General features: G+C 49.9%; 10 protein-coding genes and 1 long non-coding RNA gene across 20 annotated transcripts in view; 5 read left to right on the top strand and 6 right to left on the bottom strand.

Moving 5' to 3' along the window:
* Cldn6 (claudin 6) overlaps nucleotides 1-607 on the top strand; it is a 2,767-nt gene extending 2,160 nt beyond the window's left edge. Inside the window, exon 2 of the mRNA XM_021149759.2 lies at nucleotides 1-607. This exon is cut by the window's left edge and continues 744 nt beyond it. The gene's annotated coding sequence lies outside the window, so the exon portion shown is untranslated.
* A 199-nt stretch (nucleotides 608-806) lies between these two features.
* Nucleotides 807-2,473, bottom strand: Cldn9 (claudin 9). Its single transcript, XM_021149894.2, has one exon. The coding sequence runs from the start codon at nucleotides 1,850-1,852 to the stop codon at nucleotides 1,199-1,201; it is 654 nt and encodes a 217-aa protein (XP_021005553.1). The 5' UTR covers nucleotides 1,853-2,473; the 3' UTR covers nucleotides 807-1,198.
* Nucleotides 2,474-16,696: 14,223 nt separating this feature from the next.
* Nucleotides 16,697-30,520, bottom strand: Grep1 (glycine rich extracellular protein 1). Its single transcript, XM_085832673.1, has 38 exons — nucleotides 30,446-30,520; nucleotides 29,927-29,959; nucleotides 29,546-29,575; nucleotides 29,417-29,449; nucleotides 28,726-28,758; nucleotides 28,585-28,641; nucleotides 27,443-27,472; nucleotides 27,317-27,349; nucleotides 27,170-27,229; nucleotides 26,193-26,225; nucleotides 26,043-26,078; nucleotides 25,275-25,304; nucleotides 25,126-25,158; nucleotides 24,979-25,038; nucleotides 24,869-24,901; nucleotides 23,933-23,962; nucleotides 23,798-23,848; nucleotides 23,589-23,618; nucleotides 23,463-23,495; nucleotides 23,325-23,384; nucleotides 22,891-22,920; nucleotides 21,894-21,929; nucleotides 21,386-21,418; nucleotides 21,261-21,296; nucleotides 20,409-20,462; nucleotides 20,157-20,192; nucleotides 19,956-19,991; nucleotides 19,550-19,681; nucleotides 19,356-19,400; nucleotides 19,020-19,061; nucleotides 18,870-18,902; nucleotides 17,772-17,831; nucleotides 17,653-17,682; nucleotides 17,503-17,562; nucleotides 17,304-17,381; nucleotides 17,000-17,041; nucleotides 16,866-16,919; nucleotides 16,697-16,722 (listed from the first exon to the last, which is right to left on the bottom strand). Exons 4-38 carry the CDS (start codon nucleotides 29,433-29,435, stop codon nucleotides 16,697-16,699), a joined length of 1,524 nt encoding a protein of 507 aa, XP_085688799.1. The 5' UTR covers nucleotides 29,436-29,449; nucleotides 29,546-29,575; nucleotides 29,927-29,959; nucleotides 30,446-30,520.
* A 7,210-nt stretch (nucleotides 30,521-37,730) lies between these two features.
* On the top strand, nucleotides 37,731-48,316 carry Pkmyt1 (protein kinase, membrane associated tyrosine/threonine 1). 4 transcript variants are annotated; one of them, XM_085832703.1, is made up of 8 exons: nucleotides 37,731-38,006; nucleotides 43,728-44,215; nucleotides 45,422-45,915; nucleotides 46,554-46,660; nucleotides 46,788-46,960; nucleotides 47,151-47,308; nucleotides 47,912-47,977; nucleotides 48,076-48,316. In XM_085832703.1, the coding sequence occupies exons 2-8, from the start codon at nucleotides 43,865-43,867 to the stop codon at nucleotides 48,185-48,187; spliced, it is 1,461 nt and encodes a 486-aa protein (XP_085688829.1). In that variant the 5' UTR covers nucleotides 37,731-38,006; nucleotides 43,728-43,864; the 3' UTR covers nucleotides 48,188-48,316. The 4 variants fall into 4 exon arrangements, with proteins under 4 accessions (XP_085688829.1, XP_021041859.2, XP_085688830.1 ...); XM_021186200.2 differs by having other exon boundaries at nucleotides 37,733-38,006; nucleotides 47,912-47,989; XM_085832704.1 differs by lacking the exon at nucleotides 37,731-38,006 and having other exon boundaries at nucleotides 43,885-44,215; nucleotides 45,422-45,514; nucleotides 45,622-45,915.
* Paqr4 (progestin and adipoQ receptor family member 4) lies at nucleotides 47,825-51,978 on the bottom strand. The gene is made up of 3 exons (XM_021149777.3): nucleotides 51,451-51,978; nucleotides 49,741-49,962; nucleotides 47,825-49,579 (listed from the first exon to the last, which is right to left on the bottom strand). Exons 1-3 carry the CDS (start codon nucleotides 51,614-51,616, stop codon nucleotides 49,146-49,148), a joined length of 822 nt encoding a protein of 273 aa, XP_021005436.1. The 5' UTR covers nucleotides 51,617-51,978; the 3' UTR covers nucleotides 47,825-49,145.
* Nucleotides 51,979-52,802: 824 nt separating this feature from the next.
* Nucleotides 52,803-56,604, bottom strand: Kremen2 (kringle containing transmembrane protein 2). 2 transcript variants are annotated; one of them, XM_021149472.2, is made up of 9 exons: nucleotides 56,468-56,604; nucleotides 56,076-56,250; nucleotides 55,329-55,420; nucleotides 55,131-55,255; nucleotides 54,796-54,949; nucleotides 54,138-54,470; nucleotides 53,933-54,058; nucleotides 53,773-53,851; nucleotides 52,803-53,547 (listed from the first exon to the last, which is right to left on the bottom strand). In XM_021149472.2, exons 1-9 carry the CDS (start codon nucleotides 56,556-56,558, stop codon nucleotides 53,337-53,339), a joined length of 1,386 nt encoding a protein of 461 aa, XP_021005131.1. In that variant the 5' UTR covers nucleotides 56,559-56,604; the 3' UTR covers nucleotides 52,803-53,336. The 2 variants fall into 2 exon arrangements, with proteins under 2 accessions (XP_021005131.1, XP_021005132.1); XM_021149473.3 differs by having other exon boundaries at nucleotides 54,796-54,832.
* Nucleotides 56,605-60,668: 4,064 nt separating this feature from the next.
* On the top strand, nucleotides 60,669-64,378 carry LOC110283927 (uncharacterized). Of its 2 annotated transcripts, XR_003835289.2 has the most exons (4): nucleotides 60,669-60,994; nucleotides 61,067-61,178; nucleotides 61,266-61,566; nucleotides 63,135-64,378. It is a non-coding gene; the product is annotated as an uncharacterized LOC110283927 (long non-coding RNA). The 2 variants fall into 2 exon arrangements; XR_003835288.2 differs by having other exon boundaries at nucleotides 61,266-64,378.
* On the bottom strand, nucleotides 64,371-83,091 carry Flywch1 (FLYWCH-type zinc finger 1). 2 transcript variants are annotated; one of them, XM_085833198.1, is made up of 9 exons: nucleotides 82,873-82,950; nucleotides 81,524-81,621; nucleotides 74,476-74,818; nucleotides 73,662-74,090; nucleotides 72,001-72,504; nucleotides 71,598-71,861; nucleotides 67,977-68,240; nucleotides 67,090-67,380; nucleotides 64,371-65,446 (listed from the first exon to the last, which is right to left on the bottom strand). In XM_085833198.1, the coding sequence occupies exons 3-9, from the start codon at nucleotides 74,726-74,728 to the stop codon at nucleotides 65,424-65,426; spliced, it is 2,028 nt and encodes a 675-aa protein (XP_085689324.1). In that variant the 5' UTR covers nucleotides 74,729-74,818; nucleotides 81,524-81,621; nucleotides 82,873-82,950; the 3' UTR covers nucleotides 64,371-65,423. The 2 variants fall into 2 exon arrangements, with proteins under 2 accessions (XP_085689324.1, XP_021005022.1); XM_021149363.3 differs by lacking the exon at nucleotides 81,524-81,621 and having other exon boundaries at nucleotides 82,873-83,091.
* Nucleotides 83,092-88,322: 5,231 nt separating this feature from the next.
* Flywch2 (FLYWCH family member 2) lies at nucleotides 88,323-97,564 on the bottom strand. 3 transcript variants are annotated; one of them, XM_021149857.3, is made up of 5 exons: nucleotides 97,482-97,564; nucleotides 96,993-97,173; nucleotides 96,043-96,200; nucleotides 91,040-91,468; nucleotides 88,323-88,498 (listed from the first exon to the last, which is right to left on the bottom strand). In XM_021149857.3, the coding sequence occupies exons 4-5, from the start codon at nucleotides 91,359-91,361 to the stop codon at nucleotides 88,401-88,403; spliced, it is 420 nt and encodes a 139-aa protein (XP_021005516.1). In that variant the 5' UTR covers nucleotides 91,362-91,468; nucleotides 96,043-96,200; nucleotides 96,993-97,173; nucleotides 97,482-97,564; the 3' UTR covers nucleotides 88,323-88,400. The 3 variants fall into 3 exon arrangements, with proteins under 3 accessions (XP_021005516.1, XP_029326896.1, XP_021005517.1); XM_029471036.2 differs by lacking the exons at nucleotides 96,043-96,200; nucleotides 96,993-97,173; nucleotides 97,482-97,564 and adding an exon at nucleotides 95,867-96,022 and having other exon boundaries at nucleotides 88,323-88,492; XM_021149858.3 differs by lacking the exons at nucleotides 96,043-96,200; nucleotides 96,993-97,173; nucleotides 97,482-97,564 and adding an exon at nucleotides 95,867-96,015.
* A 14,779-nt stretch (nucleotides 97,565-112,343) lies between these two features.
* Nucleotides 112,344-122,661, top strand: LOC110283890 (serine/arginine repetitive matrix protein 2). The gene is made up of 10 exons (XM_021149439.3): nucleotides 112,344-112,749; nucleotides 116,478-116,748; nucleotides 117,610-117,717; nucleotides 117,897-118,061; nucleotides 119,709-119,786; nucleotides 120,145-120,207; nucleotides 120,465-120,497; nucleotides 120,752-120,802; nucleotides 121,670-121,762; nucleotides 121,848-122,661. Exons 2-10 carry the CDS (start codon nucleotides 116,507-116,509, stop codon nucleotides 121,888-121,890), a joined length of 876 nt encoding a protein of 291 aa, XP_021005098.1. The 5' UTR covers nucleotides 112,344-112,749; nucleotides 116,478-116,506; the 3' UTR covers nucleotides 121,891-122,661.
* An 8,669-nt stretch (nucleotides 122,662-131,330) lies between these two features.
* LOC147000479 (serine/arginine repetitive matrix protein 2-like) overlaps nucleotides 131,331-134,534 on the top strand; it is a 3,316-nt gene continuing 112 nt past the window's right edge. The window contains exons 1-6 of one of the 2 annotated variants that reach the window (XM_029471035.2): nucleotides 131,331-131,604; nucleotides 131,839-131,933; nucleotides 132,328-132,615; nucleotides 133,706-133,819; nucleotides 133,931-134,035; nucleotides 134,128-134,534. The exon at nucleotides 134,128-134,534 is cut by the window's right edge and continues 112 nt beyond it. In XM_029471035.2, coding sequence (XP_029326895.1) covers nucleotides 131,857-131,933; nucleotides 132,328-132,615; nucleotides 133,706-133,819; nucleotides 133,931-134,035; nucleotides 134,128-134,137 — 594 coding nt within the window. In that variant the 5' untranslated portion in view covers nucleotides 131,331-131,604; nucleotides 131,839-131,856 and the 3' untranslated portion in view covers nucleotides 134,138-134,534. The other variant, XM_085832756.1, reaches the window with a different exon arrangement.

The following is a 134,534-nucleotide window of genomic DNA, read 5'->3' as shown; positions in this document are numbered from 1 at the left end:
TAGTTTGGGGGTTGTCTTATTTCTTGTTTTCTTTTGTAATATTGGGTATTGAACCTGGGGCCCCCACGCATTTGGTAGGCAAGCACCCCACCAGTGAGTCATGTGGTGCCCTGTCCCTAGGGTTTGTTCCACCTGTTTTTGAGACAAGCTCTTCTCATGAAGCTCTGACTGACCTCCAGCTCCAGTTTTCCTGCCTCAATCTGAGTCCAAGCTCCACCTCTCTCTCTGCTGCTGGCATTTCTCACTTTTAGCTACTGAGGCTGGAAGGATGTGACACTTGAGTTCTTGCATCATTATTCATTCTGGGGATCTTCTGTGCAGTGTTTTAAGGCTGCCTGTGAATCTGGCCTTTGTTTTTCTCAAAATATCCTGTCCCAGTCCCAAGAGTTCCTGCTGTGGCCGGAGGTAACTCACAGGGCAGACGCACCCCTTCCTGGTCAGACCTCTCCAGTCCTGGAAGGGCAGGTGATAAGTTACCAAAGAATTTTCTACCCTGAGACTTCCAACCTTTGGCCCCTGAATCCCATCACCAAGGTTACTGTGTACTCTCCCTACAAAAGGTCCCATCTCTGCTGTAGACCCTCCTCCCCCACACCTTGCACACTTCCCTGCCCACACAATGTTTTACGAAATAAAACATGATCTTTTTTTTTCTTATAATGTGTCTGATGTCTCTTGGTGTTCAGTACAAGCCTCACTAAAGTTAGAAGGCGTTAATGGTCTAAGCAAGCTGCTCGCTGGTTGGAGACCTCTCCCCCCACAGTATACACACCCTCCTTTCACAGACCAGAGGAGGCTCAGTTACAATGTGCTTTTATTCCCAGGTAGGGTAGGGGGCTGGGTAACTTGGATTCAGGTGGTGCTTGGGCTAGACTTGACCAGCTAAAGCCTCAGTATTAGGTCACAGTCCACATCTTACTTTGAAGGCAAGGAGGCTGAGGTCCAGGTTCCAGAGTAAGAAAGTCCAGGAGAGCAAACCACAGCAAAATCCTGGGAGGCAGCGATAAGCAGGGTACCCAGTATCTGGGTTGCAACCACTACAGAGGGTTAGCTCAAGCCAGACCAGCTGAGATCCCCAAGAGCCAAGTCCTGGCCAATAAGTGAGCTTCGCAGGCGCATGGATTTGATGAGATATAAGGATGTAGCCCAATGCAGGGCATGAAGCCGCAGGTGGAAGCTTCTGGAAGAAGCCTCAGCCTCACACATAGTCCCTCTTATCCAGTCCCGAAGCACCTGAACGGGAAGGGATGGAGTAGCCCAGCCTGGGGCCGCGGGGACGCTCAAAGTGTGCTGGGGGACATGTACAGCAGAGGAGCCCTCCCCCTAGCATGAGCAGTGCAGCAGCAGCCCAGCCCAGGTAGAGGGAAGCCCCCAGTTCTCTCTTGAGGGCTTCGGCAACCAGTGGGTTATAAAAATCCTGGATGATGGCATGGGCTGTCCAGCAGACAGGGATGAGCACCAGGATGCCCGAGAGGAGGAGGAGGACCCCTGCGGTGAGTACAATACGGGCCTTGGCACCTTCGTCCTCCACACACGTGGTGCACTGGGCGCCCGTGATAGCCACCAGCAGGCCCAGCAAAGCCAGCAGGAGGGCCACGACACAGAGGGCTCTGGCTGCCTGCAGGTCCTGGGGCAGTGCCAGCAGTGAGTCGTATACTTTGCACTGCATCTGGCCAGTGCTCTGGACCACACAGGACATCCACAGCCCCTCCCATACCACTTGAGCCACAACGATGCTGTTGCCGATGAAAGCGGTCACCTTCCACAGTGGCAGGGCACAGGACACCAAAGTTCCTAGCCAGCCTAGCACAGCCAGGGTCATGCCGAGGAGTTCAAGGCCAGTGGTAGCCATCTGCTCCTCGGGTCTTCTCAGCTCTCAGCCTGAATCACTCAACAGGGTTGGGAGCACTGTGTTGGAGTTCGGGTGCGTCTCACTGCTCAGGAGGGGGATCTGTTGATCTCAGGCCAGGCCAGACCTCACAGCTGCGGGCCTCTCACACATCTGGTACTCACTGAATACGAAGAAGTCCTTAGGTCCCGCTCATCTGTATTGCTTGTGTCTTCCTGGAAGCCTTCACCCATTACAGCCCTCCAGATCTGCCATGAACTAGGAACAGCCGCGTTCCTCTCTGCTGGCTGCTCACATACTTTCTTGGTTGAAGTCTTCTCTCAGTTGGTATACAGCTTGTCTCAAAACAGGGAACTGTGAGGTGCCACTTGGGACGTCTGAGGGCGCTGGCTGCAGGCGGAGTTTTAAGGCCTAGGCAGGGGAGGAGCCCAGCAAGAGACCTGGAGGCTGCTATTGGGTAGCATAAACCAGAGCAATGGTGAAAGGGGATGGATGGGGGCCCTCGGGGTTAGTTAGGGTCTGGTGCCAAGACCAAATGGAAACTCAAGAACAAAGAAATTCCAGGAAGATGGGACAAACAGAAAAGAGGAGAGAGGAGTCTGTTAATTGCCTTGGAATGGACAGAGGAGCTCTCAGCCTGAGACTGCTCCCTCTTTGCCACCCCTCTAATTCACTCTGTGTTGGTGGGGTAAATATTGGCCCCCTTATCCATCATCATATCCCCTCCCCTTCCCCCATTCTTTCAGGACTCTGGAATCTGATCTGTCTCTAGTCTCAGCTCAATAACCCTGGCAGTTCCTAGGGAAGGGGCCCCGCCTACAGTTTCCCAGACAACAGGTGCCTGGCGCCCAGCTCAGGTGGCATTACCAGGGCAACAGCCTAGAAAACTATCCCCTCCTCCCCTCACACATACACATGCACACGATTCTACCCCAGCTCAGGTGTTCCTCTCCGCCCCCACTGCCGAAACTAGGGGAATGAGCTGAGCGGCTGAAGGTCTCTAGTGGCCTGGTGATAAAGAGCCTTTTGTGGAGATGGGGAGGGGCAGAAAGAGGCCTGAAGCAAGAAGGGACAAGGGGGACCCTGAGCAAAAGTCACATGAATAGCCAGCCAGGACCAGATGTCACAGAGGTGGGCAAAGAAGCAATGCCCAGAGGGTTAGAAAGTCCCTGAGCCCTTACTTCCAGTCCACAGAAAACACCCCTGAGAGTTTCCACCTCGAGTACTGCCTGCCTGCAGCTCAAATTCTGATTCTATAGTGGTCAGGGAGGGCCAGGCGTCTTAACCTATTTGGATCAGAGACTCGGTTGAGAAAACTTAAAGAGTTTGTATGGGATGTTTGGAACAGGGAACTTAACAAATGAGCTCTCAACCAATATATGCATATTTCAGTAAGTCAATTCCTTCCAGGGGCTTTTTTTTTTTTTTTTGCTTCATAGCACTGTCTAGCCTGGATCTCATTATGTAGACCTGGCTGACCTTGAACTCAGAAATCTGCCTTCCTCTGCCTCCTGAGGGCTAAATTAAAGGTGTCTTGCCACCGTACCCGGCTGCTTTTTTTTTTTTTTTTTTTTTTTTTTTTCTTCCCAAGAAAAGATTTCTCTGTGTAGCCCTGGCTGTCCTGGAACTCACTCTGTAGACCAGGCTGACCTCAAACTCAGAATTCCGCCTGCCTCTGCCTCCCAAGTGCTGGGATTAAAGGCGCGTGCCACCGTCACGCCCAGCTAAAATATATTTATGTGAGCACACTGTCACCATCTTCAGACACAGCAGAAGAGGGAATTGGAACCCATTACAGATGGTTGAGTCACCATACGGTTGCTGGGAATTGAACTCAGGACCTCTGGAAGAGTAGTCAGTGCTCTTAACTGCTGAGCCATCTCTCTAGACCCAAGGGCTATTATTTAAAAGACAAAAACTGCCATGCAGGCATGGTGACACATACATACCACTCAGGAGGCAGAGATGGGTGGGTATCTGTGAGCTCAAGGTTAGACTGATCTATGTAGTGAGCTGCAGGATTCCAAGACAGCCAGGGCAATTACAGGGTCAACTACATAAATAAAAAGAGAAAGAAAAAAGAAAAAAAAAAGTAGCTGGGCTACTTTAACCCCATCTTTAACCCCAGCACTCGAACTTGGGAGGTAGAGGCAGGCAGACTGCTGAGATCAAGGTCAGCCAGGACTACATAGAAAAACCCTGTCTCAAAAAAAAAAATTAATACACTCCCAATGTCACTTATGCAAGCATCCACAGGCAAATGCACGTGTGTGTGTGTGTGTGTGTGCATGTATGTGTGTTGTACAAAAGGGTAGGGCTGCACAGTAAAACTCTTATCTTTTTTTCAAAAAGGAAGAGGGTAGAGCTGGAGAAACAGCTCAGCAGTTAAGAGTGATTGCTGCCCTTGGGGACAGTTCCTGTCACACACATTAAGTAGCTCTCACTACAGCCTGTAGCACCAGTTCTTGGGTATCTGACACCTTCTAGCCTCTGGGCACCTGCACACACATACAGTAACACATGAAATTAAATAAAACAATTTTTGGAGACAGGGTTTCTCTGTGTAGCCCTGGCTGTCCTGGAACTCACTCTGCAGACCAGGCTGGCCTCGAACTCAAAGATCCAAGTTCTGGGAGTAAAGCCATGTGCCACCACAGACCTACTTGAAATGAAATAAATCTAAAAAAGGAAGAAAGATTAAATAAATCTTAGAAAGAAATAAAGGAAGGAGAAAAGCTGGACATGGTCTCCGAATTTAATCCCAGAACTCTGGAGGCAGAGGAAGGGATTAATACACGGTGTCTGTGTGTCTGAGGCCAGCCTGGTCTACAGAGTGAGTTACAGGACAGCCAGGGCTACACAGAGAAACCCTGTCTCAATGAAAAAAGAAAAAAAGAAAGAGAGAAGTAAGGAAAGAAGAAAGGAAGGGTGAAAGATAGAAAGGAGGGAAAGAAGAAAGAAAAGTACACACTTTTAAGAAAGGAAAGGAAAAAGGAATAGGTTTTAGTAATGCATGTGATATGCATTATGAAATTTTATCTTTTTAAAAAATTATTTATTATTATGAGTACACTGTTGCTGTCTTCAGATACACCAGAAGAGGACTTCAGATCTCATTACAGATGGTTGTGAGCCACCATGTGGTTGCTGGGATTTGAACTCAGGATCTTCAGAAGAGCAGTCAGTGCTCTTAACCGCTGAGCCATCTCTCCAGCCCATGAAATATTATCTTGACATGTAGGTTTGAACAATAAATACGATATACAATAAAAAGGGAGATCCTGGAGGTGTGGATCAAGGGCAGAGAACTTGTTCTGCACATCCCAGTTATACCTGGCCCTGTGCAGCATTCCCAGCACTGAAAAAAAGGCAAAAAGGAGTCAGGAGTGATGTGAACATCAGAGAAAGGGCTTCTTGATACAGGGGAGGACAGCTTCTCATTTCAGAGAGACACTGATGGGGCAGGGCTGGGAGGCACACACAGAGGCGGGGCAGGGAGGGAGGAGAGAGAGAGAGAGAGAGAGAGAGAGAGAGAGAGAGAGAGAGAGAGTTAGTTTAGGTGTTGCCCTACTATTTTTCCCTTAATTTACTCTGTATACGTGAGCCATAGCTTGTGTGTGTGTGTGTGTGTGAGAGAGAGAGAGAGAGAGAGAGAGACAGACAGACAGACAGACAGACAGACAGACAGACAGACAGACAGGATAACCAGAGAGGATAACTTGCAGGAGTCAGTTTTCTTTCCATCATCTGTGGCATGGCGATAGAACTTTACCAGCAGGGTCATCTTGATATGATATTATGACATTGGGCGTCTGTCTCATCACTTCGGGGTATGGGTTTTAGCACTTTTAGGAAGAGAAGTTTGCTAGCATCAGATTACAAAAGGATCTCTGACTCTAAACGCCTGAGAAGCTCTCAGACCAAATATCAAGACCAAGGTCAGTGCTACTCATCTGGTCTGAAAACTGGGCTGTGCCCTCCCAGTTGCCTCTTCCTACTGAGTCAACCTTCTTGGACCCCAGAGTATTAGAAGTCTCCAATGGTGCACACTTTTAATCCCAGCACAGAGGCAGAGGAAGGTGGGTCTCTTACTTTGAGGTCTGATCTACAAAGGGATATCTAAGACAACCAAAGCTATAGAGAAACCATGTCTCTAAATAAATAAATAAATAAATAAATAAATAAGGTTCCTTTCTTTCTTTTGTTAATACATTATTTACTTTTCTTCCCCTTAATTTTGGCAGAGGTTCATGAGTGGGTATGTGCACGAGCGAGGAGATGCCTGCAGAGGATCCCGTCCCCTGGAGCTGGGGTCATAGGTGAGTAGATCGACATTTACACTGGGAACACCCCCCACCCCCCGCCCGGTTCCCTGGAGGAACAGTGTACACTCAGAATTGCCGAGCCATCTTTCCAGTCTTCCAGCTGATACAGTCTTCCAGCTCTTTATTTATCTGTGTGTGGGATGTGTTCGTGGCATCCAGGCATCACTCACTGTATATGTGAGGTCAGAGGACAACTTGCAGTAAATAGTTGGTGGTGCTCTTCTTCCTCAGCACAGGGTCTAGGAGTTAAACTCAGCTTGTCAGGGTTCTTGGCAAGTGTGTTTTTACACACTGAGCCATTTTGATGGCCAGTGGGGATCTCTTTTCTGTAGTGTCTGAGTCAGAACTAGGAGGCTCTTCAGATCAGTGGCCTGTTTACAGCCCTCTGGTGATAGGTCAGACTTGTCCAACTCATCTGCCTCCAGGGCATGGATGTTTAAAGGGAGTGGCTGTTAAATAGGGCCAATAGAGTCCAGTCCTGCAAGAGGCTTCTCCTGAAGCCTTCCAGGGGCCTCCTGGAATCTGGTCACACAGGTTTGGTTAGGTGTCTGAGAAGGAGGCTAGCCGGGGTCTGGGGGCCAAGAACTCCACCCTCTCCGACCCCAAGCCCTCTGGAGCGACATCACCAGGCACAGAGAAAGTTTTCTGGCTTTGGGTGTTGGAGGCTAGCTCACCCTGGTTGGCTCTGGACATTTTGAGTTTGAGGACTGATCCAAGATTGGGCTCTTGTATTCTGCATTTGGGAGAGTTGGTTAATCTAATCTACAGAAGGCTTTGCAATGCTCTAGAGCCTGCGGCAGTCTGAATGTGGCAGTACCAGTAAGAGTAGGCAAGCATTGTCAGGAAGCAGGGGCCAAGGGGCCACCAATTCCTCTGGAGCCCCAATGTGTGGGATGCTTCCTGTCCTGTATCTAGAAGCATAGTGGGAAGCACCCACAACGCCAGGCACTGGCCAACCACAGGAAAGTTTGTGTTGTAGACAGGACACATCACCAGTAAGCAGTTTTGGTTGGACTGGCCTTCAAGTGGCTCAGGTAGCATGCCTCCCAATGGCCTTTTTTTTTTTTTTTTTCTTTTTTTTGGTTTTTCAAGACAGGGTTTTCTCTGTGTGGCCCTGGTTGTCCTGGAACTCCCTCTGGAGATCAGGCTAGCCTTAAACTCACAGAGATCCACACCAGCTCTGCCTCCCAAACGATGGGATTAAAAGTGTACCCCAATACCATCAAGGGTTCACTGTTTCTTTCTAACATTCAGGTCTGGGAAGAGCAAACGTAGGAAAAAGCCCGACTTTCCCAAAGCCTGCAGGACTGGGCACTGCTTCTTGGAGAACTCTAGGTCAGGCTGTAAAAGCCTGCTTACTACACTTGCTGGGCCCTTTGCTTTCCTTGGGACTACTTGGGTGGCCCTAGATTTCAATTAGGTTATCTCCCAGTCTCTCTCACCTCTGCTGGGTCCTGGGAAATCAAAGGTTAACCAAATTTGGATTTACTTATGCAGTTCCATTGCTATGAAGAGGCAGGGCCCCCCTGAGCAGTTCACATCTCAATGAGACTTTAACAGGTCCTCCACAATCCCCCCAACACACCCCCATCTCCCTAGGCTAGGACAGATGTGAGAAATTTTCCCCAGTGTCCTAATTGCTTAAGAAAACAGAGGTGGTGAGCCGGGCGTGGTGGCGCACGCCTTTAATCCCAGCACTCGGGAGGCAGAGGCAGGTGGATTTCTGAGTTCGAGGCCAGCCTGGTCTACAAAGTGAGTTCCAGGACAGCCAGGGCTATACAGAGAAACCCTGTCTCGAAAAACCCAAAAAAAAAAAAAAAAAAAAAAGAAAACAGAGGTGTGCCCCTCCTACCCCCTCCCCCAGCCCCCATCTAGAGTAACCAAACAGCATTCTTTGTCCTGGCTGAGTAGGCCTATCAGGGGCCAGTAGGCTCTGGAGGGCAGTTCAAATTAGGGTTCAGTTTACATGAATGGGGCCTAAGTGGGTTTCCTCAAAGTGCAAAGTGGCTTAATGACAGGGGAAGGCAAGACCCCTCAGGCTACATCCTCCATGGCTTCTTTAAGAGCCCACCGGCTTTATTGGTGGAGGAGCCAGTTTGTAGCTCCTGAACCTTCAGTGACTTTAGACCCTCAGCAACTCACTAGCCACCTCCTACAGACAGGAAACAGGCCCTAAAAAAGCTAGGTTGTACATACATACAGGCAACAGGAGGGATATGAAGCCAAGATCCTGATTTCTTTTTCTTTCTTTCTGGAACTCACCCTGTAGAACAGGCTGGCCTGGAACTCAGAAATTCGCTTGCTTCTGCCTCCCAAGTGCTGGGATTAAAAGTGTGCGCCACCACGCCCAGCAAGACCCTGATTTCTAAGTCTGCTGCTCTCTCAACAGGTCAGGAAGACAGGCCTCTGATTACCCATCCATCCGCAGCAGGGTAGGGCATCTTTCCCCTGCTGAGTATCTGTTGGCCACCTGGGGAGGTTCCTAAGATCTATCTCTTCCTGGACAGGACCTCTCTCTCATATGCGTGCACATGTGTATGGACTTGACTTTGTGGGGAAGCCACTTTACATTCTGGCTTCATTCCCAGGGTCTGGATCCCTAGCATGGAAAGTCTTCATGAGCAGCAGCCCAGGCTCCCACCGCTGAGCTTCTCTGGACATGTCACAGATGTCCCATTTACAGTGCAACTCTGAATTGTAAAAGGAAAGGAGCTACCTACCCCACATGGGGCCATGATGAGCAGTTTCCAAAGCAATACGTCTCCCATTCCCACTGAGATCTCAGACAAAGGCATTCTGTCAAGAATGCGAGGGTAGTTTCACCTGGGTAGGGCACAAGCAAGGGCTGGGTAACAATTAACTTTATTATCCATCAGCTGGGTGGTGGTGGTGCATGGGTTTCTGAGTTCAAGGCCAGCCTGGTCTACAGCGTGAGTTCCAGGACAGCCAAGGCTATACAGAGAAACCCTGTCTTGAAACAAACAAACAAAAAACAAAACAAAACAAAAAAAACAAAACAGAAAACTTTATTATAGGTCTCCATCAGTGTTCAACCTGAAGCAGTAGTTATGGCTCCAAAGCTTGGAGAGCTGGGCTCCCCCTGAAGAGTTGTGTTTATACATTCACATCTTTTTATCTTTAAAAGATACATTCACGCCCAGCCCCGCCCAGCGTGGTGGCGCACGCCTTTAATCCCAGCACTCAGGAGGCAGGCGGATTTCTGAGTTCGAGGCCAGCCTGGTCTACAAAGTGAGCTCCAGGACAGCCAGAGCTAGAAAGAGAAACCCTGTCTCGAAAAACCAGATACATGATACATTCACATCTCTCCTGATATTCTCTACTTCTTAGCAAGGAGAGGGGAACTACACAAGAGGAAAGAGAGTGGGAAGGCAGAAAGACAATAGGGTGGGGCCAGGGCGGAAGCAAGACCCTTGGGAGACTGGGGAGCAGAAAGTCAGGTACTAGGAAAGGCAGCTATGTTACTTTTTCTCTGTCCCAGGATTAGTGTGTCAGCCTCTGCCCGCGGGCTCGCAGACCACTCAAGGCCCCAGGTCAGTGAAGGACATGGCCTAGAAAACAGTTAAGTCAGGTAGAAGGGGAGACAGGGGAGACACACCTAAGCCAGGGCTAGTAGCACAATCCTGCAATCCAGCTTCTGGGCAGCAGACGCCTTCAGACTCCAAGGTCAAAGGCGGCCTGGACCACAGAGAAGGCTTAGCCTGTATGCACTGCATGGTGAGGGAGCTTGGGCATGAGACCTCCTGTGATGAGTATCTTTGATTTGCCTTTTGTTCTGGCTGGCTTGGAACTCTATGTAGACCCAGCTGGCCTCGAACTCAGAGATCTACTTGTCTCTGCCTCCCAGCACTCGGGAGGCAGAGGCAGGTGGATCTCTGAGTTCGAGGCCAGCCTGGTCTACAAAGTGAGTTCCAGGACAGCCAGAGCTGTACAGAGAAACCCTGTCTCGAAAAACCGAAAAAAAAAAAAAAAGAAAAAAGAAAAAAGAAAGAAAGAAAGGCAATGTCCTTAGAAGCCAGGCAAGGGAAGCACTTTCCTAGCACATGCCAGGGCCTGCCAAAGAAAGGCAAAGAGAGGCCAGGTCTCAGGCTGCTGTGGACACTGCAGGTCCTGGTTTAGACCCCTGGCCACCAGCACTGTTAAGAGAACACATTCCTATTGTCCCAGGCCGCTCAGTTTGCATAATCTGTTATTGCAGTCACAGGAACCTAATAAACTAATTGATCTTGTTGATGGGACCTGGGCTCTCAGAGGTCCCCCAAGGTTAAGGCTGGTTTCCTGATACCACTCCTGAGTGCAGAAGAGGTCTGCCATCTACTTGGTCACCTGAGCCCAGGCTACCTGTGGAACAAAGAGAACTTTGTATTAAAGTGTCCTGGCTGCACAGAAACCAGCTGTGGGGTAAGGGGCCCTGTAAGGCAGGGAGAGGAGTCTCTTCTCCCTTGGAGATGATTCATAGTCCTTGCATGTGATTCTCCTGCCCGGTATCAACTGTCCATCCGCACCACTTGTGGGTAGGAGGACTCCTGGATCTATTTCAGCTGGAAGTTTGACTCCTAAGACCTCGGAGTTTCCAAAGGTAAGTGAAGAAGGCCTTAGCAGTACACGTACTCCCTAGATAAAGGACAATGTGTCATTCCAGACCCCAGCTGCAGAGTCTGAAGCCTTTGTTCTCAAAGCCCAGCGTGGTATCCCAAATATTTAACCTAGCGCTCAGAAGGCTGACAGGATAATGGAATTGCTGAGTTCAAGGTACAGCTAGTACTACATAGCAAAAAGGTCTGATCTCAGGGAAGCAAAGGCAGGTTGATCTCTGTGATTTTGAGGCCAGCCTGGTCTATGAAGCGAGTCCAGGGCGGGCAGGGCCATTACACAGAGAAATCGTGTTTTGAAAAACAAAAACACAAACAAAAACAACAAAACCCAAACAAGAACAAAAACAAAAAGAGATCTGTCTTACAAACCCAAGACAAACAAAAAAGTCAAACTTCTGTTTTTATCCACAGAACCTGGCTGTTTCACATCAGCAGGTGTTGGGTAGGCTCTGCAGTCCCAAAACAACAGCTCGTTTTATCAGTACTTTAATGAGTTACTTCTTAAATTACCTAGGGAGGACGCCGCAGGACAAGAGGTGTGGGGGAGGGGGCAAACGTCCCTTATCTTTTTTAAATTGCTTTGAGTGAGGGTCTCACTAAGTAACAAAGGCTGACCTTTTAACTTGTGATCCCTCTTCTTAAGTATCCCTCATGTGTTGGGATTACGGGGCGTGTGCCGCCAGCCCCAGCTGACATCCCTCATCTTAATGCCAGGTTTACTTTTTTTTCTCCTCAGCCTTGGCTGCAGTCCTGACATTCTTGTCTTATTCCCAGCCGAGCTCTGCCCGGGCCTTCCGGGCCTGCCGGTGTCCAGGCACGGACTCACCGGCTTGTAGCCCCCGCGGAGCCAGGCGGTCAGCAGGGCGGCGACAGGAAAAAGTAGGGCGGCGGGGGCGGCGGCGGCAGCGGCGGAGGAAAGGCTGGGAGCGGCCAGGGCTCGCGGGGGAGCGGCGGCGCCAGCAGGGTGAAGGGTGAGGGTCGCGCGGGCAGCGGCGGCAGCGGTTGTGGAGGCGGCTCGGCGAGTAGCCGGGGCCGGCCGCGAGCACCCACCGGCCCGGGGGTGGCGGCGACCGCGGCTTCGGGCAGCGGCGGCAGTGGCAAGTGCGCGGGCGGCGGCGCGGGCGCGGGCAGACGCGGCAGATCCTGCAGGGCGAGCACGGCTGCGGGCGGCGCGGGCGCGCAGACGTCGGGCGGCAGCTCTGGCAGTGCCAGGTGGACCCCGGGACCCCAGGGCGCCAGCAACTCCGGGCGTAGCGGGAGTGCGGGCAGCGGCGGCAGCTCAGCTAGGGCCAGCGCCGAGGGCAGCGGCCGTCCGGAGCTCAAGCCGGGCGGTAACCCCGGCAGCGGCGGGTGCGGCAGGGACGCTGCGGGCGGCGGGGTGGGCGGCAGGGACGCGCGAGATCGGCTCAGCCGATAGTGCAAGCGGCCGCGGTCGCGCCGCGGGTGCGAGCGGGAGCGGGGCCACCGCGCCGCCAGCTTGGCCGATGCTGCCACCCCAGGACCCAGTGCCCGCTGCCGGCCGCTGCCTTGGAGCGAGGGCCACGGGCTGCTAAGGTCCTCCCGGCCAATTGGAGTCGCTTGCAACGCGTTCCAGCCAAACACAAGCTGGTGCGCTTGCTGCCTCGGCACCCCAACCAATCATCGTGTCCCGCCATGCTACTGGTGCATACGCGTCCTGGGCGCCCTCTCCTGGTCCCATGGTGCTCTGAGAGGTTGCAATCTCCAGGCCGTGTCCCAACAGTATTAAATGTGTCACAGCTCCGCAATTGTTGCTGTTTATCAATGGTGACGCTGAAGTGATGCATATTTTCACTCCATTTTCTGTTTTGAGACAAGGGGTCCCACGCTGGTATCCATACGCAGCTCAGGATGCTGTCCCACTCGAGGCCCTCCTACTTCCACTTCTTGACTACCAGGTGGGTAAAGTTGCTTACCTCCAAGCTTAGAACTGAGTTCAATCAGGAGACCCACATATTGGAAGGAGAGAACCAATTCCTATTAGTTGTCCTCTGATCCCCAAAGCCGTGGCACGAACACACTCACACATACACAAAATAAATAAACAAAATGTAAATAAAAGTACTCAAATGCAGTGTTTTGGGTTGGGTGTGCAGCTATGTTGATGAAGTGCTAGCTGTATGAGGCTCTGAATCCAGCCCTCAGCCCCACTCAAATCAGGTGTAATATTTGTAATACCAGAACTCGGGGGAGATGGAGGCAGAAAGATCCGAAGAAGCCCAAGGTTATCATCAACCACATAGCCAAATTCAAGGCTAGTTTGAGCTAGATGCGATCCTGGGCAGGAAATGGGGAGATTGGTGTCAATGTGTAGTATATATGTAAACGTGCCCAATAATTCTGAATGACAAGTGGGTGGGCTTCTGGTAAAGAAAGAAAGAAGATAAATAAATAACTGAGACTCAAGCCTGTCACCCTAGCACTTGGCAGGCAGAGACAGGAGGATCAGGACACCAAGACTGGCCTCAGCTACTCAACAAGTTTGAGGCTACCTTGAACTGCCCAAGAATCTGACTCAAAAATGAAATGAAACAACAAAAGGAGAAAAAAGAAAAAGGGGCCAATACCTTCAAATTCGGAATTGGAGGACACTGGATAGATGGCTCCGTGGTTAAGAGCGCTTGTTGCTCCTGCAGAGGATCCAGGTTCAATTCCCAACACCTACTGGGTGTCTCAGTGTCTCATCTGTAACTCCAGTTCTAGGGGGTCGAGAGGCTCCTTGGATACCAGACATTTGCATGGTGTTCATACATACATTCATACATCCAGGCAAAACATTCAGCACATATAAAACAAGGTTTTAAAAATTAAGAAAAATTTGGAATTGGAATATAGGAACTTTTATTAGAATAATTATTAGCATGGGGTAGTAGTGGTGGTACACTCTTTTAATCCCAGCACTCAGGAGGCAGGGTTCAAGGCCAGCCTGGTCTACAGAGAGAGTTACAGGACAGCCAGGGCTATAAGAGAAACCTTGTCTCAAAAAAAAAAAAAAAAACAAACAAACCAATAATTAGTAACAACAGAATGGTTCTAGGGTTAATGATGCAGATGGGCCTGGGAATGTGTCTCTGACCGAGTGCTGCTTAGCATGTCTGAAGCCCTGGACTCCACCTCCATTGACCTTTCTGGGAGTAGGTGGTTTGAGCTCACACTTCTATTCTCCAGTAAGGAGAAAGCCTTGGGAAGTGGAAGCCATAGTGAGAGGACAGGGGGGAGCAGGGAGATAATTATTTGAAGTTCAGGCTTAATTTCAATTGTAAACCCTTCCCTGGAGGCCTTGAGCTCCAAGAGGCCTTGTAGCACAAGAGCTCCAAGAGGAAGAAATGAAGACATCCAGTAGCATGAACTAACATGAGAAGAGGATGAGCAACTGGAGATGTGTGTGTGTGTGTGTGTGTGTGTGTGTGTGTAAAATCCTATATAAGCCTTAACTGCTTATATAGGTATTGTTTGTAGGATCTATGCCCTTTACCATTTAGAAATCAAGTAGAGGGCATTTGTAATTCAGGGGATTTTTTTTTATTTATTTACTTGGATTTTGCTTCTGGAGCCTGAATCCACAGACCTGTGCTCTGTGACTGAACTATATCCTGGTCCCTGGTGTTTATAATTGTTTGAGATAGCTAACTTGCCACCATCAAGTCTGTAGGCCATTCTAAACATCTAATCTGTAATTTAGCTGAACATTAATCAAAGAATGTGAAAGCAAATTCTATATCAAAATTATTAATTCAGTGATATCTGACCATAACTGTAAATCTTAAGGAAAAATATTTTTGAGCCTGGTGTGGTGGCTCATGCCTATAATCCCTCCACTGGGGAACCAGAAGCCGGAGGATCTGTGTTGGGGATTGGTTCTAATGCTTTGAATTAATCCCACCCCCCAAATCAGGAATCTGCTTGTCCAAACGCTGAAGGTCTTTGTTCCCAATTAGGTTTTGATCAATCAATAAGGAACCAAAGGCCAATGGCTGGGCAGGTAGACTGAGGTGGGACCTTTAGATTTGCATGAGCTAGGGACTGGGAGAAGGGAAGGCAGAATCATCATGATTTGATGGAGATGGATCAGATCTAGAGCTGCAGAAGGAGAATCATCTGAAATGTGGGTGAGAAGGAACGTGGTGCCCGGAACGGCTGCCCACGAGCATCATAGGCAGCAAAGATAAAAATATAGAATTAGAGGGTGTTAAGCCAGGAGGAAAATGTATGCCAGCCAAGAGAAGGATTAGAACTGCCCAGCCTTTGAGCTACTAAAGGCATGTTAAAATTAACTGGCGTGTGTGTATGTGTGTGTGTATGTCTTTCATTTGTGAATCCAGAAAGCTCCTGGGCAGGTGAAATAAGAGCGAGCGTCTGCAAGAGCAAGTGACCTGCGGGAGCAAAGTGGTTAGCTAAATACCACAACAGATCAGGAGTTCAAAACAAGCCTCAGCTTATAGCAAGTTAGAGCCACCCTCTAACTTATGTAACTGTAAGATCCTGTCTCAAACAAAACAACAGCAGAGAGAGAGAGAGAAAGGGGGGGGCTGGTGAATGGGCTTGGCACAAGAGCCTAATTGCAACCTGACTTTGAGGCCTGGGACCCACAGTAGAAGGGAGAAATGACCCCCAAAGTTGTCCTCTGACCTCTGCTTGTGAGCAGTGACATTCATGCGCCCACCATCACACACAAGCTATACACATGCAAAATAAGTCAATTAAGCTAGAAAACATATTTTTATTTTAATTATTATTTTATGTGCATGGGTGTTCTTGCATGTCTGTCTGCATACTATGTGCAAGCAGTGTCCTTGGAAGCCAGAGAGGGGGTCAGCTCCCTTGAGGTTCCAGACAGTTGAGAGTCACCATATGGGTGCTGGGAATTGAACTCAGGCTCCTTTAGAAAAGCAGCAAGTGCTCTTAACCACTGAGCCATCCCTCCAGACCTCAACTTTTTCTTCTTTTTTTTCTTTTCTTTTCTTTTCTTTCTCTCTCTCTCTCTCTCTCTCTTTCTTTCTTTCTTTCTTTCTTTCTTTCTTTCTTTCTTTCTCCCTTCCTTTCTCTCTTTCTTTCTTTCTTTCTTTCTTTCTTTCTTTCTTTCTTTCTTCCTTTCTCTTTCTTTCTTTCTTTCTTTCTTTCTTTCTTTCTTTCTCTCTTTCTCTCTTTCTTTCTTTCTTAATTTTTTTTTTTTTTTGAGATAGGGTCACGCTGTCTATCAATGAACTCTGAGTCCTCCTGCCTCAGCTTTCGGGCCCCCTCCCTTACCCACCCCCACCCTTTGGTTAGAATGCAGCCATCACACCCAGCCTCTTTAACAATGTTAGCAAATGGATTACAAATTGAAACAAGCTATAAAGCATTCTTTTGCAAGGTAAAAACAAAAAACAAAAAAGCTCCCTACATCCTAGACTCCTCCAGGAACTCAGAATGTGACACCATTTAAAGGTAGGTCTTCCTTTTCAGAACTGGAGCTCACACCCAGGGTCTCCAGCATTCCAGGCAGTACTGAGGTACATACCAGTCGAAAGACTAGGCATGGGTGTTTTGTTTTGTTTTGTTTTGTTTTGTTTTGTTTCTCCACTAGACTGTGATCAAACAACACCCCTCCCTAGGGACAGGTTTTAAATCTGTTTCGCTGTCTTCCATATGGAGTCCACCCCTGGCACAGAGCCACACTTGATGAGCAGATAAAAATGAAGTGAGGCGCCATGTGCCGCCCTCCCTGAAGTCAGCATCCCTCCCCTGCACACAGTGGCAAACGGGGAATCATATGGCTTTTTATTAATACTTCAGCCCAGAGGAGACCCGGGGCAGGGCAGTGCCCTGGGCAAGTCTCATGATCCTCCTGCTGTGCTCCTCTGACCAGGCTCTAATGCAGAGACCCTGGGGTCGGCGGGGCTAGGCTCCATTCAGCATTTCCCAGAAGGACAGTGTCCTGGGGAGAGGCAGAACAAGGTTAGAGCACCCTGATGTCTCTTGGGATCACTCCTCAGCAGTCTAAGGCCTTGGAGCCTACAATCCCTGCCAAGGTCTGGGGACATCTGAGAGGAGCATATGGGCCACCATGACTCCTCTTACCCCTGTAGCCATTTCCCAGCTGGCTGTTGGTATATGTTTTTACTTCAGGATCCCCTGCAATACAGACCACAAAACAGGGACATGTGGGACACCAGGGGACTTCAGCCTTCCCAGCCCCTTCACCCCAGGCTCACCCAGGTGCTTCAGCTGCTCTGGCTTCAGCTGCCCATAGAGCCCTGGGAGGGAGGGTTAGGGTAGATGAACTACATAGCCCCCCGCCCTCTCCCCAGTCTCATGGTTTCCTTTCTGGTCTCGCCTGTACCCTCATGCCATTCCCTCAGCCATGGGTGTGTGCCCTCTCCTCTCGCCTGTACCCTCATGCCATTCCCTCAGCCATGGGTGTGTGCCCTCTCCTCTCTACCCCACACAGCTGTGTGCTAGGCCTGGACTCAGGGCCCTGATAGTGCCTACCCGCTCTCGTTCACACAGCCCATTTACCTGCCTGGATCCCAAGGCCTGCATATCCATATCCTGGCTTCATTCCAGCCCCCCAGGGCTGGAAGGCTCCAGCCTGACCTGTAAGAGAATTAGAGTAGGTACGGTATCCCCCAGAGCTGGGCACTCAGGAGGCCTCAGTCCTCTGAGCTGCCTTGCTGGGTGCTGGTGGTGGTGGCTATTGTTACAACTACTACTTTACCAGGTCTTTCAAGGGTTGGAACTGTGGCTTTAGGGTAGAGAAGAGTCTCCTCCATGAGTCCTGCAAAGGATCAGTTCGTTATTCCTATCCAGCTGCTGACTGTAGCCCATCCTCTTCTTCATTGTATCTGGTACCCTGGGTCCAACTCACCATTCCTAAAGCCATTGGCTCTAGGGAATCCTGGAGGATGAAAGAGGTTTAGAGGGAATAGTGCTCAGTCTACCTTCCTGCCCCAATCTCAGTCCCAGTCCCATCCCCTCCCCAGGCACCTGGCTGCAGGGTCTCTGGCAAAATTCCAGTGTCCACAGCTCCATTTCCATAATGGAAACCTGCACGAGAGAGACTGAAGCAGGGAGGGCCAGGGCAGGGCAGCCAAATAGCCAGCTTTCAGCAAGGCAATACAGAAAGACCAGCTCAGATTGCAGAGGCAGAGCGCCCCCTGGTGGTCAAGACACAAAATACTTGAGAGGCTGATAACTGATGAGATGGGTAAGCCTGAAGTTGAAGTACTGTGATTTCTAGAAGCTACATAAAGATGGAGAGAGATGACCCCATAAAGTTTTCCTCTGAGCCCCATGTATATTGTTATGGTACATTCACCACTCACTCAGAACAATACATTTTTGAAAATAGTAAAAAGGCCTGGCATGGTGGCACACGCGTTTAATCCCAGCACTTGGGACACAGAGGCAGACAGATCTCTGAGTTCCAGGCCAGCCTGATCTACAGAGGGAGATAAAGAACAACCAGGACTATGTAGAGAGACCCTGTCTTCAAGACCAAAAGCAAAACCTGATGATGGTGATGATGAAGACGACGATGATATCAAAAACAGAAAGTAAAAAGAAGGCTGGGGTAGTGTTGGCTACATTCACCCTGACCACTCCTGTACTTCCTCATCCAACTTAACCCCACTTCAACTTTTCCACAGTCACCTCCAGGAACCACTCTCTGACTTTCCTTCTGAGAACTTCTAAAGCTGCTTTCTTCCCAGCTTCCTTCTGAGTGTCCCTATGCTGTCACCTCAGGCAGGGTCACCCTGGCACTGGCCACCATCGTGGAGGAGTGGGTGTCGGGTGAATAAAGAACGGAACAGTGGTGCTGCCTGCCTGTAACCCCAGTGCAATGGAGGCATGGGGAGGAGGCAGGCAGAGCTCTATGAATTTCAGGCCAGCCTTGTCTACATAGTAAGTTCCAGGCCAGCCAAGGTTACATAGTGAGAGTCTGTCTAAACAAATCAAAAAAAAAAAAAAAAAAAAAAAAAAAAGGATGAGGAGGAAGAGGAGACAGAGACAGGAGAGGCCAGAATAAATAGAGAGGATCTGCCCATAATAGGTTTGCCCAGATGGCCATTTTGGAGGGCTCACCAACTTTCTGCAGCTTGAGGCCACCACGGAAGCCTGAGGGGAGAGAAGACTGAGTCAGACATGACCCTGGCCTTTCCCTCCCCTCTTCTGGAGGTGGAATAAAGAGAAAGAGATGCAGAGAGGAGAGAAGAAAGGAAGCAGCCTTCTCACCCAGTTCTGCTCCAGCTCCATAGCCATTGAAGGGCTGGTAACCTGTGAAAGGCAGAGGCTGGAGGTGGAGGGGGGGGGGGAACTTGTGATCTCATTAGGAGCCACAGATTGACCTAGGGAACCTTGAGGAAGAGGCAGGGACTGGCCCTGGCTACATGGAATAGAAACACAGGAAGACCTTAGCAACAAGAGACTTTGAGGGTAGACTGGGAGGGGCTTCCTGGCCTTAGGGTACCAGTTTGAGAGCAGGGTGGTGGATGCCCTGATACCCAGAGACAGGCAGAGAGAAGTTGAGGGTTTGTTCTTCAGAGATACAGGAGTTGGAGACTTACGTACCAGCTTTCTGAGGCTTCGGTCCCCACTGGATGGCCGGGGTTGGTGCTACAATGAGGGACACAGAAATGAGCCCAGCACAGGGCCTCTCTGAGCTTCAGTTCAGATGATATGAAACCAGAACACGTAGCAAGGCCCAGACCCTCCCAGAGCCACATGCCTCCTGGTGCCACGCTCCCCCCAAGCTCCACACTGACATGGGATTTTACCATTCTGCACTGGGGGTGGGAGCTGGGATTTCAGGCTCCAGCCACCTCCTTTAGCTGAAGGGACTGTGGTGGGAGGCCTGGGGAGGAACTTTGCTGGAGAAAGGCCACCTTGGCAGGGACCTAGATTAGGGAGGGAGACCGTGAGGAGCTGGCTGCAGGTAGCTGCTCACCCTGTGTCTCTCAGGACACCTGTGCCAGATCAAGCCATGGTTTTTAGTGGCTCCCAGGACATTCTCAGCATCCTCAGGACAGCCCAGCTTCTGTGGGCCATACTGCTCAGGGAGATGAGGCAGCTCACACAGGCAGGCAAAAGGCTCTTACTGTCAGCCACCCAACCCCTCTACTTCCCAATCATGCCATCTGACCCCTCTCTCAACTTGGCAGGAGCACTCACCCGGCTGGGCTGCCATGCCATTTCCATTGTTGTATCCTGGAGAAGAAAGGGGGTAAGGGAGAGGCAGGGTCACTTGCCTGTCTTTGGAGGTTTCATACCAGCCTCCAGGCCTGTAGGAGACAAAGAACTGATCACAGATACATCCTTCCCTAGGAGTGAAACTTCCGCCTCCCCCCCCCTCACCCCGCCCACAGCACTCACCTGGTGGGATCCCTAGCCTGTTCCCTGTCTTGTACCCTGAGAGGAAGGAAGGCTATGAGGGCAGGGCTGACATTAGGGGTGGGGATATCAAGGGGGGGTCAGGGAGAGAGACAGAAAGGACTTCACCTGGCTTAAGAAGTTTCCCAACCTTTCCCAGTCCTGAGGTGAGATGAACAGGGCGATATGGGGACCCCACCTTGTTCCTGCCCCTTCCCAGGACCATCTGTGCCTGAGATGGCTTGTTCCCCCTACCTGGCTGTGGTCCCTGGCCTTGGAAGGCTCTAGGTCCCAGCCCGTTTCTGTACCCTATGGAGAAAAGTGGGGTTACCCCCCCTGTAAAGACCTTTCTTCCATCTCTATCCAGCCTTGCCCAGGACCCTTCCTGCTCCCCTTCCTGGTCCATAGCTGATGGGAACTGCAATGTCTATTGGGCAGAGGGAGATTTCTTTTTTTTTTTTTTAAAGTTTTATTTATTTATTTTGTGTATGTGAGTACACTGTAGCTGTACAGATGGTTGTGAGCCTTCATGTGGTTGTTGGAAATTGAATTTTTAGGACATCTGCTCACTCTGGTCTGCCCCGCTGGCTCTGGTCAACTCTGCTCAACTCTGCTCGCTCCGGCCCAAAGATTTATTTATTATTATACTTAAGTACACTGTAGCTGTCTTCAGTCGCACCAGAAGAGGGTGTCAGGTCTCAATACTGGTGGTTGTGAGCCACCATGTGGTTGCTGGGATTTGAACTCAGGACCTTTGGAAGAGCAGTCAGTGCTCGCCAAAGCCATCTCACCAGCCCCCAGAGGGAGATTTCTGGTTTTGCAGAAGCCATGGACTCCCTCAGGGCCTAGAGTGAGCACCCATTTGTTTCCTTTTCTCCACTTTCTCAACCCACCCGCCACCCTCACCCTCCCCTCCCCCCCAGCCCCTAGTTCCTGCTTATTACCATTCTGAACTGGGAGCAAGAAGGTGGAGCTAAAGTTAGGGAGGAAGGGACTTTAGCCTCCCTAAAGTCTCTAAAGACTCAGGCCAGAAGCTAGACTCCTTTGGACCTGCCCCTTCAGATCTACAAGGGGACAGTGATAGGAGCCAGACACAAGCTCCCTTACCCAGCTGGATTCCAAGCCCACGGCCATTCCATAATCCTGGGAATACAGAGGGAGGGGACATTAAAAGGGGGAGAAGAGTGTAGGGCTGGTGGCCAGGCAGAAAGACAGGCTACAGCTGGGCTCACCTAGTTTCTGAGCCTTCAAGTCTGGCCCATAACCTGAAAGAAGCACAGGGTACCAGTGAGAACTGCTGGGCTCTCTGCCCCTCAGCCTGACAAACCTGGCCCTTCTCCTACCTTGTCCGAGCAGCAGGGGCCGTGGGAGGAGAGGGGGATGCTATCAGTGGCCCACGGAGGTGGGGGGGCAGAGGCCAGCAGGAGGGAGTGTCCTGCACCTCCCTCCCCAGTACCAGGATCCCCACTGGCCCTACTGATTTACATACTTCTTTCCATTTAGGGACTAAAGCTGACTTCTTGGGGTCAAGTACAGGAAAACCCCTCCCACCATGAGTTTAAGGACCAAGGATGGTGAGGGCAGGGACAGACAGAAAGGACACAGGCTCTCCTCCCCTGGCCTCTGTCAGGAGACAGTTGTGTCAGGAAACCCCCTTAGCCCTCTGCCCTCCTGATACCTGCCCCTAGCCCTTCTCCCCATCTGCCCGGTATGCCAACACCCACACCCAGAAGACCACACCTGGTAGGGCATCCAGTCCATTTCCATTCCCATATCCTGGGGAGAAAAGGGAGTGGGGTGAGATGGAGCCCTCATGAGGAGTCAGTCTCCAAGATCTGCAGGGGAATGAGAGGACTTTCCCCTCCCCTGGACTCCTAGGTGTCCCGCTAGGAGGCTTCATTCTCTTTCCAGGTCTATGGAAGAAGACACAGACTCCAGGCCTCATGAGAGACCATCCATCTGTCCACCGCTCAATCAGGCCTTTGTGGTTCTAGCTCCAGACTTCTAGGCCTCCGGATAAATCACCACTCAATCAGGACCTTTGTGGTCCCAGTTCCAGACCTCTAAGAGGCCTGTCTTTGCCTTAAGGTCTTCACCTGGCTGGGATCCTGTTCCAGGAAAGACCCCAGTTGTCAGCCCCGTGTGTTAACGAGAGATGGAAGTGAAGGTGTGGTGTGGTGTTTATGGATTCAGGAGAGCATGGTCAGGACACTGCGCTGGTTGGTTTTTGTCAACTTGACACAAGCCTAGAGTTTCTGGGAAGAGGGCCTCTGAACTGAGAAAATGCCTGCATCAAATTGACCTGCAGGGCATTTTTTTGATTGGAAATTGATGTGGAAGGGTCTAGCTCCCTGTGGACAGTGCTGTGGTCCTGTGTAAGAAAGCAGGCTGAAGAAGCCAGGAGGAGCAAGCCAGTAAGCACTCCTCCAAGGGCTCTGCTTCAGTGCCTGCCCCTTCCTTGCCCTGTCTTCCCTTTATGAAAGACAGTGACCAGGACATTTCAGGCTAAGTAAAGCCTTTCCTCCCTAAGTTGCTTTGGTCACAGTGTTTTATCACAGTAATAGAAATGCAAACTAAGGCAGGGACAGACCCAAAGTAGACAAGACTCACCTGGCTTCTGGGGTTTCCTGCCTTCTCCAAAACCTGCAGGAGACATGCACTGGTGAGCCCTGCTTGCTCACCCCACCCCACCCTCATACACATGTAAAAGCCTCCCAGTCCCGTTCCCCCCCCCCACCTGCTCCAATTCCATTCTGAGCTGCCAGGACTGTGGGAAGGGGAAAGTAGGATTTGGGGTTCAGCAGAGGGGACGGGGAAGGTCTCTCTTGTACAAAACTAGAAACTGCTCTCAGAAACCCCTCAGTTTTGTACCAAATCTTGCGGAAAGGGAGCACGGAAGGATACCCCAGATGTGGGTCTCTCAGGTCCCTATCTCATCAGACTGGACTCCCAGTCCAGTTCCATTCCTAAATCCTGGGGAACAACAGGGAGCTAGCACTAAGCTTGGGAGAAGACAGTCATTGGCAGGAGTGACTCTCACCTGCCTTCTGGGGCTTTGCTTGCATTCCAAAGCAAGAGAGACAAGTGGGGAGCAGGTGAGGACTCAGAAATGTCTCCCTCAGAACCTTAGTACCCTGACTCTGACCTCTCCCAGTTCCCTGGTGCCCTCACCTGGCTGGGCTCCAATTCCTGGGAAGGCTCCAGCTCCTATTCCATTCCCATTGCTGAACCCTGGGAGACAGCAGAAAGGAGTAAGGGAGGCCGGTCTGAGTGGGCTGCCCAGGGACACTGGCACAGGGTAGACCTCACCTGGCTTTGGGGGTTTCATGCCCTCTCCAGTACCTGAGAAAGACATAGGGACCAGATGAGAAAGTAAGAGCTCCCCAGAACCCCAACCTAAACATATACCCCAACTCCTTCCATCCCTTCCTTTACCTGGTCCATGACCATTCTGAGCTGGAGGCCCTGTGGAGAAGGATGAACAAGGGACAAAAGGCTCACAGTGTGTCCCTGCTTTATGGCCAGGCAGCAATCTAGGGAACCTGAGGACTTCCCTGACCCTCCCCTCACTGACTGGCCCTGTCCTTCAAAGTCTGGGAGGGGAAAGCAAGTTATAGGCATGTGGACTCCACCCCAGAGCCCACCACCATCACCTGGTTGGGCTCCCAGGCCAAATCCATTCCCGTTTCCGAATCCTGGGGGCACAGAAGGGTGTGACTAAAAGGAGGGAAGCCCTGGGCTCCAGGAGAGATAGAGAAACAGGTCAGATCAGGGTTTACCTGGTTTCTGAGGCTTCACAGCTTCGTAGCCTGGAGGAAAGACAGATCAAGGTGAGGGACCTGGATTTCTATTTGGGGGCCTCCTAAGGAGCCCAGCCCTGGTCCGTAGTCATTCTGAGACGCAGGGCCTAGTAGGGGAAGAGCAAGAGTCTCTGAATGTCAGGCCTCTCTCTGCCCAAGTCCTTGAGCTCCGGGACCAGCCATCCACAGACAGCTGTGCATGGGTCTTGGGGCAGCGGTCATACTGTGTGCTGGCTCCTTATACCTTTCTTGCTTTCCTTGCACCATCCTGAAGCACTGAGTCCTAGTGTCTTTTCACTATGCCCCTAGTGGCCTCTGGGTATTCAGACCTTCATTGCATATGGCAGCCCTGCCTGAACTTCTGGTTTCTCCAGGTCTGGCTTTGACAGTCCCTCACTTTCTGTCCCTCTTCAGTCCTCTGCTGCTTCTCGGTCTCTTCCTGGGTTCCTTTCTTCTGCTCATGTTCTAGAAGGTGATGATTCAATTGTCTGTTGTGATGGGCTTTTAACCTTCTTCTTGGGTCTTGCCTCTCTAAAGCTCTGGAGGCCATATCCAGTTGCCTGGGTCCTTCTTTGGGTATCACAACCAGCCAAGAAGCCTTCCTCCTCCTTCATCAATACTATCTCCAGCCTTGTGGGTCCCTCGGCCACTTCTAGAGCCCACTTCTGTGGACCTCTCTGCAATGTTCTTCAAGCCTTCACCAATTTGTAGTGGACCACAGACTACTCCCCAGCTTCTCCTTCTGTTCTAGAATGCTCAGGGTGGCTCTTGTTGACAGCCTTAGTGCCATGCTGTTGTCCTAACTTCCCAGGATACCTTGGGCTTCCACACCTGGCTAGCCCAGAATGGGTGTGGTTTATTGACGGAGTGTTTGCTGTGTGGGGTTAAACTGGAAATCAAGCAACTGGGTCTCACCTGGCTTCTGGGGTCTTAGTCCTCCTCCAAGGCCTGGGGAAGAAGAGAGACTTTAGAACTCCACTTTAGCACTCCTATTCAGGGGTGCTTGAATAATCACAGTACTTCACCTGGCTGGGCTCCAGTTCCAGGGAAGGCCCCTGCTCCCTGCCCATTTCCAATCCCAAGTCCTAGGGAGACCATGAGAAGGAGTGAGATTAGAGCCCTGGAGAAATGCAGCTGTATATGAACAAGGATGGGTGTAGCAAGAGTCTCACCTGGCTTCTGGGCTTTCCCAACTCCTCCAAAGCCTGGAAGAGATGTACAGGTGGGTGCCCCATCTCTGGGCCAGCTTTTTTCTAGAAACTCAGCCCAGGATATCCTGCATCTGTCCCTGTCCTTCCCCCACCTCCACCCCCACTTTTACCTGCTCCAAAGCCATTCTGAACTGCAGGACCTGATTGGGAGAAGAGAGATTGACATAGGAACGGTGGATGCACTTAAGGGGTCTGCCTTGCCTGTGGACCTGTTCCTCCTTCTGTAAATTCCTTCCTAGTTGGATATTTTTTGTTTGTTTGTTTGTTTGTTTGTTTGTTTGTTTATATTGTGAGACAGGGTCTCACTATATGTAGTCCTAACTGGTCTGGAACTCTCTCTATAGAATAGGCTGTCCTTGAACTCACAGACCTATGCCTGTTTCTACCTTCTGAGAGCTGGGATCAAAATCCTCCATCACTATGTTTAGCTTTGTTTTATTCCAAGATAATGTTTCTTATAGCTGAGGCTGGGCCTCTAGCTTGCTCTTAGCCTAGGGTGACCTTGATGGAGTGTCTCTACCTCCCATGTGCTAGGACTGCAGACTTGTACCACTAGGCTCTGCTTTCTTACTCAGACTAGGCTGGAATTCACCATGTCTCCCAAACTGACCTGGAACTCTTGATTCTCCTGCCCTGGCCCCTGAGCATGGAGATTAAGATGTAAGCCACCATATCCTGCAGGACCTTTGGTTCTTGACCCATAAAATGAGCTCACCAGCCTGTGTATAAGTTGAACTTGAGCTTCATGGTGTTCATAGGGCACAACACCAGGCCTGGCTGAGGGGTGAACTTTGGAGAGTGGTCATGTGAGTGAGCTTCTAGAACCCTGCCTCAGGTGCCCAGGCGGGCCCTGGACCTGCCACCATCCCTGTGCTTACCTGGCTGGGACACCAGGGTGTTTCCATTGCCAAATCCTAAGGAGAAAAGGGGGTATAAGCAGCGGGTTTGAGGAGGACTTGGGAGTAAAAGGTCTCAGGGTGGTGGGGACAAAGCCAAGAGGACAATGGAAAGAACAGGTGCCTGCTCACCTGGCTTCTGAGGCTTCATACCAGCTCCCAAGCCTGGGGGAAGACCCAGGGAAACTGAGCCATGTACAGACCCCATTATTACTCCTATCGTCCAAGAAATCAACGTTCTTGTTTCTTTCCTTTGTTTTTTCTTTTCAGTACTAGAGGTTAAATTTGAGGCTCTGTGCACACTGAGGAAGTGCCCCTCCCACTAGACTATATTCCATAATTTTATTTATTTTAAACTATTTTAAAATTCTTTGATAATCTTATTCATGTATTTAGTGATCTCTCTCTCTCTCTCTCTCTCTCTCTCACACACACACACACACACACACACACACACACACACACAGAGATCATTACCTTCTTTTATCCCCTTCCCATTATCTTCCCACTATTTTGGGGACAGGGTTTCTCTGTATAGCCTTGACTGTCCTGAAACTGTAGACTAGGCTGACCTTGGACTCAGAGATCTGCCTGCCTCTGCCTCATAGACACTAGTATTTTTTTTTTTTTCGAGACAGGGTTTCTCTGTATAGCCCTGGCTGTCCTGGAGCTCACTTTGTAGACCAGGCTGGCCTCGAACTTAGAAATCCTCCTGACTCTGCCTCCGAAGTGCTGGGATTAAAGACATGCGCCACCACACCCGGCTTTTTTTTTTTTTTAAAGAATGGGTAATTTTCTTTTTGATTTATTTATTTATTAAAATGTAAGTACACTGTAGCTGACTTCAGACATTCCAGAAAAGGGTGTCAGATCCTGTTACGGATGGTTGTGAGCCACCATATGGTTGCTGGGATTTGAACTCATGACCTTTGGAAGAGCAGTCAGTGCTCTTACCTGCTGAGCCATCTCACCAGCCCTAGACACTAGTATTAAAGCCATGGACCACACCAGGGCCTAGAAATCAGTCTTTGCTCTCCCAGTCCGTGACTTCCCCTAGAGTATCCCTTACCCTCATCTCCAGATCCCCAGTTTGACCCTGGTGCCCTCACCTGGCTGGGCTCCAATTCCTGGGAAGGCTCCAGCTCCTATTCCATTCCCATTGCTGAACCCTGGGAGACAGCAGAAAGGAGTAAAGGAAGCCAGGCTATGTGGGCTGAGTGGGCTGCCCAGGGACACTGGCACAGGGTAGACCTCACCTGGCTTTGGGGGTTTCATGCCCTCTCCGGTACCTGAGAAAGACATAGGGACCAGATGAGAAAGTAAGAGCTCCCCAGAACCCCAACCTAAACACATACCCCAACTCCTTCCATCCCTTCCTTTACCTGGTCCATGACCATTCTGAGCTGGAGGCCCTGTGGAGAAGGATGAACAACAAGGGACAAAAGGCTCACAGTGTGTCCCTGCTTTATGGCCAGGCAGAAATCTAGGGAACCTGAGGGCTTCCCTGACCCTCCCCTCACTGCCTGCCTCTGTCCTTCAAAGTCTGGGAGGGGAAAGCAGGTTATAGGCATATGGACTCCACCCCAGAGCCCACCACAATCACCTGGCTTTGGAGGTTTCACGCCCTCTCCAGTACCTGAGGAAGGCATAGGGACCAGATGAGAAAGTAAGAGCTCCCCAGAACCCCAACCTAAACACATACCTCAGCTCCTTCCATCCCTTCCTTTACCTGCTCCATAGCCATTCTGAGGCGCAGGTGCTGTGGGTAGAGAGAGGCAGAGGCTACAGCCTGACTGGTAGGAGGCTAGCCTGAGGTGGTCTGGACCACTCTCATGGTATCCCTACCCCAGACGTTTGTGTCCCAAGCCCCCAGCAGTACTCTCAGGGAACATGCCCAAAGATCAGCCTAGGAAACCATCCCTAGACTGAACACTACTTCCCAAGCAATACGCCTGGCAGGCCAGTGGAGGGACCTGTTCTCGGGAGGTAATGCAGAGACAGAGCTGGGGACACGGAAAGCTGGAACCTAGAGATGACAGAGCTGAGCTGGGGATATAGCATCACAGAGAGAAAACAAACAAAACCAGTGCAGAAGAAAGACACCTGCTTTTTGAGGTTTCATGCCCCCTCCTGGGCCAGAGAGAGACATAACAAGATTGGCATCCCTGTCCTCAGAGAGACATAACAAGATTGGCATAAAACTGTGCCCTAACCCTTCTTCATCACCTGCACCCCCACAGTCCCTGCCCAGTTCCTCTCATATGGCAGGCTTCCTGCCTTAGGGGATGTACTGATGCCTAAGCCATTTCAGCCATTAAATCCTGGGGAGAAAGTGGTATGGTGGGATTATTCGAGGGACAAAGAGAGCCATGGGAAAAGATGGAGCTAAGATATGGGCAGGGTAGGATCTTCAAGCCCCCAGCTTGGAGAGTTTCTCTCCTCCCAGGCCTGGGTCAGATGGAAAGTTGAGCCCTACCAACTTCATCCAGAACCAACCTCTCCTTTTATATCCAGTGGTCCTTACCTGGCTGAGCTCCTCCTACTCCTGGGAAGGCTCCAGCTCCCAGCCCAGGCCCATATCCTGGGATGAAAGAGCCAGAAAGAAGAATAAAGAGGGGGCGGGGCCATCAAGCTGAGGAGGAACAGGCATAAAGAGAGCTCTCACCTGATTTCTGGGGCTTCACCATCCCTCCAAAGCCTGAGGAGAGAGACAAGGCAGATGATGGCACCCCTGGGACCGAGCCTCCTCCTGGGTTCTCTGTTCCATATCCATTGTGAACTAAGGGGCCTAAGGTGGTGTCTGGGGCCCAGCTAAAGTAGTGGTGCGATGGCTGGTGAGATGCCTCAGCAGGTAAGAGCACTGACCGCTCTTCCAAAGGTCCTGAGTTCAATTCCCAGCAACCACAACCATCTGGTGGTGACTCACAACCATCTGTAATGGGATCTGATGCCTTCTTCTGGTATGTCTGAAGACAGTTACTCATATAAATAAAATAAATATATCTTTAAATAAAGTAGTGGTAAGCAGGGTACCCTGTCCTCCCCTCCCCACACCTGGCACCAGAGGCTGCCATGCCTCCTGCCTTCTTCTCTATCTCCTTGAGGCTTAGGGGAATTAACCTAGAGTGACCGTACCCCCAAAGGAACATCCCCATTTTCCTACACCTTAGAAATAGGATGCTATACTTGGGAAAGGCCCTGCTTCTAGACCAATACCATTACCAAACACCATGGAGACAGGGTAGGGGTGTCAGGGAGGCACATGGGGGGTGGCTGTAAAGTTGGGGAAGTTGTCAAGGAGATACAGGGAGGTTGCAGAGGTGGGGTAAAACAGGTGGCATCTGAGGAGGGCTCACCTGGCTTTGGAGGTTCCATACCACCTCCAATGCCTGAGAAAGAGGTGAAGGTCAACTGAAAGTCACAGGATTCCCCCTTCCTAGGGACAACCCTTGATCCCTTTCTTCCCGTGGCAGCCCCACCTCTACCTGTTCCATAGCCATTTTGAGTTAGAGAGCCTGTGAGGAGAAAAAGAGCTGAGTTGAGGAACTGTGTGGTCCCAGCTGAAGTGGGGGGGTGTGGGGGGAGGAACTGTGTGGTCCCAGCTGAAGTGGGGGTGTGGGGACCTTGAAAGTCTTCCCTAAGATCAAGCTAGAAACAAAATTTCCAAATGTCTCCTCAAGGTCTATCATTCACCAGCTTGCCTCAGAGGCCAGAGAAGGCCCCAGATGCTGACCTCCCACCAGGTGATGCTAACCTTGCTGGGGGTTCCTGAGTCCTGCTGAGAGAGGGGAAGGTGTGAGAACGATAGATGGAAGTGAGTGTGTGAGAGAGACAAGAAGACAGAAAGCTAGGCTGGTGGAGCTCACCTGACTTTTGAGGTTTAGCATCTCCTCCAAAGGCTAGGGAAGAGAGAAAGCAGGTGAGTTACCTGGGGCACTAAGCTGAGGGTTTCCCCAGAACTAACCATTATGAATGACTTACATAGTCATTCTCATTAGTGGGTCTCCCTACTTTCTGGGACTATGCTCAGATCAAACCACGAGAAGAATGGACATCTTCCAAGTACCCAGTGTCCATCCCTTCATTTCTACCTTCCTTTGTGTGTGTGTGTTTGTTGGGGGAGGGGGTAGAACACAGTCTTACTCTGCAACCCAAGCAGGCCTGGAACTTACTATGCAGTCCAGGCTGACTTGAGCTCTCAGAAATCTTCCTGCCTCAAGTTCTGAGTTTGGGGTTTACTGGTATGAACCACCACACCCAGCTTCCCACAATCCTGAGATGTCTGTATGCCTGTATCCTCTTTCCTGCGCTGTCTTGCCCTCCTTTATTAGGGAGAGAGACTAGAGTGTCCTGGCCCTGGCCCCCAAGTTCTCCCTTCATCTCACCTGTTCCCAGTCCACTGGAGGGGCTGTAGCCTGGAAGAGAAATGAGGGGTTTAGTTTAGGGGATGCACAGCAGGGCAGGAGCCTCGGAGCTACTCTGCTTACACTTCTGAAGGTTTAGCTTCATAGGTAGCCATCTGGCCTGCAAAAGCCTGGTGAGAGTTGGGGAGGATTGAGAAAGGAACCAGGCCAGGCAGTGGTGGTGCACACCTTTAATTCCAGCACTTGCGAGGCAGAGACAGGTGGATTTCTGAGTTTGAGGCCAGCCTGGTCTACAGAGTGAGTTCCAGGACAGCCGGGGCTACACAGAGAAACCCTGTCTCAAAAAAACCAAAAAGAAAAAAAAAGGAAGGGAACCAGGCCAAAGGTCCTGATTTCAAGTCCTAGCAACCACATGGTGGCTCACAGCCATCCATAATGGGATCTGATGCCCTCTTCTGGTGTATCTGAAGACAGCTGTACCAGTGGTGAGCAGGGTGCCCTGTTCTCCCCTCTCCACACTTGACACCAAAGGCTGCCAGGGGTGTAAATAAATTAAAGTGTTGGCGGGGAGGGAACCAGGTCACCAAATCCCTGCTTCTGAGCCTCAGTTTCCCCCTCTGGTCACAGGAGGTATAAGGACTGAACCAGTGGATAGTCTGGGATTGGGGAACTAAAGATTGGTTCCTGGAATGGATGGAGGTACCAAGCTACACCCCTGGATATTTGAGGGGCAGAGCACACTTTGCTCTCCTAGTCACTGTGTATAGCCCTCTCCCCTCCAACCTCATCTTTGGAAACTTCCTGTTCCCTCTTCTCCTCCTCTTTATCCAGTCTCAGGGATCCCTCCTCCTACCCATAGAACTCTATAGGTCCCATTCATGATGCTCAGTAGCAAAGCCTTGAAGCCTCTCAGCTTATTGGTTCCCTCCTCCCCCACCCCCCCACTCCTGTCCCACTGTAGCACTCTGCCCTTGGATGCTGCCAGAGCCACCTTCCTCCTTGCTGTCACATCCCATTCTCCAGGCCCCTCCTCCAGGGACGAACCTCCCAACTCTTCCAAGAAGATGAGTTTCTAGCTTCCTATCCTCAAGCAGACACTGCTAATGCTGCCCACGGGGAAGAGACTCCATGCTCTCCTGGTCTTTGTATCTGGAATTTCAGAGCTGGGGGATATCTAGAAAGCTCCAAAGGTCGCTGGAGTCAAAAGTATCCAGAGAGCCACTTACCTTTCCCCAAGTTAGGAGGGAGTCGGGGAAGTCCTAGGGAAGCAAAGGGTACTTACAATTCAGGGCTGCAATCTCAGAAACTGAAAGAAAGCTAGACCCAGACACCCACTACCTCCAGTGCAATGCACCTAGAATCCTCCTCATCTGAATTCTCTGCTTGCCTAGGCTCCCCTATGCCCAGTGCCCACCCAACCCCGATCATCCTGAAACTTTTAGAAGGGGGCTTATGTACCCCAATCTAGCCTCGAACCTGCTGTGTAATCATATAGCCATGAAGCCAAAACAGATCCTGAACTTCTGATTGTATTAGAAACACTACCAACTGTACTCATTCCATCCCCACCCCCAGAACCTAGCTGTCTAATTCATGTTCTAGTCAAATCTCAGCCCCAGTCCCAGCCCCAGCCCGGACCCTCCCCAGAAGCCCACCCTCACCGCCTTGTAAGCTCTCAGAAGTCAGGCAGAGCAGGAAGAAGGCAACGGGAGAGACTCTAATGCCCATGATGTCCAGGGAGTACAAAGGCTCGGCACCCTTTGGGCCTTTAAGCAGCCTTACTGGGATACTCCCTCACTCAGGTCCCCAGCTGTGAGGGGCAGAGACTCTGCTTGTAGACCCCAGGAGGCCAGTCCAGGGGTTCCGCCCTGGAGCAGAACAGGCGCCTGGTCCTCTGGGTCTCCCTATAATGTACCCCCTCATCCATCATTGGTGCTGACAGCTGGGTTAGACCTCCCTGGGGCTCCTCCACTCTGTCAGTGACTCTGGCACTGGCACCAGGCTGGAAGGAAGGGTTCAGATTCCCCCAGCAGCTGGGAAGGAGCAGATTGGCACTCTAGGCCCAGCCTAAATACAGCTGTGGAAAAGGTGGGAGCAGGGACAGAGATCTGTGCTTAGCTAGTCCAGAGCACTAGGAAAGTTAACTGTGTTACTAGAAAGGCAAGCGGAAGATGCAACAGTGTATCTGAAGCTATTGAACTCTCAGATTGTGGTGGCAAGAGACTAGCTCTGGTCGAGTCTTATTCCTCCACAGATCACTAGAAATGGACCTTTTTGGCCCCAAGCGAGGACTGGCTTGCTAGAGGGGTACCCCAACTTCCAGTCCTCATCCTGAGCTCTTCCTCATTCCCCATAGCAATAGATTACTCCAGAACTTTAGGGGTAGACTCAGGATGGATGGGACTGGCACACCTTTCATCCTTGGGGCCTGGACAGTTGAGCTGGGCTTGCTGCAGGAGGCCTGGCAGATTGTGCTTGGGAGAGGCAAGCCTGGATACACTAGGGAGGGGTCTGGCCGGGAAATGCCCCCACTCATAGCAAAGTGAATCTGTGGACCTCACTGAGCTGGCTGCGGACAGCATTGACTCAGAACCTGGACCTTGGACTCAAGTTCAGAAAGCCCCATACCCTGTTTATCTTTTGTCTCTTCTCAAACCTCAGGCCCTCCTGGAGCTGCTGGCTGAGGAGGCCACTTTGCCAATGCTGGCTTCCAGACAGGATGGAGGTCTGGAGACAACGGGGCCTCTGAGCCCACCACACTTCGAAGCCCAGTTTTTGCAGCCAGCAGCCAGCAGACTAGCCAACACCTTCACTCATAGGTCAACCGCAGCACCAAGCTAGCTCTAGAGATCACTCTTGGAGATCACCCTAAACTCAGGGCTACACCTCACAGATAATCTCTCCCTACTCTGGACTCCTTCGGACATGCATGCATATGACCAGTCCCATGGTATCTCTCTACCTTCCCCAAAAGACTCACCTTCTGTGAAAAAATTGACGGCAGGGTCCCTTAGCCCAGCACCTCAGTACAGCAGCACCCTGCTTGTCCATTTCCATCCTGCTTGGTGTCCAGGGACTGGATCTTCCACTAGTCACTGAGAAGGACACAGGGGTGCTCAGGCCCCAACCACTCCTTTCGAGCCCAGGACAACTGGATAGAAAGAACTTTCATGCTGCATTGCCTGCTTTGCCCCAAGGTCATGGACATTGGTTCCCTGGTGTTGCTGATTGGTTTCCCTGAAAGGCCAGCTGAGTGGGCCCTAAGCAGGTCAGTGAGTTGACCTTGGCCTTTCTGAGGCTGAGTACTTTCCTCCAAAGTGATGGTAGTAAAAGCCAGGGGCCAGAGCTACTGGAAAGCCTGGTTTTGTAGATGGGCAGAGAAGAAAAAGGCATTTGGCTCAAATGGTACAACTCCTAAATTGGGATAGAGTCTGATGCTAAGCACTCCAAGAGGTTTTCTCTCCTGCTCCTAACCTTCCCCATTCTCCCGAGCAGGCCCAGGCCCAGATGTGTCAGTAAGCTTCAGAGCTGGGACAGCTGAGGGCCCCCTAAGCAGAATCAGACATACAGACACATAGTATTCATTACAGGGTGCCAGGGAGGTAAAGGGAAAGATTCCAAGGGGCTACACAGGAGGTATGCTTGGCCAGTGCCAAGCTGTCTGGGAGCTGGCACAGGCCTGAGGAAAATCCCAGCCAGCCTGAGTCCTTGGGCCAGCTTGATTTCTGCTCTAGCCCTGCAGAATCACCATACTGGCTCCACCCAGGTAGTCCAAGTACACAGAGTTGGGAGCTCCAACAACTCCTGCCAGAGCACTAGTCTGGGCTGCTGAGCACCCTGGGCTGAAGAGGACAGGGAACAAGGCCCGGTATCCAAATATCTAAACAGAAGAGGTGTCTGGCAGGGATCAAGGGCAAGGAGATAGTAGCTGCTGGACTGGCAGGACTGATGCCTAGGACACATGTTTTAAAATGGCAGTCTGTGTCAAAGGATTCCCTGACAGTTGCTTAACCCCCAGCAGCACCTGTGAGGGTGGGAATTTGGGAGGACAGCTGGAGGCACAGCCAGGCGCCTGTAGGCAGACGCCTCCTGTACCAGCAGCTGCGCTGCTGCCCCTCAGCTGCCCCCTCCACCCTGTATCGGCAGCTCTTCAGGCCAGATCTGAGCTTCCGATTTCCCCTGGCTGCCTTTGGGACACCTTCCCAGACATTACCCAGGCACCCATAAATGGGCAAAGCTGACCTGTATTAACCTCCTCTCCCACCCCCACCCCCGCCAATAATTAGAATTGTTGCAACCATGATATATGATATACATTGAGAAGCAAGCATACACTAGACAGAAATAATACAGTGTAACAAATGCTCATAAACACTATGCAACAGAAATAGAAGGCAGCTAGTCCTCAGAGGCTCCCATCACGGCTTCCTTCCGTTCTGTAGGGTTCCATTTGAGTATCATCTTTGCCTCCCTTTCTTGTCACACTACCCCTTTTGTGATCCCATCTGAGCGAGAGAATCTTTCTAAGAGTCTGAGAAGTGTGTGCAGCTCTGTGGTACTGTTATGGTGAAGTGTAATTGGGAGTGTTTGGAGGGTCTCCCCTGGATGAGGTGGGGGGGCTTGCGGAATTGAGCACCTAGGGGAGGTTTGAGGTTTCCAGTGCAAGAGTCCCAGGGTTTTGTTTTTTGGTTTTATTGTTGTTGAGACAAGATCTACATGTAGTCTTGGCTGGCCTGAGACTTGTAATGGAAATCAGGCTGGCCCCGAACTCTGAGAGATCAGCCCGCTCTGGCTCTGAGTGCTGGGATTAAAGGCATGCACTGCCATGCCCAGCTACGAGTCCTGGTTTTGATCCCTTTGGGAACATGCCTCTGTCTGTGCCATCGCAGTATGGGTAGAGGCGGCTCCTGACTTAACCAGCAGCTGCTCTTGTCTTGACTGATGCAACCCGTGGGCCCATTTTGCATCAATGGGAGAAAACTCTTACACTAGAGCAGTGGTTCTCAGTCACCCTACAGCTACAACACTTTAATACAGATCTTCACGTTGTGGTGACCCCCAGCCATAGAATTAATATTGTTGCCACTTCATAACTGTAAATGTTTTACTGTTATGAACTGTAATGTAAATATCTGTGTTTTCTGACGGTCTTAGGCAACCTCTGTGAAAAGTTCTTTAGATAGCTTCAAATGGGTCTTGACCCACAGGTTGAGAACTCTAGTGTCTCTCACTTCTACTGATCAAAAGCACTAAACCAATCAGCTGTCCCTCTGCTGCTGCTCCACGTCAACTTTCACTTTCTAAACCAAACTTTTGCTTTCTGGCCTTCTGGGTTTTTTGTTTTTTGTTTTTTTTTTGGTTTGTTTGTTTGTTTGTTTGTTTGTTTTGTTTTTAAAGACAGATGAGACCATGAACCTGGGCAGAAAAGCACAGACCTCTCTGGTTTGCCTCTCCTCTAACAAAAGCAGTTCACATATATTTTCTCAGTTGATGCTCGTTTCTTCCCCAAGGAGGAGCTATTATTCATTTTACACATGTGGAGACTGGCAGAGCCACACTACAGCCTTTAGTTCCCTGACAGGACGTCTGTACACTTACCTGTAACTGCTGCTAATCTATATTTACTAGGTGTCTAATGCAGCCTTTTCTGCAGAGTGAGATGTTTTCTGATGTATGCCACTGAAATAAAATGCTTTTATTTCTCCCTGTAGCGCTGGGGATTGAACCAAGGGCTTCACACCTGCTAGCTGACAGCCCAGCCTTTCTACTCCTTCCCCGGTTCCTTTATGAGGCAGGGTTCAAATTGCTAAAACTGTCCCGGGTTTTGAGACAAGGTCTCACTATGTAGCCCAGGCTGGCCTGGAACTTCTGATATATATCAGGGTGGCCTCAAACTCAGAGATTCCCCCTGCCTCAGCCTCCCCAGGTCTTCAGTGTTGGGATTACAGAGCTATACACCACTTTACCCAACTTTTACTTAGTGGTTTATCTGAGGACAGGCATCTTGTTTCACTTTTTGTTTTGTTTTAATTGAGTTTTCTTTTTCTTTCTTTCTTTTTTTAAGATTTTATTTATTTTATGTATGTGAGTACACTGTAGCTGTCTTCAGGCACACCAGAAGAAGGCATTACAGATGGCTGTGAGCCACCATGTGGTTTCTGGGAATTGAACTCAGGACCTCTGGAAGAACAGTCAGTGCTCTTAACCACTGAGCCATCTCTCCAGCCCCAGGAATATTGTTATAGTACCCAACTGGCCTCCAATTCCTAGGCTCATGTGACCTTTCTGACTCAGCTGCCTCTGTGCTTGGGGTATAGGCATGTACCAGTGCAGTATTGTTTTTTTGTTAGTGTATGTGTGTGTGTGTCTTAGTGTGTTTTAATCATTATGAATTAGACTTTGAGAAATAAACAGTTGGAAGAATGGGAGGCCTGTCCAGAAAACGGAGCTGGCAGAAAATAGCTCTAAATAGTTGGAGAGGAACCTGTCTGGGGTTCTCAACAAGGACTAGCCCAAGTCACAAGTGTTCTGGCTCTCAAAGTCGCTAATGCAAAGGGAAGGGCTTGGAGGTGGGCAGTATCCCAGCTCTTGATCTCAGGCCTAAGTAGGGCCTGGCCTTCCTTCCCACTGTTGTTCCAAGAGATTGCAGGAGCATTTTAGAGAGACTGGCTATAAAGCATGATTTCTCACTTCTAGTTGAAATCAATAAAGGTCCCTTTCTCCATGAAGCAAGCTCCACCCCACGTTTGTTCTGTGCAGACCTTCTTTAAAGAAATCGTCCTAAGTTCCTCGGCTCCACGTTTAGAAGAGAAGTGACAACCATCATGTACCAGAGGTTGTGAGGCCAGGAAGAGACTGAGAGGAGTCAGTTGAGCACAAGGTTCAGAGCTAAAGAATGTAAGAATCGGCTTCAGACAGCCTATTCACAAGGAGACCCCACCGTCTTAGAACAGGCGCTCCCAATCGCTATCCTGGGATGATGAAGACCGGAGTCTGAATATGCATAAGATTATAAGTAGTGGGACATTCGCTTGTGTTGTCCCCAGTGGCAACTCCTTGAGGAAATGCCACTTGGCTGCAGGGCCCTACCTGCCCCTTTTATGGACACGAATATTAAGGCAGCCAATAGAGATCAGCTGGTGTGGGGACCATAGTGTGAAGGCCGACGAATACCGACAGGAAGGGGCCAAGGATCGTTCTCGCCGCAATAGGCCTCGAAGAGTTGCGTCTGCGCAGTGAGAGCGCTCCGCCAAACTTCGGGGGCGGGGAGACCTCGGTGCGCACGCAAGACGCGAGGCGGGGCCAATGCCCTGGGCGCTAGACCCGCTGCACCAGGCGGGGGCGGGACCACGGGCGAGCCTGGGCGGAGCCTCGAGGCCGGTTTGGAATTTTTGGCGCGAGCTGGCTCCGCGCGCGTTCACGGGCGGTTCCCCTTCTTGGAGGGTGCTTCGTCCCGGTGTCCAGAGGCCCCGCTGCCCGACCCCGGCCTGCCTGGCCTCTGCGAGGTCCCCAGCGGCCTCCGCCGACCCGGAACCTGGGACCTCGCTGCTGCGCCGCGCTGCGCCCCGCCCAGCCTCCCCAGGTGAGCCCACACCCGGGTGAGGTCTCCCGGTTGCGCCGCTCTTCCGCCCGGCGCCCTGGCCCGCGCTCCTGCCGCGCTGCGCCCCGCGACTGCCCTCCGGCCTCTTCTCAGTATCCGGTCGCCCCCCCCCCCCCCGCAACCTGCAGCAGCCCCACCCCTCCCTGTCTGTCACGGGCCGGACTAGCCCTCGGATGACTCCAGGTCAGCGCTGTCGCCCACGCCCCGCCTACTCCCGCGGGTTCCCTGTCCCTTCCCACTGGGCGCTCCTTTTCCAGCACTGCCTCTCTTTCTCCCGCCGCTCTCTGGGAAGAGCCCCTCCACCCCCGGGTGACAGCTTGTCTACGCAATGGTTTGTCAGAGTTTCCCCTCGTCCACAGAACGGATTCAGCAGTGGCCCTGCACGGGAGGAACTCAGAGTCTTAACGCTAGATGGTGGTCAACAGATGGGTACAGCTCAGTAAGAGGGTGAGGTCCCTGGAAACCCAGTGGCTCAGGGACACTCTATACTCAGCCGGGACTCCACTACCAACCCTTCTCACCCCATAAAAGCTGTTTGACCAGGCCAGAGGTATTAGAATGTAAATGACCAGTGATGTTGAAATGAAAATGGCATTGAGAGGGAATGGTCATTCTGACTGAAACAGAAGGTGATGGACTCCCAGGTGCTAGGCATGTATTCCTTCTTCCTTTTTTTTTTTTTTTTTGTTTTTTGTTTTGTTTTGTTTTGTTTTGTTTTCGAGACAGGGTTTCTCTGTGTAGCTCTCTGGCTGTCCTGGAACTCACTTTGTAGACCAGGCTGGCCTCGAACTCAGAAATCCGCCTACCTCTGCCTCCCAAGTGCTGGGATTAAAGGCGTGCGCCACCACGCCCGGCTTTTTTTTTTTTTTTTAAAGTCTTTACTTTTTTAAATGCATGTGTATTTTTGTCTGTTTGTGCCTAGTGCCCACATAGGTCAGAAAAGGGTGTCAGATCCCCTTGGAATTGGAGTTACAGATGCTTGTGTGTCAGTGTGTCAGGGAATCAAACCTGGTCCTTTGGAAGGGCATCAAGCACTCTTACCTCCCCCACCCACATCCCCTTCAAGGCTGTAGGTTTAATTAACAAGCGTGATCGTGGATCCTTACAGAAGACCTGGGATGGGATTTGTTTTTTCTTTTTTTCTTAGGGTGGGCATCAAATGCAGGACCCTGATGGTGCTAGGCATGTACTCTATCACTAAGCTAAAGGCCACCTCTGGGATGGGATTCTTGAAGTAAATAGAGCCATAACAAGAGAGCCTTCCAGCAAGCCTCTTGAGTACTTAACCTAAGTAGTAATTTGATCTAGCGACTACTAGAGGTTAGGTGTGGCTCCTTTGATACATTGTGGCTTCCCCTAAAATGGACAATTTCTACTGCTTTTTTGCCTTTGTTCCAGTTACAACATTGGAGCAACCTAACACCCCCTTTTGCCCCAAGGGGCACACAGATACTGGCACCAGGGCACTACTACACTTGAGTCATTTCAACTACTATCTAAAGCACTGATTAAGAAAGACAGCAGTTAGCATTTATGTCTTAAGTCCTTCAGAGTTCTGTATGTCTGTGCAGAGTTGCAGCTCCACAAACTCCTGGTGCCAGGTGCTCTTCATAATTCAAAGTATCCCAGATTTAGGAACTGGAGTTATAGTAATAAGTCAGTTGGTTTAGCATTTGTCTAACATGAATCATGTCCTGAGTTTGATATACAGCACTGCATAAACTAGATGTAGTAGGACATGTCTGTGATCCTAGCTCCCTGAAGGTGGTGTCTGGAGGATCAAAACCTCAGTTTTCCTTGGCTGCACAGTGAGGGAGCTTGAAGACAGCCTAAACTAGAGACCCTGTCTCAAAAAAATAAAATAAAATACATCTCAGATTTAGAAAGCACAGATGAACCGGGTAGTGGTGGTGCATGCCTTTAATCCCAGCACTTGGGAGGCAGAGGCAGGTGGATTTCTGAGTTCAAGGCCAACCTGGTCTACAAAGGGAGTTCCAGGACAGCCAGGGCTACACAGAGAAACACTGTCTTGAAAAACAAAACAAAACAAAAAAAGAAAGAAAGAAAACACAGATGTAGGGCTGAGGCTATAGCTCTGGTAGAATGCTTTCCTGACCCATAATGACTAGTAGCTTTTAAATAATGGTTTGATCCATAAATAAATAATAGCTTTTGAAAAGGCATCCTAAGAAAGCATATATGTATAAGACCACTAGCGAATCTGGGGCATCCATCCAAGATCAAACACTAATATTTCTGTCAATGAATGGCAGCTAGTGGTAGCTCATGCCTGTAATCCTAGCACTTAGAAGGCTGAGGCAGGAGGATTGCTTCAAGTTCAAGATCAGTCCAGGCTACATAGACTTTTCTCAAAACAAAGTAAAACTATAAGTATAGTGAGTGAGAAAGATAGATAAAGTTGATTTTTCCCCTGTAGTAATTTTTTTCATGTAGCTACCCAGTTGTCTGTCATTTGTTGAAAAGATTCTTCTTTCCCGTTGGTTTGTTTGACATCCTTTTTGAAAATAAGTAATTCCAGCTCTCTGGAGGTTGAGGCAGGAGGCTGTTCAAAGCCAGCTTGAACTACATAATGAGTCCTGTCTTGAGAGGGGGGAAAACACACACACACACAAATTTTTTTTTGAGACTGGGTCATTCCATATAGCCCTGGCTGTCCTGGAACTTGCTCTATAGACTATGCTGACTTCAAACTCACAGAGATCCACCTGCCTCTGCCTCCCAAGTGCTGGAATTAAAGGCATGCACCACCACTGTTTTCAATAATGGAGCCAGCTGGAATTCTAACAGAGATTGTACAATTTGAGCTGAAGGCCTTTACTTTGTTTTGAGAAATGTCTGGTAACACTGTACCATTAACTATACAAGACCATTGTCATGTACAGGTTTCCCCTTTTATTTAGGCCTTTAGTTTTTGGTATATGCACGTGGGGGGTAGGGGGTGTCTCTGCAACCACTAGGACCTGCAAAGGATTGATCTCTGTGAGGCAAGAAGAAAATCCAGTTCAACACGACTCAGTGGCTGGTGTTGGTTCAAACTTGTAGAATCTGACACTGGGTAGCTTATTATAGGTATATTTAAGTACAGTACAATTTGGACAAAGGTTTCCTATTATAACAGAGTCCCCTCTGTACAAGGAAGCATAATCAGATCAAAACATGTCTCAGTTCTATAGATAGGCTACATGTGTTCTCTTAAGGCCTCCAGAGGATCTGGTCAGCAGTCATCTGGGCTATTAACCACCTCTGGTTCTGCTGGGGACGTCCCAGGTATGGCCTGGCTCTCTAGCACAGGGGTTAGGTTATTAGCCACCTCTATTCCCAGCCTTCTGGCTAAAAGAGGTCTGTTTGTTTGAAAAGACAACTGTGTGTGCTTAACATTCCTGGTTTTCCTAGTTCTAGCTATGAGTGCAAGGACAGCTGTGCCCCAGGATATGTCCATTCATTTTGGTTTTGGTAATACGGATCAAACCAGGGCCTATCACATGCCAGGGAAGTGTTCTGCCACTGAGCCAGTGAGCTACATATCTTCTTCCGCCTCCTCTTCCTCCACCTCCCTCCTCCTCTCTCCTCCCTCCTCTTCCTCTTCCTTCTCCTCCTCCTCCTCTTCCTCCTCCTTCTTCTTCCTCTCTCCCTCTCCCTCTCTCTCCCTCTCTCTCCCTCTCTCTCCCTCTCCCTCTCCCTCTCCCTCTCTCTCTCTCTCTCTCTCTCTCTCTCTCTCTCTCTCTCTCTCTCTCTCTCTGTTTTCTTTCCTTTCCTTTTTTTTTTTTGTTCTAGACAGGGTCTCACTATATATGTAACCCCGGCTAACCTGGATCTCTCTGTGTAGACTAAATTGGTCTCAACCTCATAAAGATTCTATGCCTCCTGAATGCTGGGATTAAAGGCATCATGCCCAGCATTTCAAGAAACTAGGGTTTCTTGTTTGTTTATTTACTTTATGTGTATGGGTGTTTTGCCTGAATGTATGCCTATGTTTTATAAGTGAGTAATGTGGGTGGAGGCCAAAAAGAGGGTGTCAGATTCCCCTGGCAGCCATGTGGGTGCTAAAAATCCTGGAAGAGCAGTCACTCCTCTTAACTGCTCAGCCACCTCTCTAGCTCCTTCTTCCTTCTTTTTGAGACAAAATCTGGATATGTGGTCGAGGCTGATGTCAGATCTGTGACCTTCATGCTTCACTGTCCCTACTGGAATCACAGGGATGCATACCATGCCCAGCCCCTCAGCTAAGACCTAAAGCTTTCTTTCACTAAAAGAGATTTATTATTACCAGGGCGAGGTGTGCTGGTTGTCAGGCTTGCAAGGCAAGCGTTTTTTACCTGCTCAGTTATCTTTCAGTTTTGTTTTGGTTTTGGTTTTTTGGGTTTTTGGGTTTGGTTTTTTTAGAACAAGTTCTCATATAACTCATGTTGGCCTGGAATTCTATGTGTAGCCAAGGATAGCTTTGAACTCATCCTTTTGCCTCTGCCTTCCAAGTGCTGAGATTATAGGTGAGTCACTGTGCCCAGCTCCATTCAGCCCTCCCCCTTACTTTTTTGACAGTATTGTCAGATATGAACGTCTTAGTATTTCAAAGTCAAGTTTTCCTGGGAACAGCCTCAGGACTCTGTTTTACAGATTGCTTCTACCCCTGGGCAATATATCTAATATGTGCTGTGGGACAGTGTGGTGCACTTTGCCCTGACTGGCCCTGGTGCCTTAGAAGCAGGATGCCAAGACAGGACAGAGGTCTCTGGCATTCCCTGCTTGCCTCTTCCAATGTGGAACTCTCTTCCTATGAATAAGCTGGGACTTGAACCATAGGCTTCTCAGCCTGCTAGGCCCAATATAGAACTTCCATCTTGTCTTTCAGTGGGGCAGGGGAGAGAGAAGAAAGGTCTTGGCTAGCCGGGCAGTGGTGGCGCACGCCTTTAATCCCAGCTCTTGGGAGGCAGAGGCAGGCGGGTTTTTGAGTTCAAGGCCAGCCTCGTCTACAAAGTGAGTTCCAGGACAGCCAAGGCTACACAGAGAAACCCTGTCTCAAAAAACAAAAAACAAACAAACAAAAATAGAAAGATGTTGGCTAATCTAGCACTCAACTGAAACCAGCCTCTGCCCTGTGGATTTGGTGGGAGGCTGAGTAAGTCTGAGAGCCTGCTCTCCTAGGCCAACGCCAAGTTTGACAGGGAGCCGAGTCAGCAGAGCCTCACCTCCAGATCCCTGCCCACAGCCAGCGACATGCAGGTCCTACTGCATCTCCACATTCTTACCAAGATTTGCTAGATTTTCTCCTGTAAACACTTCATTTCTCTGTCTTTAGCACTACATTCAGAGACTTAAGATGGTTATAAATTCCCCTCTATTCTGTCTATATCTGAGGAGAAGCCCTCGGGTTTCATATTTTATAGGAATGTTCTAGAAAAGAATCTGTTCTAGTACAATAACTCTGAAAATAGAAGAAGGGAGATTTGTAACTCAAACGTTGTCTTTACCGTTAAACTGGTGATGAGGGAGAGGCTGCAGGGAGGAGGCTGGATGGACACGTGCGGGGCTGCCAGGCTTGGCATTCCCCTGCTGGGTATGAGGCCCTCAGGGATACAGGGATACAGGACATGGTCCTGACTGACTTGGTGTAATTGCCACCTCCAGGCCTCAGATGGAATCATGTGCATGTGTGTCATGGCCTGTTCTTTTCCTTCTCTGCAGGTACTTGTGGCCCACACAACCTTCATGTGGACAATACAACGTGTGTGTGGCAAAGAAGTGGCTCTCTTGTGGGCCACAGGACCAAGTGCTGTTTGAGTGGACACATTGCTTTGTGCTCGGATCCTTTAGCGTTGGCCATGACCATGCCCACCGAGGGCACCCCACCACCCCTAAGTGGTACCCCCATCCCAGTTCCAGCTTACTTCCGACACGCAGAACCAGGTTTCTCCCTCAAAAGACCTGGGGGCCTCAGCCGGAGCCTCCCACCTCGGCCCCCTGCCAAGGGCTGCATCCCTGTCAGCCGTCTATTCCCCCCTCGCACCCCAGGCTGGCACCAGCCCCAGCCCCGGAGGGTGTCTTTCCTGTGTGAGACCTCAGAGCCCCTGCAGAGTCCTGGGTATGACCCGAGTCGGCCTGAGTCCTTCTTTCAGCAGAACTTCCAGAGGCTCAGCCGCCTGGGTCATGGCTCGTATGGAGAAGTCTTCAAGGTAAATGGAGGGTGGTTTCCCAGGCTTCGCGGGAGCCTCTTTGCCTTGGGTTCCCTCCTTGAGTGGAATAGTGTCCTAGGCAGCCTGCCGCCCTTTCTTCTCTGACAGCCTTCCTCTCTAGGACTTAACAGCCACCTCTCCATCCCAAGATAAAGTACCTTCAAGAGCTACCTCATGCACACTGGCCTCTTGTCCAGGCCTAGCACAGCCCACAGCAGTTCTCTGCTTTCTGCCTGGAGATGGCTGTGCTAGCGTCCATGGCTGGGTCTGTCTGACCTGGAGCTGACCCCACACCATATTCCCTAGGCTAGAGGCTCAAAAGCTGTTCCTCTCCCTGGCTCATCATCATCTTCTTTTCTATTTTTTTTTTTTAATATTTATTTATTTATTATATGTAAGTACACTGTAGCTGTCTTCAGACACTCCAGAAGAGGGCGCCAGATCTCGTTACGGATGGTTGTTAGCCACCATGTGGTTGCTGGGATTTGAACTCTGGACCTTTGGAAGAGCAGTCGGGTGCTCTTACCCACTGAGCCATCTCACCAGCCCTCTATTTTTTTTTTTTTTTTTTTTTTAAAGATTTACACACACACATACAGAGAGAGGGAGGAGGGGGAGGGGGGAGAGAGGGAGGAGGGGGAGAGAGAGAGAGAGAGAAAGAAAGAAACTGTCTTCAGAAACACCAGAAGAGGGCATTGGATCCTAATACCAATTGAATGGTGGGAATTGAACTCATGACCTCTGTAAGAACAGTCAGTGCTCTTAACCACTGAACCATCTCTCCAGCCCATCATTTTCTTTAATATGGTTTTAATTTTCCAATTACATTTCTCTTAAAATAGTAGCTTTCCTTTATGCAAGCATTATTGAAAAGCAATTTTATTTAAAATGCAAGCAGCACAGACCCTTTTCCTCAGTAGAGGAAAGCCTGGACACAGCAGAGACACTGTCCGTGGTTTGGGGGACTACCATTTCCTCTTAGCACTGAACCCTGGTCATAGCGCATAGGTCCACCCCATCTCCTCTGTTGCTGGGTCTCTGATGCACCGTTGTGCAGTGGACATGCATGTGTCCAGTTAGTTATCATTGCACGCAGAGGTCTAAGGCTGACATGGATTCCCCTACGTTGTGAAATCAGGACAGCATTCTTTGATTGCCCCAACCCCTGCCCCCACATCCTGCTTCTGGGCAACACCTCCCTTCCAGGTGCGCTCTAAGGAAGATGGGCGACTCTATGCTGTTAAGCGCTACATGTCGCCATTCCGCGGCCCCAAAGACCGAACTCGTAAGCTGGCTGAGGTAGGTGGCCATGAGAAGGTGGGACAGCACCCACACTGCGTGAGACTGGAGCGGGCCTGGGAGGAGGGTGGCATCCTATACCTGCAGACAGAGCTCTGCGGGCCCAGCCTGCAGCAACACTGTGAAGCCTGGGGGGCCAGCCTGCCAGAGGCCCAGGTCTGGGGCTACTTGCGGGACATTCTTCTGGCTCTGGACCATCTACATAGTCAAGGCCTAGTTCACCTTGATGTCAAGCCTGCCAACATCTTCTTGGGCCCCCGGGGCCGCTGCAAGCTGGGCGACTTTGGACTACTGGTGGAGCTGGGTTCAACCGGTGCTGGCGAGGCCCAGGAGGGAGATCCTCGTTACATGGCCCCAGAACTGCTGCAGGGCTCTTATGGGACAGCAGCAGATGTGTTCAGGTGAGGCCTGGGTGAGGACTGTAAGAGCCCTTTGTTGGTGGCTGATCAGCAGACAGTAAGGGACTGCTTGATAGAGGAGCTCCTTCCTGGCACAGGGTAGGAGAGCAATCCAGCCTGGGAGGTGCTGTCCCTCCCTGCTAGCTGAAAGGTTTCCAGAGTAAGCAACAAGCCTGCCAGAGGCCCTTTACACTGTAGGCTAGCCGTCTCCTTGCAGCTCCATGGCTGTGCTCCAGGACAGGGAGAGTAATGAGGTGGAGGGACTTGTCAAGTCCACAGTTAACATCTGGGGCTACAGCCAGGCCCAGGGTTATGAGACCATACTGGCTACTACTACCCTGCCTCAGTGTATTCTATTCATCTCTACAGAATGATGATGCCAACCCTAGTAACCATGGAAACCATTTGCATGCCAGTGTGGTTCTGATGGGCTAGCTGCTTGAGTGTGGGGTCCATACTTCAAGTTGTCCATCTTGACTGGTGCTCACTGGCCCTCCAGGGCTCTCCTCAAAGCTCCTTACTCCTTTCTCACTAACTTTATGGTTTATGGTAGAAGAGAACAGCCCTTTCCCACCAGGATGCTGGATAGGACTGGGATCTGTGTCACAAAGCTGACTCTGCCTCTCTTTTGTCCTTCCTAGTCTGGGTCTCACCATCTTGGAAGTGGCCTGTAACATGGAACTGCCCCATGGTGGGGAGGGCTGGCAGCAGCTGCGCCAGGGATACTTGCCCCCTGAGTTCACTGCTGGTGAGTGGGAGTTCAGAAGAGCCAACTATCACCAGCTTCTGGCAAGGGGTGGCGAGTAGTAGGGGGCACCATTGGACTAAGGGCCCAGTCAGTACCCTGGCCCGACATGGCCCTGCCTCATCGGCAGGTCTGTCTTCTGAGCTGCGTTCTGTCCTCGCCATGATGCTGGAGCCTGACCCCCAGCTTCGAGCCACAGCCGAGGCCCTGTTGGCCTTACCCATGCTGAGGCAGCCACGTCCCTGGAATGTTCTGTGGTATATGGCTGCAGAAGCCCTGAGTCGAGGCTGGGCCCTGTGGCAGGTAAGCCTTTATGGTGCTGGGCTACCCTACCCATTCCTTGCCCAGGTGACCTTCCTGGCCTCCTGCGGCTCACTTCTGAACTTACTGTATACATTACTATTGTCCTTGAACGCATCATATTCCTACCTCAGCCTCCCAAGTGCTGTGATTCATCACAAGGCTTGGTTTCTGAAGTTCATTCTTTCCTTAGGCCCTGGTCACTCTGCTCTGCTGGCTCTGGCACGGGCTGGTGCATCCTGCCAGTTGGCTGCAGCCTCCAGGCCCACCGGCCACACCACCTGGCTCTCCACCTTGCAGCCCCCTCCTGGACAGCACCCTCTCCAGCAGCTGGGATAATGACAGCATAGGGTGGGTGGTGTGTATGTACATCACTGTGGTCAATTCCAGGGGTCTCGGACCCCCTGTCACACTCAGGACAAAAGACTGCCAGTGTAGAGGTAGCTGGTGGTCTGTGTAGGCAGCTGTGACATTCAGTGCACAACTGCAGTCCCCACCTCTGTAGAGGCTGTCCCTGTTCAGAGATAAAGTGCTGTCTTCCCCTGAGTGGACACCTCCCAGCACCTGGTAAGTCCCTGTCCTGAGAGGATTCCCTTGCTCCCAGGTGTCTGCTAGCCAAGGGAAAGAGAGTATAATTAAGAAATGGCTGCAAGGAGGAACCGTATGCTCTCAGGATGCCTCCCATTATAGAAACATCCCCTCACTCTGAAGGCTCCTTCTAAATGCTAGAGAAGCTTCATTTACCAAAACTCCACACCCTGCTCAGCTGGACCTGAAAAGGGACAGAGTTAACCCATGAATGTGGTCAGGCGGGAGAACTTGTCAGCTGCCAGTGTTTATTTCAAGTGTGGCCTTGTCCCTTCACCAAGCAGAGGCCTGAAACAAGGAGGAGCAGGGCTGTTTATCTCCTATGTTGCCCAACCCTCACCACCCTGCTTGTCCTCTTTCTTGTAGTCCCTCACTCTCCCCAGAGACCCTCCTGTCCCGGATCACTAGAAGAACCTCTACCCCTCGGAGCAGGTACATACCTAGGTGAGCCAGCCCCGGGGTCTAGGCTTGGGCACGGTTTTCTTTAGGATCCAGTGTCTTATTCTTTTTTTTTTTCTTCCTCCCCCAAGGGATGCCCTGGACCTAACTGATGTGGACTCAGAGCCTCCAAGAGGTCCCTGCCCCACCTTTGAGCCAAGGAACCTCCTCAGCCTGTTTGAGGACTCCCTAGACCCAGCCTGAGCACAGGCCCAGCCAGCCTTGGTGCTTTTAAACCTCTGACCATCTTGCCCACCTCTCCCCTGAAACTTCCGTATCTAATAAAAAGTAATGCGTCTTGGGAACACCCAAGGTTGCTCATGTGGCAGCATAGCTCTTCTTGTCCCTTTATTGATGTTGCCTAGGGTCTTGGGCCTTTGGGATGATCTGGCTGTGAGTCAGTATCCTTGGGCCAGCAGGCTGGAGCCACCCACTGTATAGAGATTTCCTGAGCAGACAAGTCTCTGGTAGGCAGGTCAGTCAGACCATGGCACTGAAGAGCTGAGTCCTTGGTCCAGTGAAGCCCAAATCCAACACCTCCATTCCAAAGCTGTGCCTGTTGCCTAGGAAAAGCAGCAGCTCCCCTCCTGTCTCCTGGCCAGATGATACAAGCAGGACCAATGTCCACTTGGCTCTGAGAGAAGCCTGGTCCCACTCCTCTGCATCCTCACTGCAGGAATGACAGGAACAGCAAAATTCTGGCTGCTGAGAGGTTTGACATGCAGAGCAGGAAGATGGAGATCAGGAAGCAGGGTCAGAGTGGCTAGCTCAAGAATCCAGGAGCAGGAGGTGTAGTTATGTATGGGAGCAGCAACATAGGGGTAGTGGCTCTGGGCTGGAGGCTTGGTAAGTTGGCAGGACTCAAGTGTCAGAGACTCTCATAGGTTAAACAGGGTAAATTGGAAAAAAAAAAATGGTTTCTTTCTAATGACAGCAAAACAGTGCCCAGGAGGGAAGATGGCAAGGAAAGGGGACGCTGGGGTTTGAAGGCCTGGGTGCAAGAAGTGAATCCATGGGGAAGAATGAAGAATGGTCTCCCAGTTAGGAAGTCCCATGTGCTGGTTCTTCCAGGGAACCAGCCCCTTGCAGACCAGCAGGAGGAAAGGTGGTGGAATTTGTCCAGGAAGCTGTGGGCAGGCCAGTTTGGCAGCTAAGAGGCAGCTCAGTCTGGGGGACAGGCATGGTGTGCAGCCCAGAGCAGGTCAGGCACAACCCCTGCATGGAGCTGGAGGATGGAGCCCACACTCAGCAAGTGCATGATCTGGTGGGAGTTGCCCCAGTAGTCGAAGCGACCAGGCCCCCACCGCTCGGGCAGGCGTGCCACATTCACCAGCCCTCCAAGCAGAGCCAGTGCATCCATGCGCAGGTAGCAGGGTAGAGAGCCTGGAGCCCCTGAGCCCAGCCCCACTCCACGGGCCCCAAACACCAGCAGGCGGGCCCCAGCTTGCCAACCAAAGGCTCGAAGCCGGGCACTGGTAGAGGGGGCAGTGAGAGCTCTCCAGCCAGCTACACCTGACAGTGCAGTGTAACCCATCAGGGCAGCTGGGCGAAGCCAGGGTCTGCAGGCCAGAGTGCAGTGGATGATGGGCAGGGCTCCTGCAGAGAGAGGGAGGGAAGGGGGGTAGGGGAGGGAGAGGAGGGGAGGGGGAGAGGGAGAGAAGAGGAGAGAAAGGGTTTAAGTCCAAATTAGCTGATCTTCCCAACCCACAGCTTCCACCAGTGGCCTCTGCCTCCACCACTCTGGGGCCCTGGCTCACCAAGGGTGTTGACAAGGCAGACTCCACACATATCCAAGGCAAGGAGCCGGGTGTACACAGGACTGCCTCCTTGGTGGCACATGAAGAGGTGATACAGCACAGAGGCTGCAGGGGGCACCAGGCAAGCCACACAGTGTGTACCTCCTAGCCAGCCATCCTTGCCCAGCTGACTCCAGGGCATGGTCATTGGCACCAACACCAGGAAGCCCAGCAGGGCTAGCCCTAGAAAGGAGGGAGAGTCATACATCAGACACAATCAGCATAAAAGGAGAATCATATCCACAAAGGTACCAACTGGAGCCAGGAAAATAGCTTAGTCGGTAAAAGCTGTTAAGCCTGACAACCTTAGCTTGATCCTGAACTCCACATGGTAGGAGAGAACCAATTCTCACAAATTGTCTTCTAACCTCCACATTCCTGCCCACCCACTCTTACACTATGAGTATGTTAAAAAATAAAAATTAAAAAACCAAAGTGGCATGACTATGAAAAACAAAAGAAAGTCAGAGCAAGGCAGAGTTCAGTGCTGCTGCCTGCCCACACAGAGCAGGTCTTGTGGGCTACAAACTTTCAGAAGGGTTACTGTCAGGATCACTGCAGATCTAGGAAGCAGAGACAATAAGCCCTACTTTGCAGGTGCAAAAACTAGCTTGGAGTAATCTGTCCCAGCTGAGCCCAGCGAGTAGGCAAAGGAGAGAGGATGATGAACCAGGGCAGACTAATTCCTGGCTAAAGCCACAGTTCCTCCCTGCCACACAACACAGGAGGCCAGACCAGGTCTGTCTTGTCTGTCTGTCTGTCCTGCAGAAATCTGGAGAAGCATGACCTCAGCCTGAGTTCTGATTAGGACAAGAGGGACATACCAGCCTCAGGGTTACTTAACATTGTCAAATGTCCAGGCAGATGGAGGCTTTGGGTCTTTTTGTTTTCCATAAAGAAAGCCAGGAAAGGCCAGAATGAGGGGAAAGGACTGGAAGAAGCCTATCCTGTCTCCACTGGGGCGCTTTCAGCTCTGTTCTTTCCAGTGCTGGCCTTTCTTGGACATTCCTCCCTTCCCCACAACCAGTTGGCATTGCCTTAATAGAGGACAAATGCAGGCATCAGCCCCACTCTTGGTGGGGGTCTGACTAGACAATAGCGATCTTCCTCTAGAGAAAAGCCCAAGTCTAAACCTAGCTGGCTCTAGTTCCCTCTCCCAGCTGGGGCGGCTCAAGGACAGGCCAGGGCTGTGTCAGCAGAGCTCTAGGGGCCCGCAAGAAGTGTGTTGGGGGGCGGGGTGGGGGAAAGCGGAGCCCCACGGTACTGCTATGGTCGTGGGGACTCAAGGCTACCGCGAGGAAGGGCTTGGGTCAGGCAGGGACAGTCTTCTTCTCTCCAATTCCTCCTAGCCAGTGAACGCCCATCTCCAGGATGAGCGCTGGAGGGGGAGGGTGCCCAAGGCGCAGGATTATCAAGGGGATACCAGGATTCTTACCCCTAGAGCTCAGCCGGATTAAGCTGGCTCCCACTCTGCTCCCCTCTCCTGCCTTGGGGCACTACTGGGAAAGCAGGAGCTGGCAACGAAGCTTGGGACAATGGCAGCTTTGTCACCGCGGCGCCTGACCCAACCAGAGCAGGGACAGTCCAGGACTTGAGCTTGGGGGGCTGCTGTGCTCACAGGCAAGGCGGCCGCGAGTGCAAGAAGCGTGAATCGGGGCGCGGCTCACCTACCGTGTGTGTAGATGTTGCCCAGTTCGTTGTGTAGGTAGAAAAGGCTGCGCAGACAGCCCGAGCCGCTGCTGGCCGGCCGGTAGCCGGTCAATACGAACTTATTGAACTGCAGGTGCGGCGGCGAGCTAGCCCAGTCCAGAAGACGAGGCCCGGTCAGGAACGCCATGGCCTCACGCACTGCGGCCGACCGGCGACCCTCTGCGCCTGGGCTTCCTTCTCAGTGGAGCTGCAGCGCTGGGAAGCTCATCCCGATTTACCTCCGGCTGTCCGGTGGCCCTGCCCGGGTCAGCAAGGAGGTCCCGGCCCCCTTCCCTCACGCGCTGCGCACGCGCGAGTTCGACGCCCCCGCAAGGGAGAGGAAGCTGGCAACCCCACGGTCGGAGCTCAGTGCATTCAGCTCCACCGTAGCAGAGCGGCGGAGGGAGAGCTCCGGTTGGCCGCAACGGCAGCCAGGCGTCTCGCCGCAGCCCGGAGGACGGGCGCGGCCGGACGCCGGAGGGGACAGCAGGCTCCACCCCGGCTCCTCGCCCCCGCCACCCTGCCTGTGTTTCGCGCGCTGGATTCCTGACGTTCTTGTTGCAGGGACCAATGAGCTCTGCGGACGGAGATGCTCCGCCCCGAGACCGCCCAGGCCTTCTCTTTTTAACATATGTGGTTCCAGCCTTCTTTGCGTGGAGTGGTTGTTGGCTTGGGACGCGAGGTTCTGTGTCGGGCTCCTCCACTGGAGTGGCCTAGCACCTTGGGTCTACCAACATTATCACACCCCAGCTTTCTTAGTGACCTTCAGGTTGTCGCACCTTTGGGCACCTACCTCAAGCACATAACCCGGCTACCCAGCTCTAAGCCCACAGTCAGACTCTGTCCAAGGTGCTGCTGGCTAAGCGCCCCACCCCCCCACCCCCCGAAGAGTCCTGAGCAGAGCAGGCGCTTACCCACTTTGGGGGTACATTTCCATTGGCGGGGAACCCAAGCGTCTAAGATGTGTGGTGCACCTGGAACCCTTAGCGAGGCCCAGCCCTTCCGGCCAGGCTGCTTCGTGCTTGGGTTCCACCCAATTCACTCCCTTTTATCGCCCACAAAGCACACCCTTAGCCCTGCCCAGTACAGGCAAGGAACCGGCAAAGGCAGGAGACCAGGGAAGCAAGGTCGGTTCTCTTCTACTCTGGCAGGGACAAGGAAGGCGCTTCTTCCTCATAAAACTACCCAAGACCAACTTCCACATCCTCTTATAAGAAAGCTCACAGTGTGCACACCCAGCATCCCACCTGCAGCCCCCCTGCCCACACCCTTATCGACAGGTTCTTCCTCACGCAAAGAACTTGCTAAAGCCTCTACCAAAATAGGCCTTTTATTTTAAGTCTATACTGAGTCTTTAGATCACTTTTGTTTTGTTTTTGTTTTTTGAGACAGGGTTTCTCTGTATAGCCTTGGCTGTCCTGGAACTCACTTTGTAGACCAGGCTGGCCTCGAACTCAGAAATCCGCCCGCCTCTGCCTCCCGAGTGCTGGGACTAAAGGCATGCGCCACCACGCCCGGCTTTAGATCACTTTTGTTGGCCCCTAACCTTTCATCGAGGGCAGCAGTCCAGGACCATCCCCAAAAGAGGCGCAAAGAACCCTGAAACCAAACACCACCCATCACATCAAGGTCCATGAATTAGGGTGTTGGATTCCCTTTGCCCTTTGGCTTCAGTCATCTGGACCCCAAGGGTCAGACCAAGTTCCCAAATAGCACTGGATGCTTCCTGTCCGATTTTCTGGTCTTCCCGAGATGATCAGAGACCAAGCTGCTTTTAAAGGGGCACAAGGTCGAGGTAGGGTGCTGCATAATATCTCGGGTGTCCATCTCGCTGGCAGAAGTGGTGATGGACTTACGTACGTCTGGGGTCAGAGAGCAGAGACGAGCGAGCGCAAGGAGCTCTGGCTGGAGGCACTCAGGGGACGGTAGCCCGCAGCAGGACCCTCAGCCTGAGAGTCCCCTGGGGGACAGGGCAGGGCCACCCCTCGGGGCCGGCGGTACCACACAGCCCAGCTTCTCCCGGGGCCCCGGGAAGGTCCCATGGACAGAGACCCTTTTCCTGGAGCCAGCAGACAGCTCCTAGGGAGGGAGCAGACGTCAGCTGGACCCATACCCAGCCCTGCCTCTAACATCCTGCTCTGCCTGCGAACCAATTCTCCCACGGCCTCGCCCACTCAAGAACCCAGGGCCTTCCTAGCTTCGTTCCCCAGCCCAGGCTTCCCACCGGAGACCCCACACCCGAGGCACGAGGCAACAAGCGCCCAGTGCGGGCTCTGCCCTCAGGCCCTGCCCCAGCGCCCGCACCGTCGACGCAGCAAACGCAGTAGGGACAGGAGCAACAGCAGCAGCACAGAGGAGGCCGTCACGGTGGAGAAGACTCGGGCTGCGGGCACAAGGGTGTGATGAGGACAGGCCTCCGAAAGGCCACTCCTTGTTTAACTCCCACCTTGTAAGTCAGCCTCACCACCTATCGAAGCCTGTGCAGCTCCGGGCTTGGGGCTGCAGCTCACGTTAGCCCCATCGGGGTCCCCTGCGAGACTCTCAGCTGAATCCTCTGGAGATGCTCTGCCCTCCACTGTATCCTGCAGCCCTGCGGAGACAGGTGTGAGGCGAGGTGGCCAGGAGTGCGGTTGTGTGGGCGGCGGCAGGAGGACCGGCCCCTGGCTCACCGCGGTAGGTGAGCGCGAAGCCTTGAGCGTGGCCTCTTGCGTCGCTGCGGAAGGTGAGCAGCAGCGCAGCAGTGCGCAGGCGCAGCGGTCCGGGCGGCGGTGGATGGGCGCCGTCGAAGGCACGGAGCAGGTTGCCGGACGAGATGTCGCGTAGCTCCAGCCGGTCTCGAGAATCAGCCAACTCGAAGAGGCGGAAGGTGAGTTCTAGCACAGCGCCCAGTTGGCCCAATACCCAGCTGCAGTTCCGGTCTGGTCCATACTCATCCGGAAAATCCGGGGAGTAGATGACGCCTTGAGGAGCCGACCAGTTTCCCTGGCAGGAGCCCACAGACACTGTGGGCAGAGCAGGCGGTCACGAAACAAGTGGCCAGCTTCGCTTTCTTTCCAGCGCAGGTGGCAAGATTCCCCTTTTCGAGCTAGGCCTCATTCCCACCCCAGTACTGGCACCGCTCAGTTTCTTTAAGTAGGCCCCTCCTTCGAACCAATTCCTAATTAAGTGCTGGCTTCACCATCAGGTCCAGCCTCAAGCCCATTACAGATCCTGCCTTTATTCTTAGTCTCCTTAACATGCCCCATTCCAACCGAAGGCTTCCTGATTCCACTCCTAGTGGAGGAATGGCACATTAGACTCCACCCTTCATTCTGGTCTACGTCTCACCTTCATAGATGCCCAGTCGTCCATCGCCTCCACAGAGCTGGCCTGGGTGGCCAAAACAGATCTGATCACAGTCGGTGGCAGGGGCTGGACGTCCCCGGGCCAGGTCACTTTCAGAGCCACAGAAGCAGGCATAACCAGCCTCCACACCAGCCAGCTGGGAGCACAGACTGGGTGACCCCAAAGGCAGGGATGGTGGATATGGGTGAGTAGTGGGGCGGGAAGTAGGGAATTGGTGGGGTTCAGAAGTTAGTGTCAAGTTTGGCATTTGTGTTGGGAGCTGGGTAGGGTGCTGAGGTCAAGGTCAGGGGTCACTGGCCTGGGCTCTAGGACAGTACCTGGTAGCCCTTCATGCGGCAGAATCGAAGGCACACTTGGACAGTGAGCTTTGTGGAGGTGCCACTGGGACCACTGAGAGCAGGGGGTGCCCCAGAGTCCACGAAGCAGCCCAGGTACCCAGGCACTGTGGAGGGAACAGAGTCAGTGTCTCACCTCTGAGTGACCCTCTGGCTGGGTGGGCTCTTGACTTTACTCACTGTGACATGTGGGGATATCACAGTAGCGCCAGTAGATGCCCTCTTCTGTCTCTGCCACGTAGCACCAGGGCTGCACATCACCGTCTGGGTTCCTGTGGTCCGGAGGGAGATAGTGAGAAGGCCAAGAGCCGGTTCCTCTCTTGTCAGTACATTCTCCGCCCACCTGCTCCAGGATGCTGACTTTTCCAAGAGGAGGAAAGGCTCTATAAGAGCCTGAAAGGTTTTTGTTTTGTTTTGTTTTTTTCTGGTTGTTAGACTTGACCTGGCTTCAATGGGTCCTTGCTACTCTCTTGCATACAGCTGGTGCAAATGGTAAGCCCTAAGCTTTGTGGCAGGGCAGAAAAGTGGTCCCCTTTCCAGCCCCTGACTGATAATGCTACAAACGAAAGCTGTGTCTTTGAACTCCTCATATGACGGATTGTAGAAGTTGCTCAAGCAAGTAGGGCAGAGCCAGTCAAATCATTCCAGGGGGCGGGTCCAACCAGTCAAGGCATCCCAGGGCCTCTTGAGGGTGTAAGCCTTTGTGCTGGCTCTGACTGGCTTTGCAGAAAACGGTCACATATCTTTAAAAGCCAGGTTTTTGCAAACCTTGCAAACCTCATTTGAGATAGGGCCCACCTTAAATCTTTCTGAGAGTACTGTACCAGGCCAGAGCAGACGCCTCTCTGTCCCTCCTCCTGCCACCACTGGTCCAGCCTTGCTGAAGCGTACCCTCCCACCCACCCACCCCAGAACTCCCCTCCTCACCTACAGAAGTTATGCGCACCCAACCCCCAGCGGCCCTGAGGGTCGCTGGCGCTGCTGTAGCTGTGCTGCTGTGTCTGGTCCCAGAAAAGACAAGGGCGTCCAGCTCCGCGTGGGCCGGTGTAGTTCTGGTGGCCGCGGTAGTCAGCGCCGTTCACCTGGAAGCATTCGGACAGGCCTGCCCGGCAACCGCGGGATCTGGAGAAGTCTGGACACCCACTGGGCCTCCTCAAGCCTGGTCCCAGCCAGTACTCCCCAGTTCCCATCCCCGAGGGGGCCTTCGGGTTGCTCAACTGCTCCACCCACCTGCTGTCCCGCCTCTCCAGCTTTGGGACCCCTTCCCTGCGGCCCAGGAGAGAGCAGTGACTTTGGCCTGGCCGTCTTGCCTAACTCACCTGGACTGTGCAGGCTCCCTGCTGAGGCCCCGTGCAGCCGCAGCAGCAACGGGAAGAGGAGGAGGAAGCCCTGCAGATGTGGTGTCCCCATCTTCCCTAATCAAAGAGATGTGCCTTGGACGGAACACGGCCTGGGACACCCACGGGGTCTAGGATCTCCCAGGTGACCTGAGGAGCAGGGGGCGTTGTCCTTTGATTGTCTGTCCTGATCTTACTTTTGTCGGCGCTGCCGGTCTGAGACCAGGAAATACCTTCCCGGGATCTCTACCCGGCTGTCGCTCTTCAGGGGTCTCTAGGGAAGGTATCTGGCGGGAGGGTGACTTCAGGCTCGGCTTTCTAACTCTGGGTCGTGCCTGGGCCCCCACACTCACCCCATCGAACTGTGCCTTGCACCTTGAGACTCCCTCACCCAGGTTTCTAAAGCACTGCCTCCTGCCCCCCTTGTGTCCCTATAGGTCCCTCCCCTCTTGTCCCACACCCCCTAGGGAAGGCTGGAAGCCCCGCCTGCGACTGCAGCGCAGGCAGCAGGTCCAGACGCCTCCCATGCCTGATCCCCGGGACCCCCACCGTCCCAACACATGCCTCCCACCCTTTCTTCTTTCTTTCCATGGTCGGTGTGGGTTCTATTGGGAGGGTATGGAGGGACACAGACCAGGTTAACAGACCTCTAGAGGACCCTAAAGGGAGAGTTACAGGGCTCCCTCCCGCGACTGCACCCAGTCAAAAGGACACAGGCACCCAGATTTAAGTGCGCGCGCGCTCCCATTCAATCCATTCATTCATTGTAAGACGCTCACACGCACATCTTCCCGGAATCCTCACGCTTCTGTCTCCCCAGGTCCCGCCGCGGCTGGCTTGAATAAGAAAACGCCACTCCCTGACCCTGATCGCGGGAGACAGACAGGAATCGTGGACGCTTAGTCCACGACAGGCAGGGGCAGCTGGTGTCTGGGGAGGAAGGCAGCTGCGCCCCCGGTTCCAGCCCGCCCCCTCTCCCGTTTCCATTTCTTCCACTCCCTAGGACCCCAGCCCAGGCTCTCCGGAGCCTTGCCTTGGCGGAATTCCCCAAGCGGTGCCCCCCACCTGGAGGGGAGGGGGAGGGGAGCAGGCCCAGGCAAGCGTGGGGGGAAATTCCCCGCCCCCTCCCCCTGAGCCCGACTCCTCCGAGTCCTCTGATCTCCCAGTGCTGCCCCGGGGCTTGGGGGGAGGCCAGCGCAGGTGCGTGGGAGGGCGGGGGCGGGGACCCGGGGAGGGAGATTGGGGGGGGGGGAACGACTCTAGGCAGCCCTACCCCGTCCAAACCCCTTGCCCATCAGACCAGCCTGCCCACCCTTTACTAACTTCTGTATACCTTGGACCCAGGTTGACTTGACCCAGCTCTGACAGTCCTGAGAGCGTTCGCCACCTAACACACGTCCTGAAGCAGATGGAGAAACAAGATTCACAGGGAGCATTCTGAGAGGCCCAAGTGTACGTGGCAGAGATCAAAGATTAGCTGTGGGAGCCCTACAGTTGTGTAGCTGGCGCCCCATGCGAAGGTTCTTGGGGCTACCACAAGTTGCGAGGGGGTGGAGGGAGTGTGATTGAGGTGGGGTATTCCAAGGAGACAGACCTGCTTTAGGTTGTAAGCTAGTGAGTGGCGCCTCCTCTGGCAGTTCGCTCAGTAGCCAAGATGAGGTTCCAGCCGGGAGTGCCCCTCTTGTACTGACTCTACCAGAGCCCTCCAGATATCTAACAAGGACGCTCCAAGAAGACTTGTCTGTCCTTCCCTTTCCACCGGAGAGCAAAAACGAATGTTGAAGCTCTGTAGTTTTCGCCTCACGTTTTATGTGAGGGTCAGTCCAGTGGAGGAAGAAGCGAAGAACACAAGTGAATGTCCATGATCTCATGCATGGCAGAGTTGGCCAACGAACAGTAAGCCTTAAAATAACTCCCCACAGTTTAGGATGGATCTGCCCAGTCCTGTCTCCTGCAAAGGGACAAGGGAGAGAGATGGTATTCAGTTACCAGGCTGGGGACACTGAGTGGAAAGAGGTAGAGTATTCAGTCTGGGGTGGCTGTGGAACCTTTGAAAAGTAAGACAGGCCACATGCCCCGCACCCCTAACACACACACTTCCCCAGCATTCCACACTCAGCCCTGTACAGGCAGCAGCCTGTCAGCATTCCCAAGGCCCTAGGGGAACATTTGCACCTCCCCATTCTGCAGGTCCACGAACTGGGGCTCAGAGGCCCTTGGCAACTATGGGCTCACTAGCTAGTCAGTGTTGGAGCCTGGTTTCAAGTAGAGTCTGCTCTAGGTGCTGGGCACTGACACCGTTGTTCCTACCACCTTTGGGGTTCTCTAACTCCACAGAACCATGTGGCTAGGGAGGGACACCAGGTAGCGCTCTCTCTCTCTCTCTCTCTTTCTGGTTTTTTGGGTTTTTTTTGTTTTGTTTTGTTTTGTTTTTCCAGACAGGGTTTCTCTGTGTATCCCTGACTGTCCTGGAACTCACTTTGTAGACCAGGCTGGCCTTGAACTCAGAAATCCACCTGCCTCTGCCTCCCCAGTGCTGGGATTAAAGGCGTGCGTCACCACACCCAGCAGCTCTCTCTTTAGAAAAAAAAAGTATATATTTGTAGCCCTGCTGGACTAGAGCTTGCCATAGTAGACCTAGTTGGACTGGAACTCACAGAATTCCCCTGCCTCTGCCCCCTGCATGACAGAATTAAAAGTGTGGGCCACCATGCCCACCTTCCAGTTCTCTTTGTCCAGGACCACAAGTCCCATTACTTTCCCCACACCTCCACTGAGAGCCGCGATCCCACTGCAGGCTCCCTGGGAGAGCTTTTTCACAGCTGGAGAAATCAAAGTACTGAAAGTTCATGTAGGGTCACAGTGCCTAAGACCCTGACCCTGGTGGACAAAGGAGCTTCCTGATCTGTCACTTCCTGCACACACTTGTTATGTGGCAACAGCAGAGAGACAAGAACAGAAAACTTGGACATGAGGGTGGGTGGCCTTTGCTTGTATTTCCTTGGAAGCACATGATATCAGGTTTGTCCAGCCTGTGTGTGTGTGTGTGTGTAGAGAGAGAGAGACATTGGGTGGCATTACCCCAGGACATTTCCCAGGGTGCATTTGAGCCCATTAGAGTGAGCGTAGATGCCAATGCAGACTCAGCAAAAGGAACCCCACAATTCTCAGTCGGATATCCGGGTCTCTCAGCGGTGGCACATGGTGTTCTGCGCGCATGCCTGCTTTCACACTTCCCTTCCCCCACCCCAGAGTCGGCTTGTCTTTCTCACTTCCTGGTAACTACACCTTCCTCTCTGAATCACACCTTCCTTGGTCATAGATCATAAGTAAGATGTTGTGTAGGTGCCATTTGATGCTTTGGGTCTCAAAAGCCTACTGCTACACCATGTCCGTTTCCTCTGTCGGCACCACCACCTGGCCAACTGTGAGAGAGAGGGCTGGCTTAGTGTACGTCAGTGAGAGGGCTGCCTCGGCTGCCTCAGTGTACTTCAGTGTACGACGCTCACCTTTTTTTTTTTTTAAAGATTTATTTTACGTATATGGGTACACTGTAGCCAAACAGATGGCTGTGAGCCATCATATGTTTGTTGGGAAGTGAATTTTTAGGACCTCTGTCTGCTCCAGTCAACTCTGATCACTCAGTTCATGCTCGCTCCAGCCCAAAGACTTTTATTATTATACATAAGTACACTCACTGTAGCTGTCGTCAGATCCCTTTGTCGGGTGGTTGTGAGCCACCATGTGGTTGCTGGAATTTGAACTCAGGACCTTCAGAAGAGCAGTCAGTGCTCTTACCCGCTGAGCCATATCACCAGTCCCACACTCACCTTCATTGTAACATTGCTGCTGGCTTGTCATAAGTGCTCACAGCCTGTCAGGGCTAGGGAACACTCAGCCATGGATACCCACTTGACTTTGTCCATCTAAATTTCTTGAGCTTTCTCTGCCTCAGTTTCCCTACTGGGATGCCACATTTGGGGAAACATGTGTCCAGCAGTTTTGCAAGCCAATTGGTCCTCTGGGAGGCACGGAGGGTAGCAACCTTTGCAATTTACATCTGCCTCCAGCCTCTAGGGGGTGCTAGAGAACTGTTTCCAGAGAACTCTCGGTGATTTATTGGAATTTGTCATTCTGGACTAGGTTGGTAATTCTGAGGGGTGGAGTCAGTTTGTCTGCTCCGCCCATGAAATTCTTCTGGAGGGGCCTCTCAGGAAGGGCGGCTACTGACCTGGGGCTATGGGTTATGCAGGTTCTTCGTTGCCCCTCCCTCACAGGAGGCACAGGAAGGAAAGGTTTCACTTTCAAGGATGAGATGGCTAAACAGAAAGGCCCTGTCCAGTCATTTGCAATCAGACTTCGCCTGGTGGTTGCTACAGTGACTGACTTGAGGGGGTATCAGGGGTGTGGGGACCTCTGGGAAGAAGACTGAGAGCCTGGAGACCCAACAGTAGTTGGTGAGGAACCACCATGACTTGGTTTCAGAGTCCGCTGGCTTGGAGCAGAAAGGTAGGAACTGTATCCTGCCCATCCTCTCGTCCTGCTTCCCCAGACCCCTGACTCTGTCTTCTTTTTCCTCAGGAAAATTATGGCACCAGCTGGGAGCTGCAAATGCCTGTGGGGGGTCCCAGTTGCTGCTGGTGTCCTGGCCCTCCTGGCCCTCCTGGCCTTGGCTTACCATTGTCTCAAAGAGGTACCTTCCTTCTCCTGACTCCATGCCTCTGCCCACAGCCATCTCCTTAGAACCTTCTCTCTTTCTCATGACTCTCTCTGTGCCCAGGCCTGGAAGTCCAGATGCCAGCAGCCCTTGCCATGAGGGTTGGAGGTGTCCTCAAACTGGAGAGAGCCTACAGCTTGTCTTCATCCACAGCCCAAGTCAGGGCCGGCTGGCGACCCTCTCTTCAGAGCCCCATGGCCCTCTACTGGCTTCCCCACTGTCCGTCTGAAGACCCTACTGGTACCAGGACAGCCCCCTTGGCTTTGGGTCTGAAGAGACCTCCATGTTTCAGAGGAGATTGTGGTATTGGCCAAGCACCCTGCACCTGTTAATGTGGATGAAGGATTGAATCTACGGGAGGAGGGTAATGTGGGGTGAGGGCTGGGTCCTCATTCCCTCCGGTGTCAGGCATGAGGGTGGGGAGACACTAGCAGAACTGTCTGTTGTCTCTGGGTTGTGGCATCAAGGCTTTCTCTCCCCAGAGTCACTTCAAGAAGCCAAGGCCCTGGTTACTCCATCTTAGCAGTAGCCTGTTCCTCTGGGGGTGCGGTAGGGGTGACACCGTGACCCAAAGGGGAGCTGTGGACTAGAAGCAAAAGCACAAGGCCCTCCAGAGTGGCCAAGAATGTCTCAGCAGGCAGAGGAAGCTATGTCTGACCTCCACTCCCCAAGTCTCTGTCATTGCCCAGGCAGAGCTTTGGGGTCTCATGTCCCGGCTGGCTCCTTCCTGGGACCATGGCAAGGGCCACTGCAACCTCACCCTTTGTGGCCCCTGAGCTCTCTTGGCTCAGCCCAGGCACCAGAGAAGGCAGGGCCTACTGAAGCACATCAGGGGTCCCTGGCTGGCGAGCAGTAAGCCTGTGGAACTTTCTGGGTCAGGACACTGCTGCAGGCCCCCTGTGTCCACTGTGACCTGGACTCCTGAGATCACCCAGGACCACCTCATTTTTTTTTTCCTGAGCTTCCCTGGGTCAGGGAGGGTGAGTTAGTAATGGCAGGTTAGTGAGGCTATGGCAAGCCGAATCTGAAAGTGATTCCTGCCCCTGGAGATGCACAGGCTCACCAGCCAGTTCCCTGGAGTGTAGACGTAACCCTGCATGCACCAACGTTCTTCTCTGACTATGTCACACTGTGTGGAGATGGTGGAGGGATTGATGCAGATGAATTAGCGTCTCTAATTAATTAAACGGTCCTTGAGTTAAGTAAGAGATGGGGACAGGAACACTGGTGCATGCCTGTGGTCTAAGCTAAATGTGGCAGGTTGAGGCAGCAGAATGACTTGAGTCTAGGACTCAAGGTCAGCCTGGATAACAAAGCACAGCCTGGCCTTAACTCTCAGTGGGGTCTGCTATGTAGCTCAGGCAGGCGTGGAAATTGTTAGGTAGCCCCATCTGGCCTCATCTGAGATCCTCATACCTTGATTCCCTGAGTCCTGGGCCTGAGGGAGGCACATAGAATTTGAGACCTTGATTCTCAAAACAAAAACAAAAAACAAACAAACAAACAAAAAAAAAGATGCTGGTGATGAACCTAGAGGGCCTGATTTGGCCAGTGGACTGTCTGGAGTCTAGATTTCTGCCCATAGCTGCACAGGAGAGGATGAGCTACCAGCCTTAGTTAGGGGCTGCCACTTTGATTGAAGCTGTGTGTGCCTCCAGGCAAAGGACACTGTTCAGACCTCCCAGAGACCTGGTTCACCAAAGGCATGAGCTAATAACAGGGAGTGTTTGGCAGCTGATCTTGGTAAATTGTTCAAAGCAGTAGTGTGTTGGACAGGACAGGCTGGTGGGCTTGGGGGCAGTGTGGAGTGAGACCAGCGTGGACAGGGCACAAGTGTCTAGGGCTGCAGGAAAGCGTGCCAAGCCTCTAATACCCTCCTGTTTGGCAGGGGCCTCTGCCATGGTCAGGTAGGTCACGCTGAGTCTATTACAGTCCTGCAGAATAAGAACAAGATTGGTCTCCCCGGAGTACTGGATATCCCCGGAGTACTGGATATCCCCGGAGTACTGGATATCCCCGGAGTACTGGATATCCCCGGAGTACTGGATATCCCCGGAGTACTGGATATCTTCCCGAGCAACAGGCTGTAGGCGGAGGCAAGTGGAGGAAGGCCTAAAGACCAAGTTAAAGACCTAGAGGCCCTGGAGACATCCGTAAGTACATCTCTGGTGTCTGGTCCTTAAATGAGGTAATCACACCTGACACACACAGCCAGGGAGAGGACCCCATGGCAGTAACTGTGGAGTCTGCACTGGCAGGCTGAGGAGGGGCCTGAGGAGAAGTGGGTGTTGGAAGCCTCCCGTTGCAGGGTGAGAAGATGGTCTCCAGGTGAGAGAGAAGCAGAGGGATGGGAATGTATATTAAATCCCACAGTTGCTGGGCAGTGGTGGCACATCCTTAACGCCAGCTCTCAGGAGGCAGAGGCAGGTGGATCTCGGTTTTAGGCCAGACTAGTCTACAGAATAAGTTTCAGGACAGCTACCTAGAGGGAGGACTACATAGAGAAAGCATGTCTCATAAACCCAAATCAAACCCCACCATTGAGTTTTTACTTGAAATCCTCTTCTCTCTACCTACCTGGTGCTGAGATTACAGACGTGTGCCCCAGGGGTGCTGGGAATCTGACTCAGGTCCTTACGGCTGTGTAGTAAGCACTTTAATAAGTGAGCCGTTTCCCCAGCCTTCAGACTGGAGACAAATCTCAGGTGGAGGCCCAGGATGGCTGGTAATCAGAGCCAGTTAATGACGAAGATGAAAAGTGGGGAGTCGCCTGCCCAGGAGGTGCCCAGCGTTTCAAGAGGCAAACCTGGCCTTTGCTTGGGGTACCACTTCCATCTGTGGCTCTCACTTGGGGTACGCTTCCATTTGTGGCTCACTTGGGGCACCACTTCCATTTCTGGCTCACTTGGGGCACTGCTTCCATTTGTGGCCCACTATAACTCATTCTCATGAGCTCAGAAGAACTCAAGCTGAGAGGTAGTACATGGCCCACTCTTCAAGCCTTCCCCAGGGCTGGGGATAGCTCCTCAGCAGGTCTCCTCCAAGTCTTGATCTAGGCCAAGCAAACACCATTGCCCAGGAGTTACCAACCAAACCCACAATGTCCCCAGCACTTGGCAGGCGGTATGTGGTTTGTGGCAGCGCAGACTATTACTGACACACAGCAGCTCTGTACCATGAGACTACACAGGGTTTATTGAGGGAATCAGATGAGCAGAAGACAGCGGCAGGCACCAGGCCATTACTATCCCACAGGGGTGGCTGCTCCACGGCTTGCTTGCTAAGGGAGAGGAGCATGCAGCTCTATGACATGATGAGGACAGCTCTGGCCAGGGTGCAGCACGCAGGAAATTCTGCCGTTCCTGGGGACATTAGAGTGCCACTACTGGCATGGCTCCTGAATCCTGCTAAACTCTTCTACAGGAGGTGGCTTTGATGCCATCTAACTGACCTGGTGCATCATGTGACACCAGGTGAGCAACCCTCAGTGATGCCGCTGCCACTAGAGCATACCTACCTGGAGTCACCTCCTCCTGACATCTGGGCTGGCTCCCAAGAACTGTGGACACAGGTTTAAGTTGGGAAAGAACGCAGGGTGCAAAGTCTGCCAGGGAGGTAGAGCGAAGCCTTTAGCTTGTCCCACTCTGCCACAGTCAGGGCTGGATGTGCCTTAGCAAGCAGCAAGTGACTAAAGATCAGGCAGGCCTCACACCTGCCCCTAAAAGATGCCACAAAGCAAAACAAAACCCTGCTGTGACTTGCACTGTCTTCAGAGGGTGGCAAGAAGTTCCTGCACATATCCTGGCTTGGGGTGACTGCATTTTGCTGAACTTCATGGAGCGAGCGCACAGGGGATCACGCCCACTAGAAAGCTCTCAGCAAGGCAGCGTGCTCTGAAAGCAGATGGTGCTGAGGCCTGGACAGCAGAGCAGGACAGAGGTATATCATCCAGACACACTTCTCCACAGCTGTCTAAGGTCAGAATGGTAAGAGCAGCATGGGACAGGCCTGCAGGCCACCCATCCAGCTTGGTTACCACCCAAAGTCCAAGCACTCCTCCTGGGAGACCTCTGAGGAAATGTGACAGTCCTGGGTTCTTTGGAAGAGCTGTCATCAAGTGCATCTGAATGATGGGAAATGCCTGCAAGGATGGGAAGCATTTGGGGTGCCAGCTGCTCCTCTGTCGCTCCAGAGAAGGCTCACTTCAGCAGGACTGGCTGCTCAGTTTTTGCTCTTTGATTTTCCTGATGACAGAGAAATGTGCATCATTACAAAGGTTTATTTAAGCCAGGCATGGTGGTGCACACCTTTAATCCCAGCACTTGGGAGGCAGAGGCAGGTGGATCTTTGTTTATGGTTAGCCTGGTCTACAGAGTGAGTTCTAGGACAGCCAGGGCTATACAGAGAAACCCTGTCTCAAAAAATAAACAAACCACTAAAAGTATATTTACGGTCGGTCTCTGTGTGAGTTATTTTGGGTTTTTTCACTTGTATTTGCTTGCCGACTGTATCTCACTATACAGCTGAGGCAGGCTTGGAACTGACCATACAACTGGCCCAGGGAGGCCTTCATGTCTTGGCCTCTGTGGTGCTAGGTCTGCAGGCATGACTAGTTCTTTTCCTCAGCAAAGACAAAGCCAGTTCATTGCCTGGAGGCTGTCCTGAGAGCCAGCAGACCTGTAGGTAGGGGGTCTTCGTTATCTAATATATGGTCACAAATCACACAAATCACCCCTAAACAGCTTTTGGGATCAAAAATGATAAGAGTGGCTGGGCTGGGTACTTCTGACTCACTGTGATGCTGAGGAACAACATCACAAGGACCACAGTCATTTAAGGGAGGAACCACTCCCAAGACAGTTCCTGCTCTAATCCCTTCTTCAATCAGTTTTTGTAACCTGTATCACTCTTGGGGTAGTTTTGTGGTTCTGGGTATTAAATGCAAGGTCTCACACATCCTAGGCAGGTGTTCTACCACTGAGCTGTACTTCCAGTTCCTCCCTCTAGTAATTCATTAAATAAATCACTGAAGTTGTTTTCATACCAATAAATGTTATCTGTAATAGCCTATGGCTGTTTTATTCATCATTTTATTAATTTATTGAGACAAGGTCCTTTCTATGTAGACCAGGCTGGCCTTGAACTCATAGAAATCTGCCTGCCTCTCTCTCTGTGGCGATGGGGTTAAAAGCATATGCCACTAAACCTAGTGTATTATTTTAATTTTTTAAAAGATTTCTTTATTTATTTTATGTATATGAGTACACCATTGCTCTCTTCAAACATACCAGAAGAGGGCAACAGACCCCAGTACAGATGGTTGTGAGCCACCATGTGGTTGCTGGGAATTGAACTCAGAACCTCTGGAAGAGCAGTTAGTGCTCTTAACTGCTGAGCCATCTCTCCAGACCCTCTTTTTAGTTTTGTTTTTTTATTTTAAAAAGAGGTTTCTCTGTATAGCCTTAACTTTCCTGGAACTCACTCTGTAGACCAGGCTGGCCTTTAACTCAGAAATCTGCCTGCCTCTGCCTCCCAAGTGCTGGAATTAATGGCATGAGGCACTAACACTTGGTGCAAACTAATTTTCAATGAAATAAAATTATTTACAAACTTTATGTATGTGGTACCTGTAGTTGAACACACAACATTATTTGCATTCTTCTGTGGTAGTCTATATTTTTCATTAATTTTTTCAAGAGACAACAAGCTCTAAGTGTTGAGCTGTCTCAGAATAAGAGAGGAAGATGGGTTTGGAAAAATTGCTGGGCAAAGGCCCAGGAAGAAGCAGGTACAGTTTCATGGCAATGGGAAGGGACCAGAGGAAATGAGAGGCAAAGGTTCTGAAAATGCACAAGTTAGGCAAAAACCCTGCTCACTCAGTGTATACCTTTCTTCTTCTTCTTCTTCTTCTTTTTCTTCTTGGCTGCACTGGGGGCCTTCTCCCGCTGCCGCAGGGCCTCCAGGCCAGCCAGGTCAGGTGGGTGGCAGTGGCTCCGCATCACCATGACCCGCCGGCCCTGGGTGATGGCTCTGCTGCGGCAGCCCAGCCGAGCCTGGTCTCGACACATCCAGTACACTTTCTCACCAGCAGCCTTCTCCTTCCTGTACAGGAAGGACTCATACACCAGGAAGCGGCCTCCAAGGGGTGTCCGCAGGAACTCCAGTGGCTGCAGGGGCTCTGTAAGGCAGAGTCACTGTGAGGGCACCAGTGGAGTCCCAGCCCACGGCTACAGGGCCTGGGCCTCTCTGCTCACTGTAATCCCAGGAGGGTCCACTCTGGTCCCTGCTCCCACTCAGGGCTCTGGGGACTAACACTCAGACATGGTCCTGACTCTCTAGTCCGTACTGCCTTCCTTTCCTTCCCCGGGCCATCCCTGGAGCTCTGCTAGAAGCCTCGCCAGACCATGAACTCTGTGCTTGCTGGGAGACCCCCTGACAGAGGTGGGGCCTGGATGGACCACCAGAGGTTCATCTGGTATTTGTACTGAGGGCCTGTCATTCCTCTGCCCACCAGCTAGAGCAGAGCAGGCCCAGGGAGAAGACAGGTAAAAGAAGAGAGGCCCAGATGGGATGGTGTTGGGGGGAGGGGGAGAGAGGGTCTCTAGGGCTCACACATACTGCTCAGTCATGTATGTGTGCCCTTCTAGTGACTGACAGCCATACCACTCTGGCCCACCACCCCCACTGTTTCTAGACCCAGTGTCTCTTAGCACAGCTCCTGGAAAGGGGCTGGGGCGCTGCCGGGCAATGAGAAGCCACACTCCCTCCACATACCTGGGCCTTCCCAGTGGGTCAGGTTAGGGAAGTTCTCCCTCTGCCGAAGGGCTTCCAGGCCACCCATGTCCGGTGGATGGCAGTGCCTGCGCATGACCATCACCCGTTGGCCCTGTGTGATAGCTCGGCTGCGACAGCCCATGCGTGCCTGGTCCCGGCAGGTCCAGTACACCTTATCACCAGTTGCTTTCTCCCGTCTGTAGAGGAAGGACTCATATACCAGGAAGCTGCCTCCTAGAGGGGTCTTTAGGAACTCAGGCCCTTCTGTAAAGAAACAAAAGAATAATCAGGGAAGGGACATGGGAACTGAACCTGGCCTTGGGTGGGGAATATTCCCATTTTCATAGCCAAGAACACCATACACCTTGGAGAGACCCTACTACCCACTTTATGCCTTCTTCCTGCTCACAGTGAGATAGCCCTGTCTTCAAACCCCACAGTGCCCTCAGGTGCCAGGGTCTGCTTGTCCTGCAGCTGGAGACTGGCCAGGCCAGGCCCTGCAGGTGAAATTTTCCATGATGCTAACTGAGGAAGGAGGTGGGTGTTTGCTTGCTCCTGTGTACCAGGTGCCCTGCAGACCAGCAGGCAGATCTCCATAGCCGTGAGAGTGAGTCCAGGGAAGAGCGGCTCAGCTCAGCGCTCAAGTCTCAGGACTCAAGGACTGTGTATGTGTGTTTAGGCTGGATTTGGGCTTGAGCTATGGAGGCAGGAGGAACCTGAAGGACAGCCTGGCCCTGCCCACTTGTCTTATGCCTGCCTCTCTTGTCCTTACTTTGACCAGGCACCAGGGCTGCTATTGTGGTTTTAATAAAAATGGCTCCCATAGGCTTGGAGATTTGAATGCTTGGTCACCAGAGGGTAGCACTATTTGAAAGGATTGGGGGGTATGGCCTTGTTGGGGTGGGTTTTGAGGTTTCAGAAGCCCCAGCTAGCCCCAGTGGCTCTTTCTCTTCCTGTTGTAGATCTAAACGTAGAACTTTCAACTACTTCTCCAGCACCATTTCTGCCTGTGCACCCCCATGTTCCTAGCCAGGACAAAAAGGAACTCAATCTCTGAAACTGTAAGCAAGCCCCAATTAAATGCTTTCTTTTATAAGAGCTGCCATGGTCATAGCATCTGTTCATGGCAACAGAACACTGACAAAGGCAGAGTTGGTGCCACGGACTCGGGTGTGGCACTGACAGTCCTGACCGTGCTGCTTTGTGGCAGAATGTGGACGCTGGGGCTTTGCACTAGGAAAGCAGTTGAACGCATTAAGCATGGAAACACGGAAGACAGTGACAGACTACTGAGTCACTGGATGACAGAAGCTGAGGAGCAGCCCTGAGAGGCCGAGGTCTTGAGTAGAGGCATCGCATCTGACTCCAGAGCTCCTAGAAAGGTGGGGAAGGAGGCTAGGAGGTAAGGGCCATCTGCAGAGAAAAGCATCCCAGAGGCCAAGAGGAAAGCAGACATCACACTAAGGAGACTAAGCCTTGTGGCTACGGGGAATGGTCCACCTCCTCCCACAGTGGAGAAGCCATTTGAGATTATAATGTTTGTCAGGAAAGGGTTGGAGAGATGGAAATTAAGCAGTTAAGAGTACAGGCTGCTGCCGGGCATGGTGGTACACGCCTTTAATCCCAGCACTTGAGAGGCAGAGGCAGGCGGATTTCTGAGTTCGAGGCCATCCTGGTCTACAAAGTGAGTTCTAGGACAGCCAGGGCTACACAGAGAAACCCCCCTCCCCCAAAAAAGGAGTACAGGCTGCTCTGGAGGACCTACGTTCAATTCCTAGCACCCACACTTACAACCATCTGTAATTCCAGTTCAAGGGGGTCTGATGCCCTCCTCTGGCCTCCACAGGTACCAGGCACAGACTCACTCAACAGCAGACACACAGATGGTATGTACACATACAGACAGACAAAACAGCTATACACATGAACATTAAAAGAAAAAAAAATGGTTTTCAGGAAATAAAAATGGTACAGTACACTAGCAGAACAGGCAGAGGCAGTGAACTGTAAAATGTTAAGGCGTAGCCTGGCGCTCTCACAAAGCCACACTGCTGAGCAAGTGTGTGGGAAAATTATCAACAGCTTCAAATGAGCAGGGTCTCAAATGGCTTCTCCAAGATGAGAGGCTTCAGGACCACCTAAGCCAAAAGAGAGGAGGGGACCAAAATAAATAAATAAAATCCCAGAGACAGGGCATCTGGCTAAGGAGATCCAGGTGATAGCCAGGCCTGGTGTCAACTCCAGGCAAGGCTGCAGCAGGGCTCAGCAAGCTTTGTTGCTGCCCATTGATGTGATGCATGGCAGACAGCAGAGAGGGCAGGAGGCAGTGATGGGCTCCTAGAAGAGGCACACATAGCAGCTGCAGGACAGTGCGGGGAGCACACAGGGAGTGGAGCCGGACAGGGCTCCAGCTCAGCAGGGGCAGAGCTCAGCAAGAACAAACGGCAGCTATAATAATGAGATAGTTCAGAAAATAACAGCACCTCTCTGAGCCTGTCAGTTCACTCCGCAGGGAGAAGGGAGAACTGACTCATTCATGTTATCCTTAAACCAAAGCATGCATGCCACAGTGTGCATGTACATATGCATGTGTGCACACACCGGTAAGCAGACTGCTGTGAGCTGGAGTCCATCCAGGGCTACAGAGTTGAGACCCTGCTTCAAAATATAAAACAAAGGGCTAGAGAGATGGCTCAAAGATTAAGAGCACTGGCTGCTTCTCCAGAGGTCCTGAGTTCAATTCCCAGCAACCACATGGTGGCTCACAACCATCTATAATGAGATCTGGTGCCCTCTTCTGGCCTGCAGGCATACATACAGGCAGAACACTGTATACATAATAAATAAATCTAAAAACAACAAAAAAACACAAAACAACAACCAAAAACTAAACAAAAAGTCTAAAACCTACTCAAAAAAATATAGCAAGGCTAAATCACTTCCTCTGGTTGTAAGTCAGCAGGTAACAAGGAAATTGAAAAATAGATTAAATGGATTAACGATGGTAGAAATGCTTAGAGTAGACTGCATAGGCTAGGAGTATGTCCTGTATCATCTCCCTGCAACCAAGCTGGAGAGAGGCTCAGCTCTCTCAGCTTCCAGACCGTGACCCTGACAGTGGCCCTGTTTGTGCTGTAGGAATGAGGACCTGGCCTTCCACACTTGGTAGCCTCTACTGATAACTCCTAAAGTGTCAGAGGACGAGAGACGAGGTTTATCAGGTTTCAGCCTGGAAGACTAAGTAGGCTGGTGAGGAGGGACCCACAAGAGCCATACTCAATGGACTGAGTTTGGGGCACAAGGGGTGGGAAGAATATAGAAGAGTATGGTAGCCAGGCGTGGTGGCGTATACCCTTTAATCCCAGCGCTCAGGAGGCAGAGGCAGGTGGATTTCTGAGTTCGAGGCCAGCCTGGTCTACAGAGTGAGTTCCAGGACAGCCAGGGTTACACAGAGAAACCCTGTCTCAAAAAACCAAAAAAGAAAAAAAAAAAAAAAAAGAAGAGAGGATGAGGGGATGGTGACTTCTAGAATATTTACAGAAGGAAGGAAAAGGACAGGACATGTGTAACAAGAGAAAAAGCTATAGGGTCCCCCACCCCCACCCCCACCCCGCCAGGTACCTGGGCCATCCCACTGAGAGGGGCCTGGGCGTTTCTCCCGCTGCCTCAGAGTCTCCAATCCTAACAGGTCTGGTGGATGACAGTGGCCTCGCATCACAGTCACCTGCCTGCCCTGAGTGATGGCACGGCTGCGACAACCCATGCGTGCCTGGTCCCGGCAGGTCCAGTACACCTTCTCACCGGCCACTTTCTCCCGTCTGTAGAGGAAGGACTCATACACCAGGAAGTTGCCCCCTAGAGGGGTCTTTAGGAACTCTGGGCCTCCTGCAGGGAACAGGACAGACAGTCAGGGCTAGGAGCAGAGGATACACAGTAAGACAGCATGGGGGTTGGGGAGAAGGTAGGTTGAGAAGGCTGGCCATCCCCTCCCAAACTGAAGCAAGCCCCTAAATGTAAGACTCACCGGGGTCCACATCCTGGTCCTCCTCGGGGGGCTCCTGCAAGGATTCCTGCTGCTTCTTGGCTCGTTTTCTGGATCTGGACCTGGACTTGGACTTGGACTTGGACCTGGATTTGGACTTGGACTTGGACCTACTGAGAGTCAGTGTGCCCGGCCCTCTGCGGTAGAACAGGCTGTCCACTCCTTGCAGCAGTGAGTCCTCTATGTCATCGCAATCCTCCAAGTCCCCAGCCCCAATTCGCCTTGCCTGTATCTTCTTTATGGTCTTCTCCTGCTGTCGCCGGGCCTGTAAGCCTTCTATGTCAGGTGAGTGGCAATGGCTGCGCATCACTGTCACACGCTGGCCCTGGGTGATGGCTCGGCTACGGCAGCCATGGACTGCATGTTCCCGGCAGGTCCAGTACACCTTGCTTCCTACTGTCTTTTCCCGCTTGTAGAGGAAGGACTGGTGCACCAGGAAGGTACCCCCATAGCACGTCTTCAGGAACTCAAGAGGCTGATACCGTACTAGAGGAAAGACCCAGGGAAGTCACCACACCGAGGGCAAGAGTCCGGGGTCCCAGGAGGAACCACCATGTACAATCCTCCCAGATGTTGACATATTTCCCTGAGCTGGGCATGTGTGCAGCCCAGTCCATTCCCACCAAGCCACCCAAGAGGAACAAGGGTTCCTTCTCCAAGTCAGTGAGACTCAGTTCACAGTTCACACCACAATGGGAGGGGGCCAAGCAGGGCGCTGAGTCAGCAGATTATGTTCTGGGTCACTCTCGTCCATATTTTTCTAGGGTTTGTCTAAAAATTTTTTTATCTAGTTTTGTGTTTTACAGTGTATAGAATTAGGCCTAAGGCTTCCAGCATGCAGGGCAAGTGCTCTATCACCAAGTAACATCCCTAGTGCCCCCCCCCCCCACTCTGAATACTGTAGGCTCACCTTCAAATAATCTTAACAGACACATACTGAAAAGAAGCTCCCCTCCCACCAGTGCAGCCGCTCAGACTCTCAGATCCTTGTGGGTCAGGGGACTCTGAGCTTCTGGAAGCCACACCTACTTACTCTATGAGCATACGATGCCACCTCTCACCTAGCTAGGCAGTGCAGAATATGACACGATTATTATCAGCCCACAAGCTCTTCAATAGTCCAAGTTGCCACAACCTGCTTCAGGCACAAACTCCAGAGACCCCAGACTTCATGTGAATTCTGAAGCTACAGCCCTTTATCTGTGGGGCTGAATTTGAACCTGGGACTCCAAGCCAAACCTTGCTGCTAGGAACCCTGTCCAAACTCTATTCCAGAATCACGAACGCCTGCCCCTTGGTATGTAGATTTCTGGGCACCATAGCAGGCTCTGCTACAGTGGAAAAACTTGAAAGGCCCTGGGATCCCTTGACCACAGAGCCGTCTGACCTGTGGACTAATGTTGTCATGGATGCATTTATATTTTTGACTTACAGCACATTTTGAGAACCCATTTGAACCCCACATTTCCTTTGGGAGTGAAGGATCTGAGGGTTCTTTCCTACCCCAAACGAGGAGAGGCCTTGTACTCACTCACCCACTCCTGGTGTAGGGCAGCCGCGTACTCACTCACCCACCCCTGGTGTGGGGCAGCCACTTACTCACTCACCCACTCTTGGCATGGGGCAGCCGCGTACTTACTCACCCACTCCTGGTGTAGGGCGTTTCTTGGGAGGCAGGCTCTGCAGTGCCAGGGACCGGTACCCCTGCTCCTCCTCTGGGGCTTCAGTGCTTGGCTGAGGAGTGGGTTCTGGCTCCACAGGGTACAACCATAGGCTCACTTCATCTTCTTGGACTTCAGCGCCCTCAGGCAGGGCTGAGCTGGGCGGCCTTCCCCTGTGGCGCTTTTTCCTGTCCACGCCCTCCTTCTCAGGTGGGTGACAGTGGTCCCGCATCTCTGTGACTCGAAAGCCACGGGTGATGGCCCGTCCCCGGCAGCTTAGCTCTGAGTGCTGGCGGCATTTCCAGTACACCTTGTCCCCCACAGCCTTCTCTTGCTTGTACAGGAATGACTTGTGCACCAGAAGGCGGCCCCCAAATGGGGTCTTTAGGAACTCCAGAGGCTGAGGGGGAACTGGGGGCATAAAAAGTCTGGATTAGCTTCTCTAGAGCAAGGCTCAAAGTCAGGGGCCCCAGGGAATGGGTCTTGGACTAGGTCAGGGTCCTGTGGGCAGAATGCTTTATTGGGCTCCTAGATGCCAGACAAGCCCAGGTTCTAAAAGATGCTTTTGTGGTAAGGAAAGGGATTTAGGGAATTTAGAGAATTCTGCGTACAGCTGCAGTTCTCATGAACCTGGGAGAAAGGGCCTAGTGCCCAGAACACTAAAAGTGCTTAAGAGTCTACGAGTCAACTAGAAGGAGGACTGGGGTATCCAAAATCACCCTTGGATATGGATGGAAATGGGTATGCAGGTCAACAGATTTGCCAGAGCCAGGATGGCAGGGCTAGGGAAACTCACCTGCATCTACCCTACTACGTTTCCGGTGAATTATCCGTCCTTGCTTCTTGACTGGTGCAACCTGGAGAGTATTGTTAGGTAGGGTTGCAGTGCCAGATGTCTCCTGGGACGCGACATCTGTCGGCTTGGGTCTCTCTTTATCCTTGGCCGGGACCAGATTGGAGGACTCTTGAGGCTTCCTGGCTCCAAGAGATGGCTCCTGGCCAGCTCTCAGGCTCTCACAGTCCTGCTCACTGGGCTCAGGCAGGGGCATCCTGAGACCCAGAGCATGGCCCTCAAGGCCACCTTCAGCCCTCTGGCAGATGGGTCTCTCTTCAGAATGTGGGAGTCCAGAGCCTCCGTCCTAAGACAAGAACCAAGGCAGTCAGTGGAGGGGGCTCCTGGGCCTGGGGCTCTAACGAATGGACCAGGGATGGAGCTCGGGGGATATGGAACTTGCTTGGTACCGTGGGATTGAGAGGCTGAAGAGGAAAGGGACCTGGGCCAATGCTCTATCAGGACCTTTCCCGACAGCCCCATCCAAACCTCCCTGTTACTAGTAAACTGACTGCACAGTAAGTGCCTCTCTGGGGCTGCCACTGACTAACATGCTATGTTACTGAGTTTCTACCTTAGAAGCCTCATCAATGTCCAGCACGGAGCCCTTCCAGCATCAGTACTACAAGGTGAATAGCTAATAGGTTAAGTAAGGAGAGAGGTACTGAAACTTGGTATGCCTGAGAATGAAGAGGCTGAAATCCCACTGTGCCTGTTCAGATGCCTGGGTGCCTACCTGGACTGTCTTTGACCTTGTGCCCTTTACCTCAATGCTGGGCACCTGTCTCAAAGAACCCAGGCCAGTGAGTACTGGCACTTTGCATGTCAGAAGGCCAAAGTCTAGCCCTGGGGAAATGTGACTCTCTGGGCTCACACAGCTTATCCTCTGACCTACTCTGGAGACCTCAGTTCAGCCAGAGTGACCTTGCAATTGTTGTCTTGGTGCTGCCCTGGCTGGCCAGGGGCAGAGTTCCAGGCCTCCAGTCTGGACAAAGATGGTCAGATCTGGAGTAGCAGCCCAGGGTGGGCTAACCTTTCTGTATCTCTGAAACGACTGAGTAATATGGAGTTAGCAAGGTGTCTCACCTTTCAGTAAGAGCCATTAAACAAGACTGTAGCACTCCAGACATTTTAGATTCTCTTAATTTTTTTTTAAAAGCTCAGTAATATACACCTTTAATTCCAGCACTCAAGAGGCAGAGACATTCGATTCTCTGAGTTCCAGGCTAGCCAAGACTACATAGTGATACCCTGTTTAAAGAAAAATTAAAGATTTATTTTTATTAATTATTGGGGGATTTTTGTTTGGTTTTGGTTTTGGTTTTGAGACAGGTCTATGTACTTCTGGCTGTCATGGAACTATGCAGATCAAGTTGGCCTTAACTCAAGATTAGCCTGCCTCTTGTCTCCCTAGTATTGGGATTAAAGGCTATGCCACTATGCCCAGCAGATTTAATGTGTGTGTGTGTGTGAGATCAGATCCCCTGGAACTCTAGTTGCAGGTGGTTGTGACCCAATGACCCAATGATATGGGTGATATGGGAATCAGACTTCTGTATTCTGAAAGAACATTTCAATGCTCTAACCACCAAGTCATCTCCAGCCATTATCTATTCATTTTACATGTATGTATATGTATGTATGTGCACTTTTATTCATTTTACATGTATGTGTATGTATGTGCACCTTTGGATCTTCTGCAAGAACAGTAAGTTCTCTTAGTCCCATTAAGCATCCCTCCAGACCCATTTTTAGCTTCGTTGCTGGTACCCACAAGTTCTCTGGGTCCAGTGCCTCCTGGTCCCCTGTTTCTGACCCATGGATCCCTGGTCTAGGAGCCTGCATCAGCTTCCCAAAGGCGGGGTCATCTCTGGTGTCCAATAGGACAACTGTGGCCTAAGGCTGGAAGAGCACTGGATCCCTAATAGCCTTTTCCAGTTGGTGTTGCCTGTAGGTCATACCCAGCATAACAGTGGCAGGTCAGGAGCCCAGTCCAGTCCCAGAGACAACAATGCTTGCCCCTCTCATGGGAGACCCCTTAGGTGTTTTTGTGGCAGGAAAGCTGGAGGCTTTGCCTACCAGATGTAGCACCCTTCAGTTCCCATGTTGCTTAGGTCCAGGAATCAACTGACTTCCCCCTTCCCCTGGAAGGTGAGGATCTGAGACTCATTTGCACTCTGCCTTGTGTCTTTACCTCTAAATTCAAGAAATCCCACCCACCAGGGACAGGCTCCCTGACCACCAGCTCCACGGAGGCCTTACAGATGCCTATGCCTGCATGACTCACTGGGAGCCAGATCCTGTGGGTCCCTCTGCCTCCTCAGTCAAAGCTGGCACGACAGGAGAAGCCCTCATTCTCTGAGGGCTGTTCCCTGCGTCTGAGAGCAGGCTGTAAGGACTTCTCACCAAAGCTTCTGTTTATCAAGCTTCCAAGACTTATCCCATGTGTGATAAAGATGTGAAGACGCTCCCATAAAATAGAAAGATCCCATGAAAAGGCTGGTCTCTGCAACTGACTAGATCTAGACTTGAGGGACTTTGCTTACTTTCACCCTTTAAAGGGCTTGGGGTACCAGCCTGTGTTATGATCCCAAGCCCCTCCACTCAGGTATACAGGCAACTAGATATGGTGACTAACCCTAGCAAACACTAAAACTCCAGAGTACCATTTCACAGGAGCAATGACTCCTACCTTCACATGTAAAGGACAAAACAACAACAACAACAATCAAAAACAACAGAAGTTAAGAGAGAGCAAACGGCCAGGTGTTGCATGCCTTTAACTCCAGCACTGGGGAGGCCGAGGCAGGCCCATCTCTGTGAATTCAAGGCCAGCCTGGTCTACAGAGCAAGTTTCAGGCCAGCCAGGGCCACACAGAGAACCTCTGTCTGGAAAACCCGAAAAGGAAAAACAGTATAAGTAGGCACGAGTGTGGTATACAGGCCAAGCGGGGTCTGAGGGCAACAAGCAGGGCTGATGAGGGAGAACAGGCAGTAAGTGTTTAACTGGGATGGGGTTTGCATGACACACGTGTCAATGAAACAGACCAATAACAATGGTTTCAGTGGTAAATTTCATGCCGTTTCACCACGCGTACAAGAACCACCTGCCATATTCCATTTCCCTCACATCTTGGGCATCCTCACATCTTCTGAACAACTGGTGATGTCTCCCTGGTGGAGAATTTCAGTTCTGAAGAGGCTGGGGGATTGAGCTTAGTGTCTGAGTGCTTGTTCTCCAGGTGTGAGGCCCTGACTCCATCCCCAAAACATAATGCCTCCTGGTTATTTTGGAGACAGGGTCTCTCTATAGCCTGTCTTGGAACTCCTATATAAACCAGGCTAGCCTCGAATTCAGAGATCCTCCTGCTTCTGCCTCCCGAATGCTGAGATTAAAGGCATGAAACACCATATTTGGCTTTTTTTTTTTTTTTTTTTTTTGGTTTTCTTTTTTGGTTTTTCGAGACAGGGTTTCTCTGTATAGCCCTGGCTGTCCTGGAACTCACTTTGTAGACCAGGCTGGCCTCGAACTCAGAAATCCGCCTGCCTCTGCCTACCAAGTGCTGTGATTAAAGGCGTGTGCCACCATGCCTGGTTCATATTTGGTTTCTTTAATACCCTCAGTGACAGAAGCCAGTAAGAAAAAAATCAGTCACTTGGCAGTGGTGGCCCATCTCTAAGAGTTTCAGGCCAACCTGATCTATAAAGCAAGTTCAAGAACAGCCGGGGGGGGGGGGGGGGCCTGGAGAGATGGCTCAGCGGTTAAGAGCACTGACTGCTCTTCTGAAGACCCTGAGTTCAAATCCCAGCAACCACATGGTGGCTCACAACCATCCGAAATGAGAACTGGCGCCTTCTCCTGGAATGTCTGAAGACAGCTACAGTGTACTTCCAATAATAAATAAATAAATCTTTTAAAAAAGAACAGCCAGGGGTACTACACAGAGAAACTCTCTTGGGGGATAGGGGAGGAAAAGAAAAATCAGTCTCTCTGGATTTGTTCATATAAACAAATAGAGCAGGCCAGCACATAGAGACTGAAAGAGTTGCCTAGTGGGCTCCACTCGAATGCCATGGTATGAGACCCTCTCTCCCATCACACAAGCACAAGAAAAATAAAAACCAGATAAAAAGTATAAGATGTTGACATTCATGTTGATAGGGATGTGGGTGTTCTCTATATAATCCCGTGTTTGGGTTTTGTTTACCTTTGTGTCTTTGTATGAATATACGTGAATGCACACACATATGCTTGAATGTAAGTGTGGGCGAGTTCATCACGGTGTGCATGTGGAGGGCAGATAACTACCTTGGCATCAATGTGTGCCTTCAGCTCACTGAGGAAGGATTTCTTGCTACTGTGAAAGGAATGCCAGGCTAGCTTGTGTATGAAGAGTCCTGAGCTTCTCCTGCCTCCCCCCTCACACAGGGCTGGGATTACAGATGGTTGGTGCCACGTCCCATCTTATGTGAATGCTAGGACACGAACCCTGGTCCTCATGCTTGAACGGGAGAGCTTTACCATCTGAGCCATGTCTCTCAACCTTATTTCAGTTTTTAAAAAAAAAACTAACTATAAATTACCTTGTATTTATTGTCTATGTGCGTATGTGCATACATTTGCTTACATGTGACAGAGGTCAACGGATATGCTACAGTCAATTCTTTATGGCCAGACAGAGTCTGGTTATCTAAACAGGCCCTCTGCTAGGCAGCAAGACTTATCTGTTGAGATATCAGCATTCTTTGTTTAGGATTATTATTTTTTTACTTGTTTTGAGACCAAGACTCACTATATAGATCAGGCTGGCCTGGAACTCAAGATCTGCCCAGGCTGGCATCAAATGCATGACTTAGCTGTGGCTGGCCCTGAGTGCCTGATCCTCTTTTCCCTACCTCTAAGTGCTAAAACTATGGCCATGCCACCATGCCCAGCCTTGTATAACTTCCTTTGCCTGATGACATAGGCTTTAATGTACTCAATTTGTAACACCAACTTCTCACTCAATACAAGTCTGTGAAGAAAACAGTGTTTCCAGGTTAGATCAATGTGAACAGGACATCAAATGTCTAAAGTTTGTGGGGGGTGGGGGTGGGGCGCGGGGGGTGGGGTGGAGAGATGGCTCAGTGGTTAAGAGCACTGGTTGCTCTTCCAGAGGTCCTGAGTTCAATTCCCAGCAACCACATGGTGGCTCACAACCATCTGTAATGGGATCCGATGCCCTCTTCTGGTGTGTTCGAAGACAGTGACAGTGTACTCATACATTTAACGTTTGTGATTATTCTTTCCACCTCTCCTCCCTCAGTACTCAGGTCACAGAGCTGGGTGACTAAGGCACTCCCCTGGCTTGCTCTGACACATGGCCCTGTGGCTTGCCCTGGCATGGCAAGAAGCCCTGAAATATTCCAAATTACCCAGTGCCTTTCAGACATAACTAGGTCCAGTCCCTAATGTCTAACTAAAATCCTGAAAGAAGAAAGCCTCTCTTGTCAGCTAAGAGCAGAGGCAACAGTTAGCTTTACATGGAAGATAAATTACATTACCATGCTCCTTGCTGGACAGGAGACTTGGGCCAAGCTCCAAACCTTTTCTAGCTAATCTCACTTGCAAAGTAGGAAAAGTGGTGCATGGGAGATGGCTCAATGGGTAAGAGTGTGTGCTGTACAGGTGTGAAGACCGGGGCTCAACTCCCCAGCACCTATGGGAAGGCTCACATGCCCGCCTGTAAGCCTAGACTTGGATTGCCGAGTCAGGCACATCTCAGGAAGTTGCTGCCACCCAACCTTGCTGAAAACTGTGAGCTTCAGGTTCAGTGTGAGAGTCTGTCTCAAAAAATAAGATGGCAGATCCATTCCTGGCTTCTTCCTCTGATCCCCACCCCTCCAGTAGTGAATGAGATACTGTGAGTGAGATTCATCCATGCGCATAAAGCATTCACAAGTCCAGGTCTTCACCCAAGCTCAGCGGGGTCCTGAGCAAAGAAAAAAGGAGGCCCTGTTGTCTATTAAAAAAATTTAAAAAGTCCTGAAGACAAGTGTAGTAGCGTATCCCTTTAATCCAGCAATGTGGAAGAGAGGCAGGAGGATCTCAGCCTGGTTTATACAAGGAACTTCAGGCCTGTCAGGGCAGTACAGTGAGACCCTACCACAACCAACCAACCAATAAACAATAACAAAAACAAAAAAAACTTCCTGAGTGCAAACAAACACCCCAAACAACAAAACCCTCCTGAGCTGGACATAGTGGTTCACACCTATAATCTCTGTTACAGAGAGGCTGAGGTAGGAGGTCACTTGAGTCCAGGATCTCAAGACCATTTTAAATAACATGACAAGATCTTGGCCTCAAACCATTTTTTTTTTAATTAAAAAAATTTAAAAAGTAAGAAATATTCTACGTGATTTCAGTGGCTTCTCTTCCACCAGCCTCTTCCACGAGTCCTGAGAAGGCAGAGGACTCTACCTGGTTAATAAACCCTGTGGTTACAACACAGACTAGACACAGTACTTCTCAGCTTCCTTCCATCACACCCTGGGAGTCTGTGTGCAAGCATCACTCTGGGGACAGGAGAAGGTGGGAACAATCTCCAGACTTTTTTTTTTTTTTTTTTTTTTTTTTGGTTTTTCCGAGACAGGGTTTCTCTGTATAGCCCTGGCTGTCCTAGAACTCAGAAATCCGCCTGCCTCTGCCTCCCGAGTGCTGGGATTAAAGGCATGTGCCACCACCGCCCAGCATCTCCAGACTTCTAATGTGGAGTTTCACAAGCTCTGCACTGGTGACATTCTAGACCTGATCTCATTTCCCTGGGATGGGCAGGGTACGGTGTTTATTGGCACCTTTAGGCTTTGTGTACTAAATAAAACCCACTACCACCTCTTTTCTCAAGTCACTGTGGAACCAATACTCCCGGGTGTCTTCTGGTGGTGAGGAGGGATGGGACAGTGAACTGAGGACACTGTTCCAAAGCAGTTCGGCAATGCAGACACTGCAGCAGGACATGGTGATACATACCTTTAATTCCAGCACTCAGGAGGCAGGGGTTGGAGGATCTCTGTGAATCTGAGGCCCACCTGAAGCTCACAGATCAGAGCTACATAGAAAAACCCTGTCTTGAAACAAACAAACAAACAGGAATAAGGCAGAGAGTGATAAACAGCCTTCTGCATGCATGCACAGAGACACACAAACACACACTCAGAATGATAAGGAAAACCCACATGAGATGTGGGAAGCCAACTGGTAGATTTCCCCAATCCTCCTAGATGAGAATCTTGGCTAGATGGATTCCTTTACCTGGCCTGATGTACCTGTGTATGTAATCACAACCATCTTTCTTTCCTCCTTCCTCACTGCCTCGTCAGCCCAGACAGAGCTGAGCGATGCTCTGATGGTCTTCACCTTTGACCACTCCAATTCTTCCAAAGGTACTGACAAGCTGACAAGTTACTCTCCCTAACAATTCAGCTTCACATCCCTCCCCCAGCAAAAGCCTTCTTCATCTGCATAAGTGAGTATTATTATCAGCTCTCCTCTACTTCATATGCTGTTTTGTTCCCACAAGTCAGACCAGTGGCATTTGGGAGAACAATGAGATAAACATACGTGAATCATACCAGAAATCTAAACCAAGCCCCAGCAATGGTTAGGACCCTGGAAAGCAAAGAAGTTAAAAACAAAACATCATAACAAAAAGATCTTTCTTTGGAATGGTTATCTGATTGTAGAGTCTGGAGTAAAGGGGGGTTTAAAACTGTCAGATAAGCTAGGTCTTGAATCAATGGGTCAGCAAGTCAGTAATTTGAAATGGAATGGAACGGAACAGAAAGGAATGAATTAGAACACAGCCTGAATACATCTGCGTCATGTGAGATTGGTAAGCGACTCTCTTTAAACTCGCGATTCACGAATCTATCTTCAGGCACAGAATATACACATAAAACATCTTTCTCAGTCTAGAATGCGTCACAAAGTTTGAAAGCCATAATGGGCAATCTATAGTCTGAACGAGGAGGGGTAACAGCCGGCAAAAAGTGCAAGGTCACTGGGACCTGCGGCCGCCAAGGATGGGCCGCGACGGAGGACAGAGCTGGATGGACATGCACTGGGTGGACACGGTTCAAGGAAGATGGGCGAATGTGTGGTCCCGGATTTAGAGGTGTTAAGATCGGTACAGGGGTCGAGTGGGTTGATGGAGAGATCAGGTAGAAAGGAGGCGCACCGTGGATATCTGACAAAGAAGCACCCTAAGCCCGAGCTACAGAGCTGGGGCCCCTCCCCAGCACCGGGCGCGACCCCAGGATAGCCGGACCAGGCATCGCTCCGCTGGTCCGACCCTCCCGCCCGTAGGGGCCCGTCCTCACCGACGGCGGCGGGCCCTGCCTTTCCGGCGGCTGAGCCACCCGGTCCTTCGTGTGAGTGTCCGCCAACGCAGGCGCCGGCCTAGCAGCCGGGGCTGCTCTAGGAACCACGACCCCGCCGCCCGCTCCCGCCGCCAACTGCCCCCTGGGGAGCGAGCCCGTGCCCGCGCGCGCGCCCCCGCGAGACGCCGGCTTGGGAAGCCTAGAAACTACTAGCGAGCATGCGCAGCAGAGGCGCGGAGCCATTCCTGAGGCGGATACCACTTCTCCGGGTCTTTTCTGCGCAGTGTCAACTTGACACCCTAGCCAATCAGCATCAGGGGCGGGTCTACTAACATGGGAGAAGGCGGGACAACCCATGGTCCCGCTACTGCATCCGGGAGGGCGGGGCGACAGGTGAATTTGTAGCAAGGATGCAGGCTGGGAGTCATCACTAAAAGGATGCCAACGGTATTGATAGAGAGAACAGGACCTTTTATAGGATTTGACTGCATTCTTATGAAGTTGTAGCTTTGGTTTAAGTGCGTCTTTAGGCCTGTGACCTTCAGAACTTTATTTTTTACATTTTAAGTATTTTATTTATTTTATTTTAAGACAGGGTTTCTCTCCGTAGCCCTGGCTGTCTTGGAATGCTCTCTATAGACCAGGCTGGCCTCAAACTCAGAGATCAGCCTGCCTCTGCCTCCCTAGCACGGTGAGTACTGGGATCAAAGGCATGTGCCACTGCCACCCAGTTTTCTTCCTTCCTTTTTTAATTTTTTAAAAAACATAACTCTGACATATTTTAAGTGTATTTTTTATGTATGTTCTTTTTTTATTTAAATAAATTTTTGGTGGGTTTTTTTGTTTGTTTGTTTGTTTGTTTTTTGAGACAGGGTTTCTCTGTGTAGCCCTGGCTGTCCTGGAACTGGATGTTCTGTCTGCATGTGTATCTGTGCACCATGTGCATTTCTGGTGCCTGTGGAGGCCAGAAGAGGGCATAGGATCTCCTGGAGTTGTCCAGAGTTGTGAACCACCATGTGGGTGCTGGATATCAAGGCTGGGTCCTTTGGAAGCAGCCCAATGGTCTTCATAACTGAGCCAGTTCCAAAGAACATTCTTATGTAGCACGTTGAAACCCTTAGATACCCCCCACTCCCAATCCAGGACTATCTGAGATTTGAAATAGTGACAATAACAGATCGCATATTTAAATAAGAATCCAGGAGCTGAATGTGTGTGGCACAAATGAAACAGAAGCAAGAGAATCAGGAATTCAAGTCTATCATCAGCAACATAGTGAATGTAAGGCAAGCCGGAGCTACATGAGACCCTGGGTTTTAAAAACAATAATATAGGTGAATAAGTAAGTAGAAGAGAAAGGTAAGGGTTTTGGTTTTGGTTTCAGAAATCTAAAAGTTAAAAAAACAGAGAGAAAATGGGAAGCCTTGTGTGGAGGGGCAAGCCTGTAAACTCAGAACTGTGGAGACAGAGGCAGGAGAATGAGGCCATCCTGGGCTACACAGAGAGTCCTGGAAGCTGATTCTTCATAGACTGTCTCCAAAAACAAACCGTTTTGAAAAGAAACTCTGTTAGGTAGTGGCTCTCAACCTTCCTAAAGCGGTGACCCCTTAATACAGTTCCTCATACCGCGGTGACCCCCAACCATACGATTATTTTTGTTGCTACTTCCTAACTGTAATATTGCTAGTTATGAACCATAATGTAAATGTTTTTGGAGATAGAGGTTTGTCAGGGAGGTTGTGACGCACAGGTTGAGAACCACTACCTTAGCGATTCTCAGCACATAAACAGCTCTTACAGAGGACAAAATTCAGTTAGGAAATCTGACACCCTCTTTGGCCTCCTCTAAAATCAGGCATGTACATGTTATAGACACATACATGCAGGCAGATGTTCATACATGTGAGATAACCTGTCTCAAATAACTAACAAATAAGTAAATAAATAGACAGGCAGACAGATCTTTGAAAACAAACAAAATTGAGTGTGGTGGCCACATCTGCAATCCCATCCCTTGAGGATTTTGAGACAACCGCAAACACAGAATAATGCCAGTTTGGCCTGGTATGATGGTCCACATTTGGACTCCTAGCTACTTGGGAGGTAAGGGAAGAGTAATCAGGAGTTCGAGGACACAGGGAGCCCTGTTTTGAAAGCCGAAGTTTAAGAACAGGGATGGTGATGGCTCACCTGTAATCCCACTAAATGGGAGGCAGAGCAGGAGGATTTCTCCCCCAGGGAGGACGCTTGCTCTGCCTTGAACCTCTTTCTTGCTTTTAACATAGCTGAAGCGTCCTGGGACTAGCAGGCTTCCACGTTTGCCTTGCTGTCCCTTCACCTCAGAGTTAACACAACACCAGCTTCATGCAACACCCCGCACCCACAGGTCTACTGTTATCCACACATCTATTCTGTACATGAGCAGAACTATAGGCCCTCTGCAATAGGATAATCTCAAATCTGGGCTCTCAGCTCTCCTTCCCATGCACTGTTTGCTCCTTATGGTCTTCACACTGAGAAATTCAGAAGCCCAAATAGACAGAGATTCCTTCCCTGGAAGTGTTAGTTTATGTAGTGTGGGAATGGGGCAGGAAGTGGGGGCAATAAATCTAATACACTATACATGCAAGAAGCCACGTGCCCTTAAGGATCCAGCCCTTGCTCTGCCACTGCAGAACTGAGAGTGGTAATCCAGGGCCGCCCTCCAGGAGGCGCTAACAACCCGAGCTCTTTAGAGCTGCTGGACCGGCGCGAGCGCACCCCCATCTATGTAGTCACCAAAACAACTGTGAGACAGAGTCCCTGCGGTGAAGATCTAGGAGTACTGGATAGAACGGGCCACTGTAGCCCATAGGCTAGATACATAGGCTGGAATTTGCACACAAAGGTTAGGGTAGCCTTTTTCCCGTTGGGCCCCTCTTCTCCCTTGCTTCTCTCTAGTCATTCTCTCAACTCTGCCCTCAAGCGTGTGTGTGTGTGGGGGGGGGTGTGTGGGTGTGTGTGGGTGTGTGTGGGTGTGTGTGGGTGTGTGTGTGTGTCCCTGTGGGTGTGTCCCTGTGTGTGGAGGCCAGAAGTCAAAATTGGGTGCCTTCCTCAATTGCGTTCCCTCTTATTTTTTGCACCTCGGTCTCTTACTGCCTGAAGCTTGTCGATTTGGCTAGACCGACTGCCAACATGCTGCAGAGATCTTTCTACCTATAGAGCCCTGGGGTTATAGGGCCGCACCACAGCATCATGTTTTGTTTTGTTTCCTTTTTTTGTTTTTTTTAAGATTTATTTTTATTTTTATATGAGTACACTGTAGCTGTCTTCAGACACACACCATTAGAGTGCACCAGACTCCATTACAGATGGTTGTGAGTCACCATGTGGTTGCAGGGAATTGAATTTAGGACCTCTGGAAGAGCAGTCTCTCCAGCCCTAAAATTTCTATCTTTTTTTAATTGGTAATTTTTTAATTTACATTTCAACTGTTATCCCCTTTCCCTGCTCCCAACCCCCTATCCCATACCCTCTCCCCCTGCTTCTATGAGAGTGTTCCCTCACCCACTCACTCACCCACTTCCACCTCCCTTCCCTCGAATTCCTCTACACTGGGGCATCGAGCCTTCAGAACCAAGGGCCTCTCCTCCCACTGGAGCCATGGGAGGCTCCATGTGTGCTCCTTGGTGGTTTAGTCCCTGGGAGCTGGGGGGGGGGGGGTGTCTGGTTGTTCTTCTTCCTGTGGGGTTACAAACTCCTTCAGCTCCTTCAGTCCTTTATCTACCTCCTCCAATGGGGACTCTGTGCTCACAGTCCAATGGTTGGCTTCGAGCATCCACTCTGTGCTTTTTTTTTTTTAAGTGTGGATGCTAGAAATCAGTCCTCACAATTGAGCAGCAGAAACATTTGCCGACGGAGCAAGCTCCCTAACCTCAGGTCCTGTCCCATTACCTCAATCTCCTAAATGCTGGGATAGAGGAATAACTTCCACACCCTGCCCAGGTCCACTTACCATCGACAAAACCAGACAACCAAAAGCACACAGCAAAAGAGAAACCAAAGTGGACTCTGTTTAAAAAGGAGCATTAGGACAAAAGAGCTAGCTTCCAGGATTGGAGCAGAACAGCAATATTACAAACAATAGCCCTCATGGGGGTGGAGTAACCAGCCACTCCGTGGTTAAGAGCACTGCTGCTCTTCCAGAGGACCCAGGTTCAATTCCCAGCAACCACACGTGGCTCATAATCTCCTGTGACTGTGCTTTCTGGAAACCTGAACACCCTCTAACCTCCAAAGGTTCTGCACGCACATACTACACAGACAGACATACAGGCAAAATTAATAGAGGATTTTTTAAATTAAAACAAAAAACAAAAACAAAAACCCACAGCCCTGTAAAAGCAATACAGCAGAATGGCAGGAGAGAAGAGTTTCTGAGGCAGTCAGTTCTGAAGACATGTTTGGATCATAGGGCCTCTACATCCTCCATTGAAAAAGATAATGTTTCTCAGATCCAGAGTGGTTTTCAAAGAGTAAGAACTGTAAGTGAAAGAGCTGGAGGCCAAAGCCTTGGCCTTTGAATCTCTGAGAGTTCCCAACTTGGGGATTGGAAGGCATCTCTGCTTCCCTTTCTCTCCAGGCCGTGTGTGTGTGTGTGTGTGTGTGTGTGTGTGTGTGATCTCTTGGGTTACCTTGCACTCTTGTGAGGATTCCGTGCAGATCCTTGACAAGTCAGGTGCAGCTCATCCTTCCTCGGTTGGGAGGAGGCGGGGGCTCTGTGCCTGGGAGCCGCCAACATGAGGGTCTTCTAGAGGGCAGCCTTAGGTCAGGAAGGACAGTAGCTCATGGTAACCGTGGTGCATTAGGATGGAGGGAATCTGAGGCCACTTGTAGAGGGAAGAGTCAGACAGGAGACTGGGTTGTCTTGGGTCCAGAGGAGGAGTTCTTGGTGCCCCATTTCAGGCTTCCAGCAGCACAAAGACAAAGACTAGGGAACCACTTGGAGTTATGCCAAGAGTCCATTTTCTAGGCCAAGGGAGCCCAACCATGAGGCTAGGAGTTGGAGGCCTCAAGAGAGACTGCCCCAGGTCTAATGGCTCAGGCCAGGCAAGTTTGGGATAGGAAGAGAAGTCAGAAAGGACCCAAAGTTCTGTTTTACACCTACCTCAGCCAAGCAGTGGTGGTCCTTGAACTTGGAAGGCAGAGGCAGGCAGATCTGAGTTCGAGGCCTACATGGTCTACAGAGGGATTTTTTTTTGGGGGGGGGGTTCGAGACAGGGTTTCTCTGGCTGTCCTGGAACTCACTCTGTAGACCAGGCTGGCCTCGAACTCAGAAATCCGCCTGCCTCTGCCTCCCGAGTGCTGGGATTAAAGGCGTGCGCTACCACGCCCGGCAGTCAGAGGGATTTCTTAATCCTATCTGGAAAAAAAAAAAAAACCAACAACAACAAAAACTACCCATGGTGGGAAATAGCACACAGCTTCTTTTATTTTCTCTCTTTGTTTCTTACTTATAAAAGTAGTTTATGCAACAGCAGTTGCCAAGGTTATGGGGAAGTGCTGGGGGCCTTGGGGAGCACAGTGGTCTCCTCTGAACTTGAAGAAGACACCCCTGACCCTCCATTGTCTTCTGGACCATCTGTATCTGGAAGAAAGAAAGACAGGTCAGCTTGGTAACAGAACAAAAGAGGGCTGGCAAAGGCTGGCCCTGGGCTCCCACTCTTCTTCTGTAAGCTGAGGGCCACTCTCACCCTAGCTTCTTAGGGGTCAGTAAAGGGCCAGAAGTGTTTGTTAACTGACTTAGAGAATTGCCACAATGAGGACACTGTTCCCAAAAAGTCACAAGTTCAGGGTCACAAACCTTTTTTGTCATTTCTAGGAAACAGCTGAGCAGGAAGTGACTGAATAGCCACTACCGTGGCCAGAGTTGGGGCAGAGACAGGGAGGTCTGCTTGCTCATAGCAACAGGACAGCAGGCTGTCCACTGATCAAGAACACGTGCCCTGCACAGCCCTGAAGGGGTGCCATCCCTCCTTTGCGTGTCATCTGGACAAGTGAGTTTTGTTCCAGTTCTCATAGAAGCCACCGCACTGCGGAGCCTGAAGTTACACAAGAAGCAAGACAAGGTCTCCCATGGTTGGAAGAGCCCCACATGATGTCTCTATACCCAATTCTTGTGGGAAGATCGGTTTCCCAGCCAGAGTCCATCCCTCTCCTTCTGTGCAGGTGGTCTCAGGTTGGTGACACTAAGATCAGCCTCCTATGGGGCTTCAAGCCCCCTTCCTCTACCCCTGTGCTGCTGAGAACCAGGTGGGCAGACAGGAATGCACCCAGAGAGGATTGACTAGTGGAAGCACTCACAAAGAGCTAGCTTACCAAGGTCTTTCTGGACTCCTCCATACTGCTCATGCTGTGGGTAGGAGGTTGAGGGTCCTTATGGTCCCCAAAGAACTCCAGGCTTGTAGCAATGGGCACTCCATCTTGGCTTGCCTGAGATTTTAGCCCCTAATGTGGGGATGGGCAGTGTGACCATGAAACTCTATGACCTCAGGCCATCCCATTAAGTTTCTCCCACTGCTGCAGGATCCCTTGAAGCCCATCTGACTGATGGTAGGTAGCACAGGGCTCCCCCTCCTTCCCCTTGATGGTTGGGTGCATGGCTGATCCCCAGGGACCTCTTGTGTAAAGGCAGAACATGGAAGCCTGGGACTACAGCTTTTCTCATCCCCAGCATCTCAGGGTCTGACAGGTGCTGCTTCTGTTGGGAAGAGATCAGTTCATTTACCTGACGACACTGAGTAACCCTAAAGATGTATTCAAGTTACAGTATCTCCTACCCCAAGCCTAGGGGGAAAGGGAAACTGCTAAAGATTGACCCCCCAGCCACCCTTAAAGGTAAAAGTAATATGAATGGACAAGAGAGATAATGACAGAAATGTTCACATGGACAACAGCCACACAGAGAACACACACAGGAATGGATACAACATGTGTGTGCGTGCACACAAAGACACACAGGTTAGGGAACCTCCAGCTTCACCCAGGGAGGTGTCTTGTGCCCTCCCTGGGCCTCCAGGTGCTGTGGGCCTAGGACTCTCCTTCTAGCTCTAGTGACTTTGGGGACTATGTGTGCTGGCACTTCTGTGTATAAGTATGTCCTGTGGCCATCACCTCAGCCCCACCCACAAATGTCCCGACTGAGTACTCCAAGCTTGGCCACTTGCTGTTTTTCCCCACTCCCTTGAACTCTCAGAGGATGCCTGCCAGCCTCTGGTGCTTGTCCCTAGCCAACCCATCTGCTACCTGCCACCTCACTCCTCCCAGGGAGACCTGAGACCACAGGGACGGACATGGGGCTGCCTGAGCTGGGTATAGAGAAAGGGACAGTTTGTTTTCACCACCCAGTCACATCAGAGGAAGTGCCACAGTCACAGTAGAGTGGCCAGTAAGGAGTGAGGCTAAAGCTGTCCTTCCCGTCCCCTCCCCGCATCAAGCCACTGTAAAGCAAGGGGGGAGGGTGCTGAGTTTTCCCAGTAAGCCCACGTCCTCATCGACCTGCAACTTTGAAGATTACTCCTTTGCTGCCTCCTGACAGTTCTCTGGAGCTCTGTTCTGTCCTTTGTGGAGGCTTTAGTGTAGGAGAGGGTGGGGGAGGGGTCCCTACAGCTCCTATTGGCCTTGAATCCCCGAGTCCCCGTGCCTTATGAGCACACAGATGCAAGTCTACAAATGTGAGTAAACTGACTGAAGAAATGCAGGCACTTTTTGTTACTGGCTATGAAATGCTTGTGGAACATGTGGGTGGTGGGCCTCTGGCCTTAGGGAACACCCACATGTAGCCAGGACCTTGAGAGTGGTCAACAGCCTCCAGCATGCAGTGCAGGCCCTCTTCAACCTCTGACACTGCTGTGATGGAGCAAGGGAAGCACTCCATGCAAAGGGGATTCTATGAACTTGGCAAGCCTAGAAGGGGCTAAGCCAGGACCCCAGGCTCGCCAAGGAATACCCAGCCCGCACCTGTTCGCTGTGCCCTCCACTTCCCACCTGTGCTCAGAGACATAGAGGAGCAGGGATCACGAAAGCAAAGAGAGCAGCAGGGACTCAGGCCCGGAGCCAGGTGCCTGTGGCAGCGCTGGAAGGGACCCGGGTATCTTTGAGGGGACAGTGCAAGCTACGAGAGCCTCACCCAGGTTCTGCTTGCTGCGTTTCTGCTCGGGCTCCAGGGGAGTCGCTTCAATGGCCCGCTGAGCCTCAGGATGAGTCTTGAGGAGGGCCTTAGCCAAGGTGGCTGGGCCTGGCACTCCCAGGGACATGATGCAGTGCACTCCTTTGCGCTTGGCCCCAGCCACTTTGGCGCTGTCTTTGGAGGCTGTCAGCAGGACCAGTTTGGAGAACTTTCTGGGCTTCCTGGGGGCTGCTGGGACCACATCTGTGCCAGGCTGGGGAGCTGGTTCCTGGCTGGCCTTCATGCTCTCACCCTCCTGCTCACTGGGTTTGGGCTGAGGCATCCCAGGACCAACAGCCTAGCCCTCAGGCCACGCCCAGCCCTGGCAGAAAGGTCTCACCTTTTCCTCCTCCTCCCTGGCCAGGAACCTGGGAGTCCAGAGGCTCTGTCCTGGGGGGAGGCAAAGCAGTCAGTAGAGGAGGATGGGGAGCTGCCAAATGGATCTGGGCTGTCGCTTAGGGGGCGAGTTGGAATGAGTGATTTACTCTTTACCAGTTTACTGTCTTGTATGTTCATGAACTCATTCCCCTGCCCCCATGGCAACATGTTACACATCTACTTATTCACAAGGTAATTTACCCTTTAGTCCATTACTCAAAATGGCTCTTGCACACCACTAAATGTCAGAAAAATAAAATATCCAAGCTGGGCTTGGGGCAGCTCTGAGGTAGTGCCCGAGTGTAGCATGTGACAAGGTTCTGTTAGATCTCCAGAACTTCAAAAAAAAAAAAAAAAGTTAAGCAACAAGTAAATAAGATTAATACAAATCGCAGGGCGGTGGTGGTGCATGCCTTTGATCCCAGCACTCGGGAGGCAGAGGCAGGTGGAATTCTGAGTTCAAGGCCAGCCTGGTCTACAGAGTGAGTTCCAGGACAGCCAGGGCTACACAGAGAAACCCTGTCTCGAAAAACCAAAAACGGGGCTGGTGAGATGGCTCAGTGGGTAAGAGCACCCGACTGCTCTTCCAAAGGTCCAGAGTTCAAATCCCAGCAACCACATGGTGGCTCACAACCATCCGCAACAAGATCTGACTCCCTCTTCTGGAGTGTCTGAAGACAGCTACAGTGTACTTACATATATTAATAAAATAAATCTTTAAAAAAAAAAGAAGAAAAGAAAAACCAAAAACGAAAACAAACAAAAATATTAATAAAACTGAGCATATTAAAATTCAGGAGCAGGTACAGCGGCAGATGCTTCAATTCCAGCATTTAGGAAAAAGAGGCAGGCAGATATCTGAGTTCCAGGCCAGGCTGATCTATATAGGGAGCCCAGAGAGTGGCGGGTGTGTGTGTGTGTGTGTGTGTGTGTGTGTGTGTGTGTGTGTGTGTGTGTGAATAGTTCAGTGAGCAGTGTTTTGATGTGAAACATAAGGACCCAAGTTTGGATACCCAGCATTCACATAGAAAGCCCAGTGTGACAGCCCCTGGAGCCCGAGTACTTGGGGGGAGGGGAACAGAGTCAGGTAGACCCCAAGGGATAGTTTGCCTGACAGTCTACCCAAAACAGTGAGCTCTAGGTTCAGGGAGAGAAGATCAGGTGGAGGTAGAGGGTACTCACATGCCCTGGAGAGCACACCTGAGAACGCAAAGACACACTGCACTGCGCTGCACATGTATACACACACTACACCACACATGCACACACACAACAGAGCGGCCCAGAAACCCCTTGGATGAAGCAGTATGAGGAAGCGGTCAGGCACCATGCCCAAGTCCACCACAAAGCAACCTGAGCCAGGAATGAGATCTGAATTCAATCTTGACCTTCATTACTGGAACCCAATGGCCTCCCTCCCAAGAATTACTATCATCCGGCTCAGCAGTTAAGAGCACCGACTGCTCTTCCAGAGGTCCTGAGTTCAAATCCCAGCAACCACATGGTGGCTCACAACCATCTGTAATGGAATATGGTGCCCTCTTCTGGAGTGTCTGAAGACAGATACAGTGTACTTACATATAAAAAAAATAATAAAGGCATTATCATCATTATAAAAAAAAATTCAATCGAGGGCTGAAGAGATAGCTCAGTGGTTAAGAGTACTAACTGCTCTTCCAGAGGTCCTGAGTTCAATTCCTAGCAACCACAAGGTGGCTCACAACCATTTGTAATGGGATCCCATGCCCTCTTTTGCTGTCTCTGAAGACAGTGACAGTGTACTCATATATATAAAATAAATAAATCTTTTATTTGTTTGTTTGGTTGGTTTGGTTTTTCGAGACACGGTTTCTCTGTGTAGCCCTGGCTGTCCTGGAACTCACTTTGTAGACCAGGCTGGCCTCGAACTCAGAAATCTGCCTGCCTCTGCCTCCCAAGTGCTGGGATTAAAGGCGTGTGCCACCACGCCCAACAATTTTTTTTTTTTTTATTAGTCTACTACTTGGAGGAAAAAGGTGGAAGACCAGACTTCTCACTATGAGGCTGAGGCAGGAGAATCAGGAGTTCAAGACCAGTCTAGGTTACATGAGACTCTATAAATAAATAAATACATACATATTTACATACATACATACATACATACATAGCCAGGTTTGGTGGCTCACACCCAAAATCCCATCACTCATTCTGTCTGTGGATCAAACAGCTTTGTGAGTAAGATGTGTTGCACAGGCCTAAGGACATGAGTCCAAGTTCCCACCACCTATGTAAAAGCCAGGCCTGGCTGCACATGTCTGAAACCTAGCACTGGGAAGTAGAGACATTCAGATCCCTGGAGCTTGCTGGCTGACCAATCTGCTTAGCCAAAATGGTGAGCTACTGGTTCAAGTGAGTCAGTCTGTCTCAAGAGAATAGGGGGGAGGGGGAGTGGGGGAGACACATATTTGCTTCCTCCTCTGGTCTCTGCATCACACACACACAGAGCAAAGAAAAAAGTGAAGAGTTGTGTAGCCCAGTTGAGAGATTGCCCACATTCACTCCCAGCCTTACAAACTGAAGCAGCCCTCATGACCTTGGTCATGACGAAGGATGCCCAGAAAAGCAAAAATAACTCAAGACCCAAGAGCATACAATGAGCAGGAGTCATTCACACGTTTTCATGTCTGTGAGCGGCAGGTGCTGTGGCATACACCTATAATCCCAGAAGTAGGAGGGCTGGGGATTCAAGTCAGACCTACTCATTAGGAACCTATCTCCAGTGAGTGCCAGGACAGCCAGCACTATACAGAGAAACCCTGTCTCAAAAAAAAAAAAACCTATCTCTAAAATGAGGGTTATGGAAATGACCTAGCAGGTAATGATGCTTTCTACCAAGCCTCAAACCTGAGTTCCATCCCAGGATCTGCATCGTAGGAAAGAGCCAATTCCCACAAGTGGTTCTCTGACTGCCACAGGGCACATGCACACACTCATTCAAAAAAAAAAAAAAATCAAACAAAAGAAACAGGGCTGGATAGATAGCTTAGTGGTCAGCTGCTTCCCTCTCTTCCAGAAAACATGAGTTTGGTTTTCAGCACCCACATCAGGTAGCTCACACAACCACCTGTCCACCTCAGAGGACACAATGCCCTGTCTGACCTTCACAGGTACTACTACATACATGTGGCCCACAAACACACAAAACAATTTATTAAAAAAAAAAAAAAAGCCTGGCGTGGTGGCGCATGTCTTTAATCCCAGCACTTGGGAGGCAGAGGCAGGTGGATTTCTGAGTTTGAGGCCAGCCTGGTCTACAGCGTGAGTTCCAGGACAGCCAGGGCTACACAGAGAAACCCTGTCTCAAAAAACAAACAAACAAACAAACAAAAAATGTTTCTTTCCTAAAGCCTCAGGAATGAATACAATTCAGCCTGCTGTATAACACCCACATCTGACTTCTAGCCTCTAAAATATAGGACAATAATGTGTCATTTTAATAATGTGTCACTAGATGGGTGGTGATTGTTGTTTTGGTGGCCATAGAACAGTTAAAAGTCCAAACTCTTACTGATGAAGCTCTGCAGGCTTGGAACTTCAGTTGTTATCTTGGGGTGATCGACAGAATTACCTTCACAAAGATAAGAATGAAACATGTCCTAACTGGAACATGCCCTTACCCTCTCTGGGCTGGTTCCATCTGTGTAATAGGAGATGCTAGCATCAGATGAAGAGTAAGGTCTTTTAACTCACGTTACTAACACCTGCTGCTGCCATAGTCACTGTCCTGCACAGTCTTGAAGAACTGTAATTGGACTTCCCAAGGAACGGTATGAAACTGAGGTGTTCGGGAGGCATCCCACAGGGAGACATAAGAAAATGGCAGTCACCCTCCCAAAAGGTCAAGAACTGTATTATATGCAGAACACAGCAAAGGTTCCCCAATGTGGAGGTCCCACATAAGAGTACCTCCCTTCCCCAATCACCATGACTCAGAATGGTATCTTCCACCACCCTTGCCCCAGCTCCCTGCTTCCCTCTAACCAATGTTTCAGTCCCCTGAGCATCTCCCCAGCTCCCAGCCCTCAAATTCTGCCACTGGGACAAGGACCCCACCCCCACCCCCAGGTCATACACAACAAAACTGCAGAAGATAAGGATGGACATGTACTAGGCAGAGTGAACTGGGGTAGGGACGCGTTGGGGGTTGTGTGTCCCAGATTGGGGGTGTCCAGGGGTAGTGTGGTTTTATGAAAGGAAAGCATGGAGAAAGGAAGAGCCTCGCGGATGGCCGACAAGAAAGCGGCCAGAATCTGGGGGTGGGGGGCCAGAGCCAGGGACCCTTCCGAGCACCGGTCCCGCATCCCCAGACCGCTAGGCTGGGAGTCGCTTCTGGAGCCAGGACCCTCCCGCCCGCTGGGGGCCCGTCCTCACCGACGGCAGCAGACCCTGCCTCTCGGACGACGGAGCCGTGGCGGGTCCCTCAGCCTCAGTGCTTTGGGCCCCCGCCTTGGCTCCCGCCGTCACCTCAAGCTAGGGTCACGGGGCGAGCATGCGCAGTATGAGGGGGCCCCCATTCCTTTGTCGAATTCCGTCTATCCGGATATTACCTTCGCAGTGGCAAGTTGAACGCTCGATGAATAGGCGTGAGGGGCGGGTCCATTATCCGGGAAGAGGGCGGAGCCAATAGGAATGGAGCCACCTGGGTTTAGGATCCCCGGTATGGTTTACTGACGTCTTTCCACTTACTTCCCCCGTTTTTGACTCCCTGCGGAGGAAACTGGAATGCTTATTTAAAGGTTTTTGTCTGTCCCTCCGAGGGAAGGGAAATGTGTTCTTCATTGAAGCTAACATTCCTAACTGCGCAGCAGTTTGTCATTAGCCCAGCCCTCGCCCATTGGTCCAGTATTTATCATTTGTTCAGCCTTCGCCCATTGTTGTAGTCACTGTCTGCTGAAATAGCCCTGGCTCAATTCAATGACTTTGTCCCCGCAACCTTCTACTGTGGAGATGGAAACCGGAATGGCTCAGGGCGCTGCTTTCTGTATTTTGCGTGCTCGTGCATCCTATCATTCTGGGATTGCTGGCCCTCACCCATCTGCAGAAAGGCTCTCCCCCTTTACTCCCACATGGCCCTGGCTCCGCAGGTCCTTGGGTCCCACCCTTCTTTCTGGCTCCTTTACCTCCATGGCCCCATCCTTTCTCTCGAGTCAACGTCATTTCCTGGGCATTCTCTAGTAACGCAAGGGTCTTCATGAATTACATCATTTGCAATCAATCACAGTCTTGGTTGTTTCTAAAATTATTATGTTCTAATAAGATATATTATTATATATGGTATAATACAGTTGTATGTTATATTATATATAATCTTCATGTATAAATCACTGATGTTAAGCCTCTGTCTCCAAAGAACAAAACAAGGGGTCCAATGAGGTGGCTCCCCTTTAGATAGCTGGGTTCAACCAGAAGCCTTAGTTTATACAGCACTTGCTACCAAGCCAGGCCTACCCAAGTTTAATCCCTAGGACCCACATAAAGGTAGAAGGAAAGAAATTACTTCACAAAGTTGTCTTCTGATCTGCACACATAAACACATGACCACACATGGAGAGATGGATCATGGCTGTTCTGTTGAGAGCACTGGCTGTTCTTCCAGCACCTATATGGCCCCTCGAAATGATGCAGATCCCCTGGAGCATAACTTCAGGTCCAGGGGATCAGACGCCCTCTTCTGGTCTCTGTCCATCCAAGCAAAACATCCAAACACAAATATAAATACATACTAAATAAATATTGTGGAGGCTATTTTCAAAACATGGAACCAATAAAGACCATGTATTTTTAAAAAATTATTTAACTTAAAACACACATAGTGGCACATGACTGTACCTCCAGAGATACCAGGACTAAGAGTTCAAAGCCAGTTTTGACTACTTAGGAAGCTATTAGAGGAAAAATATATTTAGGTACATTTTTTTCAATAGTATCCCACTATGTAGCTCTTGAACTCATAACAGCCCTCCTGCCTCAGTATCCCGGTTCTTACCAGTGGCTAGGGTCTGGGTCAGATGTTTCCAACAAAAAGAGAATGTCCTCCCCAAGCTCCTGCATTTGAACACTTGGTTCCCGGTTGCCGGTGCTGTTTGGTTTGGGGAAGAGTTAGAAAGTATGGCAGTATTAGAGAAAGTATGTAACACTTTTTCCAATATTGGGGCAGGCTTTGAGAGTTTAAAGACTTTGGGGGGGGGGGTTAGAGACAGGGTTTCTCTGTGTAGCCCTGGTTGTTCTGGAACTCACTCTGTAGACCAGGCTGGTCTCGAACTCAGAAATCTGCCTGCCTCTGCCTCCCGAGTGCTGGGATTAAAGGTGTGCGCCACCACTGCCTGGCTAAAGACTGTTTGTTTGTTTTGTTGTTGTTGTTTTTTGTTTGTTTGTTTTGTTTTGAGACAGGGTTTCTCTGTATAGCTCTGGCTGTCTTCGAACTCAAGAAATTCACCTGCCTCTGCCTCCTGAGTGTTGGGATTAAAAGCATGCGCCAACACTGCTCAGCGAGTTTAAAGACTTTTTTCTTTTTTTTTTCTTTTTGGTTTTTTCGAGACAGGGTTTCTCTGTATAGCCCTGGCTGTCCTGGAACTCACTTTGTAGACCAGGCTGGCCAAAAACTCAGAAATCCACCTGCCTCTGCCTCCCACATGCTGGAGAGTTTTTAAGATTTTTGACATTGCCATTTGCTGTCTCTTGTTGAAGGTTGTCCTGGTGCTGTTTGTATTCTGATGTTAATTCTGCTTCTTCAAAAGAGGTTGCCCCCCCCACACACACACACCCCGGGGCTGGAGAGATGGCTCAGCAGTTAAGAACATTGACTGCTCCTCCAGAGGTCCTGAGTTCAATTCCCAGCAACCACATGGTGGCTCACAACCATCTGTAATGGGATCTGATGCCCTCTTCTGGTGTGTCTGAAGATAGCTACAGTGTACTCATATACATTAAATAAATAAATCTTTAAAAAAAAAAAAAGAGGTTGCCCCCATGATCACTTACTCAGGTGATCTCTTGTGGAGGGGAAAGGCGGGACTAGAGGCTTGAGAGTGGGGGCAGGAAGAGAGGAGAAGAGAATGAGAGAGGAAGGAGAGAAGACTTTAGATTCATTGCAACAGGGAATCGTGGCAGCAGACACAGCATCAGGAACAGAAAGCTGAGAGCTTACATCTCAACCATGCGCACCAAATAGAGACTGTTGCTGGACTTTCCAACCCCAATAAGCCCATATAAAACACACACAATCCAGTTAGTATAATTATAAGCCTCATGCCTACACTGGGCAGATCTAACACTGTCCTAACTGAATCCCGCCATGAGACTCCTTGCTACTTGTGGTTTCTCCTGTTCATATGGTTCTGATTCATCATGGCTTCCTCCTCCTCTAAAAAACAAAACAAATCCTCACATTTTTATATGAATTGTACAAGACTGTATTCCTAGTCAGTCAGGAGTCTGAGGTAGAGGTGGGTGGATCTCTGAGTTCTGGTCTGGAGGCAGAGGCAGGCGGATCTCTGAGTTCGACGCCAGCCTGGTCTACAGAGTGAGTTCCAGGACAGCCAGGGATACACAGAGAGACCCTGTCTCGGAAAAATTAATTAATTAATTAATTAATTAAATAAAATAAATCCCTGTCTCGAAAACAAACAAGTTCATGGTCAAACAGGAGGCAGCTAGTTATGCTGTGTCAAAATAAAAAGTTTTGTTTTGTTTTGTTTTTTAAAAAAAGGCTGGACATGGTGGTGTGAACGAAAATAAGTACCAGACCACTCCTAGGTATGGTTGAGGAGGTTTTAGTGTAGATATGAGGTAGAGAACAGCCAGAGGCATCTGGAAAGATCCAGACTGAACCTGGGCCTGAGAGGAGAGAGAGAGGAACGGGAGAGGAGACAAGGTGAGGGAGAAGAACCAAGAAGCCAAAAGGATGAAGACCAAGGGAGTTTGTGGGCAAATGTCTGGGCTTTATAGGAATGAGAAGATGGGGGAAGGTTAAGAGAAGGGAAGTGAGGCTCAGGGGCTGGAGAGGTTTAGGGTAGAGTAGTTAGGGAGTGCTCTGAGAAGCCGGGACTCTAACCCGAGCAAGTGTGCCCAGGGGGCTTGACCAACAGCATCCTCTTTGATATGTTAATAGGCACCTCCATTGGCCGTTTGTACTGTAATCCCAGTGGTTAGCAGGTTAAGGATGGTAAGGCTAACTTCCACTTATTTAGTAAGTAGGAAGCCGGCCTGGACTGCGTGAAATTCTGCGTCCAAAACAAACAAACCAACAAACACCCAACACATCGCAGTATTAACACCCTTATTAACACCCTTAGCTCCATGAGACCCTGTTTAAAAACAAAATCCAAAACGTAAAAATAATACAATAATATTAACAATATGTTTCTGTGGACAAATCAAGGCATCAGTATTTTATTCCCCACCTCCACCTCTGCCCCATTTTTATTTCTATTTCTTCCTTTGCCGCCTGGCCTCTCACAGTGTTATTCTAGTATGGTGGCTCACTCCTGTAATCCTAACAATTGGGAGGCAAAGACAGGAGGAGTGTGAGGCCAGTCTGGATTTCTAGCAAGCACCAAGGCAGCCTGGACACAGTACCAAAAAGAGAAAACAAAACAAGCGACTGTGAGGGACTCCGGACCCCGCAGCTTGGTGTTCCCGTTCGCAGAGCGGCGCCCAGGCAGCTGGAGCAGATGTGCCTTTGTTCTGAGTGCCCAGGTCCACTCTTTGAGAGCCTAGGGCCATTCAGCTCCGGCCGGCGGCGTGGTCCCTGAGGCGACTGCGGGAGCCCTGGGCTTCCGCTAAGCGTTGGAGGAGGAGCAGCTGCGGTGGCGCGCCACACTGTTCTCAGCTGGAATCCATTAGGCCGGGAGGATTTTCGAGAAGAGGTGGCTTGGATATCCTGGGAAGGACTATAGGATACTTCCTGGAGCTAGGCGTCGGGAGGCAGGGTCTCCCATCACTAATCCCAGGTGTGCCAAATACCTCTCTGTTGTTATTGTGTCGGCCAGCTACCTGGAACAGGACTCCGGCATTTTCACCTCCTGTTGTTGCAATGTCACCAGTGTGAATCCACTGAGGAAGAGCAGGCTCACACTTAACAAGGTACTTGGAATGGCTTTACTCCTGGTGGGCAGAAAGGGATGGCAAGAGTTAGTCCCCAAGGCTCAAGAAAGTGTCAGAATGGATGGAGTCTGCACTGTTTGTCCTTCACTTGTACTGCTGAGAGGCCATCCCCACCCCCAAAGGCAGCCACATTGAGTTTTAAACCTCAGGATCCACAGGACCCATAAACCAGTGCTCTGAAACCAGCCTGCTCCCAGTGGAGGGCCCAGCCTGACCTGCACGAATCAGGTGACATCCTTTAGGGGGAGCAAGAACAAAGCAGGAGGTTACCAGTTCCTGCAGTGCAGAACACTGTTCTCTGAGCATAACGGCCCTAGCCATCATTTTTTTTTTTATAAAGATTTCCTTTTTATCGGTTTGTAGGTGTGCACAAATGAACATGCCCACAGAGGCCAGAAGAGCTAGATACCCCAGGGGTTAGTATTACAGGAAGTTATTACTGGGAATCAAACGCTGGTCCTCTGAAAGAGCAGGGCATGCTTCCCTCTGGCCCCTGGATGTTTGATTTTTGAGACTTGGTCTCACTATGTAGCGTTCACTGGCTTAGAACTCACCATGAAGATGAGGCTGGCCTTGAACTCATAGAGATCCACCTGACTCCCAAGTGTTGGGGCTAAAGGCATGCACCACCACTATTGTCATCTTGATCAGAGGGGCTATGACAGTTCCCTAGATATCCTCAAGGTCAGATCTGAACCTTTCCCTCTTGCACCTTCCTGCCTGCTAGTTTTTGATTGTTGTTTGCTTGCTTGCTTGTTGTGGTCTTTTGAAGACAGGGTTTCACTCTGTGGCCCTGGCTGTCCTGGAACTCACTCTGTAGATCAGGCTGGCCTCAAAGATCTGCCTGCCTCTAACTCCCAAGTGCCTGGATTAAAGGCTGCATCATTACCACCCCGCTGTTTTTGTTGTTGCTTTTTGAGACAGGGTTTTTCTGTGTAACCCCGGCTGTCCTTGAACTCACTTTGTAGACCAGGCTGGCCTGGAACTCACAGAGATGTGCCTGCCTCTGTATCTGATTGCTGAGGTTAAGGACTTGCACCAAGACAGATCACCAGGGATCTGTCAGCTGTTTATAATTCTGCCCCAGCTACATGTGGTCTCCGTATGTGAGAATGCTGGATGTGTAGAAGGCAGAGGTTAACTGTGGTGGAGAACCTCTTCTATGCCGCTGGAAAGGCAGCATCAAGGTTGGGGTGAGATATTTCTGTAATGAAGCTGTTTTAGGGTCACCCATGCTCCCACTCATTCCTACCCTGTGGATAAGCTCAATAAACAAACTGGTTCAAATCACTGGACTTTGGTAAAACTGCTACTTTGGCCTGTCACTGGTGCCTATCTGGGGCAAGTAAACTTTGTTTTTGTCTCCCCAGGAAAGTTCCTGAAATACTTCCTGTCTCTGAGCATTGTCCTTCCAACATGCTGTAGTGTGACTTGGGTCTGTAATCAAGGAAAAGGAGGAGAGGGTGGAACCCAGCAGGCTGACTGTACACAGGTATGTGCTACTAGGTCTTCTTCCTTCACACGTTTTGTTCTTAGGCATTACTGAGCCATGGTGTGTGTGCACATACACGTGCAAGCACATGGGGAGACTCGCCCGAGGTCAACCTTGGATAGCATTCATTCCTCAGGTGCCACCCATTTTCTGTTTGTTTTCTGTTTTTTAATTTACATGTATCTTGTATGTATAAGCATGTGGAGGTCAGAGGACAATTTGTGGGAGTCAGTTCTTCCCTTCCCACGAGGGTCCCTGAAATTGAACTCAGGCCACCAGGTTTCTTAGCAGATGTCCAACCCACTGGGCCATCTTGCCTGCCCTCCTTGTCTCTGTTCACTGATTAGGCTTGGCTGGATGGTTATTAGGCCCTAGAGACCCACTGTCTTGACCTTCCAACTGCTGAAGTTACCAGCGGGTGCCGTCATGTCTGGCTTTTTCCTTTTTACCTGGTTTTGAAGCTGGAACTCAGGCCTTCCTGTTTGCACAGCAAGCACTTTACTGACTGAGCTGTTTCTCCAGCCTCCCCTTCTCCTTTTAGTAAAGGCATTAGTCACAGATTTAAGGTCTGACCTAAATTCATGATGTCTTCTCAAGACCCTTAATTATATATGTTTATATACGTATATTCTTTTTTCTTAATTATATCTGCAAAGCCTGTTATCTCGGGTCAGACTACATGTCTGGGTGGACATGACATTTTGAGCAAGACTCCTCAAATTGCTGTACTGCATGATGCAAGTTTTCAAATGAAAATTGAAAACACATTTTGGAGGCTGTAGGGAGGCTGAAGAGAAAGCCATCATCACTTGGGGCCAGTGTGGATGTGTGGATGGTGGCAGCTGAGAGCCACAGAGCCACAGGGTGAGGGACAGCTGCCTATTTTCTGGTCTCTGTAATGTCATGATCCATCCAAGCAGGACTGACAGGACCATATTTGTGGAGAAGGTTATATATCACATTTAAAACAAATTTTATTTATTGTTATTATTGTGTTTTGCGTGATGGGGGCGGGGCGGGGTGCTACAATGCGTGTCTGGAGGTCAGAGGACAACCTGTGAGTTGGCTCTCTCTATCCGTCCTCTATGGGGTCCTAAGGATCAAACTCAGACAATCAGGCTTAGAAACAAAGCAGGATTCCTCTGGTCCCTCCATTTTCTTTTTAGAAAGAGAAAAGAAAAATAGCTGAGATGTCCTGGGATGTAGGTCAGTAGAACACAGGAATCCACAAAGCCTGGGCTCGGTCTACAGCACTCTTCTCCCTAGGAAGGATAAAGGACTCGAGTAGATTTTCTTCAAAGATAAGAAAATCTTCAATCACCACATGCTGTATGCTGATTTCATTCAGTTCTTGGGGACTGCCAATCAAAACTACCAACTATGGTAGGATTGAGATGGCTCAGCAGCTTAGAATACTTGTTGCTCTTCTGGAGGGATCCATGTTTCCTCCATCACCCACATTTGGTTCTCTGACGTTAGGATGCAGTGCCTTCTTCTGGCCTCCAAAGGCACCAGACACATCCATGGTAAATAGACATACATGTAGGCAAAGACACTCATAATATAAAATAAGGACATCTTAAAATCAAAACAAAATGTTATGGTAGATCATAGGCTGGGGAGGTGGCTCAGGAAAGCGCTCAAGTGCCCAGTGTACATATGGCCCTGATGTTCAGCCTGAGGGGAGGAGAGCAGGATTATATCATTTACACCTATGGAACCATTCTATTATAAAAACACAAAAATAGTGGGCTGGAGAGATGGCTCAATGGTTAATTAAGAGCACTGACTGGGGCTGGCAAGATGGCTCAGCGGGTAAGAGCACTGACTGCTTTTCTGAAGGTCCTGAGTTCAAATCCCAGCAACCACATGGTGGCTCATAAACACCAGTAATCCCTTAATGAGATCTGACGCCCTCTTCTGGCTCATCTGAAGACAGCTACAGTGTACTTATGTATAATAATAAATAAATCTTAAAAACAAAAAACAAAACAAAACAAACAACAACAAAAAAAACCAAACCACTGACTGCTCTTCCAGAGGACCTGGGTTCAATTCCCAGCAACCATAATATGGTGGCTCACAACCATCTGTAATGGGATCCAATGCCCTCTTCTGGTGTGTCTAAAGAGAGCAATAGTGTACTCATATATATAAATAAATAAGTAAATCAATCTTTAAAAAACACAAAAATATAAAAATTATCATGTGAGCCAACAGTTCTCCTCTTAGATTTAAGAAATGAAAAATAGAGCAAAGTGTTGTATCACACACTGTAACCCCAGTACTTGGTAGGCTGAAGCAGGAGGATTGCTATGTGTTTGAGGCCAGTCTAGACTAGACAGTAAGACCCTGTCACAAAAACAAGAACAAACAAACAAACAACCCAAACCAACCAACCAACCAAGAAGAAAAATTCTGTGTTCTGTATATTTTTACCATCAAAACCCTATACAAAATTACCACTTATTTAGCATACTAACAAAAATTCAAAAGAATTCACAACTCCTTCTGTTGGAGAGGCTGTAGACAAACAGGCCCATTCATATTCTGATAGTGCGGACTGAAAGGAACCTTGTATCACTAATAAATGCTGTGTTTGCTTCCTTGATGTTCTGCCTCTTTCAAGATGGTCATTCCAGTGTTGGCTTTTGTTATTTTTTTTTCTTTTTTTTGTTTATTTGGTTGTTTTTTCGAGACAGGGTTTCTCTGTGTAGCCCTGGCTGTCCTGGAACTCACTCTGTAGACCAGGCTGGCCTCGAACTCAGAAATCTGCCTGCCTCTGCATCCCAAGTGCTGGGATCAAAGGCGCGCGCCACCACTGCCCGGTCTGGTCTTGGCTTTTGCTCTTAGGTTTTTTCCTCCGTGCTGGAGACCTAACCCATGACCTTGTGCATGCTAGATGAGTTCTACCTCCAGCCCTGTGGCAGCAGGGAGGGGCCCTCATCAGAATCGGCACGCAGCCTGCAGTCTCAGCCTCTAAAGCTGTGATCTGAACAATAATAAAGTGAGGTTGCCTGGAGCATTTCATAGTCCCAAGGAAATGGGAACTAGACCTCCAAGATGTGTCTTTTGCTTGTTTATTTATGTGATGTGCCCAATGTAAAATGTATTCAGAAGGCAAATCTGAATAAGAGTTTATTCATTGGTACTAAGATTCTTTTACCTCTAGCCCTCTGCAAGATGGAATGGGAGATGGGCAAGTATACTTAGATCATCAGCTCACAGCAACCCTTCTAGTTCTAACTAATAGTGCCAGGTTTGCTCCATCCTTCCACCTCTGCATTTGTAACTCTCCTCCTCAAGTATAAGAAACCTGGTTTCTGGGGCTAGCGGGATGGCTCAGCGTGTAAGAGCACTGACTGCTCTTCCATAGGTCCTGAGTTCAAATCCCAGCAACCACATGGTGGCTCACAACCACATGTAATGAGATCTGATGCCCTCTTCTGGTGCGTCTGAAGTCGGCTACAGTGTACTTAATGTATAATAAATAAATCTTTTTTTTTTTTTTTTTTTTTGGTTTTTCGAGACAGGGTTTCTCTGTATAGCCCTGGCTGTCCTGGAACTCACTTTGTAGACCAGGCTGGCCTCGAACTCAGAAATCCGCCTGCCTCTGCCTCCCAAGTGCTGGGATTAAAGGCGTGCGCCACCACGCCCGGCTATAAATAAATCTTAAAAAAAAAAAAAAGAAACCTGTTTTCCATTTCCCCAATATACTTCTACTTTGCTAGAAATATAAAAAGTAGCTTCAGGATTGTACTCTCATGAATTAGGGCTCCATTAAAAAAAAAAAAAAAAAAAAAGTATGTGAATACACTGTAGCTGTCTTCAGACACCAGAAGAGGGCATCAGATCCCATTACAGATGGTTGTGAGCCACCCTGTGGTTGCTGAGAATTGAACTCAGATGGTTGCTGAGAATTGAACTCAGAACCTCTGTAAGAACAGTCAGTGCTCTTAACCACTGAGCCATCTCTCCAGACCCCTAGAGTTCCATATTTGCTTTTGTTTTTTTCTTTCTTAGGGCTAAGGACATACACTGAAAATACCGTATTTGAAATTTGCTCCATAGGAATGGAGGTGTGTACCAGTACTGTGCAGGGCTATTTAAACAGACTGTTGCCTTCCCACACATTTCATTCTTTCCTTGGAGACTGAGGTCCCAGGCAGCCGTGTGCTGATTCTGATGAGGGCCCTCCATCATTGGCTGAGTCACACAATGGTAGGCAGGATACTATGAACATATGTGAGAGGGAGAAATGACCTCTAAAAAATGAAGTCTAGAGAGAGCCTGGGCTCCCATGATCCCTCCTGAGGATCTACCCGCAGTTGATTTACAAACGTCCTTCTAGGCCATTAAGCCGATGACTACGTGAATTTCATCCCCAGGACTCACAGGTTAAAGTTGCCCTCTGACCTCCACATGCATGACCTCCATCACACACGCTCTAAATAAGTAGGTGTGAAAAAAATCAAAACAAAATAGGAAACTGGGACGGAGCCTGACACCTGAGTTTTGATCTCCTCAAACCCATGTGGTAAAGAAGAGAAATACCTGCAAACCCATGTCACTCATTTGCCTCCACAAATAAATACACACACAAAGAAAAGGGAATAACAAAATCCTAAGCTGCTTTTTTTTTTTCCCTGAGACAGGGGCTCCCTATGTAGTACAGGCTAGAGTCAAACCTTCTATGTGACCCAGGCTATACTGGATTTACAGCCACCCTGCCTCAGGATCCTGAGTGCTAGACTTATCTGTGGGCCATCCTGGGCTATGCCTTTTACTTCTTTTACTTTCTTTCTCTCTTTCTTTCTTTCTTTTTAGAAAGACATTCTTTTTTTTAAAGATTTATTTATTTTATGATTATAGATGTACAGATGGTTGTGAGCCTTCATGTGGTTGTTGGGAATTGAATTTAGGACCTCTGCTCCCTTTGGTCAACCCCACTCGATCAGGCCCAAAGATTTATTTCTTATTATACATAAGGACACTGTAGCTGTCTTCAGACGCACCAGAAAAGGGAGTCAGATCTCATTACAGGTAGTTGTGAGCCACCATGTGGTTGCTGGGATTTGTACTAAGGACCTTTCTTTTTAAAAACAGTATCTTATTCTGTAGTCCAAGCCTATCTGGAACTTACTATGCAGATACTTTTGGCACTGAAACCACCCCGGGCCCTGCCTCCTAGATGTGAAGATTACTGGAGTGGGCCTACATATGTTTACACCTCAACTTTTGAAGATCCTGCCACATCTGAATACCTCCACTCTGGGCTTAAGCCTCCAATCCATGAGTCTTTGGGGGTGCTCATTTAAACTACATCCAATCAGAAGCCTAAGGGCAGACTAGAGCCCTTACTGCAGAGAATCTTGGTTGTGATGGGTGTAGCAAATGCTCATGCCTGATTTCAGTTCTTGGGAGGCTAAGGCAGAGGATCACCGGTCATATAATGAGTTCCAGACAAGCCTAGGCTATAGAATGAAACCCTGTGGAAATCAAAAGCCAAAGGGGAAAAAGGAGGAAACCTGGTTGGTACTTGTCACTAAGTGATTCAGAGTTAGCAGCCTTGAGACTTGACAGGAAGCATGTGATTAAACCACACATATACCAGACAAACCAACTGAAAGAAATTCTACTAATAAGTGGTCAATAATCTTTTTCTCTTTTTTTCCATTTTGAGATAAGACAAGGTCTTGATATATAGCCTTGGCTGGTTTGATACTTGTTGCATAGAGCAGACAACTTCCAACTTGTGTGCTCTTCCTGCCTCTGGCTGCGAAGTGCTGAATTACTGGTACTGGAGGCACTCCTGGGTACTGGGGGTACTCCTGGGTACTGGGGGCACTCTGGGTACTGGGGCACTCCTGGGTATTGGGGGCACTCCTGGGTACTGGGGGTACTCCTGGGTACTGGGGGGCACTCCTGGGTACTGGGGGCACTCCTGGGTACTGGAGGTACTCCTGGGTACTGGCGACAGAAGCATGTAGATCTCTGTGAGTTCCAGGCAAGCCTGATCTGCAAAGTGAGTTCCAGGCCAGTCACAGTGAGATCTTGTTTCAGAAACAAAACTCAGTTGATAACGTGTTTGCCTTGCAAATAGGAGAACCCAAGTTTGAACCCCTGAACTTGTGTGAAGAAACATTGGGGAGAGTGGTGCATATTTGTAACCCCAGAACTGAGGAGGCAGAGACAGGCATATCATTAGAGCTCACTGGCTAGCCAGCCTGGACTATGGTGTGTTCAGGTCAGCAAAAGACCCTGTCTTGAAAAGGGTAGCTCTTGTCCTGTTTTGTTTTGTTTCTGTGGTAAGCTAGTGTTGGATTGATCCCTGGAGCCCACATAGTGGAAGAAGAGAGCTCACATCTATAAGGTCTCTGACCTTCACAAGTACACTGTGGCAAATGTATGTGTATGAACAAAATAAACAGAATTATTTTTAAGCTTTATTTTTGAGTCAAGGTCTCCTTACAGCATTTGCTGGTCTGGAAATGCCCTATGTAGATCAGGTTGGCCTCTTACAGATTTGCCTTCCTCATGCAGTGATTAAAGGCATGCGCCATCACGCCCCGGCTAGGTCTTTAGTCTTAAGCACCTTCCATGAGGAGAGGATGTTTTAACTCAGAAGAAATAATTAAACAGCCCAAGTGGTTCAAAGCATGCTTCTAAAAATGTATAGGATTTCATGCCTTTAATCCCAGCACTCGGGAGGCAGAGGCAGGTGGATTTCTGAGTTCCAGGCCAGCCTGGTCTACAATGTCCTGAGTTCCAGGACAGCCAGGGCTACACAGAGAAACCCTGTCTCAAAAAAACAAAAAAAACCCCAAAAAACCAAAAACAAAAACAAAAAGCCCAGAAGATCCCCTCTGGGAGCAAATTGGGACTATCCCAGTGTTGTGTTGAAAGACCCACAACGTGAGGACTCCCCCACGTTGACTCAGGAGAGGCGACACCCCAAAATCACCCACAAGAAACGATCTTGCTGCAAATTGCAAGAGGATTTTTATTCAAGAGCACTCTCGGGCCCATGGCCATACACCATGCAGGGGTAGAGGACCATGGCGCCCCGAGTAGCTGAGTAAGGGGGTATATAAAGGAAGAAACCACAACTCAAGGAGGTGGGGAGGGCGTTGTTGGAAAATACCAAAAATACCAGTTAAGAGTCACAAGGAAGTATAAAGTCACAAGTGTCAGGTTATCTCTCAAGACAGTTTCTAAGAGCCCCTAACAATCTAAGAGCCCCTAAAGATAGCACATTTGCATTGCAGGTTCCAGTAATGGTCAGGGTGCCATTCTTTGAATGAACACTCTTTGAACCCAGGAAGCGGGTGGGTGGAGGAAGGAATGTCGCTATCTGTTTTATGACCAGCACCTGGAGCACTAAGCCACAAAAGCCACACTCCCAAGCCTGGGCCCAAAAGCCTCGAATTTTGCTATACTTCTTCAGTGTTAGTAACTACAATATATTTCTTGCTGACCTCTTGAAAAAAAAAAAATCCATTCCTTTGTCCCCTGACATTTCCTCTATGGCAGTTAAATTCAAATTTCCCTTGTTTATTCTTTTTGTTTGTTTGGTTTTGTTTTCTCGAGACAGGGATTCTCTGTGTAGCCCTGGCTGTCCTGGAACTCACTCTTGTAGACCAGGCTGGCCTCGAACTCAGAAATCCGCCTGCCTCTGCCTACCAAGTGCTGGGACTGAAGGCGTGTGCCACCACGCCTGGCTCCCATGTTTATTCTTAACTTTGAAGTCCCCACATTGAGGAGTCACTTGTAGCTGGTCTTTGTGGGTTCTTCTTTTTCCCACCCTTTATCCCCCTCACCCTGATTTCACCCACTATCACTAGATAGGATAGAAAGGAGGGGGGAGGGGGAGGGAGGAAGAGAGAGAGAGAGAGAGATACTTTTGTTTCTTCTTTGATTAAGGCTAATAACAAATTGCAACTAGCCCCCCTGAAGACCAGCAATCACCAACCATGCCTTTTGGGGCTCTAGTATTTTTATATATCCTCTGAAAAGTTCCCAGAATTACAAACGTGTCACAATCCTAGAAATTATCTGCAGCTGGCAAAAACATGCTTCTGCTACAGCATGAGGCAAATCATAGTCAGCTGCTGCAGGCAGTCCAGAGCAGCTCCACGTCTCTGTAGCTGGGATTAAACAAAAACATATACATATATTTCTGTTTTTTTTTTTAAAACAAGATTCCAGAACTCTTACCACATCTGTAGAATATACCAGTGCCTCTATGTTACATTCACCTATTTATTTATTTATTTATTTATTTCATGTATGTGTTTTGGGGCTTGGGGTTGGTATCATGCCACACATTAGAAAGTGAGAGGACAACTTTTCAGAAGTCGGTTCTGTTCTCCTGCCTTACAGGTTAGGTTTAGTTCCTTTCCTAGCTGAGCCAGTCCTGTTAGTCCTACATTCCTGCTGCTATTATTGTTGAGAAACGGTTAACCCAGAGCTCAGGCTGGCCTTGAACTCACAGGGATCTTTCTGTCTCAATCTCGAGTCCTGGGATTACAGCCGTGTGCCAGCATGCCCAGCTTTCAATGTTAATTTGATTTTGAAAGTCTCACCTAGGGCATGTAAAGGAACTCACTGTTGTCCTGGAAAAGGAGCATTTTCCCCGTAGGGTGGTTACAAACATTTAATACACTAATTCAGACACAAAATAGGAACAATCTAGAAATGATACAATCGGGCTGGTGAGATGGCTCTGTGGGTAAGAGCACTGATTGCTCTTTTGAAGGTCCTGAGTTCAATTCCCAGCAACCACATGGTGGCTCACAACCATCTGTAATGAGATCTGACACCCTCTTCTGGTGTTTCTACAGTGTACTTACATATAATCATAAATAAATTTTAAAAAAAAGAAGAAATGATACAATCTTTAAAGAAGCCACTACCCTTTACTTTCAACCTAAAATACCTTAGCTCCAAAGGTGTGCCCAGCTTATGGAACTATAGAAGTGTTGGAGACTTGAAGGTAGAAATGGGACTGAGATTCCCACACAGATGGTGGCTTTCACAATCTTGGAATTCTAATACCTGAGTATATCCTTTTGTTGGTAAATTGAAAAGAAACAACAATACGAGATCTAATTTCTCATACTCAAGACTGCAGAGAGCTTGGTACTACATCTGTTAAGGCCACCTGGCATTACCTTGAAGGCTACAAGATCAGCTTCCTACAGCCGTGCATCCTGGGAGACTACATTTTTTTTCCCTCTTTTTATTTATTTATTTTTTATTAGATATTTTCTTTATATACATTTCAAATGCTATCCCGAAAGTTCCCTATTACCCCCCCCCCCCCCAGACTACCTTTTAATCAGCCCTGGAAAAAGGACTTTTAAGAATTAATGGGAGTAGGCTGGAGGGACGACTCAGTAAGACCTTAGAATTGTTCATTCAGAGGAGCCAAGTTTGGTTCCAGCACCCACCTAAGCTGCCTCCCAAGCCCCTTAACTGTATCTTTGAGGGATCTGACCTCTGACCTCTATAGGCACTGCACGCATGTGCATCTTGAACAGACGAACATGCGTATATTTGTTAACACACTAAGTTAAAAGGAGGAGGAGAAGACGAAGACGAAAAGGAAGACGAAGAAATATAATGAGCAGGGAGTGCCCTCAGTGGTGGGGCCCTTGCTACCAGTGAGAGGCACTGGGACAAACTCCCAGAACCGTGCTATGGGGCCAGGAAATGGAACTGCATTCTCACATTCCTCCACATACAAGGCATAGTCTCTATAGGCGAAAAGTAATCACTTAGTCTCTTTGCCCAAAGGTAAGAGAAAGTATGTTTTAGTGGTCTGCAAGCCCCACTTCAGCTAGGACTACAGAGGTGAAAACTGTGGAAAGCACCGGATACTGGGTCAGAAGCCGGGTTTAAGTGGCTCCAGAGCTGTCAGGTGGCTTGACTCTGGAGCAAATCTTCCTGCGAGGAAGACTCGGTGCTGTGGGGCCTCGTACACGTTAAAGAAAACCATGGTCACAGTGGCTAAGTAAAGCTGCTGAGCCACTGCCACCCAACACGGTCACATAAAATGGCGACCCTGCCTAGTGGAGGAGTCGTACGCGTTTTCTCTCTAAAATCGAACTACAGCTCCCAGAACTCTGTGCGCGGAAGGCGTGCGTCTGCGCTACTCCCGCGCGTTGTGGGTTGCGGCCCCCGCGCCCCTCCCCCCTCCTACAGAAGTTTTTTTTTTTTTTTTTTTTTCAGCAGACCTTGCAGCTTCGGTACGGAGCCACGCCTTTCCCCGCAGTGCCCGACGGGACTCGGGGTTTTTCGGCTTTTCAGTCGCACGTCCCTTGAACGCCTAAGAAAACTATAGGTCCTCCGTGTGGCTTCAACGCCTGCGCACGACGCACTACGGTTCCCAGAGGGCCCAGCGGCTCTCGTGATTGCGTGCTGACGCACTAGGTCGTGCTGACGCGCAACGTTGCCCAGGCGGGGTGCGAGTGGCGCAGTCGAAGCCCGCTGCGGCCCCTGAGGAAGCGAGGAGGCGGCGGCGGCGGCGGCTGAGGCGGGCAGACCGGCGAGGCGGCGGCTTCAGGCTCCTAGGGATTCGAAAACTTAAGCAGCAGCTGCGGCGGGACCTCCCTGTTTGACAGGCGGCGGCCGGAGGCGGCGGCGGCGGCGGCGGGTGAGAGAAAGGGAGCGCGCTAGCCGGGTGGGGGAGGGGCGGCGGGCTGGGCCGGAGGCTAGAGCGCGGGGAGAACGGCCCAGGCCGCCGCGCGCACGCGTGCTCGTCGCCTCGGCCGGCGCGGACGCCTTCCCTTCCCTCCCCTCCCCCTCCCGCGGACGAGCGGCCTTCAACTCCTCCGCCCCTCCCCCACACGGCCGCGGCGCGCGCGGCCGCCTGGTCTCGTCCGCGCGCTCCCGGTGAGACAGCATTGCGCGAGGCTCTGCTTCTCTCCTTTGCTCTACCTGGGGCTGAGGAGGCCATCGTTCCGCGGTCGACCTCTTCGGTCTTGTAGGGGGCGGGGAGGGGGCGGCAGCCGAGGCACTTGTCCCCCGCCCGAGCTTCGGACCCGCCGTTGCCTCTACTCGATCGGCTCCGGCGTGGGTCCACGGGCCCTGCTAGGGGCCTGAGAAACGGCCAGAGCCGCCCAGACCGCGGGGCGCCGCGCGGCCCCCTCCCCCCTCCTCGAGGCCGAAAATAGGCTGGGCTGCCCAGTGGGCGCCGGGAGGAGGCCTTGAACTTTCGGAGGTCAGGATTTAAACCGTTCGTCCTCGTTAGTATCAGAGGCTGTGAGTGTGTGCGTGGGGGTGTGGGGGGGGATCCCCAAGTCTTAAAAAGTGAGGAAAATAAAACCGCGAAAGTATTCAGCCTGCGTGTATAAGGAAGACCAGTGTGCTCCTTTCAACCCTGCTATTTTATTTCTTTTTTACGGTTTGGTTTTATGAGCTAGGGCCTCTAAATAGTCTTGGTTGTCCTGGCACTAACCGTGTAGATCAGGCTGGCATTGAACTCAAGAAATCTGCCTGTCTGTGTGGGATCAAAGGCATGAGACACCATGTCTGGCTCCTACCCTGTTTGGAGTTTTTTTTTTTTTTTTTTTTTTTCTTTCCGAGACAGGGTTTCTCTGTATAGCTCTGGCTGTCCTGGAACTCACTCTGTAGACCAGGCTGGCCTCGAACTCAGAAATCCACCTGCCTCTGCCTCCGGAGTGCTGGGATTAAAGGCGTGTGCCACCCCTCCCGGCTCTTACCCTGTTTTTTTTTTTTTTTTTTTTTTTTTTTTTGGTTTTTTGAGACAGGGTTTCTCTGTGTAGTCCTGGCTGTCCTGGAACTCACTCTGTAGACCAGGCTGGCCTCGAACTCAGAAATCCGCCTGCCTCTGCCTCCCAAGTGCTGGGATTAAAGGCGTGCGCCACCACGCCCGGCTCTTACCCTGTTTTTAAAAAGGTCTCCTCAAATATTAAAGCTAGGGAGCCTTGTAGAGCTTTTCGATGGGGAAAAAAAATTCTTGACTTATAGCCTGGCTTCTGTCAGCCATTACTTGGCGATGACGTTCTTCCTTGCTGTTTCCATCTTACAGTTCTTTTAAGATGTCTCTGAATTATGGATTCAAAAGGAAACTATTGCCTTTTTCCGTGGGACTGGGGCCTAGGTCAGGTCTCTTCCTGGATGTATACTGTAGTTTCATGGTGCCTTATGCAGTCAGTGTCTCAGCTCTGAGTTCTCTGTGTTTTTTACTCAACGTCCTTTTCCTTGATCGTTGCTGTTCTCTCGGTCGCTGTTTCTTGAATATCTTAGTTTGCTAATTTTCTACCTCTTTGTATTTTGGCATTCTGATAAGTTTTCCTCCCTTGCCGGCAGTTTGTGCTTTGAGAGGCTTGCATGCTTTGGGCTCCTGTTTTAAGTGCTTCCTGGTTTTGGTAGTTGTGGTTTCCCTTTTAGTGTTTCGAGCATTGTTTTTGGATGCTGGTATGTAAGTCCCCCCTCCCCCTTTAGCTCATCCCTGAAAATTCTCCAAAACTGTGATTTTAATACTTTTTGCTTAGCTTTCATTCTTCAGGTAGGGTGTGGGAGGATTTTTGTGTGAAATGGTGAAAATATGAGTGGTTAGAAGGACTGTTAGGTGAGAAAGCAATATAAGCCCTAGGTTTAGAGTGAGGAAGGATTGGTTTTTCTTTTTCCAAGACTATCAAGAGTGGTTGTTAGAAGGTACTACAGAAACATTGGGGGGGGGGCTGTAAAAAGGTTTTGAATTTCTTAGATTTAGCCTTATCTCTTACTGCTTTTAGTTTTCTCTTGTGTTAGCTGTTGAGATTGAGTAGGACTTAGGTAAGGCTTGAGGATGACATGGGGCAAAAGTGCATCTGGGTGTTTGCTTTACATTCAGCATCTTCCTTGATTTTTTTTTTTTTTTCCACACTTTGGTGACATGTCCCTATCCCCACCCCCAGACTAGGATTTTTTTTTTTTTTTAGCCATGGTTGTTCTGGAACTTGCTGTATAGACCAGATTGGCCTAGAACTCAGGAGATCACCTGCCTTGCTTCCCAAGTGCTGGGACTAAAGGCAGTGCCACCAGAGCCTGGCAACACGCTTCAGTTTTTTTTTGTTTTTTTTTTTAAAACCGGGCATTGATATGGTACTATTTCACCCAGCTCCATCTCTGCTATCTGCTTTTACTAACCTCTTCTTTCCCCTGGGGTGTGTGTGTGTTTTGATGCTAGTTTTCTTTCCCATGTTTGAGACCCTATTTTGGAGAAAATGTGTTGGAGGAAAAAAGTAAAACATACATAGTAAGAAGGGAATAGGGAATGAGTAATACAGTCCAAAAAACTGGAACTTGAGAGTTTAGTGATGCTGAGCTTGGAACACCATGAAAAGGTAGAACCTTACAGGAAAACTGTTAAATTGGAGAGTAAAGCAGGACTTAGAAAAACAATGAAGTGCTAGAACAGGGATTGATTGATTGACTGATTGAAAGTCAACACTTTTACATTAAAGGTATGGAATTTGAACATTTCTAGGTATTTGTAGAGAAAGTATGAGGACAGTTGGAACAGAGAACGAATTTGCGTTTAGACTGAGTTGAAAACAGGCAATATTTAACAAGAGCTAGCCAGACTTGGAGGAGCTGCAAGCCATGTGATAAACCTTACTGGGAAGGAAACTAAAATAATAAAATCACTGTAGTCGGTAGGAACTATGAATATTTGGAATCAAAGAGATGACTCACCTTCCCCATGTGAAGTATAAGCTTCCCCAAGTGAAGTATGTCCACGATTTCTGTGTTTCTGATGTGCTTGCTTGGATGTAGTTTGGGTATGAGACTACATAGCACACTTGGTTTATGTTAACTAGCCAGTTTGCCTATTTAGATACCTAGGACTGTTTAATTCATTTTGTGTTTGTTCAAGTTAGCTTAAATATTTATTTTCTTGGAGGAGGCTTTGAAAATGGACTTAGGCTTTTATTAGGTGATTCTGATCCATGGTGTGTGTTGTGGTATTTGGTTACCTGTAGTAGTTACATTCAGAGTGTTTGGTGAAGATACTATTTGTGCATATTGTGGCCAAAGAGTAAAGGGATAGTGTGAAGAGATTTGAGAGAAACCAGATTCTTGTTTTCTTAGAGAAAGGGAAATATAAGTATAAAGAAGAATGGCTTAGAATTTGAAAGTACATTGTGAGGACTTACAAGTAGATGCTGAGTGGAAAGGATGAAGTGTGGGGAGGATAAAAGGAGGGATTTGTTTGTAGACTAGTGGAATGAGGAAACATTTTGTTAATGGAGATTCAGTGTGAGACTAAGTGTTGTACTAAGAGCTAAGTAAGAGAGCCAGGGATGTGGGAGATGTGGTAAGTAGTCAGATTGGAGCCAGGAGCCTGACTGGTGTCTCCCCGCTCCCCTTCAGGAGCGGTGGTGCCCCCTGGGCACAGGGCCATGTACAACGGGATCGGGCTGCCGACGCCCCGGGGCAGCGGCACCAACGGCTACGTTCAGCGCAACCTGTCCCTGGTGCGGGGCCGCCGTGGTGAGCGGCCTGACTACAAGGGAGAGGAGGAACTGCGGCACCTGGAGGCTGCCCTGGTGAAGCGACCTAATCCTGACATCCTGGACCACGAGCGCAAGCGGCGCGTGGAGCTGCGATGCCTCGAGCTGGAGGAAATGATGGAAGAGCAGGGGTGAGGGAATGGGTGGGGAGAATCCAAGCACTGACTGAGTGCTTAGTTTGGGTGTTAGGTGGGATATGTGGAAAGAAACTAGAGCTGGTGGAAAGAGTCTTAAAGAGAAGTTGTAAGGGAGGAAGAAAATGAGCTTGAAGAATTGAGAAGAGGCACGGGTCAGTGCATAGTGGGATGTCAAGGAAACTTTCTGGAGAATTAATAGCAGTGTAAGGGGGTTTGAATTACTTAGCTGAATTTCTGAAGGGGAAGGGGAACATGAACGAACAAAAGCTTGCTGTGTGGGAAAGGAGCATAAGGTAGAAGAGCCAGGTAACCTGATAGGTGTTGTTATTGGTAGGAGGAGAAAGGTAGGTGGATTGAAGGATTGCGGCTGTGGAAGGTGGCAAAGGCAGAAGATCGGATTGAAAGAGAATTTGAATAGAGGATATCATGAGTTGTCAGAGAAGTGATATTTTGGAAAAGGAGCACATTCAGGCAGAGAACTGTTTAGAGCAGTGGTTTTCAAACTTGAGCAGTGGTATCCTTTTATACATTTTGTCTTCCTTGAAGTCCCAGGAAATAAAGGATCTTTTTTATTGAAGTTGGGAAGGAGCACTGGGAACTCCACCAGCAAGCCCTCCTCTCTTGGCACCTGAATTGTGTAGCATGTTTAAAATCCACTGTTCTAGAGAGCATAGAAGGAAGGAGTGTCATGGGGAAAGATGAGAAAAACTTAGCAACTATTTGAGTGACAGTGAGTACAAAATACTGTGTGCATGGAGAAGGAAAAAGGACCCTGTTGGAAGAGGAAGCATCTAAAAATTGGGACTTGGGAAAACTCCTGTCATGCTCTTAACCTTGAAGGGATTTATCCTTCAGGTACGAAGAACAGCAAATTCAAGAAAAAGTGGCGACCTTTCGACTCATGTTGCTGGAAAAGGATGTGAACCCTGGGGCCAAGGAAGAAACCCCAGGGCAGAGACCAGTGTGAGTGTTGTTCTCTTTTTTCTTTTTGGGGGATCTATGAAGTTACAGCTACTGCTGCCTTTTCTCTTTACCTGGGTAGGATTCAGTTTGCCTTCATCTTCCTTAGTCCCTAGCCTAGCTGTTTAATTCCTCCTTATAACTAAGTTCTAAATTAGGGCTCTGATTTTTGCTCCCTTCAGGGTAACTGAGACCCATCAGTTGGCAGAACTGAATGAGAAGAAGAATGAACGACTCCGTGCTGCCTTTGGCATCAGTGACTCCTATGTTGATGGCAGTTCTTTTGATCCTCAGCGACGTGCTCGAGAAGCTAAACAAATAGCTCCTGAGCCTCCCAAACCATACAGGTACTCAGGAGAAAGGCCTGAATCCGCTTTCTGGATTAAACATATTCTGTTATATTTATTACTAGAAGACTATTTCCAAACTTTATTTGTTTTGTTTTTTGAGACAGTATCATTATGTAGCTCTGGCTGTTCCTGGAACTATGTAGAACAGGCTGGCCTCTAAATCAGAGAGATCTATCTGCCTCTGCCTCCTAACTGTTGAGATTAATGGCATTTATTTGCCATGGCTTATTTCCATACTCTTAGATTTTGTTATTTTGGAGTCAATTAAAAAAAAGAAAAATGTATGAGTCTTTGTTTATTTTTATTATTATTATTATTTTTTAATTATTTTGGAGACAGACTCGGTTAAGATTTATTTATTTATTTTATGTATATGAGTATACCTTAGCTGTCTTCAGACACACCAGAAGAGGGCACCAGATCTCATTATAGATGGTTGTGAGCCACCATGTGGTTGCTGGGAATTGAACTCAGGACCTCTGGAAGAGCAGTCAGTGCTCTTAACCGCTGAGCCATCTCTCCAGTCCCGAGTCTTTGTTTATATGTATGCTTTTATAAAATGCCCTGGTGCCCCTGGAGGCCAGAAGAGGGCATTGTATTCCCTTGGTGCTAGAGTAACAGATGGTTCAGCATCCCTTAGTGCTGAGAATAGACCCCTAGAAAAAGCAGCCGATGCTCTTAACTGCTTATCAGTTCCTATTTTTACTTTTTTGTTTTGTTTTGTTTGCTTTTCGAGATAGGGTTTCTCTGTATAGCCCTGGCTGTCCTGGAACTCACTTTGTTGACCAGGCTGGCCTGGAACTCAGAAATCTGCCTGCCTCTGCCTCCCGAGTGCTGGGATTAAAGGTGTGAGCCACCACACCTGGCTTATTTTTACTTTTTAAAAAACATTATTTAAGCTGGGTGTTGTGGTACATGCTTTTGATCCTAGTACTCCAGGCAGATGTAGGCAGATCTCTGCGTTCCAAATATAGCCAGGGTTACATAGTAAGACCTTGTCTCAAAACAAACAATAAAACTGGGTGACACATGACTTTAATCTCAACATTTTGAGGGCAGAGGCAAGTGGATCTCTGAGTTGAGGCCACCTTGTTCTGCAGTAGGTAGTTCTAGGACAGTCAGGGATATATAATGAGAACTACCTTAAAATACACACACATGCACACACCCAGGATTTACATCCTCGATCCCCCTGCCCCCCACAGGATTTCTTGCTGTAGCCCTGGCTGTCCTGGAACTCACTCTGTAGAACTAGGCTGGCCTTACTCTTAAGAGATCCTCCTGTCTCTGTCCTCCTAGTACTGGGATAAAAGGCGTGTACCACCGCTGCCTGGCAAGTTTAAATCCTTTAATTCTGAAGTTTTCAAGCACAAAAAAAATTGGCGTGTAGCAGTTGTTCTAAGGTGAAAGTTATCAGTGAACTGCTCCATTTATTCATTGGGGTAGTATATTTATTCATTAGAGTGGCTTTTTTTTTTTTTTTAATGTATATGAGTGCCAGAAGAGGGCATCAGATTCCATTATTGTGAGTGGGTGCTGGTAATTGAACTCAGGACCTCTGGAACCATCTCTCCAGCCCCTAGGGTGAAATGTTTTAAAGAAATTTGTCTTGCTTGGTATCTAGAATCTCTTTGCCTTTTTCAGCCTTGTTCGAGAGACCAGCAGTTCTCGCTCACCAACTCCAAAGCAAAAGAAGAAGAAAAAGAAGAAAGATAGAGGACGGTAAGTTGGTTGGAGAGTTACACTAGTATCCAGGGGTTACTGCCTGTTGTTGGACTTCTAGAAGTTGAGTTTGCTTTCAGGTAGCAGAGAATCAAATTGCAGTGACAGTTGAAGGGAACAGAATTACTTTTTAGGTTTCAGCTGAGAGGAAATGTGTATACTTAGTGGAAATCATTGATTATGTAGCCCAGCTAAAAAAGGTAGCAGTATTTTGGATTTGAATTTTATGCTTACTGATTGAATGTAAAAGTGTGACTGTTGATGGTGTTGGATTTTTTCTGGTGCTTTTGAAGCATTTTTGAGAATTATAGCCAGAAAGAAAGCCAAGTAGAATGACTTGCTTCTGAATTCATTATAGCAGGTCAGAGAGCAGTTCTCCTCGACGAGAGAGGAAGAAGAGTTCAAAGAAGAAGAAGCACAGGTATGAGATAAAAAGTTCTTTTTGTTGTTTTGGTTTTTAAAACAGGGTATTTGCATAGCCTTGGCTGTCCTAGAATTTAAAATATAGACCAGGCTGGCCTCTGATTTGGCAGAGATCTATACATCTACCTCTGCTGATTAAAGACATACAGCACCATCTCTGGCTAAGGTGGAAGTTCTTGGGGGTGATTGGAGGTAGCTCTTAAGTTGAAGGGTAGGTGTGGGTTAATAATGATTTTCTGTATTTTTCACAAACAGGTCAGAATCTGAGTCCAAGAAACGGAAACACAGGTAAGAAAGCTTTTTGGTTCTTAGGGGAGGCATAGTGGCATATGGGAGTGGTGAGTTACTGTTTGATGACCTTGTTTTAGTCTATATTTGGTCTGTAAAATGTGTCCATCCCCCCCCTTTGTTTTTAGTAGAGCACAAATCTTTAACCTACTTGTTATCAATAATACTTAGGTTGTTACTTTCATTTCACTTCAGATTCAGATTTTATTACTATTTTAAAAATACTTTTTAAACAACATTTCCTTCTTTTCTAGGTCTCCGACTCCAAAGAGCAAACGCAAATCAAAGGACAAGAAGAGGAAACGGTAAGTGTGTTTGGAGAAAGTAGAAAAATGCCTCCCTTGGGGAAGGATTAAAAATAATTGTGCCCCCCCCAAAAAAAAACCCAAAACAAAACACCCCAGTGGTGGCACAGGCCTTGGGAGGCAGAGGCAGGCAAATTTCTGAGTTCAAGGACAGCCAGGGCTATACAGAGAAACCCTGTCTCGAAACCTCCCGAGCGCCCTCCCCCGCCCTCCCGCCCCCCCAAAAATTGTGCCACTGACTTGATAGTTAAAGATTGAGAGATGGGGGGTGTGGAAGAAGAAAACTCAAAAACTAAAATTGAGTGGGTTCTCTGGTTCAGGAAGTGAAGGCCCTTTCTATCAAACCTAAAGACCAGTTTTATCACCGGAACTTAGGTAGTGGAAGGGGAGAATGAACTCCTATAACTTGTCTTCTGACTTCCTTCTACATACTTAATAAACTAAATGTAATTTAAAAATTTTTTTATTTTTTTTTTATTTTTTTTGGTTTTTCGAGACAGGGTTTCTCTGTGTAGTCGTGGCTGTCCTGGAACTCACTCTGTAGCCCAGGCTGGCCTCGAACTCAGAAATCCGCCTGCCTCTGCCTCCCAAGTGCTGGGATTAAAGGCGTGCGCCACCACGCCCGGCTCATAAAAATTTTTTTAAATATATTTTGACAGAGGGTCTTTTTATGTAGTTCAATTATAGAACCCACGCTCTAGATGAAGCTGGCTTCACCTAATAGAGATTGACATGACTGCCTCCAAAGTCCTGAGATTAAAGGCAGGGCCCACGATGCCAAAGCCAATTTTGTTTTTAAAAAGAAATTAGTTGGGAGAACTCATGCTAGGTATGAGTCTCCTGAGCTTTGTGGTGGTTTTCCTTCAGGTCTCGAAGTACAACACCAGCTCCTAAGAGCCGTCGAGCTCATCGGTCAACTTCTGCGGACTCTGCTTCTTCCTCTGATACTTCTCGTAGTCGGTAAGGGGTGGTCCATGAGGAATGGAGGGAGAGGGAATGATGGGTTAATCAATTTAATATTTATTGAGCGCCCACGGTGTGCTAGGCGCTGCACAGACCATTCCGAAGACACGGTCCCTGCCCTCTAGGAGCTGACAGGCTAAAGCAACAGGATGGACAGACATATACATTTCCCCTTGTCTTTTTTATTTTATTTTTATTTTTTGTTTGTTACGATGTATATGGACTGCCAGAATAGGGCGGGGGTGGTTTGCTGGTTTGGTGGTGTCTGAGGGAGAAAGGAGTCCTTACCCTGGCTTCCTTAATCGGGGAAGGCTTCCTGAAGGAGGTGGGCTCAGAGGTGAGTTGTGAATGAAGTGGGTAGGGAAGGGCCTGGGTGGAAGGTTTGGGTATATTGGAGGGTGGTGAATAATGGGGTAGAGGGACTTTTATTATTTGGGATTATATTGGGAAAAGATAGAACAACAAAAAAGGACTTGTATTTTCATTTTTGAAAATGAATTGAGTCATGTGACTAAGAACGGTTTTTTTTTTTTGTTTATTGTTTTGTTGTTTGTTGTTGTTTTTGTTTGGTTCTTTTTTTTTTTTTTTGGAAAAAAAAGGTTTTACATTCAGGAAAGTGGATTGCCAACTGGGGGTGGAGGGGGTTTTCAATTCTTCTTTGAGCTGATTTTCCTGGTCTCCCCTGCCCTCCATTAACTCACAGGTCTCGAAGTGCTGCTGCTAAAATTCATACAACAGCCTTGACTGGGCAAAGTCCTCCCCTTGCTTCAGGGCATCAAGGGGAGGGAGATGCACCTTCTGTTGAACCAGGTGCCACCAACATACAACAGCCTAGTAGCCCAGCTCCCTCTACAAAGCAGTCTAGCAGTCCTTATGAAGACAAAGATAAGAAAGAGGTATGTTCTGAGTTGATAGTGTTCATTGGGTTACAGGGATTTACTCAGGGATGTGCCTTAAATGGGCAAGTGTGGTACATAATGTAGTTTATTAGACAAAAATCTTGTCCTTTAGATTATGGTCAGGTTCAGAGATCAAGGTTGACAAGCAGCTATAGAAAGCAGTTACGTGTGTGGGGGGTGTATGTGAGTGGATTGGGTAGTAGTTTCAGAGAAACCAATAGTGTAATAAGCAAATAAGATTTTTAGACAGTATTCAAAGAAGATACAGAATGAGAGAAAGAGTTCTCTTCAGTTGGAACTCAGCAACATGGACAAGTTTAGTGGTGCATGATGTCATCTATAAACAACTACTGAGAAATACTTTGAATTCCTAGCCCTACATTCCTCATTCAGTTTCCAAGTCCTTTTACACACCTACAAGTATTTGAGTTATGACCCACTAAATTGTGAAGTCTTCAGAATGAAACTTCATTGGATGTTAGTAGGTTTTATATCAGTAATTTGTTTATATCCATACAGAGAACAAAATGGTTTTTTGTTTTTTTGAAACCAGAACATTTATTTTATGACTGATTGAAATCCTCAAGATGAACTAGATGCTGCAGCAGCTAAAACTGCCCTCTTGGGTTGAGATGTTGTTCCTTCAAGGAATCTATGTCTGAATGTGGGATAAACAATTTTAGGCGCCTCATCCACCCAGGCGCTGTAGTGCTTTGTCTCTTTTAGTCTTGGGACTCCAATAATACTCTTGCTCTTGCCACAATAGCCACATTTGCCACAGGTCAACTTCTGAAGGTGGTGGTTAGTCGCCTTAGTGCCATAGAAGTGGCACATGTACATCGAATTATAACCAGGGATGATGTTTTCTTTTGTCATCTTCCTTCTGCCCAACAAAAAGTTTTCTAAAAATTACTTTAACTTTACTATTTAAAGTATCTATATCCTTTTTATTGTATGCTTGTCATGAGTTTTTACATTTTTCAGTCCTTTGATTTGATGCCACCAATCTGAAAGCATGAAAGAATGATCTTTTTAGTAGTTCCTGTTTTATATTCTCTATTCTAGTTCTGTGGCTGATTGTTTCTATTTAGTGTAACTTAATATTTCCTGTATTGTGTCTCATTTTAAAGATAAGTTACAGGAAAACTTTGCTGCTTGCTATGGTGTTTGTAGTGTTTTCTGTAATTAAGCTGTTTTTATGGTTTGGCCTATTCCTGTAAGACCATGGTGAATTAATTTTTGTATGTATGTATGAGGGGGAGGCAAATGTGTTACGTGTGTTTGGAGGTCAAAGGACAAAACTACCTATATATGTGTTCTGTGGATTGAACTCTGGTTACCAGGCTTATGTTGCAAGTGTCATCTCATTGACTGTTGGTCAGTATGTTTGTTTTTGAGACAGGGTCTCCTCACATAAGGCCCTGGCTGTCATGCAACTTAATACATTGTTCAGGCTAATCTTAAACTCACAGAGCTCCACCTGCCTTTGTCTCCGAAGTACTGGGATTAAAGGCATATATGGCTATGCCAGGCCCCTCTTGATAAATTTTAACACATTATACACTTTAAAACCTTGTGCACATTTGTGATATTTTAAGTCCGTCCATATTCAGGTGAAAGTTATTGTCACCCAAACTTTTTTCTCTTTTTGTTTAATTATACCTTTTTTGGGTGGTGGTGTAGTGTTCATTTGTAACCCATATACAACCCAACACTTTCCCTTGAAAAGAAAAAAACATTCAATAGAGATGACTTACCTGATGAGTTCAAAACACTCATCAAAAGATATTGAATAAGTTTAAGAGAACAATGTACAAAGCAAAAAAAAAAATAAGAGGTAAGATAAAAAAATGGGAAATGACTTAGTAGCCGAGTAATTGGTTGCTAGTGATAGCCTATGTGTAACCCCAGTATGCACAATGGAGACAGGGCTGTCTGTCTATAAGGTGTACCACAGGGCAGGTGGTATTGTTTTAATGCATTGTTTTCATTTTCTCTTTTCTCTGAATTACTACTTGAGGTTAGAGATTGTTCATATGGTCAGGTTTTCCCCTTGCTACTTTATTTTCTCATTGTTAAAAATGCATTTATTTTGTGTGTGTGCATGTGATACATGCACATGTGCAGTTCATAGAACAATTTTGAAGAGTAGGTTTTCTCTTTGCCACCTCATGGGCCCATTAAGCTATCTTACTGGCTCCCAACTAAGCATTGCATATTGTCTTGTTACTGAGTATAACTATGGGTAGGGAAAGGGTCAATTGGTATAAGAGGTATATAGTGTAAAATTTTATTAGAAACTCTTCGTATCTTATGGGTGATAATGAAGTTTTGGTGTTTTTTTTACTATTCCTACTTTTCTTTTCACTCTTAGAAATCTGCAGTTCGACCTAGCCCCTCTCCGGAAAGGAGCAGCACAGGGCCAGAACTACCTGCCCCTACTCCGCTCCTTGTTGAGCAACATGACGACTCCCCACGACCCCTTGCAGCAATCCCATCCAGTCAGGAGCCAGTTAACCCCTCATCTGAGGCTTCCCCAACCCGGGGCTGTTCACCACCTAAGTCTCCTGAGAAACCTCCCCAGTCAACTTCCTCAGAGAGCTGCCCACCATCCCCTCAACCTACCAAAGTTTCTCGGCATGCCAGCTCTTCTCCTGAAAGTCTTAAACCCACACCAGCTCCTGGGTCCCGTCGAGAAATTTCTTCTTCACCCACATCTAAGAATCGCTCGCATGGCAGAGCAAAGCGGGATAAATCTCATTCTCATACCCCATCTCATAGAGCAGGGAGGTCTCGTAGTCCTGCCACTAAGAGGGGAAGGTCTCGATCTAGAAGCCCCACCAAGAGAGGTCACTCCAGGTCCCGGTCCCCTCAGTGGAGAAGGTCACGATCTGCACAGAGGTGGGGAAAATCTAGAAGTCCCCAGAGGCGTGGCCGATCAAGATCTCCTCAGAGGCCAGGCTGGTCCAGGAGCAGAAATACCCAGAGAAGAGGCAGGTCTAGGTCAGCAAGGCGAGGCAGATCACATTCTAGATCTCCAGCCACTAGGGGCAGATCCCGATCTAGAACACCAGCTAGAAGGGGTAGGTCTCGGTCCAGAACACCTGCCAGGCGAAGATCACGATCCAGAACACCTGCCAGGCGTAGGTCTCGGTCTAGAACACCAGCTCGAAGGGGCAGGTCCAGATCAAGAACACCCGCTCGGCGCAGGTCTAGGACACGATCACCAGTTCGAAGGAGGTCTCGGAGTAGATCCCAAGCTAGGAGAAGTGGTAGGTCTAGGTCCAGAACACCAGCCAGGAGAAGTGGCAGGTCAAGATCTAGAACACCAGCCAGGAGAGGTAGGTCACGGTCTAGAACGCCAGCCAGAAGAAGCGGTCGATCTCGGTCTAGAACGCCAGCCAGGAGAGGGAGGTCACGATCCAGAACACCAGCACGACGACGATCTCGCAGTAGAAGTCTTGTGAGACGTGGAAGATCTCACTCTAGAACACCACAAAGAAGAGGACGATCTGGCTCATCCTCAGAGAGGAAGAACAAATCTAGAACATCTCAGAGGAGAAGCAGATCCAACTCAAGCCCAGAAGTGAAGAAATCTCATGTTTCCTCAAGACGGAGCAGGTCTCTTTCTTCACCACGATCCAAAGCAAAATCTTTGAGGCGAAGCCTTTCAGGTTCCTCTCCATGTCCTAAACAAAAGTCACAGACACCAACCAGGCGAAGTCGTTCTGGTTCTTCGCCACCTAAACAGATGTCAAAAACACCACCAAGACAGAGTCGTTCAAATTCTCCTCAGCCTAAAGTAAAATCTGGAACACCACCAAGACCAGGGTCTGTAACAAACATGCAGGCTGATGAATGCACTGCAACACCACAGAGACAGAGCCATTCTGAATCATCACCTGATGGTGAGGTGAAATCAAGGACCCCATCAAGACAAAGCTGCTCTGGGTCTTCTCCTCGAGTGAAGTCTAGCACACCTCCAAGACAGAGCCCATCTAGGTCGTCATCTCCACAACCCAAAGTGAAGACAGTAATATCACCAAGAGGAAGAAGCAATTCTAGCTCCTCTTCTCCAAGTCCTAGTAGAGTGACATCTAGGACACCTCAGAGGAAAAGCAGATCAGTATCTCCTTGCCCCAAGGTAGACTCTAGATTAAGACATAGCCGTTCTAGATCCTCCTCACCAGATTCCAAAATGGAACTGGGAACACCACTGAGACACTCAGGGTCTACATCTCCATATCCAAAAAGCATGCTCCAGACTCCACCAGATCAAAATCTTTCTGGATCAAAGTCACCCTGTCCCCAGAAGTCTAGGGATTCACCAACAGGAAGCTCTGGATCTTTTCATCTCTGTCCAGGTGTAACACCTAGTAGTATAGTACCAGGAGAGAGCTGTTTTAGCTCCTCATTTGTGCAACAAAAAGGACACACTCAAACTTGGCCAGATACTTCAAGTCCAGAAGTCATGCAGACTCATGTGGAATCTCCATCGCTGCAGAGCAAATCCCAAACATCTCCTAAGGGTAGCCTTTCCAGATCTTCATCTCCAGTCACTGAGCTGACAGCCAGATCACCAGTAAAACAAGATAAAAGTGAAATAACAGATCCAAAGCTGAAGTCAGGAATGTCTCCTGAACAGAGTAAGACTAAACCTGACTCTAGCTTATATCCTTTAGTAGACTCTAAATCTCTTCTGGTACAGAGCAGATTGGAGCCTTCTGAATTAAAAGAGAGACTGGGTTTAATTCAAGAGGATGTTGCATCATCTTGTATACCAAGAGACAAATTTAGTCCTACACAGGATAGGCCTGAGCCTTCCACAGTACTGAAAATCACACCTAGAGTACTATTAAAAGAAAGAAGTGGAGCTGGCTCACCTCCAGGCAAAAGAGACCAAAAAAGTTTGTTACCTAATTCAAGTCAAGATGAACTAATGGAAGTAGAAAAGTCTGAACAACCTTTATGCCAAGTTCTACCCAGTTTATCTCCAGAACATAAAGAAATGCCTGGAAGTAACATTGAGTCATCTCCTGAAGTAGAAGAAAGGCCTACTGTATTGTCTGCTCTTGACCAAAGCCAGTCACAGCCTTCAAAAGCAGCAGAAACCCCTGCAGTGGCTTCATGTTGGAGTGGGCCACAAGTTTCTCCAGAGCATAAAGAACTATCTCATTCTCCCCCCAGGGAGAATAGCTTTGAGTCATCTTTAGAGTTTAAAAACTCAGGCCCTGTTTTAGAAGTAAATACTGGCTTTTCTCCTGAGGTTAAAGAAGAATTGAATGGATCATTCCTTAATCAAACAGAGGCAGATCCATCTGTGGACATGAAAGAACAGTCAACAAGGTCCTCTAGGCGAAGCAGTTCTGAGTTATCCCCAGAAGTAGTGGAAAAGGTAGGATTATTTTCAAGTCAGAAAGTATCTTCGCCTGTACTTGAGACTGTACAACAAAGAACACCTTCAAGAGAAAGAAGTAGTTCTGCATCTCCTGAACTGAAAGATGGTTTGCCTAGAACTCCATCCAGGAGAAGCCGGTCTGGGTCTTCTCCAGGACTTAGAGATGGGTCTGGGACTCCTTCTAGGCATAGCCTATCTGGGTCCTCTCCTGGGATCAAAGATACACCTCAAACCCCCTCCAGGGGACGAAGTGAATGTGACTCTTCTCCGGAACCAAAAGCATTGCCTCAGACTCCTAGAGCCCGAAGTCATTCTCCATCATCCCCAGAGCGCAACAATAAGAGTGTCACCCCTCAGAGAGAAAGAAGTGGGTCGGAATCATCAGTAGAACAGAAAAATCTGGCTAGGACCTCTCCAGGACAAAGAAGTCAATCTGGGTCTTCCCAAGAGCTTGATGGAAAACCCAGCGCGTCCCCACAGGAAAGAAGTGAGTCAGACTCTTCTCCAGATTCCAAACCCAAGACTCGGACTCCTCTCAGACAGAGGAGTCACTCTGGATCATCTCCAGAGGTTGACAGCAAATCTCGACACTCCCCCAGGCTCAGTAGGTCTGGCTCATCTCCTGAAATGAAAGATAAGCCAAGAGTGCTACAGAGGGCTCAGAGTGGTACTGATTCTTCTCCTGAACACAAAATACCTGCTCCCCGGGCCCTGCCCAGGCATAGTAGATCAGGTTCATCAAGCAAAGAGAGAGGTCCTTCCCCTGAAGGAAGCAGTAGTTCTGAGTCTTCTCCAGAACACGCCCCCAAATCCAGAACTGCTCGAAGAGGTTCCAGGTCCTCAGTAGAGCCGAAGACAAAGTCTCGCACACCACCTCGACGCCGGAGCTCTCGATCATCTCCTGAGCTAACCAGGAAGGCTAGAGTCTCTCGTAGAAGCCGGTCTGCCTCCTCATCACCAGAAATCCGCTCCAGAACTCCACCAAGACGCAGAAGAAGTCCTTCAGTATCTTCACCAGAGCCAACTGAAAAGTCAAGGTCTTCACGGAGGAGGCGCTCAGTTTCTTCTCCCCGTACCAAGACAACAAGGAGAGGACGGTCTCCTTCACCCAAACCTCGTGGACTCCAAAGATCCCGATCCCGCTCACGGAGAGAGAAAACCAGAACAACCCGACGCAGAGATAGATCTGGATCATCTCAGTCAACATCTCGAAGAAGACAGAGGAGCCGGTCTAGATCACGAGTTACTCGGAGACGGAGGGGTGGCTCTGGTTACCATTCAAGATCACCTACCAGACAGGAGAGTTCTCGAACCTCCTCTAGACGCAGAAGAGGCCGCTCCCGGACACCCTTGACCAGTCGGAAGAGATCTCGATCAAGAACATCACCAGCTCCTTGGAAGCGCTCTAGATCTCGAGCCTCACCAGCTACTCATCGGAGGTCCAGGTCCAGAACACCACTGATAAGCCGACGTAGGTCCAGATCTCGGACCTCACCTGTGAGTAGGAGACGGTCAAGGTCAGTGAATAGGCGTAGATCTCGATCAAGAGCATCCCCAGTGAGTCGAAGGCGATCCAGGTCCAGAACACCACCAGTAACTCGTCGTCGTTCAAGATCCAGAACACCAACTCGCCGTCGTTCTCGTTCTAGGACTCCTCCAGTGACTCGCAGAAGGTCCAGATCCAGGACTCCACCAGTAACCAGGAGGCGATCTAGAAGCAGAACTTCACCTGTTACTAGAAGAAGATCAAGATCCAGGACATCCCCAGTCACCCGGAGAAGATCGAGATCTCGAACATCTCCAGTCACCCGTAGGCGGTCCCGTTCCCGAACCTCCCCAGTAACAAGAAGACGCTCCAGGTCCCGAACTCCGCCACCGATTCGAAGACGATCTAGGTCTCGGACACCACTGTTGCCACGCAAGCGCTCTCGAAGCCGCACACCACTTGCTATCCGCCGCCGTTCTAGGTCTCGTACTCCTAGGGCAGCTCGAGGCAAGCGGTCCTTAACAAGATCTCCTCCAGCCATCCGTAGGCGGTCTGCATCTGGAAGTAGTTCTGATCGTTCACGTTCTGCCACTCCTCCAGCAACAAGGAATCATTCTGGATCTAGGACACCTCCTGTAGCACTCAGTAGCTCTAGAATGAGTTGCTTTAGCCGTCCTAGCATGTCACCAACTCCTCTTGACCGATGTAGATCACCTGGAATGCTTGAACCCCTTGGAAGCGCTAGAACACCCATGTCTGTGCTACAGCAAACAGGTGGCTCCATGATGGATGGTCCAGGTCCTCGGATTCCTGATCACCCAAGATCATCTGTTCCAGAAAACCATGCTCAGTCTAGAATTGCACTTGCCTTGACAGCCATCAGTCTTGGCACTGCCCGGCCACCTCCATCCATGTCTGCTGCTGGCCTTGCTGCAAGAATGTCCCAGGTTCCAGCACCTGTCCCTCTCATGAGCCTTAGAACAGCCCCAGCTGCCAACCTTGCCAGCAGGATTCCAGCAGCATCTGCAGCAGCTATGAACCTTGCTAGTGCCAGGACATCTGCTATTCCAGCATCTGTGAACCTTGCTGACTCAAGAACACCAGCTGCTGCAGCAGCTATGAACTTAGCCAGCCCTAGAACAGCAGTGGCTCCTTCAGCTGTGAACCTTGCAGATCCTCGAACCCCTGCAGCTTCAGCTGTGAACCTAGCAGGAGCTAGAACACCAGCTGCATTAGCAGCTTTGAGTCTCACAGGCTCTGGGACACCTCCAACTGCTGCAAATTACCCCTCCAGTTCCAGAACACCCCAAGCTCCAACCCCCGCAAACCTGGTGGTGGGTCCTCGATCTGCGCATGGCACAGCTCCTGTGAATATTGCTGGCTCTAGAACCCCTGCAGCCTTGGCTCCCACAAATCTCTCCAGTTCCAGGATGGCTCCAGCATTGTCTGGTGCAAACCTCACCAGTCCCAGGGTGCCCCTTTCTGCTTATGATCGTGTTAGTGGCAGAACCTCACCTTTAATGCTTGATCGAGCCAGGTCCAGAACACCACCATCTGCCCCAAGCCAGTCTAGAATGACCTCTGAGCGTGAGCGGGCTCCTTCCCCTGCTTCAAGAATGGTCCAGGCTTCTTCGCAATCTCTTCTCCCTCCTGCACAGGATCGGCCTCGGTCCCCTGTGCCATCTGCTTTTTCAGACCAATCTCGTTCAGTTGCCCAGACCACTCCTGTAGCAGGGTCTCAGTCCCTTTCATCCGGGACTGTAGCAAAGTCCACATCCTCTGCTAGTGACCACAATGGCATGCTTTCTGGCCCTGCCCCTGGGATATCCCATGCTGAAGGTGGGGAGCCACCTGCCTCTACTGGGGCCCAGCAGCCTTCTACATTGGCTGCTCTGCAACCAGCTAAGGAACGTCGGAGCTCCTCCTCCTCTTCATCATCATCTAGCTCCTCCTCCTCTTCATCATCTTCATCGTCATCCTCTTCTTCCTCTGGCTCCAGTTCTAGTGATTCAGAGGGTTCCAGCCTTCCAGCTCAACCTGAGGTGGCACTGAAAAGGTGAGGGAATTAAGGGATCTAGGGAGCAGGGACTTAACAATGGGTTGGGGAGTAGGGAGGGAGAAATCTTGTCAAAAGCACTTACTTGGCTTTGAGAAAGTATGGGGGACCTTGGCCTTCAAGCTGGGAGTAGAAAGAATGTTGGGTGGGGGCTTTGTGGGGAGGAATGGGACAGATAAAAGTCTCCAAAGGTTAATTCTCCAGAGGATAATGATAAGTTTTCCATCTCTACAGAGGACAGAACTAGAGGAAATGGACTTAATTTTACAGCAGGAGGGATGGCAGTTAGACCTCAAGAGGAACTCCCTGGGCTGGAAGGATCTTCAGAGGTCATCCCATCCCTCTCCCTGCCTCCAGGCAGGACGGCCCCTCCCCAGCCAACCTGCACTCACAGGGGCCTCCCCAAGCTGCGGCTCTCCAAGGAAGGAGATCACCCAGCTTCAGCATCCACATCTGAGTCCAGGGGCCTTAATCCTTCATCAGGGACATTCTTGAGGTTTAACCTTGATCCCTTGTGCTTCGGGCCCCAGCCTGTTGCTTGTGTTAGCAGAGGTTTGGTCAGCTCTGTTCCACTGCTCCAGAGAAGTACTCACTGGCCTGCCTTCGTGTTTTCCCAGGGCTTTTCTCAGGCACCCCTTCCCCACTGCCGTTCCTCCAGGCCAAGGAAGGTAGGGTTGGGGTTGGGGCATCTTGTCTCCTTGTGACACCTTTCTTCTCTCACAGGGTTCCCAGCCCCACCCCAGTCCCAAAGGAGGCTATTAGAGAGGGACGTCCTCAGGAACCAACCCCGGCCAAAAGGAAGAGGCGCTCTAGCAGCTCCAGTTCCAGCTCCTCCTCTTCCTCCTCTTCCTCCTCTTCTTCTTCCTCTTCCTCCTCTTCATCTTCTTCTTCCTCCTCCTCCTCTTCCTCTTCTTCCTCTTCCTCTTCCTCCTCCCCCTCCCCTGCTAAGCCTGGCCCTCAGGCATTACCCAAACCTGCAAGCCCCAAGAAGCCACCCCCTGGCGAGAGGAGGTGAGTGCTTTCTTGCCTGTTGTGAAAGGGGGGTTGGGATGAGTTCTCCAGAAAGGGGACCCTGGGTGAGGTTCCTGCTGGGGTGCCTCGTGTGGACGTCTGTGACTGGTTGTACGGGAGGAGTAGTGCCGGACTCCTTCCATCCTCCCACAGTGTTGTATTCTGGTCAAGGGCTGCACTATCCAACTGAGGTGTCTCAGGCCATATCTGGGAAGTCATAGGATTCTTCCTCCCTCTCCCCTCCCCTGACAAGCAGCCTGGTCCCAGAGATCTAGCTCTAAGTCTCCCCATTGCTGCTGCAGGGCTCTGGTCTGGCCACCGTCATCTTCTCCCGACTCTGTCCACAGCCTCCTCCCTGTCTCCCTGCCTCCACGCCATTCTCTTCCACACGTAGCCAGAGGGATCTTTCTAAAACGCACATCTGGTTACTTCCCTTCACTCCACAAATCCTTCCGGAACGCCCTGTGGCCTGCAGGATAAAGTGCCACCTCTGCGGGAATGGCGTGTGAGGCTCTTCACCAGCTGCCCTTGCCCGCCCTGTGCTCCTCCTGCCCGCCCCCACACATGCCCCGTGCTCCGGCCATACCCAGCGCCTTGCAGTCTAAGGAGAGCCCCATGCCTTTGGACATGCTGTTCCTTCTGCCTGGGATTTCCTTGTCTGCCTGGTGAACTCGTTCTGCAAGACTGCATTCAAACAGCACCTCCGAGAAGACTGCCCTGCCATTTCCCTGTCCTGCCCAGGTCCCCATCCTTTCTCTGGATCCCCAGGCCCATGCATATCCATCCTGCTGGGCTGTTTCCTATGTAGGGGGCGTGTGTGCCTTCATTGTTAACCTTTACTACCAAACAAAATTCTTCCAAGGGCAGGGACTCTTTTATCTTTGCATCCCCCGCTGCACCCTGTGCCCTGTCCACTGGGGCACTCGGTGGATGGTGTGCGGGCGGATGGGTGAGTGCGGACAAAGGTGGGTCTGAGGCTGGCCCTGTGTGGTGTGAGGTTTGGTGGTCAGGACCTGGGTGGGTGGTCCTGAATGCTTGGCTGGTGGGTTTGGGAGGATGTGGTGCTATAGAGGCCTACTCTGCTTCCTAGGTCTCGAAGTCCTCGGAAGCCAATAGACTCCCTTCGGGATTCCCGATCCCTCAGTTACTCACCTGTTGAGCGTCGACAGCCCTCGCCCCAACCTTCACCAAGAGATCTACAGAGGTAGGGTCTATAACAGGTGCTAGCAACCTGACTCATCTAGCTACCATCAATTTGAAAGCAAAATTTAAGTTTTTGGTACTATTCTGTGACCTAATTTCTCTTCTCTTGTAGCAGTGAGCGAGTTTCCTGGAGAGGCCAGCGAGGGGACAGTCACTCTCCCGGTCACAAGAGGAAGGAGACACCTAGTCCTCGTTCTAATCGACACCGCTCCTCCAGGTGTGTCTCCTTGGAAGTCTGGCCCTTCTCAGAGCTAGTAGTTGGGACAGGGATATGTGGTGACCCAGAATGACCAGTCTTCTCTATTCCAGGTCTCCATAATCTGGATTCCACTACACCTCATACTCTGGAGACATGAGTACTCCTCATTTTTCCCAGAAGAATCATGGAAGGAGTCTTTGTATGCCTTCCCTTGAACCTTGGCAGCATCTTGAGGGGAGAGCTCCCCCACACACCTTTTTTTTTTTTTTTTTTTTGGTTCCTGTGAAATGTTGATCTCTGTGAGTTTTTCCTGGTTCATGTGTTTTGGGGGGTTGGAGTGGGAGGGAGGGAATTTAGGGAGGGAGGGGCACAGCTCAGGACATCTAGGCCTCAGATTGTGATGATCCAGGGAGTTAGTTCCCTAAATTCTTGGGTGACTGATGGTTTGACTTGGTAAGTTGTGATCTTTCCTGAAAGATGAAGGAGCTGAAGTTGGTTGGCCCTGCTGCACCCCCTG

Source organism: Mus caroli, unplaced genomic scaffold (genome assembly GCF_978045245.1).
Source record: "Mus caroli unplaced genomic scaffold, Mus_caroli_1 scaffold_18, whole genome shotgun sequence".
NCBI classification, from domain to species: domain Eukaryota; kingdom Metazoa; phylum Chordata; class Mammalia; order Rodentia; family Muridae; genus Mus; species Mus caroli.
The sequence above is the reverse complement of the archived record's forward strand: the minus strand, read 5'-3'. Positions and strand labels throughout refer to the sequence as shown.

What these genes read in the sequence shown, in the direction of transcription:
- Cldn9 (XM_021149894.2), bottom strand. Translation starts at nt 1,852, where the DNA reads ATGGCTACCACTGGCCTTGAACTCCTCGGCATGACCCTGGCTGTGCTA.
- Grep1 (XM_085832673.1), bottom strand. An exon ending in GGTGAAGCCCCAGAAATCAG is followed by an intron (nt 28,642 to 28,725) that starts GTGAGAGCTCTC and finishes CTTTCATCCCAG; the next exon opens with GATATGGGCCTGGGCTGGGA. An exon ending in AGTAGGAGGAGCTCAGCCAG is followed by an intron (nt 27,473 to 28,584) that starts GTAAGGACCACT and finishes CCTTCTCCACAG; the next exon opens with GGCCTCCAGCTCAGAATGGT.
- Pkmyt1 (XM_021186200.2), top strand. Translation starts at nt 43,865, where the DNA reads ATGACCATGCCCACCGAGGGCACCCCACCACCCCTAAGTGGTACCCCC. An exon ending in GCCCCCTGAGTTCACTGCTG is followed by an intron (nt 46,661 to 46,787) that starts GTGAGTGGGAGT and finishes CCTCATCGGCAG; the next exon opens with GTCTGTCTTCTGAGCTGCGT. An exon ending in CGGAGCAGGTACATACCTAG is followed by an intron (nt 47,990 to 48,075) that starts GTGAGCCAGCCC and finishes TCCTCCCCCAAG; the next exon opens with GGATGCCCTGGACCTAACTG.
- Paqr4 (XM_021149777.3), bottom strand. Translation starts at nt 51,616, where the DNA reads ATGGCGTTCCTGACCGGGCCTCGTCTTCTGGACTGGGCTAGCTCGCCG. An exon ending in GGGCAACATCTACACACACG is followed by an intron (nt 49,963 to 51,450) that starts GTAGGTGAGCCG and finishes CCTCCTTTCTAG; the next exon opens with GGCTAGCCCTGCTGGGCTTC. An exon ending in CTGCCTTGTCAACACCCTTG is followed by an intron (nt 49,580 to 49,740) that starts GTGAGCCAGGGC and finishes CTCTCTCTGCAG; the next exon opens with GAGCCCTGCCCATCATCCAC.
- Kremen2 (XM_021149472.2), bottom strand. Translation starts at nt 56,558, where the DNA reads ATGGGGACACCACATCTGCAGGGCTTCCTCCTCCTCTTCCCGTTGCTG. An exon ending in GCCGCATGAAGGGCTACCAG is followed by an intron (nt 54,950 to 55,130) that starts GTACTGTCCTAG and finishes CTGTGCTCCCAG; the next exon opens with CTGGCTGGTGTGGAGGCTGG. An exon ending in CTGCGTTTGCTGCGTCGACG is followed by an intron (nt 53,548 to 53,772) that starts GTGCGGGCGCTG and finishes CTCCCTCCCTAG; the next exon opens with GAGCTGTCTGCTGGCTCCAG.
- Flywch1 (XM_021149363.3), bottom strand. Translation starts at nt 74,728, where the DNA reads ATGCCCCTGCCTGAGCCCAGTGAGCAGGACTGTGAGAGCCTGAGAGCT. An exon ending in ACGCCCTACACCAGGAGTGG is followed by an intron (nt 72,505 to 73,661) that starts GTGAGTAAGTAC and finishes TCTTTCCTCTAG; the next exon opens with TACGGTATCAGCCTCTTGAG. An exon ending in GGACCAGGATGTGGACCCCG is followed by an intron (nt 71,862 to 72,000) that starts GTGAGTCTTACA and finishes TGTTCCCTGCAG; the next exon opens with GAGGCCCAGAGTTCCTAAAG.
- Flywch2 (XM_021149857.3), bottom strand. Translation starts at nt 91,361, where the DNA reads ATGCCTCAGCCCAAACCCAGTGAGCAGGAGGGTGAGAGCATGAAGGCC. An exon ending in ACGCAGCAAGCAGAACCTGG is followed by an intron (nt 88,499 to 91,039) that starts GTGAGGCTCTCG and finishes TCTTTCTTCCAG; the next exon opens with ATACAGATGGTCCAGAAGAC.
- LOC110283890 (XM_021149439.3), top strand. Translation starts at nt 116,507, where the DNA reads ATGTACAACGGGATCGGGCTGCCGACGCCCCGGGGCAGCGGCACCAAC. An exon ending in AAGAAGAAAGATAGAGGACG is followed by an intron (nt 119,787 to 120,144) that starts GTAAGTTGGTTG and finishes AATTCATTATAG; the next exon opens with CAGGTCAGAGAGCAGTTCTC. An exon ending in AAGGACAAGAAGAGGAAACG is followed by an intron (nt 120,803 to 121,669) that starts GTAAGTGTGTTT and finishes GTTTTCCTTCAG; the next exon opens with GTCTCGAAGTACAACACCAG.